The following is a 121,896-nucleotide window of genomic DNA, read 5'->3' as shown; positions in this document are numbered from 1 at the left end:
TCATGTCACTATCGAAACTGTATGTTTTAGTCCATTGGCTGAGACTGATTTTAACTACACCCCTACATTTATGATCAGGAAACATTCCTGTGTTCCTCTTTTTCGTAGCTACATGGTGTGAGTAGATAGGTCCCATCATTTTGAGGTGAATTGTTTTCAAATGTCTGAAAATCTGTGACTCTAAGGAAAGTCACAACCGAACACTTTTTTTTCTGCAATTAACTTGAGCACATTTACCATTTAGTTTTTATGTGTTTACTACTGTTCAGAACTGTGCTAGTTAATATGCTGATTAGCATCTTTGAGCTGGGCTCAAAAGTACTGTATCTAAAATTGTCACTACTGTAACAGTTATGTCACAATTGTTTCGGTAGTGACAAAAGGGAACACATAATCCTTTATTTGGGGGAAATTAACAATTTTAGTACAATTATGCAAATTTTTATTTTGTATGTTTTGGTAGTGTTTTTGTGTTACTTAAAATTCTGCAATGTTATGTGGTCACTACCAAAACATTACTGTCACTACCAAAAATGTGCAGTCACGACTGAAAGATGGAATGTTTTGTCAAAAATAAAATATATTGAACTATCAGCTGAGATGTTATGATAAGAGTTTGGTTCAATTATATATATTCAAACTAATGAATCCTAAACTTTGAAATCAGTATGATCAACTTTTTGCCTTTTACAAAGAAAGATTGGATTCAAAATACAACAAATCTCATAAATTACACTTGAAATATTGTTAAAATTGTAATTGTTATACCTCTGAAAACTTTTTAATAAAATATCAAAAATATATTTGCAAGGTAGATGCAAGCAAAATCTTAATAGGTCAATATAACCCTTCTTATTAAATTTATATATCACTGTGTTTCAGTGTGTGTGTGTGTGTGTGTGTGTGTGTGTGTGTGTGTGTGATACTACTGTTTCAATTGCTAAAGAGGCTAGATAAATACAGTAGCTAATTATTGCTGCAAACCTGTAGCAGAAGTTAATTTAACCTACATGGACGCATTTTGCTACTTTGCTACTAAAACTAAGTACAGTGCATTATGTAAAATTGATACGAAATGTTTCACTGTGATAAATGGCTTTAATTAGAAATGCATTCCTGGGCCTCTGCAGCCCGTCTCTTATCTGTCTCTAACTGCAGCTTCTTTTCTGCAGCCTTTCACCTCTGATTTACAGCAGTTGGAAACCATTCAAGGTTCTTAGAACAGCTGTGACAAAGAAACTATTCTGTTTACCTGCTACCCGGCTGCTTTATTGCCCCATGGGATATGAGGTGAGCCTGGAATGAAACTGATGTTTATGAGGCATGCTTTGTTGTAGCTGTGTGCATACGTGGCTGGGAAACCTGGTTACAGTAAGGTTAACTTTACACACAAATGGAAAGCTCAGCTTTTTTTTCTTTTTTTTTTTTCTTTTCTTTGGTATTGGTCTCATACAGACCCTTGAGACACTTTCAGCTAGAATATATGCATTTATTTATTTACAAAGTCACCATAAAGGATTATATTTCAAATGTGATTTAACATGCTCAGGATATCAGTACTCCACAAAGAAATTGCCCAAAAAAATCTGCCTTACCAAAACAACAAATGCACAAACAGCAGTATCACTGACATAAATAATGGTCATTATTTGAAAGAACACTTCTTGTTATTATGCCAGTACCATTTAGTAAATGATTATCTACTGAAGACTAGTGGCATAAATTTATGTTGCAATAGCAACAATCATTAAAAAAAAAAATCCAAAATTTGGTTCCAATTTTTCACTAGTAAAAGCGAGTGTGGCTGTTCAGTGAATCTGCTAACAACAAGAAATCTCACTTTATTTAACCAAGTCAGAGAGAAGTCCTTATACACTTTTAGAGTGAAATGGCTGCTATACCACCTAAAACTAACCCATTTAAACTGGATCTTGTTATTTTGCTAAACATTTTAACAGCTGACATATCCAGATTTCATCCACCCACATGGTGAGCCTGGGACAGCAGTATTTTGAGTAGTGTGCATCTATGGACTGTCAGAAAGCACAGCACCATATGCTACATGCAGTAACAACACATGCATTTCTTTGCAAGCGAGCCATATAAAGTAAACAAGGTAATATCGCTTGAAGAGCTAGGGATACTTAAAACCTGAAGTGCAAAATTCTTAATTAAAGAGGACTAGTAGCATCAGATAAGGATGAAATCAATAATTCATTAAAATGAAAATAGATATGTAAAACTTTTATTTTTCTTTTAATTAATTTGTAAAATTGAATTTATACAATAACTGATTTTTTTTTAAATGCATCATGTTTTATCTTAATATTCAACCATGATTTTAATAATTAATTAAAATGTTTTTTAAATACATTTTAAAAACTTTGCAAAAGTTATTTATTTACATTTTTATTTTCAGTTTAATAAATTAATTGATTTATTTTTATTTTTATGTGGCACTTGTCCTCCATAGATGCAATGCATAGTTTAGATTTTTACAGCATACCTTAATAAAGCTAAAATGTTAGCCATGGAATATTCACACAAATTTGCAGTGATGTACAAATTTACTCTGGATTGCTAAAGCAGATGCAAGAAGCTTAAAACAATGTCCCCATACTTCAAGGTCTCAGAGAGTCTCTCCCTCTAATTTTTGTGAGACACATTTAATGCGAATGTTTTCACGGAAGTTTCGCAAACGAGCACTGCGGCTTGTGATCTCCTCCACGTAAGTTTTGGGGAACCAGCCCCGCTCCCCATCCGACAACCGGATCCCTTCTACCCACCCTGTGAATTGAAAACATAAAAGGTCATTTATCTCTTCTTTGCAGTCCTCCAGCTTCTCTACTTCAAAGGGAAAAATGGAGTGTAGCCAGAGGAAGGGAAATGATTTTCCTTACCATCACTTGTAATTGTTACAGCTTGAAGGATGTCTGCCTTCTCCAGCGTTAACTCATCATGCTCCTGAGACTGGTAGCTCTTGATGCACTGGACTTGAGATAGATCTGTACAGACAAATGCAGACATTAAGTTTCAAGGTCCAATTCTCGCCATTAACCAATTTTGCCATAATAAACTCCTAATTGGCTGCTTATTAATAGTTAGTAAGGTAGTTGTTAAATTTAGGTACTGGGTAGGATTAGGGATGTAGAATATGGTCATGCAGAATATGTGCTTTATAAGTTCTAAAAAAAACAGCCAATATGTTAATAATAGTCATGCTAATAATAAGCAACTAGTTAATAGTGAGAACTGGTCCCTATACTGAAGTGTTATCAATATTTTGTATTAAAACATAAGTCTTAGCATCACAAGGCAGACTGTACACAAAAAGTTAGGGGTAATAATGAGGACTGATGATAACTGGATTTGCTGTCCTTCATCGTACGGAATCTAAGACATTAAAGGAATAGTCCACCACAAAATTATTAATCATCATTTACTCGATCTGTTGATGTCTAATCCTGTATGCTGTTATTTATTTTATGTGAAACACAAAGATCAATATTTATTCATTGTATGTTCCATTTAAAGACATTTTTGTTCAACAGAAGAAATATGATCATACATGTTTGGAAAGACATGAGAGTAAGTAAATGATGAGACAATTTCCATTTTTGGATGAACTATTCCTTTTAGAGTTTTATTTGAGGTACTTAGTTCACAAGTAAACAGGATATTCTTGAGCAGAACTGTATAATCCACTTTGGTTTCAATGTTATGTCAGAGAAATAACTGATGACTTTGTATGTTAGGCAGAACAGTCCAAACTGCTTATTTTAACACAGCCAAACGTTTGACTTTCGTCATAAAGTATCTGGTACACACTGCAGCTTCACTTGGCGATTATCCACATAATGCTACCAGCCGCAATTCACTTTTTACATACCATTTAAATAACAGTTTTAAATTTGAAATGTAGTTAAATCTGAAATGCGTGACAAAAGTGAGACAAAGAAAGTACACACCATCATTCTCACTGGTCTGCTCAATAGTTGTCTTTGGACTGGCGGGAAACATGGCTGTTATCCACCTCTGTTTGCTGCTCCTACATATAAAACAAAATGTTCTTGACTCCGTTTTAAACTTAGTTTTATGCATCCTGTGAGGACATATTTCCTGGTGTGGCTCATTTTCTAGGAACACTCAGATCTATTTGTCAGTGACAGGATTTTGGATGTTAATATTTGAGAATGATGTGAATGTACTCACTCTGTGGGTGACTTGAGCAGAATCTGGTGTTTTAGCTGTTGCCCCTCACATAACTGCAGATAGAAGATGAAGCCTGAGATTCCCTGAAGTTTCTGGCTTAGATCTTTCACCTTGAGGTCTTCAATCTTTGCATGTACAAACACCATGAACTTCCACGTTCTGTGAGAGGGGACAGATTTTGTAGCAGAATAATATCATTTAAACAAGGCTTTCAGCTGGGTTTGCTTCAAGAACATTGGACATTAAAGGACACATTTGCTAGTTTTGTCATTTTATTTGTCTCTCTTTCCCATTAGACTTACTCCTTCCTTCGGGACAGCAGAAGACAGTCATTAAACAGGTGAAGGTACACAGGCCGAGTGGTAAGTTTAAACTTGGACCCAGAAATACTCAAGTTCTGTGTGTCCACTTCTAGCAGTTCACCATGTTTGACCAACCAGCGAGACTGAGAGATGAGAGGAAAAATCTAAAATAAAGGAAAACAAACACGTAAACTGACAAGCCGGGGCGGACTTAGTGATTTGGGGGCCCCAAGCAAATTTCAGGTACGGGGCCCCAACACAATAACTATATGCTCTTTTACGCCTAACCCTTATTTTGCTCGCTAGCTCTCTCTCATTATAGCTATAACTATTATTTATTAGAACTATTACCCCTTCACAACTTCGGTAGCCTAAATAATTAGTCAACCTGATGCTATTCTAAAGCCATATTAAGCTACCTTTTTTTTTCGGATCACAAAAGAAGACATTATATTAAAAAAAAGAATGCTTGCACTTGTCCATTTAATGAATTGTAAACTTCTTCAATCTTTTTACAAAATTAATTTAATATTAAAATGTCAAAAATTATCCCATTTAACTCGTTCTGTATTCCAAGTGTTCTTAAGGCATACGATAGAGTTTGCCGACAATGCCGAGAAACAAATCGAAAATGTAATCTATTAAGCGAAAATCTCCAGTCATTGCATTCGTGCATTTATACGCGTTTTTAGTGTATAGTTCGTGCTGGCGCACCTAGGAAAAACACACAAGAGAGTCATTTTGAAACATCAAGACATAAAATTCTGACTTGAAACACAATCATTTCTTTACTGAGGTGAATATATCTGTTCTGAGACAGTCAAAACAGCTTAGAATGCGCTCAAAGAGCGCTCCGTCTATAATCACTAAAAGCTGTCACTCACTTCAGTTCATCGCGATCTCACGACGTTCCGTTAATAAGCTCTCTGCACAATGAATCTCGTATTTACATGTTATCTACACGTTGTTATAATGAGTGGATTCACAAGCTTGCAGAACTCCGCACCTGTCAAAAACTTGCTGTTTTGAGTGGTGAGTGAACATTTGACACTCTCCATAACACAAATACATACTGGTGCATTTGCCAAGTATGTTTCGCGAATATCAGACGGGGCCCCCTGATTCCCTGGGGCCCTAAGTGGCCGCTTACCTCGCCTATTGGTTAAGTCCGCCCCTGCTGACAAGCCAGTAATATGAAAACATGATGCCAGAAGTGTCATGCTTATTCAAACTGATTTTGAAGCAATTATTTATTTTGTATACTTGATAACTATTCTAAGTAAAGTCTTTAATTAAGTTTAGTCATGTGATATTTATTGTGTGAAATTTATACCCTCAAAATGCACCTTTCAGTTGCTAACTGTTTATGGGAAGAACTATGTAGTCCAAAAAAATATTTCCCCCTATTGGTCTCGTCATACTTTGCGAATGGCACCAAATGAGGCAGGGCTGCCACTGGCACCTCAATAAAAAAACAAAAATTGGTTCATGATGCCCCTGCATGATATACAGTATGTATCTAATTAAACATTAAAATGAATGCTAAATGTTCTACCTTGCCCTCAAAGTGTATTTTCTTGTTTAGATGAATTAGTTCTTCCATCCTCTTCATGGACTGCACACTGGAGTTACATTCCTTTATTATCTAGTGAAACAGACCAGATTTAGTTTTCATTTTCATATTCTCCAAAATGGTCCTCTCTTACTTTACTCACCTTTTTGAGCTCATTAAGTGCTTTGGTGGCAGTGTCCTCATCTCGTGATCCAGGCGTTGTTCTCTTTAGGATATTCTATAATGGACACAGTTGATTACCACAAGACAATTTAACTGATGAACTTTGTAAGCCTTGTTCTAAAGCTTGATAATAGTTTTCAACTTTTAAGACAGCTTTGCAAAATATAAAAGATGGAGACTGTGCCCTCTATCACTATCACAATTGGATGTGTGTGATGGAATACCTCAACTAGCATTTTGAGGCGTGTGATCCTTTGAAAAGGAAGGATAAGGAATGATGTAAGAGGCAGCCTCTGGCATATTGGGTCCTCTTCCAGGCGGGCAAGTATTCCAGGGAAACGGGGATTCTCTTGTCTAAGAAAACACCACAAAGCAAATAAATAAACCTCTTTAACAGCAATAATGCAATATGCAACATACATATTGTTATGCTTGTTAGATAGCAGTTTTACAGTAAAAGACTGCTTACAGCAGCCGCTGATATGTCTGTTCCTGATAGGCTTGATTGGTGACGTAAGGCAGATAAACCCGCCGCAGTGCAGGACAGTGGTCAAGGACGATGTCACACACATCAAAACGCAGAATGTCTCCTTCTAACCTATGCTCCAAATCTTGAAGAAATCTGTGGACATGAGGAGAATTGAAACAGGGATAGTGTACATCTCTGAATAAGGCATACTCTTTCAAAAATAGCAAAATTGTAGTTATTCTTTATTCACCTCTCACTGACTTCTTTCACATCAGGCAGTTTGGAGAAGAGCCACTGCCTCTCCTGTGTCCCAAGACACTCACACAGCTCAGGAGACATCATGAAATGGTCAACTGCAATAGACAAGCTGCGTATGTATGAGGCCTCCGACGTCACCAACTCAAACTTGGCCTGAAATGAGAAAACAAGTCAAGATAAAATGAATTGTTTCTTTCTCAGCAAAATGTGCTGGTTGATAAAAACAAAACAAAACAAAATAGTCACCTCCTGTAGTTTACGCTCTTCATTGCTGAAGTTGTCAAGTTGTCCACTGGACCGAACATCAGGAATATCTTGCCAAAGGGAAAAGGCGGAGCCTCGAGATGAGCGGAATGAACTGGATGGAGACAGGTTGCCAGAGGACACAGACTCTCCTCTTTCTTCATCGGTTCCTGGCTCTGCCCCCTGCTGCCTTTGTATCTCTCTGTTGATAGCAACGTCACTGTATTCCTGATACAAAATCACTGAGAGAGAGGAAGAGAAAACTGGTAAATAATGCTATATATATATATATATATATAAATAAATCAAATTCCAGATTTTTTGGACTTACAGTTTGGCAAGAAGCGTGACAGGCGTTTAGAGCTACTGGGAGGACTGTCTCCATCCTCATCAATGGAACTCTTTCTCACACTGTGAAAAAAACAGCGGAAATGTTAAATGTTAAAACAGAATGTGTGACATTCTACACACTGCTTTTGATCTCTAGCTGAGTTTTAGAGCCACCTTTGCTTGGAACTCCTCCTTTGTTGTGGCAGATTACAGTCAGCAGAGGGCAGAGGTGGTGCAGACACCACCGGACTATGTGGTGCACTGTCACTTGATCCCCCTGAGAAGCGATGTTTGGAGCTGGGTTTGTCTACAAACAGACAAGGGAGGGAGAAGGTATACAAAAGGAATAGAGCTGAAAATATAGCGCTGAAGTGTGATAATGACATCACAGGAAGAGACTTTCACAATAAAGTCTTTCATTAGGCTAATCAGTCCTGATGATTCACTTACAGTCTGAGCTGAGGTTTCCAGACAGGTGGCGGTCCCGGGAGGCCACACGAGCAGAAAGAGACTTGCCCAGCTTAAGGGTAAAAGAGTTTTTCCTCTGAGAGAGTTGTAGACGAGAGATGAGCTCAGAGGCAGAGAAGCGCCGGCGCTCGTTGTCTGCCGAGCGAGAACGGGACAGAGGCAGTGAGGTCCCACTGTTAAGGGCAGGGCCTTCCAGAGCCCCGCAGTCCTCCAGGCCCAACCTCTGCCTCCCCCCATCATATACACCCCCCTCCAATCTGGCACCCTCCTGAAGGGGATCTAAGAAAGGTTTCGGAGGCGTTGGTAAGGCAAGAAGAGAAAGGTCCTCATCTACCTCTGGGAGAGAGCTGAAACTATTGGATGTGGGTATGGTAGAACCCACCATGCCAAGGCCTCCTTCTACGAATGATTCGAAGGATGTTGGAAGCAGGTAATCACACTCCACGCCTGGACTGCTGAGAGACTCATCATTCATAGTGTCTGGAGAGTACACCCTCATCTTACGCCCTATTAACAACAAGGCATATTGAGTGGAACCATCCACTTGTACATTCATCTCTAGTTTTAACAGACACAATCACTTTAGCACAGTAGGTCCCAGGCTTGTTGCTGGAGACCTGTCAGCAGCACAGATTTGGGACTTATCATAAACTTATTTAATTCATCAACCTTTTAGTAGAGACTCCCACATCCAAAATGTGTACTGTATTTAGGAGCCTCCAGAGAGCAGCAGAATCATCTATCAGAAAGCTCTTGCACAGTTTCAAGAGGTGAAAGTAACCCTGCACTATAACAAACTATTTGTTGTTTAAAGCAGAAATGTAGTAACAACGTGTCAAGACTTAAATGAGAGAGGCACTTACTTATGGACTTCTCCTTTATGGATCCCAAAGATGTGCGTCTTTGAGGGCGAAATGGGTCCAAACTCTGGAACTCTAAGGGGGAAGAGGGGGAGCTCTGCTGCTGAGGCTCCAAAGAGTTCCTGTTCTCAGGTGCATATGTAGAGGACAGAGGCAGAAACAAGTCTCGAGAACTTAGTCCCTTAACTCCTGGTTCAGGTTTTTCATAAACCGTTTCAGGTAAGGCAGTAATGGATGTCCACATCTGATCTTGAACCCCTTCCACATTATTGCTATCCTGGGTCAAATAATTGTCCAGTGTTGTGTCTGTACTCCCATTCTTGGCAAAATCAGATGGACTGCTTCCATTGCATCTGACAGGCTTGGAGCAAAGAGAGGAACAGTTTTCTGGTGTGCATGATTGGAAACCATTAACGCTTGGCTGTTGAAGGTCAATGAAGGCCAACGTCTCTTGCTGACACACGGCAATGTGTTGATGCTGTCGCAGGAGAGGCCTACCTTCCCGAGAGTCGCTCAGAGCCTGGGTCTCATCTGAGCCCGGGAACCACATGTCAGAGCTCTCGCCTCTGCAATGGAACGCTTGGAGGAGAGGCTGGAAATCAAGGAGAGGAGAGAATCCATAGCCGGGGAGCATGGCTCAGGAGGCACATGGGTACTACAAAGAAATTGGGAAACAAAAATAGAAAGAAAAAATGTAAAGTATTATAACTCATGAACCCACATACCTATTGTCTTGACAGATGCTGCTTCTCCAAATTTGAGCATAGTGGAGTAGATCCCTCTGGCCAATGTTTTTGTTGTGCCAGCACAGATTTATGCACAGTAAAGCTTGGCTCATCTCTGCAGTTCTTAGTGGATTTGGTGTTCCTCTGGGTAAAGTTAAGTCTCTCTGAACAGGCTCTGCTCTTCCCCCCGTGGCAGACTTGGCCCAGTCGCTGCCGCTGCATCTTCCTGTTCTAATTAAAGAGCGCAGCATGCAGCCCTCATCCTCTATACTTATCTACATCATTTACAGCTGGATCCCTTACTCAAAACTGCTTCTGTAGTGAAGCTTCTGCATGAAGATGTCAAGGCAGTCACATGAGGACACTTCAGTCTCTCCAACTATGGTAATGGGCAAGTGTCTAGTCTTGCTTGCAGCTTATACCTGAGATGGAATGCTTCATGAAAAAGACCCTGACTGAGAAGGTCATCTTAGAAGAGTTTTTTTGTACATATTTCCCATGTTTCCAAACAGCTCTCTATTTACCCAAACAAATCTGGGTCATGGGAGAAGCAATGCTTATTAGTATTCAGTGTCTTGCCCTGAGGGACAGGCAAGCCTGGGATAGCTTGAGCTATGACATTTCCTGGGCTATTAAAGCAATGAAGGCTCAGCAAACTGTCAGTGCTGATGACCCACATCTGCCTTATTCACTGACCCATGAAATAAAGAGAGATGTTTTCTAAACTTGGAGATGAAATCCACCCAAGGATGCTAGTTGGGTTGCACCTAGGTGTCTTAAACTATACCTTGCATGCAATTTAGGTGTCTGCATGTCATCAACCCAAAAATATAATGTAAAACTTAATAAATCATTGTTTAATGTGATAGTTTTTAAATTATCTATTGTTAATCTTCGAAACCCTCAAACAATATCTGTAGTACTTTTTTTTTTTTTTGAGAGGACACAAAAGAACTCCCCCCCCCCATCTCAAATTCTCTTTTAAGCTGAATATACACGCAGCTAAATCCAACTGCACGATTCAACATGATCCACAAGCAAACATACTCACAAAAACACAATCTGACCCTCAGTGCTGATATAAACCTATACCCACATCTGTACAACAAACACACTACACAAATGGTTACCTGTTCCCTACTCTAAACAAAGGTCTCTTTATTTCTCCAGATAGAGAATGCTGTTAGGTGCACAGAACATGTGAGATTTAAGGAACGAATCTGGATTCTTTACATGCACACACAGAAATAAAAGTCAGTTGGTATTTTTTTGTTTAACATCTTCGTAATCTGTAATCAAAATATAATTACTTTATTTCTTTCTCTGAAATGACTTGTCTTTTCTGCTCATGTAATGGATAATGTAAGCCAATAACCAAAGAGCTATTAAGGCAATGCTTTAAACTCACATTTGCTCTACGGTATTTCTCGCTAAATATCCCATGTCACTTAGAAATATGTCAAATCATGCAAGCAAAACTTGGGAGCCATTGTAAAATATAACTGCAAAACCCTTTACTGTGCTACACAAATTAAATGTACTGTACAAATAGCAGGAGTAATTTTGTGAATGCTGTGCATAGCTATTACTATAAAACAAATTCAGTAATACACTACATTACAGCCCATTACAATACAGCTATTCCATACATTCAGTTTGATGTCTTACCCATTTGACAATTTTTAGTAAAATCCACCATGTAATTTTCCATGTTCTCAACATGTTATTTCCTTATGTTTTGGTCTTTGTTGTATACATTCTCCCTGTAATTTTGGAGGGTTCCTGTAAGTCAGGGCGTCAACAAAGTAAGTGAATAGAAAACTGCCATCTTCTTCATTGTAGCTACAGTATATGATTAAAGAAAATAATGCTGCAAAAGCCCATGGAAGCTGATAGCAACCACATGAATCCACAAATATGTACATCAATGTCAGCAATAACAATGAGGACAAATATTTTGCATTTGAAATAAAGCAAAAGATTGTTTCATAGCGTATAGCTGTCACTAAGTCCTCTTGTAAAATACATTTTTATAAATGTATATAAAATGACTATAAACAATATAGACCACAAATAAACTTTCCCCTCTTAATTTCTAGAATTTTTTGCTTGTTTGAGCACAGGGTCTAACAGTGTGGTGTCATAGGCTTATGTTTGTATGTTATATTGCTCGGAAGCAGGCTGACACCACTGGTCTAATTGGCCTGTGACAGAGAGATCCAGGCCAGGGTGCATCATGACATCTGCCTTTCACACCTCAGCTCATTTTCAGCTGCTGCAACTTGATAGCAATATGCAAGGGGTAACAAAAAAATTATTTGATTAGTCAAATATTAAAGGGATAGCTCACTGAAGATATTTACTTATCATTACTTCATCAAAACATTCAGGTTTTGATCATTTTGGTCAAACGTTTGGATGTTCCAAACCTAAATGATTTGTTGATGAATTGTAGTTTTAAAGTACAAAAAAGAACTGTGCAACAGTTATTCAAAAAGTCTCCGTTTATGTCCTATGGAAAAAGAACAGAATACAGATTTAGTACAATATGATGACTAAATGACAGAATTTTCACTTTCAACTGAACTATATCTTTAATAGTTTCCTGGCATGACGTGGCCTTAAAATATACAGCACTTTTATTGTAAAAGGTTAATACTTAACTTTTAAAGCTAGACCGACTGTGGACCTACTTTTAAGTAACTCTGTTCCAAGACTGTTTAATTTGACTCTTCACTTTTATAATTCACTTTTATAATGGACGCCTAAATTCTAGAAAAAAAATGAGATTATTATCTTATTGTAGTGAGAGAAATTCTGATTCTGGTGAGTGAGGACATCTGGAGGTGAAGAACACTTCTTTGTTTGTGTTTGGTGTGGGGCCTGATCCCTCAAAGTGCCCGAGGCCTTCCTCCACCTATACTCCATCAAGACAGACACTGAAATCCCCTTTCACGTTCACAAAGCATTGACATTGCCCTCAATCCTCTCAACTCCAACACAACAGAGAGAGAAGCCCATAGGTGTAACAATGCCCGGTTTAAGGTATTACTCTAACAAGCTGAGCTTCTTTAGACCACCTTGAACCCCACGGTCTCATCTTAAAGAAAAATGTTACCACTTCTTTAGGACATCTGTGCACTCACCTTCTTTCAACATGAACACCTCCCATACTAGACACACCCAGTCAAATACAGGAGCGTTATGCACACAAGCATTAGTGCTGAGTGTGGAAACAAAGAACTTATTACATTGATTTGTTCTGATTGACTGATGCTTCCGTAGGATATTTAAGCAGGTACCACATTGCTTCACATTAAAGTCCAGCATAGGTTTGGTTAGGCGCTTGCTTAGTCCAAAATATATTAGCACTTTCAAATCTCTTTTAAGGTTTAATTATAGACACTTATGCTTTTTAAATCGCAAGCATTACATGTTAATGTTCATTTAATAGAAAACAATTTGCAACATTAATTTACTGATCTACAAATCAACCCAAAAATCGTCAACTAAGAAAGAAAATAAAAGCAAATTTCATTAATAAAAGTGCTTAAAATCAATCAAAATCAAATTGACCCAAACTACAGCATGTAATTTGTGTTATTGTGAGCAATTCCTTAGTTTGTCGTCTTAATCTTTAAGTCGAAACATAACTTACTCTTCTTCTGAAAATATTTTGCTTGTCCATCGACGTTAGTACTTAGGCATTGTTTAGCTAACTCACATTAGGTCTGTCTCCATTCTGATGTGTAACGCCTACTTTTGGAGATCCAATCAATTCCCAGTGGATAAAAATCAAGCCCTACCCTACAGTTCACACTTGGAAATACATCTGATTATGAAAGCAAAATGGGTTGCAAACATCTCTTTGTCAGGTTATGGTATCAAGATTTACAACTAAAACTGACATATGACACTCACTAGCCCTGCTGATGCTCGCAAGATTTATACAGCTCAATCTGTTCTTTAATGTGCCGTTAAATTTGTTACATTTCAAAGATGACCTACTTTCACCGTTCCATTCACGTCACACTCATTCACACTCAACTTCCTGTTTTCTTTCACTCACTGCTCGGGAGGTGAACCGAGCCAGGGGAACGCTCCCCCTCCCTCTACTTTATTATATGGACAGGTAAAGACTAGTCACTCAGAGCAGCTTGTTTTGAAATGTGATCGCTACACTGCTTACACTTTGAGAATGACCAGGCAGCAGAATGAAATGAGTGTTTGTGACATTTTATGGTAATATACAGATATAACTATTTTAATGCAAAATGCAGTATAAATAGTCTAAAAATAAATAAAATACTAAAAATAAAATATAGTTAATGCATGAATATTATACAAAATAAATTAGGTAAAATTATGGTTCATTTAATTTACTAAAAACAAAAACAGTGTGCTATACTAAATTTTATTTAAATATTTTTTTAAACTTTAAACTAAAAAAAAAAAAATTAATCTTTGGAAATCACCACATAATGCCTGCATTGCTGGTATTTCTTAAGATTTTCTCTTACAGACTATATTCAGGTCAATCCATGTAATAAAACACACACAAATTGTTTTATTCGCATTAGGTCCAAGCCAGCCTGAAAAAGCCTGCAGGCTGCGTAGCTAAACAGGTGTGCGCAGAGCCAAAGAAAAGCCTTTTACACATACCTGTAGGGCTTGGCTTTTTCAGGATCACTTTTCATAGACAAACACAAACATGTGCACTGCTCAGAAAAACAAAACTCATTTACTCCTGCACTGACACACATTTGTACAAGAATAAAGTACTCAAAAGTATGTAAAGATATCTGCACCTCCTGTCATTAAGAATTTATTAGCTTTTTAATAGACAAATGTTCCTGTTTTTAAACCATAAAAAGTTCCTTCAAATGACAAATAAAAAATGCTAGTGCCTTCCAACATATTACAACATTCATAACCTGTTTCTTTTATAGTAGTCTTGAAATCCAATGGCCTTTTGTAAAAGCAAAATGAGGACACAATAAAAATGGTTAACCATTAAGCCTTTTGTGAGCCGAAGAAAAGCAAGTTCATTATCATGGTCGACCCCCACTCCCAATAAAGATCTCTGACACTTTCCACATTCCCCAAATAACTGCGCTTCTGTCATTCCACTTAAATTGCCCAGTAAGCTATACCCGAGTACAAACAAAGAGTCTGGTCTGTCTGAGCTCACGCAACAAGAACAGGCCTTATTTGTGTGTCTGCATCCTATCTGTGCTGACCATTGGGGGAGGCACTAATAGCATGCAGTCACACAAACAAGGTCTGTTCTTATTGCTCCCCAAACCTCTTCCGTCACCATCTGTTCATTCTGCAGGTGAGCTCTGCTGTTTTTTTTTCAGCCCTTAAAAGCCCTTTATGGCCAGTCAGACTAATAGAGTTGAGTGAAGGGGCTTTAGACACCCATTCCACCCTGCGTGGCCCTGTTGACCTGAATTTGGCAAGCTAAACGAGGGTAAGTGAGGAGAGAAAGTTTTTGCACGTGAAGAGCGAGGACGGAGTATTACTGGGTGTGGCATGGCGTCCTTTTCCCCAGACTGCAACTCTGGTACATGTAGGTGCAAATACAGAATCAGCCTGTTGCCTCCAACTGACAGGTGATGGGGCAGGTGCTCCGTACGCAGGACAGACCGTGGGAGGAGTTAGAGAGCGCTTTATGGGATAAAATGAACTGCAAAATCTCAGAAATTGCATTCATTTTATTTAAGTCAAACGATACAAATACTATTTCTGACATGACAGTGCCAAAAAGTACTGCGGTTGTACCATGGTGATTGAATACCATGGAAACCATGGAACTGAATGATTACCATATTTATATAACATGGCATGGGGGTCAATGGCGTAAAAGAACAATAAAAGTAAAAATGTCTCATACATTTTTTTTAATAAAATAAAAATTTTAATCTATACATTTTACATATAAATACACACACAAAATTTTACTTTCAGATCGGATCTAATAAAATTCACATTTTTTTATTTGCCTTTTTCCTTTGATATAATACCCACTTATATCACCCTGACATTTATTTACATCATGTCCTAAAAAATATCTAGATGAATTTTAATTCAGAAATTACAAACGTGCTCATCATAGAAGACGTGTACTCATTGCAATGTATTTCTGAATCAATTAATTGAGCTGACACAAAAATGACATCTTACCATTGACCTTAAAAAGTCAACAAAAAAACCCTGTATTTTCCTTGTACACATGGCAGTTCAGTTGTATTGTTACCAAACATCCCATGCCATCTATTGCTTCCTCCAGTCTGTTCTTATCTCTACCAGCATATATGAGCAATCCAGAGCTGCTGAGAACTATGAGAATGCAATGAGTCATACAAACACACACATAGACTGGCACGGCCAAGCTGGAGGAGCGGCAAGCCGCAGGTTACGATAGACATTCCAAGGGTCTGGCCGCCCCCACTGTCTCTCTGATCTTCATATCTGCCAACATGTTAACTAAAGCAAAGCACCATCAAACCACACCCTGTGGGATCCATCCATGCTCAAACACACATCCTAAAAGCTCACCCCTTTTTCATGGGTATTTAATCAGTGGAGATGAAGGAAGCAAAAATCACCTGATCTCACTCTCACACTTTCAAAAAGAACCCATATTTGAGGGATATAATCACTCTAATACTAAAAGGATATCTCTTACACATCCAATGGTTTCTGAGGCTATACAGGATGAGAATGAATAAGGCAGGGAGATTTTATTGTGACATGATACTTTTTGATTTACCTCACATCCTCATGTGGGCATTCACTCATGACTCACGTTAAAAGGATCTCTCCGTTTCCAGGCAAATGACCTAAACTTGGATGTTATGAAGCCAGTTTAAGCTGCGAGGTTTCTGCTTTTTAATAATTTCGTCTGGGCAGCCGGGATAATTGCTATTCCCGCACAGCAGTGTAGCGGAGAACATAAAGCCTTCCATCAGACAGGTGCTAGGTCATAAAGAGGACGTCTCACCCTCCCGCTCAGAAAGAAAAGAAAACACTCTCCAAAACACATGCTCCACACATGGCATGAAACAATCAGTCTATATGACCTTATATGAAAGCAGACAGCTAAGTCACAGACACATTAATAGACAGACAAAATGATGATGCAACAGCACTCTGTGAATCATGACTTCAATAGAAGAGCATATAGTCCAGGTTTATGACACCTGAGTAAATAATCAAGCAAGTGGACAGATCTCCCGTTTAAAAACAGATCTGGAAGACCTAGTGATTTTACTGGAAGAACTGCCATGTTATTATCATAACTTCCCATTAGTGTTGTTATTGTTAACTAAAAATACATAAAATTTTCTTTCAGGAAACACTAAATTAAACTAAAATAAATATTAAATCCTATCAATATGAACGCAAACATTTCTTATCAAACTCTTCCAAGGGCAATTTATCTGGACTTTGCCATCCACGATTAGTTTATAGCTTTTTACTCTTTTACTGCACATCAACAATGATCTCATTTGTGTCATTTTTTTTTTTTTTTTAAATCTCCTAAGAGATCGATCTGGGACAAAGTTAATATGTAAATGATACATAACCTGGAACTTAATTCGGTTTCTTGAGCTCTTAACATAACATCAATGCATATGCGTTCATTCCAAAGGCCCCTTCACACACAAAAATACAATTCATTCACTACACACACACACACACACACACAAATATTTCTATATTGCCTCACAGCTTCACACAGCACTCTGACATTGAGTTCATGACTGTACTGCCATCTATCCATGTGCAGTTCTTTTACAGTGTGTTCCAGACATGCAGTCACCTGCCCCTCACATCAACAGAAGCTCACGCATGCACACACTTACCATCTCTGCTCCCTGCAGCTGTAGAATGCTCATATCCTGCTCAATCTATCGCACTATTATGCATGCAACATTAAGTAGCTTGCAAGCGATCGGTAGCATGGGCATATTTGCATCTGATTTGATGTCTGTTAGGAGGGCTGGAGGGCAGTGTTTCTGCTTGCTCTACCAGGATTTTATAAGCTGGACCATATCCCAGGCGTATCATGAGATTTGTCTATGCTGGTGATGAGTGGCAAATCAAAACATTATACTTCATGCATGAGCATCTGTTCAAGCAAGAAAAAAAAAAGTGTCTGGCAGTGCAACCCAGCAGGACAGATATAAATGATAATATGCAATCACCGTGTTACACAGTAAACAAGAAGAACAATGTCGAGAAGTAACAGTAGGCAAAATAAAGCTTCAGCCACTTCTTTAAACAGCTAACAACCAGGAAGAATCAAAAATCTGAGACCACTAGTGACAATGTTTCAATTAAAAAAAAAAAAATTACTTTACTTTTGTTATATAGTAAAAATACAAACGTATGTATAAAATAACCATTTGAGTGAACTTGAATTGAAAAACTGATATGAATTTCACACTTTCTTAGTATGACAGCAGCACACAAGCTGCATGAATCCACAGGTTTGTGTTAAACCTGATGTTCATGTTCTCCACAGATGATCTAAACAGATTCTTGAGCTTCAGTGGAAGCAAGAACATCTGACTGTCTGTACAAAGTAGTTCACATGATCAATGCTACAAATGTCCCTTTTTAGTGACCTTGAAATCAGAATCTGAAATGTTTCTTCTTCATTGCATTGTTTCTTTGTTTTCAAAATCCTAAAATCTCTAATTTATTTCCTAGAGTAAACGAGATTCTGAATGCAAGATTTTCAGTGTGGTCTCAGACTGTTGGTCCACTGCATAGTGTAACACAAAATACACCGTCGTTCCCCAAAACACCATCTAAAATGCAACAGATCTCCACAGATTTAGAAGAAGAAGAAAAAACAGTACCTCATTTGTATCAGTAGACTGTGGGCTGGATGGGGTCCAATTCCAGTGTGCAAATCCAAGTCATCCAGGATTGTGGCTGAGGTGTTATAGTGTCCATGACTGCCTTGTGTTCCTCTCGGTTACTTTGTTTCCCCTCAGCTGCACTCAAACTCAATCAACAACACTGCAGCTTGAGCCCAGATGATCCGAGTGTTCTCTTCAATCCCCTTCACACACAAGAATACAGTTGACAGCAGACAAATAAAACCCTAATAACTGTTCTAGCTACTCAGAAATACAGATTTCTCCTCCATATCGTTCCTTTTCCCTCATATTTCCCCTTCTCTCCAGCAACAAATGAAGACAGACATTTGTCCTGCTCTCTCGCGCTGTCTCTGGCTCCCTCTTGCACTTATTTATGGTTTTATTTCTAACACCTGCCAGCAGAGGAAAAGGAGAGAGGCGCAAGCTGTCGTCTGGTTCAGAGGAGAGTCCTTCCTGCCAAGGAGGGAGAAAGAGCATGAGTGTGTGTGTGTGGGTCTGGATTCCTGTGTGTCAACAGCAGTACTTTGCAAGTGGATAGCAGGCGGTCGGTTAGGAGGGTTAGTTTGGTGGGGGCGTGAGATAGAGGGTGGGAAGAAGACTGTATGCGAATATCCATGCATGCGAGTGTGTGCATGTGTGTGTGTGTATAATTAGGTAAGTATCAGTTTGAATATAGCAAGTGGCTGAGAGGGCATGCCGAAACGCACTCAGATATGCTCTTTAAATCTTCTTTAACTCCTCTCCCTTTTACACACCTCATTTATTCGCTTTAGAAGAACTGAAAGAGTCGTTTATCAGGCAAGCACGTGTGAAAGTCTAGAAGATCAGCCAAAAAAAAAAAAAAAATCATTTAACTCTTTGCTAAACAAAACCTATTCATGTTAATCTCCAGCCAATTATTGATGCGTTTGCACTGAGAAATTAGTTTATTCAAGAGTGAAAGCACATTAAAGAGTGTCGGTTTTGTGGGTCACTCCTGCAGGTGATTAACAACATGGAGTCTGTTATTAATTAATAAGCAAAAGGGCTGCTGTCCATGTTGCATACTTTAGTAGCTTGACATGTACCAACCAACCCTTCCTGCAGGCTGAACAGCGTAGGAACGCACAGCAATCATAACAATCAAAAAAAATGAAGTAGAGGAGGAGAGAGAGAGAGAGAGAGAGAGAGAAAAGTCAAAGAGCCTGAGGCGATGGAGATTCTTTTTCGTTTTTTGAGTGGGTGGGGTTAGAGACAAATCATTATCAGAACACCTGTCTGCTTCTGACTTTAATAAATCAGAGTTGCTTGATCCATTCCAGTAAAAACCTAGTGGAAGTCGGGTGCATTTTTGGTCGGTAAAGGGTTTCATAAGGGCACAAAGCTTGATGGTTTGATCAAGTTAAATGGAATGTGAGAACCAGAAATCTTCTGCAGAAAGTAGAGCTGAAAAGTGGGGCAGAAGTTGCCTACATGGACATGTTAACCAAAGATTAAGGATCTGATGCATTTGCCAGCTGGCATTGGCTCTCGGCTCTCGGCTCTGGAACACAGAACTTCAATGGCTTAGCATTAGTGTTGTCTTGTTCACCTTTCTAACTTGTTCAAGCATATCGTTTTCGTTCTTGTTCAAACTAACCATTTTTGCACAATTAGCCATTGTACGACAGGACAGGCGTAACTAGGAATTAAAAAGGGTAGTATGGTCAAAAATCACATTCTGTGATCATTCCCTCATATTGTTCCAAACTCAACCTTTTTTTTCTTCTATGGGATAATAATGGAGGTACTTGGAAGAATGTTCAAGCTGCTGTTTTCCATACGATGAAAGTGAATGGTGACCACAAAATTTTCAGTGACTCATGATTTACATTTCATTATGTTTATTACACAACCTATATGGCTTATGGCAGGGATAGGCAACTTCGGTCCTGGAGGGCGGTGTCCTGCAGAGTTTAGCTCCAACCCTAATCAAACACACCTGCCTGTAACTTTATAGTGATCTTGAAGACATTGATTAGCTTCTTCACGTGTGTTTGATTAGGGTTGGAGCTAAACTCTGCAGGACACCGGCCCTCCAGGACCGAAGTTGCCTATCCCTGGCATAAGGAGTAGGACTGCACAATTAAAAAAAGCTGGCAAATAAATTATGCACTGTGTATTTCAAAGTGATGCACGGCACTGAGCAGCTCATGATCCAGTGATTCTAGCGGCTTGTTTTGCAGGAAATTCTAATCTACACAAACTCTTTTTTGCTTGCTTACGATGTGCATTTAGGAGCGCAACATGTTCCAACCATCTTTCCAAATCTGTAATGAGTAGCGCTCATAAGGCTGTTTTTTAAGACATGGTCAAATTGATAATTGTTTTTTTTGCCAAATTGTCCTACACAAGCACAGCAAACCTTGAGCTTTTTTTTTTTCTTTTAAAGGTTGCGATTATAATTATTTTAAAATGTTTGCAATTATTTATTTTTTAATCAGAAATAAATTGCAATTGCATTTTTTGCCCAAATAATGCAGCCCTATTCAAAAGATATGGAATATAATGCACAGGTCTTCTTTACAGTGCTTATTTGAAGCTTTACATCCCCTGATCATCAACAACTTTCATTATTCAAAAGAGACTAGTGTTAACATTAGTCAACACATCTCCTTTTGTGTTCCACGGAACAAAGAAAGTCATATTTATTTGCAATGACATGAGTTTTTAACTTTTGGCTGAACTATCTTTTTAAATCCTGTCCTCCAGCATGTAAACACTTCAATGGTTTTTGAACGGTTATTGAAACTAGCTTTATTTTAAAACATAATTCCTTAAACAGCCCGGAGATAGACATGACAAATGTAAATATATTAAGGTATTATTCAGAGAAGCATTTCACACTAACACAATGTAGAGTAGGCTTCTTGATGTCTTTCACAATTTTCATTTTGGCAGTAGTACAAATATATACTTTAGTATTAATGTAGAAAAGCAAACCTCCCTGTCCTCCCACTAAATCCGAACAGGAATATATCATTTATCGGAAGGGCAGGGAGAGTGAGATGTGTAGGTGATCACATGTCTTAATATAGTTGGAGCCAGAGGAAGTCATATGTAAACAGCCGTTTGTTAAAGTAGAGGTGGTAGAGTACAATTTTGGCATAGACCTCTACATTTTGAAATGCATGCTCACACACACTCAATCAACCAGCACAAAACCATGCCAAGCTTCAGTCCAAGTGCATTTTTTTTTTTTCAAAACAAGTCCATCTTGGATCACTTCTAAGGGAGTAAAGTGTTTTCTTAGCGACTACGCCCCCTTCTGGAGAAGCCCCTGCCCTGCACGTCAGTCTCATGTAGTGAGGCGCTTCGCTTGCTTCAAGGACCAGCATACAAGGAGAAAAGCAGAGAAATAAGAAGAAGAAAGAAAGAAAGAAAGAAAGAAAGTAGTACATTGTTTAGAGGCATCGTTAATTAGTCACAAAATTTTATTAAAGGGATGGTTCACCACAAATTTACCAAACCTGTATGAGTTTCTTTCTTCTGCTGAACACAGAAGAAAGTATTATGAAGAATGTTGATAACCAGATGGTTGATGGTAGCCACTGATTTCAATGGTATTTTTTTCCCCCCATACTATGAAAGTCAATGGGTACTCTTTGGTTACCAGCATTCTTCAGAATATCTTCTTTTGTCCTCAACAGACCAAAGAAACTATTACTATTAGGTTTAGAACAATTTGAGTAAATGATGACAAGCATGTTTAATTATAATTTTTGAAAATTTAAGGCATGTTTAATTATTTTTTTTTAATTATAAATGTTAAATATTTTTAAATTTATTCAGAGACAGGTCTGTTTTCTAAACTATTAAAGTAAGTAAAATTTTAAAGGGGATAGTTCACCCAAAAATGAAAATTCTGTCATTAGTTACTCACCCTCACGTAGTTCTAAACCCGTAAGACCTCTGTTCATCTTCGGAACACAAATTAAGTTATTTTTGATGAATTCAGAGTTCTCTGACCTTCCCAGACGGCAAGGATACTACCACAGTTAAAGTCCAGAAACGTAGCTAGGACATCGTTAAAATAATCCATGTGACACCAGCGGTTCAACAGAAATATTGTGAAGCTACAAGAATACTTTTTGTGCGCAAAGAAAACAAAAATAACAACTTTATTCAACAATTTGTCTCCTCCGCATCACCCTGGTTTTGGAGAGTATCCACTGAACGTAACCAACGTATGCTGTTCTGTGTCAGCTGTGCCACGCAGATATTCTGTTTTCGTTCAGATCAAAGCGTAAACAAACCTAAAATAAACCTTACAGTCTGGGAGGGCCAGAGAACTCTCAGAATTCATCAAAAATATCTTAACTTGTGTTCTGAAGATGAACGGAGGTCTTACGGGTTTGGAGCGACATGAGGCGGTAATTAATTACAGAATTTTCATTTTGGGTGAACTATACCTTTAAGTACAACTTAATTAAAAACAATATACCCTACAACAGGGCAATAACCAGCACAAACAATGAAATCCTGGCAATATTCAGAATGATGGCTTTTCAGTGGCAGACTCTTAAACTTTTACATTTGGTTCCCCATAACCTTGAATATTCTATTACGTCACTGTTCAGAATCCAGTGCACATAGCCAAATATACACTCTGACCTTAAAGAAGCAGAAGCAGAGCATCATCCTAACACATATTTTCCAGAAAAGTGGGTTGAAAAATGTTTTGATCTTTTCCCCTCTACTCTGCAGAATATGTGAAGTACATAAACCAGGGCAGTAAAAAGTAACGGTAATTCCAAGGTCTTCGCTCCACTTTTACTAGAGCGCTGGAACTATGTCACACATTCATTTCATTTTTAAAAATTATATTTTTTGTCCTCAACAGACCAAAGAAACTATTACTATTAGGTTTAGAACAATTTGAGTAAATGATGACAAGCATGTTTAATTATAATTTTTGAAAATTTAAGGCATGTTTAATTATTTTTTTAATTATAAATGTTAAATATTTTAAATTTATTCAGAGACAGGTCTGTTTTCTAAACTATTAAAGTAAGTAAAATTTTAAAGGGGATAGTTCACCCAAAAATGAAAATTCTGTCATTAGTTACTCACCCTCACGTAGTTCTAAACCCGTAAGACCTCTGTTCATCTTGAACACAAATTAAGTTATTTTTGATGAATTCAGAGTTCTCTGACCTTCCCAGACGGCAAGGATACTACCACAGTTAAAGTCCAGAAACGTAGCTAGGACATCGTTAAAATAATCCATGTGACACCAGCGGTTCAACAGAAATATTGTGAAGCTACAAGAATACTTTTTGTGCGCAAAGAAAACAAAAATAACAACTTTATTCAACAATTTGTCTCCTCCGCATCACCCTGGTTTTGGAGAGTATCCACTGAACGTAACCAACGTATGCTGTTCTGTGTCAGCTGTGCCACGCAGATATTCTGTTTTCGTTCAGATCAAAGCGTAAACAAACCTAAAATAAACCTTACAGTCTGGGAGGGCCAGAGAACTCTCAGAATTCATCAAAAATATCTTAACTTGTGTTCTGAAGATGAACGGAGGTCTTACGGGTTTGGAACGACATGAGGGCGAGTAATTAATTACAGAATTTTCATTTTTGGGTGAACTATACCTTTAAGTACAACTTAATTAAAAACAATATACCCTACAACAGGGCAATAACCAGCACAAACAATGAAATCCTGGCAATATTCAGAATGATGGCTTTTCAGTGGCAGACTCTTAAACTTTTACATTTGGTTCCCCATAACCTTGAATATTCTATTACGTCACTGTTCAGAATCCAGTGCACATAGCCAAATATACACTCTGACCTTAAAGAAGCAGAAGCAGAGCATCATCCTAACACATATTTTCCAGAAAAGTGGGTTGAAAAATGTTTTGATCTTTTTCCCCCCTCTACTCTGCAGAATATGTGAAGTACATAAACCAGGGCAGTAAAAAAGTAACGGTAATTCCAAGGTCTTCGCTCCACTTTTACTAGAGCGCTGGAACTATGTCACACATTCATTTCATTTTTAAAAAATTATATTTTTTTGTGAAAACGGAGATGAATAGAAATAGCAAGGAAATTAAAGGAAAATAGCATTAAATTTATCATTACATTTATTTAAATGAGTGGTTTTGGGGTTGTTAAGGTATGTTAATGTTTTTGAAAGAAGTCTCTTATTCTCATCAAGGCTGCATTGATTCTCATCAATACAGTAAAACAGTAATATTAGTACAATATGAAACACCAGTTTTCTGTTGCTAAATTTAGCAAAAAATATTTGATTGGTAGTGTTTTCTGCATTTTTGGTCATGACAAGGCCAACCACTGAAGCTCTGCTCTAGTTCAAATAACATGAAGACTTGTTATATTCCTTAGTAATAAAATCTCAGGCTGCGTCTGAAAACAGAAAAATGCTGCCTGGAAGGATGCATTCTGAGGTAGGAAGGCATCAAGGTATGTCTGAATCCAAACTTAGCATCACTTCTTGTCTCCTGAAAAGGCTTCATTTGATCTATTTTTGAAGGCAGCATGGATGTATCCTTGAATCTCTTTGATATCCCACAATCCTGTGCATTCAATTCTGTGACACTTGAGCTAAAAAATAAAAATGGTGTCCGAAAGTTGTGGTTGGTGGTCAGTTTGTGTTAATGTAGGTTTTGGCCAAATTAAATTAAATATTTGCTTAGTTCACCAAATCACCAAAGTCCTCTCTCTTTTGTTGTAGATCAATAAACCATTCTGCTGCCTCAGAGGTCTGTCCGAAATTAGTTTTGTGAGGCACCTATCAGGTAGTGAAGCATCAGGTCAGCTGCCTAAGCTTTCGGACGCAGCCTCGGTCTCTGAGCTCTCTGGTGTGAGTGGTAATGAGAACAAGCATGGCTCACAGTGAGTGGGCACTGGAGGGTGTGGACTAACATCACCTAAAGCTACACACCAGCAGGGCCTCCTGGTTATCAGCCAAAGCCTGCTTAGCCAGGTAACGCTCCCGCTTGATCTTCAGCTCCAAAGACTCAGGGATGTCGGGAACCATCCAGTCGATGGCACGCAGGACGAAGAACACCACATGCTGAGGATGAGTACACACACTTTATTATTAGGTAACGCTTTATTTTAAGGTGTCTTTGTTACACGTTACATTACTTACTATTATAATAACAATAAATTATGCATAATTACATGCAAGTAACCCTAAACCAAACCCTAATCATAACCCTAACCATATAGTACATATAGCTAATTAATATTACTCAGTACTTCAATGTATAATTACACTTTAAGGACATCTTAAAATAAAGTGTAACCTATTATTAAGATGACCATAAAATAGAAATAATTATTAGTTAATAATAATGAAACTATAAAACAATTAGGTCATTATAAAGACAACGTAAATCGCAATCAGCAACCCATTTTACTATCGTAACGCGAGATATTTCTGGGTATTTCTGGGATATTTTAGTTGACATTAATAATAAAAAAAAAAAGTGACAGATTCTTGATATATAGACCTATATATAAAGATCTGATATAAATATAAGAATGGTTTTGGTGATATTATTTATATGGCTTAAAGCACTTTTCTCCACTTATCGATGATTTCCATTATATTTGATTTGTTTTAACTATTTTTTTAAAATCTATATATTTTTGTTTACTTTATTCATAGTATATTTGTTTAAATAGTTTATGTATTGTTTTTTTCCTTTCCTGTGTGAGATGCTCTTTACTGTCAAATGTGTTTCAAATTTCTGTTTATTTAATTAAAAAATAAATAAATAAAGGCTGGAACTTTAATGAAAAGTTGACATAAATGACAGTAAATGGGGTTCATTTTGATTTCATGTCGACTTTAAATTGGTCACAGTTTATACTGGGAAGCTCAAATTCAAGGAAGAATATGACTGTGATGTGGTTTGCAGGAGGAAGATAAATGATCACCTCAAAGGCGATGATAAAGCCCAGTCTTACAGCCAGAAGCTCCCAATACACCAGCGTGTATTTTCCATTTTCATCCCGAAATGCTTTATATCTGACAACAAGAAAAGTCACGACAAAAAAAAATTACCACAAGAGAAGAAAATCGAACAGTGCTGACAGCTACAATTTTACAGTTCACTGCTTTGATTAACAATTTTTCCCTCTACTGCAAAACTGTACAACAGCCAGGACACTGAGAAACAAGATAATACAAAATACAATAAAGATTTTTTAAATCCTGAAATAAGAGAAAAAATATATTTTTGCAAGTTTACATTACAAAACTGATATATTCAGATTTCTTGCACTATAAAACAGAATTAGCAATGTTACCTGCACACAGTATAACTGGAGTAGTTATAACTGGGTGGAGAGTAAGCCAGCGTGAAGTTGACATAACCATGCAAGTCATTGTTAAACTTGTACTGGTATAACAGGCGAGGCAAAAAATCTGAGGTAAATGCAATGAGGAAAGCCTGTGGGGAAAAAAAGAAGAGAAGAAGAAGAAAAAAATTATAAAAATCACAAGCAAATCTGAAACCTTGCAAGATGTTAAAAATAATGTTGGATTAATGTAACGTAACAAGACAAGTCATTTATGTATGTCACAATGTTCAATGTGTGTTCAATTTGGTCATGTGAATTTGTTGTGCTGACCATGAGAAAGCAGACTCACATCTGTGTGAGCTGTGCTTCATACATCACTATTGACAATGGAGTATTTTTTACTTCTTGTCTCCTGAAAAGGCTTCATTTGATCTATTTTTGAAGGCAGCATGGATGTATCCTTGAATCTCTTTGATATCCCACAATCCTGTGCATTCAATTCTGTGACACTTGAGCTAAAAAATAAAAATGGTGTCCGAAAGTTGTGGTTGGTGGTCAGTTTGTGTTAATGTAGGTTTTGGCCAAATTAGTATTGAAGTAATTAAATATTTGCTTAGTTCACCAAATCACCAAAGTCCTCTCTCTTTTGTTGTAGATCAATAAACCATTCTGCTGCCTCAGAGGTCTGTCCGAAATTAGTTTTGTGAGGCACCTATCAGGTAGTGAAGCATCAGGTTTCACCTAGATTCTGCTGATTTGATACCTTAAGTATCAAAAATATTACTCATTTTTGTAGGTACTCACATTGACTATGACGGACACGTGGGACAGCGCCTCCAGTATGATGAACCACACACCGATGTGCTGGGCTCGCTCTGCCACGGGTCTCCGGTATTCACACACAAACTTATAAGCGTCCAGCCTCACTTCCACCCAGTTATTCAGCAGGGCGAAGAGAGGAGCCAGAGGAAAGGCCGCCACAAAAATGGTGATGAAGCCAAACTGCAGGACTGGCAGCAATGAAGATCAAATAGTGTACATTTATTACAAGCATAGCAAAAGCATCGGTACAGAAATGTAACATCAATTTAAAGTTTATAATAAGTTGCATGATTACTGTAGGTAAAAATATGCGACATTAGCAGAAATGACTATGACAAGAAGTTCAGTATTATAAATACTACTGTTGAAAAGTTTTGGATTACTAACCCCAAACTTTTGACTGGTAGTGTACTTACTCTTATATAATGATGTAGGCTGTTAGAAATGTTTTTTATTTGTCATGTCTTATCTTGTCTAGTACACCAAGTGAGCCAGGACTGCCACTGGTGCCCCTCAAGAAATGAGGTCCATGATGTTCCAGCATCAGTAGCTACACATATTTTGACAGAAACTTGCTAAGAAATCTCATTAGAAGGTGAAATATTATCATCTTACCAATCTCCAGATACTCGTCAAAAAGCCCCTCACATGGAATCAGCTCATAGTCCTGCGCCCAGCGCTTGGGCTCCTCTGCCTTCTGGGCCTTTTTGACAGATGATAAGGCCCGCTTCTGTCTCCAAGCCTTTATTTTACTGAAAAGCAGAAAGAGGGAAAGAATGAGACAACCAAAGCAATAGACACGGTATTCTGTTGATGATGATGGCTCTTCTGAGGTTATTTCTAGGTCTAAAATAGAACTGTGCTCATTTGGAAGATCCGGTTTTGCCTGAGTTTGATGAATAATTGATAAGGGAGTGCTAAAAGCTTCTCCTGTGTGACATTTATTCTGCTAAACTGCTAGAACTGCCACCTTAGAGGAGAGACATGCTGCAGTATTGGCAGTGATACAGTCATCTGTCTGCTCATTGCACCCTACAGTGATATCTGCAGATGAATCAATATATAAAAATCAATCAGCAAAAACAGCTATTCTTGCTCACATTTACGCATTTGTATTCTCGTACTGCTGCATGAAAGCACACAGCCCATCTATGATTGTAGGGACTTCTACTGACTTCTATTGTTTTATAAATAAAATGATATTTTCTATCCTCTACCCATAAATCTAACCCTCACAGAAATGCTTTTGCAGTTTAAAATGTTCATTAGAATGTTTATTAATTATTCAATATGTTCTCCACAATGCAGGCTAAGCCTGACCCACACATCCACCTCCACAGAAGATTGCTGTGCCAACCCTGCAGCACTGACCTACACTGCTGACTTGTTTTTCTCAGAGGACCAAATAAAATCATTTTGATTCTGCAGTGTTGAGACTGAAGAAGTCTTCTAGTGTGGTTTGCTCTACAATATAATAAGCTTTTATTTGCAGCTCCAATAAATATGACTAGTCAGGCTCTGAGGGAGAAACGTACGGGATGACAAACTCCTGAACGTTGTTGATAAGTTGTTTTCCCACCATGATGATGCAGAGCTGCTCAGCCAGTTCTATCAGACAACCTCCTGGTCCGCACTGCAACCACACATGCACAATCATTAATATTTTTGAAATAAATCTCTTATGCTCACAGAGGCTGCATTTATTTAGTTAGATATATAGTGTAAAAAACTATTTTGAGAAATATTATAATTTAAAACACTGTTTTCTATTTTAAATGTAATTTATTCCTGTAATGCAAAGCTGAATTTGCAGCAGCCATTACTTCAGTGTCACATGATCCTTCAGAAATCATTCTAATTAGGCTGATTTGGTGCTCAAGAAACATTTCTTGTTATTATCAATGCAGAAGATGAATAGAAAGTTCAAATAAACAGCATTCATTTTGCACAATTTAATGCCTTGTTGAATAAAGGTATTATTTTCTTAAAAAAGAAATATTACTGACACCAAATGTCCTTGCAAAATACAGTGCAACCTATTGTGGACGTTTTTCCTTTATTACAAGGCTGTCTAGAATACATGATTCTGATTTGCGATCTTTTTACAAAATATTGTTGTCGGAAATAAAATATGATAAAATAAAATATGATAAAATAAAATAAAAACTGATTATATTTAATCATAAAACTGCAGGCAAAGCACTCACATCCTCATTCCGCATCCCAAACAGAGTGCCATAATGACCAGGATAGCCCACAAATCTGCAATAAAAGTGCACTGAAAGCTTTGATCTGGAAAATTATGGCACAAAAGATTGCTTTGTTCTGGTAGGCTAATTTAAAAGGTTACCTGCCCTTGAAGAAGGCTACATAGAAGGGCGACGAGTAAAAGTTGACAAACTGGAAGATGAAGACTTTGAATGTAAAGGCATCTTCATATTGTGTCTGTGTTCTGTGCATTTCTGTAGGGAAAAATGTTTCAGGAAGAGCCTTATTTGTGGAAACAAGATAAATTAAACTTATTTGATGGCATGTATGTGTCTCAAAGCTTTATTGTAACTGCCACAGAAAGTAAGACTAAGGACTAGAGTCCTAATGGCTTATTGATTCTCAAAGCAAGTGTGGATGGGCAGGTTCATTACCCTGAACCACACAAAATGGCAACACTGGCCTGATTTGATTTAAAGCCCTGGGCATGGGGTCTGATGTGTGCAGAAAGCCTACCCCATTTAGTGAGCTGTTCTGCCAGGGCTGTGTAGACCTGCCCCATCAGCAAGATCAAAGCCAGGTTCACCAAACTGCTGGAGATATTGGCAATATTCCCAGCCTGGAAGAAAAAATGTGTGCGGAGTGGATTCAGAGTTCAAGAGCTACTGCAGGTGCGGAGGAGATTAATGAAATGGTGCAGTACGGTAAGTTATCTCATATTTTAATTTAATGCAGATCGATGGGGCGCCCACCTGAGTACGCAGAACGGAACTCCCAGTTTCAAACATCATTACACTCACTATACTGCGGTATATGATCACTGTGACCAAGAAGATCATCACTACACACAGCTGGGAAAACAAGTTGAGAGAAAGAGGAACAATTATGGGTGACAATTATGACATATTAACTCTCTTCTAACTAGCCAATTAAAATGTTGTAGCCCCATTAAACCTCTGACAACTCCAGTGGGTCTCACCATTATAACAATGACCATAGAGCCGGTCACCATGCGTGAAATCCGGGCTTTTTCTGGAAAGTAGGGTTCCTTTACTCCTGTCACTGGGTTTTCCTCCATTGCAGGGGCCATGGCAACAAACTCAGGACGTGGTGGTTCCTGTTCATTAAAAAAATAAGAAGTTATTTTTACTATTTCTGATATACATCGCCAATCTAATAAAACCCACAATGTTAGAAATAATAAAAAAAAAACATTATACACACACATACATACATACATACATACATATACAAACACATACACAGTGGTGTGAAAAAGTGTTGGCCCCCTTCCTGATTTTTTAAATTTTTTGCATATTTGTCACACTTAAAAGATTCAGATCATCAAACTAATTTTAATATTACACAAAGATAATGCAAGTAAATACAAAATGCAGTTTTTAAATGATGATTCTATTTATTAAGGGAAAAAAGCTGTCCAAACCTACCTGGCCCTACGTGAAAAATTAATTGCCCCCTACTATTAAATCATGAAAGAACTGTGATTAACCACATTATTTTAGAAAGCGGAGTTAAATTTCACTAGCCAAACCCAGGCCTTATTACTACCAGACCTGTTGAATTAAGAAATCACTTAAACAGAACCTGTCTGACAAAGTGAAGCATGTTTAAAGAGCAACACATCATTCCGCGATCTTAGGAAATTCATAAACAGATGAGAAACAAAATAGTTTACAGTCTGGAAAGGGTTATAAAGCCATTTCTAAGGCTTTGGGACTCCAGCAAACCATGGTCAGAGCCATTATCCACAAATGAAGGAAACTTGGAACAGTGATGAACCTTCCCAGGAGTGGCCGGCCTATCAAAATTACTCCAAGACCGCAACGACGACTCATCCAGGAGGTCATTAAAGAACCCAGAACAACATCTAAAGAACTGCAGGCCTCACTTGCCTCAATTAAGGTCAGTGTTCATGATTCAACAATAAGAAAGAGACTGGGCAAAAACAGCATCCATGGGAGAGTTCCAAGGCAAAAGCCACTGCTGACCAAAAAGAACACAAAGGCTCGTCTCACATTTGCCAAAAAATATCTTGATTATCCCCAAGACGTTTGGGCATATTCTGTGGACTGATGTGACAAAAGTTGAACTTTTTGGAAGGTGTGTGTCCCGTTACATCTGGCGTAAAACCAACACAGCATTTCATAAAAAGAACATCATACCAACAGTCAAACATGGTGGTGGTAGTGTGATGGTCTGAGGCTGCTTTGCAGCTTCAGGACCAGGATAACTTGCCATAATTGATGGAACCATGAATTCTGCACTCTATCAGAAAATCCTGAAGGAGAATGTCCGGCCGTCAGTTTGTGACCTCAAGCTCAAGCGCACTTGGGTTCTGCAGCAGAACAATGATCCAAAACACACCAGCAAGTCCACCTCTGAATGGCTGAAGAAAAACAAAATGAAGACTTTGGAGTGGCCTAGTCAAAGTCCTGACCTGAATCCTATTGAGATGCTGTGGCATGACCTTAAGAGGCGGTTCATGCTCGAAAACCCTCCAATGTGGCTGAATTACAACAATTCTGCAAAGAAGAGTGGGCCAAAATTCCTCCACAGCGATGTGAAAGACTCATTGCCAGTTATCGCAAACACTTGATTGCAGTTGTTGCTGCTAAGGGTGGCCCAACCAGTTATTAGGTTTAGGTGGCAAGCACTTTTTCAGACAGGGCCATGTGGGTTTGGATTTTGTTTTCCCTTCATAATAAAAAACTTCATTTAAAAACTGCATGTTGTGTTTACTTGTGTTATCTTTGATTAATATTGAAATTTGTTTGATGACCTGAAACATTAAAGTGTGAAAAAGGGGCAAAAAAAAATTCCAATAATCAAACACAAAACAAAACACGTCAAACCTCCTCTTCGTGGAAATTCATGCAGTCCCAGTGGTGAGCGAGAGTGGCATTCTTGCGTTTCCAGTATTCCAGGAACGTGACGGCCCACAAAGACATGAACACACTGAAGAAGACAGTGCCGGGATGATCAAACAGATAGCCCACCTAAAGAAGAGTTGAGATTAACCATAACCTGTTTTTATATCACTACTGACCATACTACATTTAAAAAATTATATGACATAAAACAACTGCATTGCCATTCAAAGGTTTGGGATCAGTAAGATTTTTAATGTTTTTTAATGGATACTCATCAAGGCTGTATTTGTTTGATTAAAAATACAAAAAATAGTAATATTGTGAAATATTATTGCAATTCTAATAATGTTTTCCTATTTTAATATACTTTAAAATATAATTTATTTCTGTAACGCAGTGCTGAATTTTCATCAGCCATTACTCCAGTCTTTAGTGTCACGTGATCCCTTAGAAATCAGTCTAATATGCTGATTTATTATCAGTGTTGAAACTGTTGTGCTGCTTAATATTTTTTGGAAGCTGTGATACTTTTTTCTTTGATTGTTTGATGAATAAAAAGTTTAAAAAACAGAATTTATTCAAAATAGAAATCTTTTCTAACAATATAAGTCTTTACTATCACTTTTTATCTATTTATCACATCCTTGCTGAATAAAAGTATTTTCTTTAAAAAAATAAATAAAAAATACTGACCCCAGACTTTTGAATAGTAGTGTATTTTGTAACACAACATTTTTTTTTAAATAAACACTGTTCTTTTTAACTTTTTCTTTACCACAGAATCCTGAAAAAAAAAATCATCACAGGTCCCAAAAAATATTAAGCAGCACAACTTTTTCCAACATTGACTACAAATCAGCTTATTAGAATGATTTCTGAAGGATCATGTGACACTGAAGACTGGAGTAACGCTTCACAGGAATAAATTATAATATTATAAGTATATTAAAATAGAAAACTTTTGTAATGATATTTCACAAAATTACAGTTTTTTTCTGTATTTTTGACCAAATAAATACAGCCTTGATGAGCATACGAAACTTCTTTAAAAAAAAACCCATTAAAATTCTTACTGATCCCAAAATTTTAAACAGCAATGTATATTTTACATAATAAAGTCAGTATGTACTCCATACACATAATCATAAACTACTGTATACAAACATATCAAATGCTACAATATTGTGTCTTTCACATACAGACAATACTTAACTCATCTGATTACCTTGGCCATGGGACAGATGTCTGACATATTCCAAGGTTTGCAGGTTTCACACAGAGGACACATTAGATAAAGTCCTCCACTCTCGCAGATTTCCTTCCTGTAGATGGCAAATGGAAACAGGCAACAATGGTAGAGCTAAAATGAAAGCAAACATACAGCCTGTGTTTTTGAAGTGCATTGTCCTGGTGAAATTGTTGATCAAACAAAGAAAAATATTAGAAATTTGGTAGGAATGTAATAAGAGTGTGGTTACTAGAAGCAATAGTATAGTTTTATGTTAAGATCAATAGACCAAGGAGGCAAAATATACAAATGAATGCTTCTAGGATATTAGATACACATGAAGTGCTTCTAATTTTGTATTGCTTTATGGTTTCTTGCTCTCTGATTTTCATAATTTTCTTTTGCTTATTCTGAGGTATAAACTGCAGCAAATATTTCCAACTCATCGCTATTAGTCCTTCAAGTACATGCGGTCAACAGTTGCTATAGTAACAAATAAAGTTCATAAAGCCTATTGATATGACATTATTTCTGATAGCAGCGAAATAGCTTAGAGAGGAGCACTAAATGTGTGAGTCATGTAGAGTCAGTGCAGCAGCTGAAACACTGTTAAGCGATAATATGGGAGACACTTACGCTGGGGTATTGGATCCCATTGTCAAAATACCCGAAACAAAGACGCACGTCCCAACCAATGCAGCAGGCAAAAGCCAGGCTGTGTAAAATCCTGTGAACAGTAGAATTTGGTCATTATTGGTTATTATAATTGGTAATATACTGACAGTACTTGTTTTTGTGATTTGTGACCATAGGAAATGGGTTTCAAAACATATACCATTTAATTTTATTTAATTTGATAACAAATATATGACTATATTACTAACAAATATCTAAAAATAATAATATATATATAAACTATTAATGTATAAAAAAATAAGTCTGTAATATGCATTACGCATATGCAAATATGAATAGAATCTATCGTGCCTACTCACCCAACCATGCAAAATAAAACGCAATCTTCTCTCCAAAGTATTCACGAATGTGATCTAGAGGCTGGTACTTATACCATTTTAACCAGTTGGACCAATAGTGGTACAGTACCTGCCTCTTGTTCAACTGATCGGGCTGCATGTCACAACCTGGGAGCTCAAATGGGCCCTTTAAATAAGAAAAAAGCAGACAAGTTGTACTTTTGATAAGACATACATGTTTTAAGTGCATTGCTGTACTTTTACTAAGACATGTTTGAGGCACATTGCAGTTTATGGTGTCTTGTGCCTAACCTCATGCAGAGGGAATGCACCCGTAAAAGCCCCCTCATTCAGAAGACGAGCAACTCCAACTTCTGCACGCTTCCTCCTGCCATACACGGTCCTTGCTAAGATTTCATATACCTGCGATGAGCACAGGTGTAAGCAATTATCATACACTTATTCCATCAAATACGCTACCATTCAAAACTTTTAAGTCACTAAGATTTTTAAGAAATCAAGTTTTTTACATCAAGGATACATTAAATTTATCAAGTCACAATAAAGACTGTTACAATGTTACCAAAAAAAATTATTTTAAATAAAATCTGCACATTCTATTCATCAAAGAATTCTGAAAAATATGTATCAAGGTTTCCTCAAAAATACTTAAGTGCCACAACAACTGTTTTCAACATTGATAAGAAGAAATGTTACTTGAGCATCAAATCAGCATATTAGAATGATTTCTGAAGGATCATGTGACACTGAAGACTGAAGTAATGGCTGCTGAAAAGTCAGCTTTGCCATCACATGAATATATTAAATTAAAAAAAAATTATTTTGATCAAATGCATGCAGCCTTGTGAGCAAAAGAGACTTATTTAAATTAAAACCTGACCATATTTAAATTATTGACCCCAAACTTTTGAATGTTAGTGTATGTAATCATTTATTACACTATGTGATACCCAATTCTGCTTTTCTCATGGCTGTTTACTGCACACTCACAATGCGGTGTCTTTGTGTGTTGGTGAAGTAATTTTCACGGTCATCAGAGCCCAGAAACCTGAAAGTCAAAGTAAATAGCTATATTTACACATCTGTTTCTGCAAGTAGATGATCATCTTGCACACTTCAAGAAAAAAAAAAGCCTAACTTTTCCATTTTGGACTTGCGGAAGGCACATGTGTAGTAGTCCACAGGACGGTTGGGGACTGAGTCTTTCATGATGTTCGGCACCCAGAGCTTCTGAAGAACTCGAGCAGAAGTGTTGAAGTCTGGGTGCGGCTGTGCCTTTCAATAAACATATACAACTCATTTCAGAGCTCACTTCACTTGATTCTAGTGTTATTTTAAGCCCTCAGTATTTGCGTTGGGAAGGTGAACATGAAAACATGGCTCTAACCTGCAGAGGTGCTCTAAGACATAACTCCTCAGCGTAGTACACTAACACATCCCATGGAGCATGGAGCTTCAGATAGTGTATAGTCTTTTTTACACTGGATGATTCCTCCTGATAATAAAGAGAAAACCATTAGAAACAACACGGTAAGTATCATAAATGACACTGCACTGAGAAAATTAACCTAATAGCTTAACCTTTTCCATCAACAGTCCAGCACTCTGGAGGTTTTGGATGAATTTGTCCCTCCATCGGGCCAGCTGAGCTTTCCTTCTCTCTGACCTGCTCTCCTCCTGTGCTGCTTCTACTGCCTCCTCTGCAGCCTCTCCTTGCGACTGTCCCCGACTTCGACGCTTGCGACGCACCTTCACCTCCCACACCAGCACGAAGTCTGGGGCAAGAACGAATATGACTACTTGGGCAGCAAAGCAGTTGGCATATTAATATCGTTTTCATCAAACCATTACCTATTTTTGTTTGGCCGTCTCTGAAGTAGTTGCCTGAGGGGTGAACAGGTGGGCTTGAGGTCCGCTCACAGTGAACATATATGGGGTCATCATCCTCATCATTACCCGCAGTATTCAACTGTTATGACAACATGAATATATTTAAGCAACACAAGACCAAAGGAGCTGTTGTTCAATCATTTCTTTCTGTTAGTAAAAATAGTATTAATTGGAAAATCAGAGCTGAAATCATGTTTGGGCCGCACGGTGCTTCTCTCAGTCCACGTTTTCATTGCGATCCAATTTAAGGCTTTTGTCGGTAAACTATCTTAAAGGAATAGTTCTCACAGAATTTCTGAAAATGTACTCAACCCTCAGACCATCCAAGATGCAGATGAGTTATTTGTTCATCGAAACAGATTTTGAGAAACTAAGCATTAAATTACTTGCTCACCATTGGATCCTCTGCAGTGAATGGGTGCCGTCAAACAGCTGATAAAAACCTAACAATAATCCACAAGTAATTTGCGTGACTCTGGTCCATCAACTATGCCTTGTGAAGTAAAAACCCTGCATGTTTGTAAGAAACAAATCCATCATTTTAACTTTTTGCTTATGGCAAACGTAGTCCATTAGTCGTAACTCTTCCATCAGTGAAAAAGTCCATCCCCTGTTGTCCTGTCACATCAAAATCCACCAATATACATGTGTAAAATAGTTCAGAACTGTTTTCACTTGTAAACGGTGCTTGATCTGTGCATATTTCTCTCCTGATTCAGATGAGATTACTTTTTCACTGGAGAAAGCAATATTATGGATGGCAGTGTTTCCCCTGCCATTATATTAGGGGGGGGCTAGTTTTTGTAAATATTAAGCCGCAAAACGACTATTTAAATATTAATTCTGTGTGTCTCTGTGTTATGAATGGCACAGACGCACGGGTTTGTTTACTACTTGTACTGAAGCACTCGTGACGCTTCCGGTGATATTAGCGTCTGTCGTCTCACTAATGAGGACATAAACATCTGCTCTGAGAGTCACTTCATGAGCATTTGACCGTTTCATTTGAGTAAAACTATCCTCATATCATATACACAGATATTTTAGGTCTCACACTTGATAAAAAAAGACTAAAGTTTGACAAGAGGTCGGCGCGTCGGATGGCCCGGGTTGCAGCGGTGATACGCAAAATCATCACATTTGCCAACATATCTCAGTTTATGTTCGTTTACCCTCGACATTTTTATAATATTGGGGTAACGGTAAGTAAGAGATTTTTTTAGATGTGCTTCTTTTCTGTTTTCTGAAGTAGCCAACATTATATTCACATGTTATTTAGGGTTATCAATGCTATTAAACAGACAACCAGAGAGCGGGTGAGCAGAAACGGGTCATGTACCATAAAATGTCTTGCAATCGTTTTATGCATATGTGTAAAAAGTTATTTTATCTCACTAATGTTTCTGAAATTAAATATTGTTTTGGGGGGTTTGTACTTAACTCAAGTGTAATTTAAAACTGAATGCTTCACTAAAATACATTTCTAATGTTTCTCATTTTTGTTTCTTACAGTTTTAAAAAGTGCTGACTACATTTTTGTACATTTTAATTTCATAGTTAGGCTAGGTGTGACTAAACAGTAAGTGGGAGCAGTTAAGAAAAAGCACATTGCAGCCAGCTGAGACTATGACCCACCAGGCTGGAGGAGATGGTCAGCGTCACACTGAAGGCAGGGGGAGATGGGGGGAGATGGTCAGCGTCACACTGAAGGCTGGGGGAGATGGTCGGCTTCACAAGACACCACTCAGTGTCACTAACTGAATGTAACTTACTTGTGTGTGTGCAGAAGAAAACCGACTGCTGTGGCGTAAACTCAGGATGTCTGATTCAGTGATCAGTGATCTTAAAGTAAAGCATTATACAGGTATGCCAAACTTGGGAACCAATATTACATGGGTTCTCAACTCTGGCCCTTGAAGAGTTGAGATCCGACCCTAATGCAATACACTTGAACAGGCTAACCAAGATCTTCACGATTACTAGAAAGTTACAGGCAGGTGAGTTTGATTGAGGTTGGAGCTAAATTCTAAGTGGAACCTAGAGTTGAGAATCCCTGCCATAAAGGTTATTGCCTTATGCTGCTTTTCATGCAAGACATAAGGAAAATTCTCACCTCATTTTAAATACTTCTGTTAACCTTATGCACCTCAGATTGGATCTGCCTGCACAAACACTGTATTAGACAACTGTGACAGGCACAAAATTATGCCTCAATAGTTTGTGGAGTCCTTTGGACACAGAATAGCAATGATAGACTTGAGATTTCCACAGAGAAACCATTCAGTGTGAAAGTGTGTCAAAATGTCTTCTACCTACAAGCACTGTTTAGTATTTCTAAGAATCCATGCAGAAAGGGTCATCAGAAGTGTTTGGCAGAAGCATCAAATCATCATCATATTATTATTATTATTAACTTATTCAGCTTTCTTTGTAGTACTTGCACTGTTTCCACTTAAGAAAACAGTGTTGATGATTCATCATGCTTATCACATCTTGTTATGCATTTTGAAACTGATTTTTAACACAGTGTTGCATTAATAATAAAGTATGTATAATGCCATTTTCATAAATGTGTTTTTGATTGTCTCCTTGTTATCAGTCAAATGAAGTACGGAAAATTGTGAGGTTTAATGGTAGAGACTCACATTATGTAATTACTTACAATTGTGCAAATTATGTGAATGAATGAGGCATTTATATAGCGCTTTTATTGCTGTACACCCAAAGCGCTTTACAATCATGTGGCTGGGGGGGTCGCTCCTCAACCACCACCAGTGTGCAGTGGCTGTGGCAATGTGTGCAAATCAATGGTAGACAAAAACAGAACAGATAAGTAAATAATAAGTTTTTATACTGTAAACAAGATAATCATATGTCCAACGAGGTTGGAGGCAGCGATGCAGGTGGCACTCAACTTTTTGCGTCAGGAAGCAACCGCGATATTGCATTTTTCTTTTTTCGAAAAATTGTATGCCATTCTCGTTTTACACTTCGTGCATGTGTACTGAATATTAAATAAGTTAGTAATGATGATAACGTGTACCATGCTGATTTGTACAGAGGCTCAGTAGATTTTGCACTTAAGCCTAAACAGCGAGTGAGAGAGAGATCGACTGAGCGCGTGCGATTATCTGCGTCTGTCCTTCAGGCGGAGTCAGGGACGATTCTAGGATTTTCATTTTCGGGGGGCTCAGCCCCCAATGAGGGTATAATAATAAAAAATAAATATTTACAAAAAAAATTATTGAAAATTTGTACAAAAAAATTGTAGAAACTTTCTACATAAATTCAATTCAAACAATAAAATAATTTTTTTTTAAATTAATACAAAACACACAATGTTTCAATCTCTGTCAATCACTCTGATATGCGATTAAAATGAGTGCACTGACTGAGGGCTGTCGGTCACTGTCTTTAATCATTTCTATGCATAACTGTATGGTAGTTAATGCCACATGCACTGTAATATTATGTTCTATATTGAAAGCTAAATTTTCAAATGAAAATAGCAATAACGTGATCGTTTTATAAAGTCATGTGTTAAGGGCTTTCGCTGAAGGAAACAGTGTTGATGATTCATCATGCTTATCACATCTTGTTATGCATTTTGAAACTGATTTTTAACACAGTGTTGCATTAATAATAAAGTATGTATAATGCCATTTTCATAAATGTGTTTTTGATTGTCTCCTTGTTATCAGTCAAATGAAGTACGGAAAATTGTGAGGTTTAATGGTAGAGACTCACATTATGTAATTACTTACAATTGTGCAAATTATGTGAATGAATGAGGCATTTATATAGCGCTTTTATTGCTGTACACCCAAAGCGCTTTACAATCATGTGGCTGGGGGGGTCGCTCCTCAACCACCACCAGTGTGCAGTGGCTGTGGCAATGTGTGCAAATCAATGGTAGACAAAAACAGAACAGATAAGTAAATAATAAGTTTTTATACTGTAAACAAGATAATCATATGTCCAACGAGGTTGGAGGCAGCGATGCAGGTGGCACTCAACTTTTTGCGTCAGGAAGCAACCGCGATATTGCATTTTTCTTTTTTCGAAAAATTGTATGCCATTCTCGTTTTACACTTCGTGCATGTGTACTGAATATTAAATAAGTTAGTAATGATGATAACGTGTACCATGCTGATTTGTACAGAGGCTCAGTAGATTTTGCACTTAAGCCTAAACAGCGAGTGAGAGAGATCGACTGAGCGCGTGCGATTATCTGCGTCTGTCCTTCAGGCGGAGTCAGGGACGATTCTAGGATTTTCATTTTCGGGGGGCTCAGCCCCCAATGAGGGTATAATAATAAAAAATAAATATTTACAAAAAAACTTATTGAAAATTAGTACAAAAAAATTGTAGAAACGTTCTACATAAATTCAATTCAAACAATAAAAATAATTTTTTTAAATTAATACAAAACACAATGTTTCAATCTCTGTCAATCACTCTGATAAGCGATTAAAATGAGTGCACTGACTGAGTGCTGTCGGTCACTGTCTTTAATCATTTCTATGCATAACTGTATGGTAGTTAATGCCACATGCACTGTAATATTATGTTCTATATTGAAAGCTAAATTTTCAAATGAAAATAGCAATAACGTGATCGTTTTATAAAGTCATGTGTTAAGGGCTTTCGCTGAAGGAAACAGCTGTGGTGTGATGAGTGGTGAATGCAGCGAAAACTTTACAGTAGATTGGAAACCGATTGCTCTCCCATGACTGTTTGTAAACTGTATTTATGACAAAGAACTGCATAGATGTAGATATTATAACAATCTATCGATAAACACACACCTTGTCCTCTCCTCTGCGCCACCGCAGTCTGTGGATTGAAGAACGCGCAGAAAGATGGGGAGGAGCCGAAGTCTGCTGCCGTTTTCATTTGAAATTTAAAGGGGAAGAATCGCAAGATTTTTAGAGGGGCTGAGCAGAAATTTAGGGGTGCTAAAGCCCCCCTAAAAATGGCCTAGCGACGCCCATGGGCGGAGTCATGTATATTTGTGAAAATAGGTTGTCATGTCCAAGGAAAGCGAAATCTCTGCTGGTCAGCTGAGCCTTTAAAAGTGGCGCTCAAAGTTACAATGATTTAAACAGTGACCTCTCTCTATGAATGAATCAGCGCTTTTGAACGTGTAGTTGAATGAACGGTTTAAAGACTCACTCCAAGACAGTCCCTTGACGCCACCTTGAGGCGAAACAGTGAAGCTGCACTGACTGACAGCCGTCTAGATTAGAACACGCAGGTGAAATATCAACAGAAAAAGTCTCGTCCATCAGATTCGAGGATCAGAACTAACTATAATAATTATATATATATATATATATATATATACACACACACACATATATGCTTACAATAGCCTAACGATTTTATTGTCAGGTTTATGCTCCGTTATGTGGATATTTATATAGCCTATATAAATATATATAAAAATAAATAAAACTAATAAATAATTTTTTTACAGTCTATGGTATGTAATAAGTAAATGAACAAATGAATAAAATTTCTGCATTTATTTAATTATGTATTTAACGATTTATGAATTTAATGATATCATTATGTATTTAACGATTTATGAATTTAATAACTTCATTACGTATTTAACGATTTATTTATACATTTCAACATTTATTTAATAATTTAATTTTTTGTCATTTGGCCCTCCATAATTGTAAGAATAAATGAAACTTGTTTTTATGCTTTCAAATAATTAGACATGCTAAAACAGAATTTGGTAACAATAAAACATAAGGTTGGAAAAAAATAAAACATTTCATAGAGCCCTAAACGTGTAATTTTGATTAATAAAATTTCATTTAACCATTAAAAAGGAGTCCAGAAAAATTCAAAGGAAACATTTCTCGGGCAATTGCGACATCATCACTTGTCTCAGATCGTCTTTGAACATAAACACATACCATAGCGATCATAACTCGTGTAAAAAAGCATTGAATTTGAATTTTTTTTTTTTTTGACAAATAATGACAATAAACAGTTGTGTAATGTGAAATGAGTTAATCAAAAGAATGAAATGAATCGTTGTTTTTGACAGAACAGGTTGAGTGAATGATTTAAATGACTCCTTAATAAAGGCTGTCACTTGTTACCACCTACTGGTGTAATGATGTAACCTACAGAAAGAGTCAATGGAAAAACCTCCACCACTAATGCACAAACACTGACAAGCAGAGTGAGATCAAGTGAAAAGTCCAGTTGGACTTCTGCTCGGCCAATCAAATTCAAGGACAGGAAGTTGGGAAGTTGTAAAAGACAATCTGACAAAAATTACAACTATACTGTGTTTTATTGAAATAAGACCGGTAAAAAACAATTCAGGATTTAACCCATTAGCAAAAATATAAATACCTCCCTAATAAATATGTCTAAATACTGCATTAACAAACCACCAGGTTGCCAAATCAGCAAAGTCATGTGCTAATTAGACAGCAATTTTAGCACACAACCGAACAACTCTGCAATGAGTTAGACGATATTGCTACACACAGCAACTAGAACTCTTGTTTTGATGAACAAATGTATCTCAAAGTATGCATCAGTAATGCCATACAACACCGATCAGTACACTCACATATCTGGGAGGGATGAAGCCCCCATTTTGCAGGCTTCCATAACTGTCTGGACCACGAGTCTCGCCGCTGTAGTCCAGATCCAGCAGAACCTCCCGGTCCATCAGCACCTCAGGGTTCCTCTTCTTCAGCATGATAATCAGAGACAGCCAGAATCAAATGCTGAGATGGAGCTAGAAGAGACTAGGTCGTTTAACTCTCATTCAGAGCTTTAGTACAACTGATCTATGTACACAGTCCCACGTTCCAGTCCAGGCACTCCTGCAGAACATCAGCATCCAATAAATTATGCACATAAATTAAATTTGACACAAAAGAATAAGTGCATTTCCTGCCCCAAAGAAGAGCTGCAGGAGAGGAGACCAGAGGAAATGCACTAAGTGCCTCTATAAGCGGATGAGACAAAACAAGGGCAGAAGTGGGTCTGCAGCATCTCTGCACTCTCTCTCTCTCTCGCTCTCTCTCATTCACTGCATCCCTGTCTCCTTAGCACTCTAGAGGGACACTTACCGTAAATCCTCTGGAATACGAGCCTATCCTTTCATCTTCAGCAAGGAAAAACCTACGTAAATACACTTTACAACAAGAATGCATTTATCCTGTTTCCTGTTAAAGACAGACGCAAAACACAGTATCATATACAGGTAGAGACAAATCAGTATTCATCTGAGACTCTGAGGTGATGATCAAATTTTTAATGCATTAGGATTCCACATAAATCCGGTCTCAGATACACTGTAGACTAAATTGTTTGTTTTAGGAGGAGCATAAATCTTATTGCCTAAAGATGTACACAATCTATTGGAAGGAAGGACGGACCATCGGTGCAAAGAGGTAAAACGTTGCATTGCATGGATATTGAAACATTGCCACCTGAAAATTAGGAATTGGCCTGAACAAATTGCCTGAGACAGAGAGGAATACTGCTTCACATTGCATTGCATATATTTATGTCTTGCACTAATCATTAGCACTTAACAGCAATTAAAGTCTGCCATTAGCTGTTTGAATGGTATTTGCAGACTTCTGGGTCAGTCTTAAGTGCTGCATGCTTGGCTGAGAGCCACAAATAGCTCATATTTCTCACTATTCAAGTGAAAGAGCTTGGTGAGATATAAAAACATTTAGAGTACAAATGATTGGCACATTCTCCTTTTTGCTTGATATGTCCCCCATCCCATCCCCCAATCTCTAATATTTTGATGTTACTGCGGCAGTGCAGACAGAGGGGGGAGAGAAATAAAGAAAAGGGGTTGGGCAGTTAAAGTGAGAGGGAGCAATGCCACCTGACTGCAGAAATTCACCACTATATATATTTGAAAGTAGCACTAGATATTTTTGGGTTTCCTTAGAAAGAGGTTGAGGAAAAAATTACTGTGAAACAAGCTAGAATTTGGAGACCTTCATATTGTGAACAAACCTATTTAGGTTTTTTAGTCTATAGGACCTGATCAAATGTTTCTGCATGTGGAAAACAAAAACTATACAAGAAGCTACAAGAGGACTTTAGTTCTATAGCACTGATTTGTTCAATTTTGGTCTGACTTAAATACTTACAACAACTAATGTCACCGAAAATAGGAGTAGTTTGTCAAGTTCAATACCATTAGATGGCACCATAACTACACCAACGTGTAGTTTCTAGTTCGCCTATGAAGTAGATATTTGTTAAAGGGATATTTCACTATTTTCATATTTCATCATTTTCTCACCCTCAAGTTGTTCCAAACCTGTATGAATTTCTTCTGTTTAAACTACTATGGAAGTCAATGGCTACCAGCCAACATTCTTCAGAATATAGTATTTTGTGCTCAGCAGAAAAAAGAAAAGAAAAAAAACAACATCAACGTTTGGAACAACATCAATGATGAAAAATTTTCATTTTGCAGTGAACTATCCCTTTAACACCTGTTTTAAATAGTCTATTTAAAGGTCCCATGGCATGAAAATTTCACTTTATTTTTAACATTAATATGAGTTCCCCTAGCCTGCCTATGGTTCCCCAGTGGCTAGAAATGGCGATAGGTGTAAACCGAGCCCTGGGTATCCTGCTTCGCCTTTGAGAAAATGAAAGCTCAGATGGCCCAATCTGGAATCTTCCCTTTATGTCGTCATACGGGGAAAGGTTACCTCCCCTTTCTCTGCTTTGCCCGCCCATGAGAAAATGAGCCACTACCGTGCGAGGCAAGCGCAATATTTTTTTTCCCCTCAAGAGACATCATGGCTTGCAAAGAAGCGAAGCATGGCAGTTGCTCAGTGTTTGGATGTACAAATGAACACCGAAGTATTTTTTTAGTTCCTTCATCCGAGCCTATGGCTAGAAATAGCTACATGAAAATAACTGTAAGAGCATATTTAAACAAACCAACCAACCAAAGTACCGTATCCAGACACAATATTTTAAACTAACCATTCGGAGACGTCCTGCTGTAGCAGCTGAGTTGCAACTTCTTCATCCGGTGCTTCTCCATCCGGATCAGATTCTGGGTCAAACTGAAAAACTTGAAGGACTGCGTGTCTACGAGCAATTGCGATACATCCACTGTCAACATTAGCGCATGGTAGCACAAGGTAGCTCAAGCTGGTTAAGGCCACACACCCACCCTCCACCTTGCCCCATCTCTCTCCTCCTCATTAGCATTTAAAGCTACAGACACAGAAATGGCACGTCCTAAGGAAAGCTCATTGTGGGACTGGCTCGTAGTGGCTGAAATTCTGCACCAAGGCTGAATTTGGGGAAAGAGACTTCAGATACAGTACTAGGGACCACTTAGGCCTATATAAAAGCATCCAAAAAGCAGCATGTCATGGGACCTTTAAATGCCAATATTGGGATTGTTTGTATTATTTTAGTATTTATCCTTATTTCTCTGAACTTCTTGTTCTACTATACAATATTCTGTTTTAAAAAGATTCACTTAATGACCACAGGTTTTTACCCCTTTTAATGGCAATGTCATTACAAATGCAAATATTAGGTAATTATTCATACTTTTTCAGCATTAAAAAAACGTCATTTTTATTTATATTTGTTATGTTATGACATCTTCCAAAATCTACATGCAGCATTTAGTGTATTCGAGACATTAGAGTGTTAGAACAACATAACTGACTACTGTAGGTCACTTCCATTTAAAACAAAAATTAAAAACAAAAAAACAAAAACATAAAACCACATTTCAATTGTTAATGAACAACTGTATTCCATCATTGTCCAGCAATGTATTATTTAAAATCACTGTTGACTGGAACAAACTTCAACATACCTGAGATTCCGCTTCCATTTATCACAGTCTGTCACAGATCCACATTACTCAAGTCTGCTTTCTTTAAAACCACTCTACATTCAACTTTACAGTGTTTCACTGGAAATGGTATATTATACCACTGAGTGAGAAACTGGGAATGGATTTGATATTCAAGCTAAAACACAATTGATCAGTGTTTTTTAAAAAAGCTGATAACACCTTTTGAATCGTTTGAGTCACAAAAAAAAGCAAAGAAAAAAAAAAAGCAGATTTTTCAAAATTAAAAAAAGTTGTAAATGCTTATGCATGATTGGGAATCATTTTAATGCCAATTAAATAGAAAGTAAAACCCTCAAACCTATATTTTAACAAAAGTTAAAAAAATAAACAATAAAAAAAAAAAAAAAAACACCAATGAATGTGCAATTCTGAACCTTGTGCAATTCTGCTGTAATCAACTTTTTCACTTCTAAACTGACATTTTAGTTGCAAGAGCCTTAATATCTCCAACTAATGATATTTTAGATGTGTATGACCTTATTACAGTATCTCAATGCCATCTGATCCTAACAAACGACTTCAGTCCAGTATAACAGTGATTACATGCTGGTACCGTACCATCACTGTTAGCAGTGCTGACTGATATTAGATGTCTAAATTAAACCTGGACCAATTCCCCTTTTTCTCTCTCTGTGTTTTTTGAGTGTCTGTGCCAAGCTGCCATGCAAACCATTACTTTCAAATAGTTAATGCAGCCAGCTAATACCAATGGTGTAAACATAACAAATTCTCTTTCGCAAGTGCTCACAAAGCAGTCTGTACCTCTTTATATAGTACAGGCACGTACAGTATCTGTCCATAGACTTTGTACAAGGAGGGAAGGTTTAAAAAAAAAAAAAAAAAGCAACTTTTGAGTTATTACACTATGTATTTACACTCTATATAGTTTGATCACATGTAATAGAAGAGAACTGCTAGATCTCTGTCTTTTTGATTTCCTGTTGCAGACTTCCACTTGTAAAAGCCAAAGCCTTAATCGTAACTCCTTAAATATTTGTGCAAGGCAAGTGTAAACAAAGTCAGGCCTCATTACTGGTAGATAAATATCATATGAGCCCATGTTATTCAATATCGTCTCTGGTCTGGAGAGCTCACAGAGTCTGCTTGTACCTACGTAAACAGTAGGTTCGCTGGTGAGCTGACTCCCCCATGCTGTCTTGTTTAATCCTGGGCTCACTGTAGTGATTGACAGGTCGTCAGCACCATGGTTCTCTCTCTGATCGTCCTCTGTGTAGGCTGTCACTCCTCTGCCATGCACTCTTCATCAGCTCCAGTGCTTCCCTACACCTCTTCTGCACCGACGGGTCTGACACCCGCTTACGAGGTAGGCTTATCTGGACACATATGAAGAAATTCATGCTGTAGATCAATTCAATAAATAATATTAATTAGAACGTCTGTAAAAAGTTTATGATGCTCACCAAGGTTGTATTTATTTGATCAAGAATACAGTAAAAACCGTAATGTTGCTAAATTACATTTTTAAATACATTTTAATTCCTGTGATAGAAGAGCTGAATTTTTAGCAGCCATTTAGCATTCATTTAAGTGCCACATGATCTTTGAGAAAACATTCTAATATGCTGATTTGGTGCTCAAGAAATTTCTCTTATTATCAATGTTGATAGCTGTGCAACTTAATCAAATATTCTTGCAAAAAATTATCTAAAAATTTTAATAAAATTTTATTTGAAATAAAAAACGTTGCAACAAAATATTTTATGGTCACATTTGATCAATTTAATGTCATCTTTGCTGAAAAAAATTATTTCTTTCTTTTTTTTTTTTTAAGAATAATGCCTTTTTTTTTTTTTTTTTTTAATAACACTAAACTGACAGTTTTATTAGAAATCCATTATGGGAATACAGTCCAACAAAAGCGTCTGACTCCTTTGAAAACGTGCAAATCAGAGTGGAACTGAAGTACAGAAAATCTAAGGATGATGAGCCTCCTATGCTAAATATTAAACTACAGAAGTCATTAAAATTTTTTTTAGTTTTCTTGCCTGGTATACAGCAGCCCAGGCTTGACTCAATTCTGCTAGCAGCCGATCCCGCTCCTCACATCCGCTAAAATACAAAACCCAGGGTGGGAGAAACTGAGCACGATCTTCTGCAAATTCCTACAGACACAAAGGGTGATTAGTGCACAAAAATTTAGTGAAAAAAAAAAAAAAAAACCCTTTCGACAGCAAACATCCGTTTCCAGACACATCTGATGCACAACAATCTAAATGAAATCTTACAATGACACAGTATTCTTTATCCCCTTCCAGGCAAACAGCTGTAACATCGTTCAGATCAGCTCCTCCTAGAGAACGAAAAAAACTGGTCTGGCAATCCTGGTGACATGTGAGCAACTTCCTGTCTGTGAGTACAAGGCAACACGGAATACAGGGTGCAGGAGCTACTCCCTGTGGAATAATCTGAGAAAAAAACACACACAATAGTGGTCAACATCTGGGAAACATTCTGGTTAATTCTGGACAGGCTGTACTAAGAAAACATCTACAGCACCCACTCTAAGCTGGAATACACTAGACAAATAACACTCAGATTTTTTTGCCCCACTTTACAGTCTAGAAGAGTCAATGCTAGTTGCTGGATGTCAGAGCTAGTATTTCAGCCATAAAATGCAAATGTTGGCATGTCTGGAACTGATGAGGAACAACGACACATTGTCATGTGGTGACTTTGAAAGCATTTAAAATGCAGACTCCCACATTTTGCTCAAACACCACCAGCTCAGAAAAAAGAAAGTAGATTTGAATGGAAAGTGTGAAACTGTGCATTTAATCACACTTCCCTAAAATTGCAGAGATCTTGTCTTAAAATGCTTTGCAAGAACTTGCAAAAAATGCTAATGTGTGTATAATTGCAGCTCACCCCTTTAGAAACAGACTGGCAGAGCAGCTGCATCCAGTCGGCCATTTCCAGTTCGTTTTCTGCACTGAGCTCTAATGGAGGATGTTCTGTCAGAATCACTTGAAAAGCATGAGGCTTCTCTGAGCTGTTTGAACGCCTACAGCCTCCACAGTGCCCTCCCCTACAACATAAACACAATCAAATGCAAACATCCAGTAAATGTTTATAAGTGGGCATCTTTCATATTGAAAAGAACACTTAGATTGAGTTTCTAAAAGTGAAATCTATGAACTGGAACAACAGCTTACCCCATGGTAACAGACATCAAAGGAGTAACATCTGTTCTCTCTGCATACTGATACAGGATGCCGTTGCTGCCAGGTGAACAGGAGATTTAGATTCAGGACACATGAACAGCTTGCTGAAACTCTGTCGAATAGCTTAAAGCTAGCCAAACCCTTCTGTACCTGAGAACCAAGTAACAGCTTTTCCACACTTCCTTCCCCAAATAAGTGCTCCCAGCACGGTACAACAGTGCCCCCTCTTTAGTGCTACTGGATTCTCTGGAGCCGGACGGAGATGTTGGTGAAGCCACCGCTGCATCCATTGGGTCCTCCCAGTGAACCAGAGAATACAGGAGGATGCTCATCTCGGATAACTACACAAACACAGTTAGCACAAGGTCAGCAGGACAGATTTGCTTTATACAACATTAGGAAAAATCAGGCCCTTTCTTTCAGAACACGCTACACAACTCCTTGTTCAAGCTCTTGTTCTGTTTAGGCTGGACTACTTCGCTCTCTTAGTAGGTCTTCCAGACAGTTCTAAACGTCTACAACTAAATCCAGAAGGTGGCTGCAAGATTAGTCTTTAACGAGCCGAAAAGAATGCACATCACACCTCTGTTCATCAATTTGCATTGGCTACCAATAGCTGCTCGCATAAAATTCAACGCATTGATGTTTGCCTACAAAACCACCTCTGGCTCTGCACCTCTTTACGTAAATTCACTACTTCATTATTAACTGTTCCCTGCTGGTGGAAGTACCGGCCCAACTCAATCAGAGCAGCTGAGTCTTAGCCATCTTCAGGAAACAGCTGAACAGCTCTTCCATCTACACTTGACCCTCTAACACTAGCACTCTCCATTTCTATCTTCTTTACTTGTTTTCTTTTTATTTATTAAAAATAACCTCTAACACTTGCACTCTATATTTTATTTCTATTCTACTTGTTTTCTTTTTATAAAAAAAAAATTAAAATCGACCCTCTAACATTGGTGTTCTCTATTATTTTTCTATTCTACCTACTTGCTTTATTGTTCTTTATTATAAAAGAATTAACCTCTAAAACTCACATTCTCTATTCTTTTTTTTCTTTTCTTTAAAAAAAATTACCCTTTATCACTAGCATTCTCTTATCTTTTTCTATTCAGTCAACTTGTTTTCTTTTTATTTATTTAAAACAAATTGACCCTCTATCTCTAGCGTTCTCTATTCGATCTACTGGTTTCCTTTTTATTTATTAAAAAAAAACAACCTTGTTATGTGTACTGTGTTAGACTAACCCGAGTGTCACAGCACTTGGATATTATTGCTTTTTTTTTGGTTTTGATTGCTTCTATTGCCCTCATTTGTCACTTTGGATAAAAGTGTCTGCAAAATGACTAAATGTAATGTATATGTAAGTCCTAGCATGTGTATTTAATTGACTATGATGCACCAAATACTTTTGAAATGTCTTTCTTTCAAAAGATAGGTTGAAAGCACTTGGATTCCGTAAGCACTGTGCCTACTTTAAAATCATATCAGTCCAAAAAATGTGCTGTAATTATGACAAAGCTGCTTGTTTTTTAATAAAGAGTAAGAGTAACTATTGTTTCGAAGAGTCAGCATGAAGAACCAAGATTATCAAAGTGAGCCACTGTCTGCCAGACTCTCGTGAATTATTTAGGGTGATAGATCTCCCTCATTTACCTCACAGTGAGTCTCTTGGCATACAAACTTAGAAAGAGCCAGTTTCTCCATGGTGGCGTCAGTGAGAACAGAGGGGTAGGGAGGCTCCCTACAGCCATTTTCCAAGGCCGCATTCAGCACAGTCAGAAACCAGCTGAGGAAAGAACATGAACAGATCCTCTTCAAAGACATGCATGCTAATCGACCTCATGGGGATACGCTTTAATTTAAAAAACTTACACAGTCAGAGATGAGTCGGCTGTGTCCAAAAGGAACTGCCGTCTTCTGTTAGTGCACACCAGAGTGATAGTCTGCTGGTGAAATCCAACCTAAGGCACAAACAAGGGCTCTAATCTCTCTGCAGCATGTCAAACTGATCATTTAGGCTTCAGGTTGTTTACTCACTGAGATATAGTCCAGCTCGTTATAAGATACCGCCTCCTCAACACTATAAGGCTTCTCTGCTGCCCCTGAAAATCAATGGGACACAACAACAAATGCAAATAAGCACTTTTGCAGACATATAAACAATGTGCTGCTCTTCCACTGAAGGTTTGCTGACCTTTTCGCAAGAGGTAAATGTAGCAATCAGTCAACAGCAGATACAGAGGCTGCAAATCTCCTTCCATGTGGCCTGTGCTCATTCTCACCATCTGAAATAAAATGTACAAATGCAAATCAATCAATAGGATAGCACCAGTTTACAATACAGCTTTTCATTTCGCTAGAATGTCTGTTAATCTTATTATACAATGTTAAAAACAGCAACAACAACATGTTTAACTACATGTAATTACAACTGCTTTGCAATATATGCATAGCATTGTTCACGACATGTACACAATAACTGAAAATCTTTTTTTCAAATAGAATGCATTAAGATCATGAAAAGACATTTATAACATTAGATTTCTATTTAAAAATGCTGTTCTTTTCAACTTTCTATTAATGAAAGAATCCTGTAAAAAAAAAAAAAAAAAAAAAAAGTAGTATTACAGTTTACACAAAAAATATTCAGCATATTAGAATGATATCTAGAGAATCATGTGACAATCAGCTTTGCATCATGGGAATAAATTACATTTTAAAATAGACAAAATTATTTTAAAATTAATAATACGCATTTCACAATATTACTGTATTTTGAAATAAATCAATCCTTGTTGAGCATAAGGCACTTTCAAAAAGATATTTAAAAAAATCTTACAGACCCCAAACTTTTGAAAAAAAATAGAATGTGACCGCTTTTGATTTTTTCATCTGACTTCCATTAAAAATACAGTAGCTCAAAAAAAAAAAAAAAAAAAAAAAAAAGTACAGCGTTTGTTTTGGCGCAGTACGTGGACTTTCAATGTTGTTAGGAATACATCAGTGATGTGGTCACTTCTGATCACCTCTGAATGTGGGTTGAGTGATTTGGCCAAAAAAATGGTACTATAAATGAGTACAATGAGTAAATAGGGGGTTGGGTATCTTGCACTAGTATGCTGCAGCATAGACACAATGTAAATACAATGTTATCCATTCAGTGATGTTAAATCAAACAGAGTTTCACCTTAAAGAGCTGTTCTTCATTCTCCCTGAAAACGTGAATCATGAGCAGCAGAAGGTGATTGTTATCCACCCTGTAAAACAAAAAAAACGAATACCTTAACTTCATAATAAATCACACATTGTGATAACAGAGATAGAATTAGTTACTGATTACAATCGGTTTACAATCTCACTTAAACTCTGCAGGATGGGAGCTCTGTACTGCGTGGTCTTTATCCTCCTCCTGCTGCTTTTCTTCTTTACTCCGTTCCTCCTCAGCTGATGTCTCTACGGGGATGGAGGGATCCTGCCCTGTAGTTGGTGTCTCTGCTTCTCCCTCATCTTCATCGCCAACAGGAACATCCTGCGACTCGCCATTCCCTGCAGAGTCATTGTGCCCACCACACGAGGCAGCAGGGTCTGGACTCTGGGAGGTAAAGCAGTAGAAGTCCGCAGGTGGCAGGGGGGCCTGCAGAAAGCTACGACTTGGGTCCGGAGGTTCACCGCCCGAGTCCTCTCGAAAGGGCCGCTGATGGGGGGGTCCATCGTGACTAGTGCAAGTTCCATCCTCTCCCTCCTCACCTTCACTCCGCTGCCAGTGCTCCCCATCCAGACAACCGTTTAGTCTGTCCATGACGTCACGCAGGGGTTCGCCCACACTGTCCATAGAAGTGTCCGTCATTTCAGGAAGCCTCAGCCCTGCCTCCGGGTCTTCATCTTCTCCTTCTGGTCTCCCATTCCTCACAGACTCTGAGCCAGGACCATTTGGCCCCTCCAGAGGACCCCGACTGTCCATATTAATGTTATTAACTACAATGTCTCTCTCAACTACAATCTGAAGGCATTCCTCAGTGTCAGCTGTGTCTGGAGAGATGACATTCTGTTCGCTGCTCACAGAGTCTGTCGACCCTCTTCCCCGTCGTTTCTTACCAGGCCTTCTGCGCCTTGCCATTCTGTAGCACAAACCAAACAGAAAAATAAATTAATCGGACATAATGCTAAATAGTTTTAACATCAAGTACTGTAAAATAATAAACAAGAACATTATATTTAAGTGGAGCTGGAAGGTCAAGTGGGTCATTTCAGTGCCATTAGAGGTACCAAATAGTATTGCAAATTATTTTATTTTTTTATTGATGGCCATTCTGATTAAATACATTTATTTGAGCAAACTACAAAATTGTAAATGTACTTTATTAATTTTTTTATTTATTTATTTTATTTTTTTAATGTAAAGATGTTTCGCCAGTGACTGTTTGTTTTGGAGGGCTCTTAAACCATAAACTGGACTTCCTCCAGTATACTGTAGTTGAGTAACTGCCGTAAAGATAAATGGGAATGCTAACAGATGTTTTTTCCCAAGTAATTGTTTTAGACAAGCTCACACCACTGGTTGAGCTACAAACTGACATCTCAAACTGCTCAAATGCTTTTTTTAAATGCCGGTGTCTACAGTCTTTGAGAAGTTGACCTACAAACCAAAAGAGAAGTATTGTAATGCACACACAAAAAAATGATACACTTAATTTCAACTAATAATGTGAGTGAGTGATGTTTTACTACAATCCCACAGCATTAGATCTAATGCTCAAGCCACACCTAATGACTTCCAGCTCAGTGTTGGTGATCTCAGCATCGTCTCCTGTTGTTGAAGCATGACGGCTAGCCATGTGCACTGGGGTGACATCAGCTGAAGTGTTAGTGTCTGAATCCTCATTGAAGGGATTGTGCTGAAACGTAGGGCTTCGCGACAGAGACGTGGTCCTGATGGTTCTTGCAGAGGCCCTTACTACAACACAGTCACTGACAACAGTCTGAGGGTCTGATCCTGAGGAGCGGGGCCCACTGACTGGATCAGTCAAGTCTCCCTCTGTCAGAAAACGAGAGCAAGAAGGGGAAAACACCTTAGACGTACAGGTATTAGGAGCTCATTGTAGTATTATGGCAGATACTGAATCATGACAAATGCACAGAGACATTCAACAAACATAAGCCGTTTTGAAACACACACTTAGCTTTCTAGCAACTTCCATCTCATTCTTTTATGCATCTAAATTTCTGGCAAATAATCACAAACAGGGCAATCTCAATTTCCCCAAATTTGCCTCTAAATATTTGAACATCAGTTTCCATGCATTTAGTTTAGTAATGCATATCTGGAAAGAAAAAAACTATTTCTTTTTTGGCACAAACCTGAGCTCCAATTACATATAAATGCATAATAAAACCCTGTAGGACAACTTTTTACTTAACATTTTTATGGAAACCATGACACATTTTTAAGGATTCTTTGAATAGAATAGAAACCTTCTGTAACATTATGAATATCTTTGTTATTATTAATCAATTTAATGCTTTCTTCCTGAATAAAAGTGTTAATTTCTTTTAAACAAATTTTAGTGACATCAAATTTTTAAACAGTAGCATATAGTGACAATAATGCACTTTTGAAGACAGATGTGTTCGTGCAATGGTTCTGACTATTCCAGACATTTTTTAGAAAGAAATTGAACATAATTTTGCATAATAAATGCTTCATTAAGTACTGCAAGTGTTGTTTTTGAATTAAATACATTAAATTAATCTATAAAGTTATCAAATGACTTTTGTCAGCCCTACAAATAATACTTTAATATCATTCAAGCAAAAATGTCTATATTTTAAAGACTCCTATTTTATTATTACATTCATCATTTCATAAACATTAAGTTAAGAATATTTGCCACTGAATGTAAAGCTTTGAAAGCAACAAACATGCAAACCAGCTGCCACACCACCGCAGGTACAATGACAGGAAACAATCAGACAGCAAACAGCAAGTTCCAGCTGCATCAGGCACTGTGTATGTTTTAGTATCATCCCATGCAAACCCTGCATTAGCAGAGGGTTTGGTTCTGTTTAGTCTAATACAGACCATATTCACCAGTAACCCATCTATGAACTCATCACAAGCACACTGCCAGCTTCTGTGCATGAAAACAAACATGCACTGAGTGAAATGGCCATGCAATGCTGGTTAGTAGGTTTGTACCGATGGATTGGTTGGGGTTGCGAATGTTAGATTGGGGAGGGGGGAAATAACCATGTCCCACCTTCCCAGTCTGCACTTGGCAATGACTGCAACACAGGGAAGATGTCACCAAAATCATAATCTAAAAAAGGAGAAATAAGATCATCAATAGGCAGGAAAGAATGATGAAGTGAATGAAAGAAGAACAGAAACTGAAAGAGATATAAAGTGAATGTGAAACTTGGCATATGAGGAACTAATACATACTGACAACCTAAAGAGACATTGTGACATAATGAGCAGTGAAATGTGTCATTGAATGAAATGAAAGCATTGATGTGTGATCATGTAAGTTCATTGAGATTTCTGAACACTCTGTGCCCTCATCTTTAAGATAAACAATCTTTAACAAACATTACGGTCATCTTGGTACAGAATAATCAATTATATCAAGTTAAATATGCCAATTTGGAAAAGAAAGAAGAAAACTGACATATATAAAAGTTTGAAAATAAGAAACAGAAGCTGGAATAGTAACAGACAGAGAGAAATGGAGGGGGAAAAAATGGTGAACTGAAGCCAAGCAGCTCACCTTCACTGGATGGGGCAATAGCGCTGTCGTCCCACTCGAGGTTAGTGGAGGTGAGGGATGTGAAAGAGTGCAGAGACAGGCTATCGGAGCTTGGCAACCTCTCCTCAAAATCCAACAGATTCTGGGGTTTGTAGTATTCGGGCATGTAAGGAGCAACATCCAGATATGGCACATCCTGTCACAAATGAAAAAATTAAGGATTTATTTAGTGAAAATATTGAAATCTTCAGTTAAGGAAGATATAGAATAGTATAAAATGTAATAACGGAAGAGCAGTATTGTTATATTTTAAGTTAGTAGTTGACAAATATCTTTGGTAAGTGTATATGGCATTCAATACTCCATCTAAAACCAGTTTAAGTAGTTTTACTAGTTAATTTATAGTTATACAAACATAAGATTATTAAATAATGCCTTGCATTGAGAGACAACATGGGATATTCATACCTATTTGTTAAATTCATTTGTCACATAGCAGGGCTATTTAAAAAAATTAACTATTGAAGGCAAGATTGACAAAAAAAATAAATAAATAAATTTTGACCAGTCAGAGCACCTTAATGATTCACTTTCTCATCTTTGAAACAGCTTGTAAATAGGGATGTAACGATTCACTCAACATGATTCGATTCACGATTTTGAGTTCACCATTCGATTTTCCTCAATTTTTTTTTTAACAAAATGAGATTGAAGACATTATACAGTAAATGAGAAAGTCCTTTTATTAGCCTATTGCTGCACGTTTCTTTGTGAAATTGAAATAACAAAACTAAATTGAAATTTTAAAACAAACCCCAAATCAAATAAGCAAGTTACACAAATAAAAGAAATCTCTTCATATAAACAAACTAAGGCTTTGTCTGTGCTCTTTCCATTTAAAATGAGAGGCAGCCATTGCATTTTAATCATCATCCAAACAAAGATGCAACATGAGCAGTTTTAATCTAAATTAGATCGTATAATTTCGAAATCTGGAGCAAAAACAGAATGGTCTGACTTTAGTTTTGTGAAACTATACTAGATAAAACATATCTGAACAAAACAGCAGACGAGCTGAATGAGACGTAAATTCACTTTCTGCCAGCAGGTGGCGCTTATGAACAGTAATGACAGTGTTTCCTGGGTTACTGCTGTAAATAAAGCAGAGCTGCCTTTATGAACAACACTACTTTAATTTGCATCGTTCAGAGGCAAGATGAAAAAAATACCACGTAAACTTTTCTGAAGACAACCAGTTCCCCTCAGAAATACATTCATATAAACTCCTACTCCAACTGTATCGCGATTTGTTTGGCATCTCAACCGATCTGAATTGTCACATATTTGAATCGATTTTCAACCGGCTCGCAGTTAATTGTTACATCCATACTTGTAAAGAGAAGTCAGTTGTTTGGCACTAAGCATGCGTAACATATGTCCTGTATGAGACACATCAGGTCTAGGACATACAATTCTAGACAGGAGAAATCAATGAAGAGTCATACCAATTCGAGGTCAAAGCGAATAAACTCCAGGCCAGAGACAAGCGTAAGGAACAGAGTGAGATGGTCATGACTGCAAACCAGTGCATTTCTGTAAAGGAGGAAACCGCTTTCACACATCACAAAAATCAGATGACTGCTGAAAGGAAGCTTTTTTCTGTGATCTGAAACCACAGAACAACAACAATATCTATTATTTCAAAGTCACTCACTTGTAATAGTATTTCTGGAGCAGTCCTTGATTCTCTTGAAAAAGTCGGAGGTAGCTTTCTAAAGAACTTTCACTGAGTGCCAAGTAGAGCCAGGCACGACCTGTGGAACAACATAGCAGTCATAGTTAACTACATGAAACAAAGTCCACACAGTGCCACAATATTCAGCATCTGAATATATCTGCAAACGCTTCATATTTACATTTCAAAAGTTTGGGGTCAGTAAGATGTTTTCATTTTTTATGCTCAACATTAGATCAAAAACAGAGTAAAAACAGTCACATAGTGAAATATTATTTCAATTTAAAATAAATGTTCTCTCTTTTAACAATCCGTTTTAATTTTGTAAAAATGTATTTATTCCTTTGATGACAAAGCCAAATTTTCTTCAACAGCCATTACTCCAGTCTTCAGTGTCACATGATCCTTCAGAAATTATTCTAATATTTTGATTTGCTGCTCAAGAAACAATTCTTACTATCAATACTGAAAAAAGTTGCTGCTTAACTGGGATAACTTTTTTGGTATTCTTTGATAAATCGAAAGTTCAAAAGAACAGCACTTATTTGAAATAGAAATTTTTTTAACATTAAAAATATATTTACTTGAATATCTTACGGACTCTAAACTTCTGAATGGTACTGTACTTTTCAACATTTATAAAGCACATCAACAAGTCATCATAGGTGGCAAAGGTTTGATCTTACTTCTGCCAAGATTGGTAGCTATGTGCTGAAGCTCATCAATCTGTCGGACAGCCTCTCGTCGTGTGAAGTGTAATACGAGTACCCAGTAACCCGATGAGATGTCCTGCAGCCTTCAATATGTAGAGAAAAGAGAAGATCGGTGAGCTTACAATCGTCTACTTAAAACGAGCTTCCGTTTTGAATGGCTCTGGTGCAGTTTGTCTAACCCATAAAGCAGAGCATGATCCAGGTGTTCACACAGCCGCTGAAGAACCCGGTCGTGATTCCTGATGGCTGGCGTCTCATCCTCACACGCGGCAAAGTAACTCTGCAACTGTGGATTAAATATTGAAAAAAAAGTTAAAAAGCAATCACTTGAATGTGAATGAAAACTGTGTGTCCTATCTGGTAGATTTCTGATGTGCACACAGCCACGACATCCCAAGCAATCCTTTTCATGCTAGACGAACAACCTCTGATGAGAAATGCATTTTCAGAATTGACAGTTCTGCGGTTCACTGATTAAAGCAGAGCTTTTTGGTGTGCAAGTCCATCACAAAACCATGAGAACATGCTAATGCCAAGCACCTGATCAGCTAAAATCTGAAAAAGTCAAAAGATTTCAAACGAGGGTGTGCAAGCTGCTAATATTCAGAATAATGCTCAGCAAAAGACAGCTCAAGAAAGAAAGAACAAGCATTCTGATGTTGCAAACAACAAAGATTCAGTAAGTTAACTGCAGAACAAAAAGACCGTACAAAGACGGGATGTCCTGGGATGGCCCCATAAAATAAGTAGTAAGCTATGTTTGCCCTATTTATAGCATCTCATTTAATAACAGGACTTGTTTACAGGGCATCGTGTCACTGTTTGATGTGTCCATGATGCTGTAAACGGTGTTTACTTGTTTACTTGACTCATACCTAAATAAAATGACTTTTTCTTTTGCATGTTATTTTACGATAAACAGGTATTAATAATGCTAAGTACACAATATAAACTACAACAACTCAATATAGTGCATTGACTACAGCTGTCTGTCTAACCTGGTATTTATTAAATTCGGATTTATAAGGAACACTAGATGTTATTTCTTAAGATGTCAAGGCGTTTGTCTTCAAAACACAGCAGGAGGGGGGAGGCCCAACTATTTTGATAGCGTAAACCGCAAAAACCTCAAACTATCCTACAAATTATGAACTAGAGAAGGTCGATACATACCCTCGCTGCATGTATAGAGGTTTCTTACCTTTTTGACGGAGAGAGAGATGTTTTCGAGGATCCTGTCTTTGACTTTGAGTTGATCCATGTCTGGCTGTTCTCTCTCTGCGGATGTCAGCTGACGCGCGCTCCAGACTCGCGCTTGTGTTCACAGGCCACGAGTTGTTTAGTGATTACGTAAATTTGTAGGCCAACCCTGAATTCGCCATGCGTTTCCGCCATAAGCTCTGTGCTTAACATTACTCAAGGAGACTTTCAAGTTTCTGCAACCATGTAAATTATAAATAGTCATAGCTTAAACTTTATTTTTGAAAAAGCTGTCGGTTTTAAGAAAACAAGTTGCTAGTCGCTACGTAAGGACTACAACTGGTGTCGGGTTAATTTTACGTCAGTCGTCGAGCACGTACTTTCACATCTTTGTTTTGAACGAATAATAAAAAAAAATCATTATTGTCTTGAACGTTCCTTGTTAAGATTTACTTAAAACAAGTATTAAAATACAACAAAAATACATAGATGAAATTACTATTTGAAGTTAAATTTACATAGTTGGCCTTCAAGACATAACGTTAGGTCTGTCCTAGACCTTTATTCAAGGATTATCTAGTTTTTTATTTTTTTTTTCAGTCATTGTCTGTCATAAGCATGCAAAGATTTTTTTAATCATTTGGATAACACAACATTGAAGAAAACTGCTCTTGCAAATAACACGTTAAATTTATACTGTATACAGTAGGAAAAATTATATACACTACAGTTTAAACGTTTGGGGTCAGTAAGATAAGGATAATATATATATATATATAAATACAGTTACTGACAAATTTCTAAAATGATAATGCTTTACTATCCATGTATACAAAGTTGGTATATATAAACACAATGTAAAGTGTTGGTTCTATTGTCACATATTCATACTATTTCTATCACATGTATTCAATGAAAACGCATTGCCCATGTAGTTTACATTTGTGAGATGAGGTTCTGTATAAATCTGTATATAAATAGAATCAGACACTTTCAAATTTGATGCAACTGAACAACAAAGAGGACAAAAAGTTTAGTGGTGGAATGTTAAAACTTTACTGTCTTCGGGTATTTCAACCACATTTTGAGAATCCATTCCTCTTTTTATAAATGGTAGATTTCAAAACAATTTTCATAGCAAGAGCCAAAACATCAGTGCATATTGTATCATAAAACCAATTCAAATTGCCTTTTGTACAAATAAAACATGAAGTGTGCCCCAAATCACTTTAAATTACCAGATAGCAAACCATGAAAACAAAAACACATCTTTTTTTAGACTACCCAACCCCCCTTCAAAAAAAAAAAAAAAATTTAAAAAAAAAAAAAAAATATTGTACAAACGTTGCTTTTAGTTGTAATGGCACAACCTCCAAATCACCGAAACAAGCCCATACCAACATATTTCAGATCTCTATTCATCATGACTGCCAGAGGTCTGAAGACCAGAAGGTCTTTTGTTTTTACATATTTTTGCACTCCTCTTCACTGATTCTCATTTTAATCAGACTTCTCTTTTTCTCTCATATGTAGAAAGACGACACTGAAAACAAAGAGTCCTGCCATCATAGAGAAGGCACTGGCATAATATGGAAAGGCAGAGGGGATGAAGCGCTCATATTGAGTATGCTGCAATGGGCGGACAGAAACCTGTGGAATAACAGAAGAATCAGGAAATATATCAAGAATCTGAGTAAAATTACTATGGAATTTTTGGAGCAAGAGCAAGTTTTACAATGAATTCTGAATTTCACCTGGGTTGAAGAGTACAGGTGTGTGTAGCCAAGTCTGTTGTAGTCAACTTTGAACTGGAACACTCCATAAACATCTGGAAGTTTGAACTGTACACTGTATTTTCCACCTAAACAACCAGCAGTCACATGTTTTAATGGCATACATCATTATCAACATACACTAGCATTCAAAAGTTTAATTTAAAGTAATTTTAAAATATTCAAAATAGGGCTGCACGATATATCGCATGCGATATTTAATGCGCATCTTGTCAGTAAAGCCGGTTCTGTAATCAGCGGTCATTTCCATCACGTGCGTGATTTCACATGGAGCTGCATTTACTACACAGAGCCGTTGTTCACTAACAAGCTGCGCAAAACCACGCTGATAATGAACGTGGTTGCGCGGCTTGTTAGTGAACAACGGCTCTGTGTAGTAAATGCAGCTCCATGTGAAATCACGCACGTGATGGAAATGACCGCTGATTACAGAACCGCTTTACTGACAAGATGCGATTAAATATCGCATGCGATATTTAATGCGCATCTTGTCAGTAAAGCGGTTCTGTAATCAGCGGTCATTTCCATCACGTGCGTGATTTCATGGAGCTGCATTTACTACACAGAGCCGTTGTTCACTAACAAGCTGCGCAAAACCACGCTGATAATGAACGTGGTTGCGCGGCTTGTTAGTGAACAACGGCTCTGTGTAGTAAATGCAGCTCCATGTGAAATCACGCACGTGATGGAAATGACCGCTGATTACAGAACCGCTTTACTGACAAGATGCGATTAAATATCGCATGCGATATTTAATGCGCATCTTGTCAGTAAAGCGGTTCTGTAATCAGCGGTCATTTCCATCACACATGGAGCTGCATTTACTACACAGAGCCGTTGTTCACTAACAAGCTGCGCAAAACCACGCTGATAATGAACGTGGTTGCGCGGCTTGTTAGTGAACAACGGCTCTGTGTAGTAAATGCAGCTCCATGTGAAATCACGCACGTGATGGAAATGACCGCTGATTACAGAACCGCTTTACTGACAAGATGCGATTAAATATCTGTGGGTTTTCAGCAGCCATTCCTCTTCAGTGTCCCAATATCCTTCCATTTCCCCAGAATTATTTGATTATAGAAAGAACTGATTTTTTATTAGAAATCTTTGGTAACATTATAAATGTCTTTGTGGCAATTTAATGCATCCTTGCTGAACACTGACCCCAAACTTTTGAACAGTAGCATGCATGCATTTGAGAACTTCTGTTAATTAAACAGAATATAATAACAACACACCATTTTTCTTGAGGTAGGTTCTAACAAATGGATCAATTCTGACAAATTCCAGCTGAATGTCATCTCCATCAAAAGGCACCCACTTTCCACCAGACAACATCTCAATCACAATGCTGTATTCCTGTAGGGACAATCCAAGCAGGGGTAATAAGCCAAAAAAAAAAAAAAAAAATTATATATATATATATATATATTTTCTTCAGAATAGTCACAAATCACATGTTAACTGTTAAATCTACTATAATGCCTATATAAATAATATATGCCACATCTCACCACAAGGTCAGTGATGGTGTAGGCAGCAGGGGGAGTGCTCTCTCCAACTGGATGATGGGTAACAGCCCCAACCCTGAGAACACCAGCCTCCTTAAACACCCAGCGAGACAGGGCCTCAGCCAGCTCCTGGTTACCAGTCTGTTCATACCTAAGAAGAATATAAACATCACGCATCAAACCATCTCTAAACAAATAGAGTACATCTTGCATCATGTCAATGTTAGTTTTAACCTAATACCACAATGCATTTTTAATGTCTGAATATACAGTTACATAACAGACCTCTTTGACCCAGGGACAGCCTTCTGCACAGGGGAGTTGAAGAAAGCATCACTGAAGAAGTGCAGAGACCCGCTGAAAACCACACGTGCATTGTTTCTTGCCTGCAGACCGGCGATCAGGAGGGTGTTCTTTCCAACTGCATGAGGATACTGGAAAGCAAAACCGAGATTGAGGTGACTGCGAATTAATTTGACAAAAAAAAAAGAACACTGAAAGCTTTGAAATATTTACCTGCGTGATGGGGCGATCCGGGAAGTAGGAGTAAGAGGTGGAGGATCCTGTCAGAATATCCAGCACCAGAGAGTTATCCGGATCAGCCACCATGCTGAAAAAGCAAGGCAACTCATAAATTGCTAAACAGTAAATTTTGCAAAAGAAGCAGAGATCAGGGTATCAAGAGACCACTTACCCAACACCTTTGAACAGGACAGGCTTATCAGTGGGCTTGCCAACTATAGTCGGGGCTTTAAGAAGATTCTCTGGGTCTGCAACAATCAGGGTGTGCTGTAAAAACACAAGGACAACTTAAATGCACCTGACCAAGCTTCAAACAATGATTTGAAATGATGGAGTAAATGTGCAGAGAATGTGTTTAAAAAACATAAGTTGTATTATGTAAAACACACAATATGGATTCAACATGGAATGGAAACTCATTTTAGATCAGGAGGTCAAGTTCATCTATAGTTATTTGCTATTCTTTACATAATCTTATTTACATTAAAGGGATAGTTCAACCAAAAACTAGTTTATTTTACGATAATCTGCTTCACTTGTTTGTACCTAACATTATGGAATAAAAGATATGTTGGTACTTCCATTACATTGTAACTAAGTAAATAAATATAGGATCAATTTTAATTTCATGTTGACTTTAAATATTTAATCCTTCATTTCATAAATTCTCCAAGCTGTACTTTTTCCTCCATCCATTACTTACATCACCAGGATCAGAAACGTCATAGTTATGGTGATCAATAACAGCAGTTTTCTCTTCATCAAATTCAATCCCACATTCACTGCCTAGCTCTCTCAGAGGATCACCTGCCAGTGTCAAAGTCATAGTCATATTGTTAATGTCAACAGGCCAATACGTGTGCACTTATGCAAAACCAATACAACACTCACCAATATCAGAGCTGGCAGCAACAAGAACATTTCCTCCACCATCAATGAAGGCTGTAATGGTCTCTACATTGATGTTGCCCCCAAAATCTGTTCCGTTGGAAACATGTAAACGTGCATATTCAAACATAAAAAATGGCAGCATGACATAAAATCTATGTTCACTATAACAAGACTCACCTTCCACTGATGGAGAGAAAATGATGAGATGGTCATAGAGGAACTGGCCATACTTGATCAAAGAGAGACCAGGATCATCAGCAGTCTTGAAGGTAACGTCAAATCCACGATCTGAGAACAAGAATGTAATTGTCAGTTAAAATATTTACAAAGAATCGTGCAATACCCTTCTCTGTCTGTGCAGGTATGTTGGTGCAATTACTCAATCAGACTCACATAGACTCAAAACGCATCTTCTACTTATATGAACATATTAAGCATATTTTCAGATGCTAATGTAATAATTTAAAGCGTTTTAATAATAAAATCTCAGATAATGTATAGCTCACCTGCTAAACTGCGGAAGAAGATTGAATGAGTGTCTCTGATGTTGGGATTGTCCAGCAGAACGAGAGTCTTTCCGTCTCCTAAAACTGCCTGCAACATTAACGCCACGGATAAAACAAACAGGGCGCTTCTGCTGAACCCACCAGACGACGTGGGGACCATTGTAGCACCTCGTCTTTTGCAGGTTAATGTTGCAGGAGTCGCGGTGTCCCTCATTGACAAGCAACCCATCGCCATTTTCCTCCTTTGGACAACGTCAGCGCTAACGCGGATGTGAACTCTGACCCAGAGCAGCAGCCAATCGCGTGCTGCCTCATGGACTCATGAATATTATAATGAGACAGCGATAGAAGGGGGGGGGGGATGTTCCAAACAAATAATTAATTTAATCTCATTTTTAATTTAAATTTAATTTTAATCGAATTTCTGCTAGTTGAATCGATTATTTGTATAGATACATTTGCAGAAAATGTTCATACTCTTTTAGCGTTTATGTACAGACATCTTTCCATCCACTGTTTTAAACTTTCATGACCAGCAGGGGTCAGTGCAACACAACTATATGCGTTTCAGAGCGCTAGCCTAATCAGTATGGCTGTAAATTAAGTCCAGTTATTTATTTTTTATATTAAACTGAAAGTTAAATATATTATACTTAATTGTATAAGTATAATAAGTGTTATTGTATTTCATAATTATATATATATATATATATATATATATATATATATATATATATTAATATTTGTTTCCTACATATTAATGATTATCAAAATCCATACCTGTTTTATGTTAATTTACCCATTTTCTTTTCTTTGTTTTTATTTCTAAAGCTCTGAAATAATTGAAACTTGTTTTGAAGCTGATAAATTAGCTAGCGACTTGAAAAGACCACATCAAAGTGCAGTGTGCATCACTGCCCCTGGAAGCCCATTACTGAACAAAACATGACTTTCAAACTACAAAGCACCCCTTTCCTCTGAAACCTGCTGTCCATGTCAAACTGCGTTCAACAGAAAGCATTGTTATACGGCTCAAGTGCTGTTTCTCAACTGATTGGATTTTTAAGTCTCAGTGCATTCAAAAAAGTTTCTATTACATTAGGGTAAAGAACCAGTAGCCTTGCTTTCCTGGCAATAATACAGATATTTAGTCCAGTGACCGAAAATGACACAAAAATCAACAGAACCAAGAGAGTGGTTTATTAACAAACTAATAGCAAACTTTAGGTGTTTTTGAGCATTATGCACTGAAAAAATGTGGCTTAAGTCATTTTGAAAAGTCACTATTGTATGCAATTATGATACAATATCAATAATCTGTTCAATAAACTCCAACAGAACAGAATTAGACCAAAATGGCTTGGAACACTTGCAGTACTACTTTCAATTAGAGTTTTCTGACAATGAAAGCTGTGATATTCAAAAACAGAAACTTGATTGCAACACACTCATCTAAAGGAGAAAAATGAGTTACGCTAAAACAGAGCATTTAAAAGTGTTTATTGTGAGTTTCTTCAGCTTCTACATGTCATGAAAATGACAAGCATACAGTTAAAATCAGCGGTTTAATGTTTATGTCAAGCAGTATTAAGCTCAAATAGAAAATGATTAAACTCCACAAACAAAAGAATCACTAATAAATCAATAAATAACAGTTCAGTACTGTAGCTGATTTGTGGAAAACTGAAATTTGTAGGACAGTCATGTTTAATTGGCTTCAGTAAGAGAATACATGATCTAGCATAGGACATATACATGGAGACACTAGTATTAAAAAGTCTGACAAACAGCATACAAATTAGGTTTGTTTTGTTCATATTTAATTACATTTTTTTCTTGTCATATTTATTTAAATTTAACTCTATACAATGTAATTTTAATATGCTGTACACATATTGTGCTGCGGTTTGAGATATGGCATCTATCTAGTAGAGTGTGTTTTATTATAGCATGTTAGGAATAGCACACTTTGTGACAGCCTGAACTCCATCCTTTGGATCGATTCAGGTCAGAAACTCTTCAATGTCCTTGGCTTTCAGACTTCACTTTTCCAGACCCTTCCTCTGTCTCTGCCTGTGTACTGGTCTCCTCCTCTGCCCCCTCAGTTTGAGATTCTGCCTGGGCTAGAGCTCCTTCTCCTTCCTCACCGTCCTCCTCCCGTGTCCGGAACAAGAGCTCGCCTCCCTGGATGACCTGCTCGGTGGTTTGCCATGTCCCGTCACCTGCATATTGCTGATAAAAGTCAGAATCTGCCTGAAACATGACCAGGGCCTGGGCAGTGTGAATGCGCACATGCTGGGCGAGGGAGCTGGCATCCAGGAACTTCTCACCGCATGAGTCACATGCATACAAGATCTGGGTGTTGGGATCTGAAGGAATAGAGCAGCACAATGTTTGAGCTTCAATATGATACAGTATGATTGGTCACGCTTTATTTTAAGGTCCAATTCTCGCTATTAACAAACCATTAACTATGACTTTTGCCTCAATAAACTCCTAATTGGCTGCTTATTAATAGTTAGTAAGGTAGTTGTTAAGTTTAAGTATTGGGTAGGATTAGGGACATAGAGTAGCAGTAGTAGTAGTATTATGGAGTCAATTTAATGCCGCATATATATGCAAAAGAAAATAAAGTATTGCAAGAAGAAAATAAGTTTTGCAAAGAAAAATAAAGAATTGCAAAAGAAAATGCATCTGACCCATATACATCTATATGGTAACACTATACAATACGATTTCATTAAAATACATTTGTTACAGTATTTATTAATCTTTGTTAATGTTAGTTAATGAAAATACAGTCGTTCATTAGTAGTTCATGTTCACAGTGCATTAACAAATGTTAACAAACAACTTTGGATTTTAATAATGCATTAGTAAATGTTGAAATTAACATTAAGATAAATGCTGCAGAAGTATTGTTCATTCTTAGTTCATGTTAACGCTAGTTAACTAATGTTAACTACTGAACCTTATTGTGAATTGTTACCATTTATATAAATGTATCTGTATACAATAAAACCACAATAACAACTACTAATAGGAGGTTTCCGGCCGACAGCAAAAATGTATTTTGCCCATGTCACAATTTGAGGTCAATCCGGCCCTGCATCTGATACTGATTATGTTGCCAAATTGGTTTGGAACAGCTGTTGAATAAACAGTTAAACTGAACATGCCTGTCTATCTGCTTAACTGACCGTTTCATTGATCACTGAGAGAGCATTGACTTGGTATGATGTTGGTTCAATAGAATTTTTATTTTTTATTTTTTAAATAGCTTGGATGTAGTAAACTACTTTTGCCATGTTGCCGTAGCTTAGCTTGCTACATTTCCCAGGGCTGTAGCTTTAGTGTAGTTAAGCTTCATTTAAAGAAGAGTAACTGTTAGCTTAGCTCACTACATTTTCCAAGTAGCTTGCCCAACACTGCATATAGGGTGTTTCTCAAACGGAAGGCTGCGTCCTACAAAGGTTGCATATCTCGGCTGCCACTTCATCAAACGTCTCTGAAGGCCGTCTCAGTGGGAGGATCCTCGGAAGACAGCCTTCGTTTCGCGACCTTCAATCACCCACAATCCTTTGTACCCATTTCATGAAAATAAACTGACGAAAAACGAGTCAGTACTGAGCTTGTCTGAATTTATTATGAAATCTAAGACAAAAATAATGTTTTCGGACATGAAAGGATAGATGTTATCTTTTGTTTTGGTGTAAATTACTTACTAAACGCTAAACTGCCAATAATTTATGCCACAGGGAGATTATAAATGGCGGTTTTTCATTGTATTGCATTAATAGAAAGCCAAATAATATAAAGATTTGTAATACAAAGGTTTTTTTTCCAAAACTAAGTTTTATTAGTGTTTTTGTGCCGTGACGGTAAGGGCGGGAACATATGTGACGTAACCACGCGCACTTACTAGAGCGTCTCATTCCAGCGTTTATATGCAGATGAGGAGTCTAGCCTACACGACTCTGAAGGACTGAACTAGGAAGGACGCAGCCTCGGAAGGATCCAGCCTTCCGTTTGAGAAACACCCATACATTTGTTAATAAAATGAAAACATGCATGTTTTAAATAAAAGGAAACGATCCACCCGCATGCCTCTGCTCAATGATGGTGCCTGGATCACCGTCGCGGGCCGTCACGGGCCGATGACGTCACTTCCAGGGAGGCATGCCCAGGCCTGTTGGACACGCCCCCGTCCCCTGACTCCACCCCCATGTCAAAACAGCGCCACAAAGTGAGACGCGCAGAAACGTGAAGCGCAAAGGGGAAAACGGTATCGCAAGCTCAAACTTGACTGAAACGCTAAATAAAAGCTGCACTGCAAATAAATTAGTAGATATGGCCATGGAAAATATGTATTGCAAAATCATTGCTTTTGCTCTGTTTTATTTATATTTTTCAATTCTTTATTTTTGTTTGCAAAACTTATTTTCTTCTTGCAATACTTCATTTTCTTTTGCATATATATGCGGCATTAAATTGACTCCATATTATATAGTATATATTTATTTAATGCCATGTCAGCATCATAGGCTATTTTCATGGCAAAAACAATTTAAAAAAATACAAGTATAACAAATACAACAAAAACCAGGAGGGATGCAGAATATGGTCATGCAGAATATAAGTACTAATAAAGAGCCAACATGTTAATAATAGGCATGCTAATAAGCAACTAGTTATTAGTGAGAATTGGTCCCTATAATAAAGTGTTACCGTATGATTTAAAAAAAAAAAAAAATCAGCTTCAGCTTATTTAAAAACAAAAACTTGTTTTAAGGGGTATAATATTATATTATAATATATATATATATATATATATATATATATATATATATATATATAAGTAAAAATATTTTTATATTTAGTATAATTTATTTTATTAATATATTAATGAATTTATATACACTCTACTGGTCAGATGGACCAGTGTTTTTGAAAGAAAGAAATAAAGGAATGAATACTTTTATTTAGCAAGGATGCTTTAAATGGACTAAAAATGCAAGTAACAGTAAAGTCAATTATAATGTTACAAAATATTTCAAAAGGACAGCTTTTATTTATATAATTCATTTATATACACACTACTGGTCAGGTGAGTTTTTTTTATTAATACTTTTATACAGCAAGGATGCTTTAAATGGATCAATAGTGACAGTAAATTCTATTAATTTAAACATATTTCTATTCATCAAAGAATCATGAAAAAAAAATGTTTTACAGCTTCCATAAAAATATTAGGCAGCATAATGGTTTTCAACAGTGATCGTAATAAGAAAAGTGTGCTGAGCACCAGATCAGCATATTAGAATGATTTCTGAAGGATCATGTGACACTGAAGACTGGAGTAATGGCACACAGGAGTTAATTACATATATGTAATATTACTGTTTTACTGTACATTTAATCCAGTAAATGCAGCCTTGGTGAGTATAAGAGACTTCTATCAAACCTTTGATAGGTACACACAACTTGTTATTAAAGCAACATCCTATTAATATAATTTAAATAATTTATATTATTATTATTATTTATAATAATATTATATATTTATTTTGTATTATTATTATTATTATCATCATAACTTATAATACCTGTCAATGAATAAATTATGATACAGTACATAAACTATATATTACTCACCTGCTTCTTGTACTTTCTCCACTGCTTTGGTGATCTCTGCTTTCAGTGCCTCTGTTTCATCTGCAGATACAGAGGTTGCCACTGGTACCACTATAGGACAACAAATAATTTCAGGAGACCATCCAACCGCTATTACGGTCACTTTCAGATTTAGAATATTCCCTTTACTACAACCTTTCTACAAGGTGTAATAACTCATCAGTTTTGTCATATTCTCTCACCTGTGAGCTGTGCTACAGCACTGGCAGCCAGAGCCTCTGTGGCTAAAGTAACAATGTCATCTGTAGTGACTGTGACGATGTTGACCTCATTATTGAGCTCTGAGTCCGGTGCAGAGTCCGGCAGCAGTTTCTCCTCTTCCTCGTCCTCTTCAGCCACCACCAGTCTCTTCATGCCTGCCTTCCCCTGGTGCACCGTCTTCACATGGGAACGCAGATTGTCTACACGGTTGAATCCTCTGCCACACTTATCGCACAGGAAAGGTTTCTCTCCTGTAAACAGGAAGTCATTAGAAGCACATAAGAGAGAAATACATAACAAAAAGCTCAAAATGTTGCATCTTACCTGTGTGAATGATGATGTGTTTTGAGAGATCTCCAACATTGACAAACGCTTTGTTACAGGTGTGGCACTTGTGTGGTCGGATATTGTCATGGTGACGGATGTGATTGGCCAGCTGGCTGGACTGGACAAACCTTCCAGGTGTGATGGTTGAAATACACTTTTATTATATATGGTGCCATAATGAATCTAAACAAAATCATTCGTGCAATTCGCAGTTACCTTTTTCCACAACGGTCACACACATACGGTTTCTCCCCAGTGTGTTGGCGAACATGAGCTATGAGTGAACTGGCCTGCGTGAAGCCTTTTCCACAAATCAGACACAGGCAGGGCTTTTCTCCTAAAACAGTAAGACAGACACGGTCAAATAAACCTTTAAAGGTAACAGTGGCTGAAGGCGTGAGAAACGGCTCAGACCTGTGTGGATGCGCACGTGTCTCTGCAAGGCCCCGGGGTCAGCAAATGCTCTCTGGCAGTGCATACAAATGAAAGGCTTCTCACCGCTGTGCACACGCAGGTGTCTCTTCAGGTTGCCTGTGAACAGACCACGGAGGCACATTAGAATTCCTTCACGCACATATATATTGCCACACCCTGTCTCAATGTGTAAGTCTCACCTGAGGTGGTGAACTGTTTCCCACACTCCTTACACTTAAGTGGTCCATCTGCAATATGGATCTTCAGATGTGCTTTCAGGTTGCCCAACTAAAAAAAAAAAAAAAAAAAAAATTTTTGTATTTGTAATGCCCTATAAAAAAGGATTTGTGTTATACGTTTGTAGCTATGGCTACAATGGAATGTCAATAAAATGGTATAATCTATAAATATTGTCTGCATATTATATGATGTATTATATTATGAAATATAAATATAAAACAAAAGAGAGTATAACATTCTGTTGTGATGCTTACAATTATCTTAATAAACTTTAAAAAATATATATAAAGAATTTTTTTAAATATAATTTGTATTTCATTCATAGTTTTTATAGTATTTATTGCAATATATAAATATGTATTATATTATATATATACACAGTATAGTACAATTTATATTGCTTAGAACAATATTACTAAACTATATCGTAAATATTACTGTTCAAAAGATGTCTCTTATGCTCACCAAGGCAGCATTTATTAATTTAAAAAAACAGTAAAAACAGTTACATTGTGCAATATTATTAAGATTTCAAACACATGTTTTCTGTTTTAATAGATTTTACAATGTAATTTATTCCTGTGATGGCATAGCTGAATTTTCAGCAGCCATTACATACATGATCTTTCAGAAATCATTCTAATATACTGATTTGCTGCTCAAGAAACATTTCTTTGTATTATCAAATTTAAAACATTTGTTAATATTCATGTGGAAACTCTGATATATATTTTCAGGATTGTACTGATGAATAGAAAGTTCAAAAGAACAGCATTTATTTGAAATAAAATATAACATTTATAACATTAATTTTGATCAATTTAGTGTGCCCTTGTTGAATATAAATATTCATTTCTTTCAAAACAAAAAAAATGACTGACCCCAGGCATTTTAATGGTAGTGCATATATTACATCTATGTATAATTTAACATCAAGGCTTATAATAACATTAAGACTCTTTTGACATCATTATACTAGTGTAAAGTTTTTTATAAAGACAATAGATCCCCCACCTGGTTGAATTTCTTGTCACAGTGTTGACATTTGTGACCTTTGTCTGTGTCGTGGGTCTCTAGATGTCGCATCTTGGCAGTGGGGTCAGAAAAGGCTCGGTCGCAGTAGTCACAGTGGTAGGGTTTTTCTCCACTGTGCACCAACTGATGCCGCTTCAGGTTTCCAGAAGTGGTGAAGAGCTTCCCACAATCCTCACAGCTGTATCGCGCCTCATCTGTGTGTCGCTTCCTGTGCAGGTTTAGCAGACTGATTTGCCGGTAACTCTTTCCGCACGTAGAACAGCAATATGGTTTTAGAGGACTGGAGAATCAGAAACATAGTGTGTGAGGAAAACTGCATATTGTTTTTTTTTTGCACAATGAAGCTTTTGTGGAAATATGTTTTTTATATATTACGTCTTATAGTTGACAAGTCATACAAGGCTGTAAAGGAAGAGCATTAGACTGTATCATGCTCACCTGTGTGTTTTCTCGTGTGCTTTGCAGGCAGCTGGGTCTGAGAAGGATTTATTACAGTCTCTGCAACTAAATGGCTTCTCACCAGTGTGAATGCGCATGTGACGTTTAAAGTTGCCTGTGTGTGTAAACTTCTTCCCACAGTCCTGCAAGAATCAGATTACCATTATATATACCATTGTGTGTGTGTGTGTGTGTGTGTGTGTGTGTGTGTGTGTGCATATACATACAGGTGCATCTCAATAAATTAGAATGTCATGGAAAGTTAATTTATTTCAGTAATTCAACTCAAATTGTGAAACTTGTGTATTAAATAAATTCAATGCACACAGACTGAAGTAGTTTAAGTCTTTGGTTCTTTTAATTGTGATGATTTTGGCTCACATTTAACAAAAACCCACCAATTCACTATCTCAACAAATTATAATATGGTGACATGCCAATCAGCTAATCAACTCAAAACACCTGCAAAGGTTTCCTGAGCCTTCAAAATGGTCTCTCAGTTTGGTTCACTAGGCTACACAATCATGGGGAAGACTGCTGATCTGACAGTTGCCCAGAAGACAATCATTGACACCCTTCACAAGGAGGGTAAGCCACAAACATTCATTGCCAAAGAAGCTAGCTGTTCACAGAGTGCTGTATCCAAGCATGTTAACAGAAAGTTGAGTGGAAAGAAAAAGTGTGGAAGAAAAAGATGCACAACCAACCGAGAGAACCGCAGCCTTATGAGGATTGTCAAGCAAAATCGATTCAAGAATTTGGGTGAACTTCACAAGGAATGGACTGAGGCTGGGGTCAAGGCATCAAGAGCCACCACACACTCAAGGAATTTGGCTACAGTTGTCGTATTCCTCTTGTTAAGCCACTCCTGAACCACAGACAGCGTCAGAGGCGTCTTACCTGGTCTAAGGAGAAGAAGAACTGGACTGTTGCCAAGTGGTCCAAAGTCCTCTTTTCAGATGAGAGCAAGTTTTGTATTTCATTTGGAAACCAAGGTCCTAGAGTCTGGAGGAAGGGTGGAGAAGCTGAAGTCCAGTGTTAAGTTTCCACAGTCTGTGATGATTTGGGGTGCAATGTCATCTGCTGGTGTTGGTCCATTGTGTTTTTTGAAAACCAAAGTCACTGCACCCGTTTACCAAGAAATTTGGAGCACTTCGTGCTTCCTTCTGCTGAACAGCTTTTTAAAGATGCTGATTTCATTTTCCAGCAGGATTTGGCACCTGCCCACACTGCCAAAAGCACCAAAAGTTGGTTAAATGACCATGGTGTTGGTGTGCTTGACTGGCCAGCAAACTCACCAGACCTGAACCCATAGAGAATCTATAGGGTATTGTCAAGAGGAAAATGAGAAACAAGAGACCAAAAAATGCAGATGAGCTGAAGGCCACTGTCAAAGAAACCTGGGCTTCCATACCACCTCAGCAGTGCCACAAACTGATCACCTCCATGCCACGCCGAATTGAGGCAGTAATTAAAGTAAAAGGAGCCCCTACCAAGTATTGAGTACATATACAGTAAATGAACATACTTTCCAGAAGGCCAACAATTCACTAAAAATGTTTTTTTATTGGTCTTATGAAGTATTCTAATTTGTTGAGATAGTGAATTGGTGGGTTTTTGTTAAATGTGAGCCAAAATCATCACAATTAAAAGAACCAAAGACTTAAACTACTTCAGTCTGTGTGCATTGAATTTATTTAATACACGAGTTTCACAATTTGAGTTGAATTACTGAAATAAATGAACTTTTCCTCAACATTCTAATTCATTGAGATGCACCTGTATATACTGTATATGTATATATGTACAGTTGTATCAAACAGACCTACAAGCGAAAGACAATAAGGATTACAAAATCAAAGAAACTCTCACCTCACATTTGTGTGTGATGGAGCCGTACGCTCTGGACTCACTACGCTCGGCCGCAACTGCAGACTTCTTCCCATCCGAACCCGATGATTCTTCATCCTGTGTCTCCATCTGCTCTTCTGCTTCTTCCTCTTCCTCTGTGTCTCCTTCATCCTCTGCATCCTCCTCTTCTATCATGTTTTCCACGCTCTCAGCTTTTGACATACCTTCCTCAGCGTCATCAACTTTTAGCAAAAATGTTAACAGTTATGAACATAAACATAAAAATGTGAGGTAAATGTTCACCATAGTTATATACGGCAAAAATTACCTTCTGTGGACGTGTGAACAGTTGCATATTTCGACTTGCTTCTCCTTGTGCTAACATATGACCGTTTAGCTGCCGCCCTCTGAGAGACTTCTGTAGAAGCGGAAAAGTGTCACAAGTTTTAAAAGATGGTTAACATTAAGAAAAGCATTAAGAGTAGAGAATGGACACTAACTAGGGGTGTAGTCAGCATCAGAAGGGTCATCTTCATATTGTGGAATTTCTTTCGTGGCTATTTCTTCCTCTGTTTCAGTCTTGGAATCCACAACACCAGCCTTTTTTTGTCTCGTTTTAGGTGGCCCACTAATTTTGCTGACAGCTCTCAGAGTCTTTGAGCTTTGCTTCTCAGTCGTGTCACTTGCAGCCTCCTGGGTTTCTGTTGTCTCTGACTGTACAGGAGCTTCCTTCTCTTCAGAAACTGCATTCTGAGTCATTGAATGACTCTCCTGCTCCTCCTGGGAACTCAAATCCTCCGGTTTTCTCACAGTTTGCAGCTGTTCATCCACCGGCTCAGTCACTACTACTTTACATGAACACAAATGAGAAATGGTGGCATGAGAGACCTGTAATTTCAGTACCGTCTTGAACTAATGGCTTATGAAAATGCAAACTCGACACTAACCAGGTTTAGATGATGCAGGGACAGTCAAGGACTGAAAAGCTGAACAAGCATTGACAATTTCCTGCATCTGAAGGAAAGTAGCTACAACAAGAACGTCCTCTATGTTCTGAGGGTTTAAAGTCAGCTTTGCAGTGTACATAAACTCAAGGACCTGCTCAAGACCTGAAAAAAAAAAAGATGGAACCTATTAGACAAAGGCAGAAAACATTGAACAATAGACATGTTAACATGTAATTACATAGAATTAAGCATAAAAGATCAAAGGGATAGTTCTCCCAAAAACTGTTTACACGCCCCCGTGTCATTTCAAAACATAACATAATATATTTTAAGCAACATTTCAGTGTTTTGGTTTCCAACGTTCTTCAAATATTTTCTTTTGTGCTCCACAGAAATGCATTTGAAATGACACGAGGGTTAGTAAATGGTGACAGAATTTACAATTTTAGGATGGACTAACCCTTTAATCAAAATAATCTGTAAGAATGCAAGCCTACCTGCAGCATTGCTGATATCAAGATGAACAACATCTTTCTGGTCCAAAAAGAGTGTGCGGAAGTAAGCACTACATGCTGCCAGCACAGCCTTGTGGGCCTTGAAGTCTACTCCATCCACCACAAAAGTGCAGTCACAAAGAAGACCCAACTGACGTTGTTCATTAAGCTGACCAAGAACCTTCCCACTATGCCAAGGAAAGTCCATAACTGATGGAGTGGACTACAGTGCTTTAAGCAACAGTATCCTGACCATAAAAAGAAAAGGAGAAAAAAAAAAAAAAAATTCGCTGTTGTTGCTATTCCATTTGAGGCTCACAAATCAAAATGTCCCAGTTTGCAAACAAATTGGGGTAAACCAGGTCTGGTCAACACTGTCCTGAGCCCATTCATGTAATTAATTTGAGTTACAATTTTAGTAGTACAATTGTATGTTTTTGACACTTGTATTAATTTTTTAAAATGTGCCTATATCTATATCTGTCTATATATCTATCTATATATATATATATGTGTGTGTGTGTGTGTGTGTGTGTGTGTGCGCGTGTTTTTGTGACAAATGAGGACATAAATTTGTATAATGATAAGGGTATGACATAGGTATTACAAGGAGAAGGTGACTTTTCAGGACATTACCCCATGTCCCCACTTTTCAAAACGCTTATAAAGCACACAGAATGGAGTGTATTGAAAATCTGAAATAGCACAAAGTTTCCTGTAAGGGGTAGGGTTAGTGTAGGGCAGGGTTCCTCAAATCTTTCCCTGGAGGGCCAATCTGCTGCAGAGTTTAGCTCCAACCCTGATCAAACTCACCTACCTGTGATTTTCTAATGATCTTGAAGACACTGATTAGCATGCTCAGGTGTGTTTGATTAGGGTTAGAGCTAAACTCTGCAGGAAAGTGGATCTTGTGGGCCAGATTTGAGGATCCCTGGTGTAGGGCAATAGCACATACAGTTTGTACAGTATAAAAACTATTAGGCCTATGGGATGTCCCCACTTTTCACAAAAACAAACATGTGATTTATTCTTGTCCTTTGATGTACATCTAATCAAAACTGTACTGTCTATATAAATAGACATATATATCCCTTCTTATGGAACAGATGTGGTAATCAATTGTTTTGCAATACTGTCTTTGTATTTGAATAATATGTACTCAATTCAACAGAATTATCTAACATCTACTCTACAGTACAAAAGTATCCATCCATGGTGTATTACTCTCATTACGATTCAGAGCATGTACATTGTCAGACATTAATCATCCATCAGACTTCATTATTTACTTCAAATCAACAAAGATCGTTATGTAAACAGTCCGTGTGTGTTTCTGTGCGACACTGAAACGCGTATCTCGAGCTCGCTCGGGACATTTTGTCCAGCATTTAAATTTAATCTATCATTATCAGCCCGAGACGAGTCGAGCACAATGGTGTCTGATTGTCTGGCTTTAGCGAGTAAATTTGACAAGTGATTTGACGAGCAACTGCGCAATTCCCAATCAAGAATGTGTGTGACGATGTTGCGGATTGATTATGAGTCCTCTCTCTCTGTTTCTCAGCTCCGGGATTAATTCAGTTTGCCTGGCCCTGCTGCTGGATCAAGATGGCGCTAACAGAGGAGGGCTATTATCCTGCCTCTTCTTTGCTTATTTTAGCTGCGCGTTCGTTTAGAGATTTAGCTGAAGAGCAGTCCTAAAAACAATCGGAAGATTGCGTCTCGTTTGACGTTCTTTACCTCATATAACGGATGAGTTTCTAGCTTTCCCCCGACTTCAGCTGATCCGTGCAATCGAGTGTTTCGGTGATCGATCTCAGCGCTCAGCCTCGACGCGCCGCCATCTTCTTCTCTCTGATCGATTGATAATGGCCGAGCGAATGGCTGGAAGTTAAACTCAACTGCGCATGCACTAACATTTCCTGTAATTTTTTTCGACCACATGACGGCGAGCTTTAGCTGTTATTAAATACACACTGATCTAATCATAATAGCAGAGTGAGGAAATATTTATTAAATAAAACACAGTTAGGTTATGAATTGGGTCATTTATGCATCTTAAACACCACCACGAGTTACATATTAAAATATGGTTTCAAATTATATAGGCCTATGCAAATCTAAGTGGGTAATTTTTAGTGCTCATTTTAGTCAGTGTAGCTTTGGGCAAAATGGCAGGCCTTTTTCTTTTCTTATTTAGATAATTGGATTTACTTATAAATTAAGCTTATTAAAGTCATTACGTTCCCAAATCAAATCAGATCTGTAATAGGCCTACATATTTATGTTATATGTTTAAAACTCATGTAATGTTCATATAATACACACTTTAAGTGCTGGAAAACATTGCCTAAACCAGCTAGTTTTCTTGTCATAGCTGGTCTCCCATTTTGAGGTTTGGGCATTTTCAGCTGATTAAGCTTGGAGACTGATTTCAAAAGTACTGTAAAGAAATAATGGCTAAATATGTATAACAGGTGCTTATTTGCATACATTTGTATGTGATACAACACAGTGACAGGTTGATGGATTACATAAAGCACAAAAATAGTAGATGATAAGTCTGAATAATAACAGCCGACTCTATTTATAGAAGAAGTACTCAGAGACACAGAGTACCTGTCCAATGTAATGGAAGACCCAAATCACTGACTCACAAACTCAAAATACTCATCAAATGTGTTCTGGTTTTATTATCTTCTAAAGTAGTGTTAAATCACCCAACACAACACAGTTTTACAGTTAGAAAATATACCTTTTGATAACAATAACAATCAGTTTCTCTTCTGATTGTTTGTCATACAACAAGCTCCAAAATTCTTAGACAACTACTACTAAAAATGCTTTTCAAATTATATTATCAGCAAAAAGTTTGAGGGATAAGTTTTTAAAAAATATTTTAGTATTTGGTTTGTCCTCTTGTTGATTTGATGAGAGCAGCATTCAAGCTACATGAACTTCACACATTTGTATAAAGCCTGATGATCATGTTCTCCAGCATGATTTAAATGGAAGCAAGAACATCTGCAGAAAGAGTCACGTGATCAATCTAACAAATTTGATTACTTTTAGTGACAGAAATAGTGCAGACTTGAAACATTTCTTATTAATTTAAAGACATACATTTTCTATCATACTCTCAAAATCCTAAAATGTTGTTTCTATACAGATTTAAATTGGATTTTGAATCACAGATATTCTTTGTGGTCTCAGACTTTTGAACCCCACTGTATACTATAAGGTGATATATATTTGGCAGGGAATTGACGTTAGCAGTGCATGTGTGTTGAATGTTTCAAATACATGTGACAGGATTAAATTCCACCCAAGTCTAATGAGGAGTAATGAGAGAAGGTCATGGAGGAATGACAAAGCAGGACTAAGTAACTGTTATCAAGGTCATTTATCACAGGAAAACAGATACAGCAGGAGAGGAAAGATCTAAATTTTGATCTCTGTGCGGAACGTCTGTGCATGCTCCAGTTTTGCAGTGTTTCTCTGTGCTTTTATAGTGAGAGTCCCATCAGCCCCTAAACTTGACTTCACCGAGGTGGGGTCTACATCCTCTGGTAGCTGGCATTTATGGGTAAAAGTGTTCATCACCGTTCCATCAGCAGCAAGCTGTTGAATAAAATACATACATAATGAATATTCTGAAAATTCATTTGTATTATGCAGAGGCCCGTGTCTGTTTACCTTTTCAGCGTGAACTTCAATCTGATTATTTGAGGTGGTGACTATCACATCCTCAGGAGAGAAGTCTCGGACGTCCACTGTGAATTGGTATGTGTCTCCCAGAGTCTTGACGTTTCCAACTGTCCCTGTTCTGTCTAATGGAAAAGATACAATCTAATATTATTATATGGCTCTCAGTAATAGGATCACTGCCAGCTCGCTCTCTCTCTTATTTCATACAAACACAACTGGTGCCATCTTGTATCACAATTTTATATTGTGTTTAAAAAACAGATTTTTGGGATTTAAATATTAATTGGCCTATTACTGTTAAGTATTGCACTGCTGTTGCTAGGCAGATTGTTTTATAGCCAACATTGTAAAGGTTTGGTCACATGTACCATTGTACAAATTTTCACGGGCTAAATGCAATCATTTCGATACAAATCCACTCGAGCAGTAATCCACACAGATTTCACAACGGGTTCCAGTTGGTCACACTGCATTTGCCATGTTGACTAACAAAAAGCTGCTTGGTTTTAAAGTGACTTTCTTTGTCAGCTGTGCTTCATACACTGATTCGCTACATTATTGGCAATAGACACTGGTCTAATGTTACCGCACCTTAATGGTCTCCTGATTAATTAGCGGAAGCATTAAATAACATACAGCCAAGCATATAGAATTGGATCAGATCAAATCAAAATTCCATGTCCATGTTTCCCCCTTCGTTTTTTTAACCTTCATGGACAACTTTATTCTATATTTAAATGCATTCAATGTGACTGAAACTATAATTAAATAATCTTTTGGGTATTCCTCAATTATGGATCAGAGGTACATTTATTTGTATACCGTTATATCCCTAGATGCTTATTAGAACATAACTACTGGCTTTAATTTATAATTAATTGCTTTATATATATATATATATATATATATATATATATATATATATAGCAGTAAGATTTTAATGTTTAAAAAAAAAAAAAAAGTAAAATAACTGCTTTCTATTTGAATATATTGTAAATTGCAATTTATTCCTGTGATGACAATGCTAAATTTTCAGCATAATTACTCCAGTCTTCAGTGATCTTTTCTGATCCTTCAGAAATCATTCTAATATGCTGATTTGCTGTTCAAGATACATTTTTTATTATTATTATCATTATTTAAAACAGTTGAGTACATGTTTTTCAGGATTCTTTGATGAATAGAAAGATCCAAAGATCAGCATTTATCTGTAATAAAAAGCTTTTGTATCATTATACACTATACCATTCAAAAGCTTGGAGTCAGTATATATTATTATTATATATATCATTATATATTTATTATTAAATTATGAATTTATAGAAATTAATACTTCTATTTAGCAAGGATGCATTAAATCGATCAAAAGTGATGATAAAGACATTTATAATGTTACAAAATATTTCTATTTCAGATAAATGCTGTTCTTCTGAACTTTCTATTCATCAAAGAAACCTAAAAAAAAAAAAAAAAAGATTTCTGAAGGATCATGTAACTGGAGTAATGATGCTAAAATTCATCTTAGAAATCACAGGAATAAATTACATTTTAAAATATATTCAAATAGAAAGCAGTTATTTTAAATAATACAAATATTTCACAATATTACTGCTTTTGCTGTGTTTTGGATCAAATAAATGCAGCTTGGTGGACATAAGAGAATTCTTTAAAAAACCTTAAAAATCTTGCTGTCCAAAAACTTTTGACTGGTAGTGTATATATAGACATGATCAAAAACTACTGTAATATGGCTTATTTGTAGATTGTACAGAAAACTGCTCTGTCCATGATTTTGTGTGTATGTGTTCATGTAGAAAGTGCCGTGAAAGTCACCAAGGTTTGCAAAATTCTGATTAAGTCACAAAACATAAAATCTGATTAAGTCACAACATAAAATATTTCTGTTTAAAATGGCCTAAGACCACCAAAGAGTTCATTAAATCTCATGCATATTAAATCTCATGCATATACTCTCAGTTACATTACACAAGCACCATTATGTTACAAATGGGCATTCTTGTGCATTAATATCCCTTTCTAATGATGTGTGAAAATGTGCCTTGGTGAATCTCCAGCACTTCATATCCATATATATTACGCTCAGCAACAGACCGCCCCTTGCACTGTTAAGTCATTCCCCAACAGTGAAGTCATCGCATTGGCTCTGGCCCAAAACATTCCCTATGTTACTCTTTCTCTCTGCCCCCCAGGTGCCCTTGTATATCTGTTGTATTTTACACACTTCTACACATACAAGAATGCAACTATTGTATATATATATACACATTCCACACAAACAAACAGTCAAATGTCACATTGTAATGTCAGTATCCACTATTTTACGTACAGAAAATGTCAATGTGAATATAAACAATAAATTCTGATTCTCCCTCAAGACAAATAAAAAATGTTTAATTAGCTAAAGCAGTTTATTTTACATTAGGCTGTAAATATCCATTAAAAAAAATGGAACCAGGCTTTATAACTCACTTGGAAATCCCAAAGCATCTTTTGGACACATGAAAGATCCAAAGTCCTCAGCGAAGAGTCCCCGGCTCTTCTCCATGTATGGGTTTGTTGAGGTTGAGGATGAAGATGAGGAGGATGTCTGGTGGAAACTGCGCTCCGATCGATAGGCAGAGGAATTGGTCGCACTCATTAGTGTTTATACGGTTTCTTTGCCTCAAATCGATATCCAGTCAGAGCTTTGAAGTGATACAGTGAGCACTGAGTTTATAAATGAAGTAGTTTTGCGCCGTCCTTATTCAAAACACTGTATGAATCCACTCTCAAGCCTCAGAACCTTTCTCACTCTTTCTATTAGCTGTGTCTCTCTGGTGTGGCTATTGTCTGTCTGACTGTCTTTTATATGGTGGGTCTAGCCTGAGAGTTGTTACTTCTATGTGTGTGTGTGTGTGTGTGTGTGTGTGTGTGTGTGTGCGTGTGTTAATCGTGGGATGACAGTGTGCTATAATTATCGTGTGAGGGAGAGGGGCTCAGTGGTCGGAAAAGTTTTGTGTGATGAGGGTTTGAGGTTGAGAAAGGGGCTCTGACAAAGACTCAAAGATAGGAAAGGGAGAGAGATACGGAGGGAGAGACCGGGGGGTGGTTGAGTCAACAGCTGGCATTCCAGACACTCGCTCCCTGAAATAGCCGTTCCCTTCCTCTCTCGCTCTATGTGCTCTCCATCCATTTCTCTCTAGCCTGCCATCCGCAGCAATTTGCCGTGATTTGCAAACGCACAGAAGCTGTCAATCAGAAAATTACAGTCAACACATGTACTGAGGGTGTTCATCATCCCTGCATAAACAACAATGTTGAGGAATGAAAGTTCAGAAAGAGGGTTAACAGAAAGATGGAAGGAATGTTGATGAGAGCGTGAAGTTGAGGGATAGATGACGTTAGGAAAATGGATTAGGAGGCATTTGTTTTCGGAGAGTTGCTAATAATAGACAATTTGGTGCTGGGTTACTCATTGAAGAAATTGCATGTATTTTTTTTCCTTTAATTTTCCAATGGAGTTTAATGCACTGGTAAAAGTTTAGATATCCTTTAACTGTTTGGTTAACAACATCATCTTTTGTGTTCTGCAGAGCAAAGTAAGTCATACAGGTTTTGAATGACATGAGGGTGAGTAAACGATGACAGAATTTAGATGTTCATAACTGCAATTAAGGCATTAATATTTTCAAATTTCTTTGGAGCCTCTGTGTTGTACAGAATGACAAATTTAGTGGCCTCTCATGGCATGTAATCACACTATATACTATCACTTTCGAGACTTTCACAGATTGTCTAAATCCAGCCAAAAAAAACTTTTAAACTAACTGCTACAGCCTGTGTCACCAATGAAGCTCTTCTAATTTGATTCAAACAGAGAGAGAGAGCAAGAGCGAGAGAGAGCATTTAATCAGTCAACAGTATAATCGCGACTAGCACAGTTTGTCCTCAGGCTTAGTGTGAGCTCACTTCAGAAAGTTCACTTGATATCCTCCCAAGTATTCAGCTAGTTTATGGATGTCATTGGACAGCCCTCAGGGAACGGTTTTGTAACAGCATGAATAAAGATAAGGGTTGGTGGAGACCAAAATTTGGTTTGCTTATAATATTATATATAATACTCATTTCTTGCACAATATTGTGCAATATTATTACAATTTAAAATAACTGTTTTCTATTTTAATCCAGTCTTCAGTGTCACGTGATTCTTCAGAAATCATTCTAATGTGGTGATTTGTTGCTCAATTATTATTGGTGCTCATTAAAGGATTAAATTACATTTTAAAATATAACAGATAGTTTAAACTCTAATAATATTTCACAGTATTACTGATTTACTGTATTTTGATTAAATAAATGCAGCCTTGGTGAGCATCAAAAAAAAAAAAATATTACAAACATGTATATATGATATTTATGCAACTATAACCAAAGATAAAGAAGCCAAGGCTTTAGTTGTCTTTAAGTACATGATCATATATCACTATTGGTACTGTATGCATGTTGAAACACTTTTTATACAATAAAAACAGGTCCTTGGCCTGAAAATGGTCCACGGTCCCTTGCGATTTATGTAAACATACATGGAAGCTCAGAGAGAGAGAGAGTTTGTGTTGTGTTACACTGTTTGTGATTCTGTCAGCTGCTGATCATTACATAATATTGGATTATCATTGTTGCTCAGTGTGAATGGCTTGTTTTGCTAGGACTGAGGGACAGAAGTACCAGAGCGACAAACAATGTAGTTGTAAATACACAAAACTGAGTCTCAAATTATAGTACCAAAACAAATCATACAATAATAAAGGCTGAGATGAGAAAGAAAATGCATTTAAATAGCCTGGTGGCATCCACATGCCTCAGTCAATATATGGTTTTTTTTTTTTTTTTTTGCATTTGCGGCTGTCATGATTCTATAAAAACCACTGGTGTCTGGCCCATCTGAGAAAAACGAATGGAAATTGACAGGGAAAATGAACCGAATGCAGAATGACAGAGGGTAGCCGCTCATCAGTCATGGCGGGAGGGAAGGGTTATTATTGTGACATTTCACACATATTCACCCTGTGATGCAGACACTCCTCAAGGAGTAACAGATTGAATCTGTCAGTGGGGATAAAACAATTCCAAAATGATCAGGGAGTTTTACATTTCAAATAAGCTGAAATTTCACCTTTGTCACACAGTTTGCAGTAAGGGTTGTGTCACAAATGATGGGATAATGTTAGAGAGAAGAATCCAAAACCAAAAGACATGAAATTGTTTCATGTTATCTATTTGTGTTTTCAGAGTGCAGAGAAAGTGGCTCCATCATAATTAAAGCATTAGCCCATGTGAGCCCTCAGCTAAATTGGTCAATTGTGAAATTATATGAGCATGTGTAACAGTAATGGCTTTATTGCTTGCCTTTGTGTGTAAACAACATGGAAATGAATAATGCATCTTGCTGTTTGTTTGAAAAGACTAATTTATCATCTGAGTTAGTGCTGATCATCGTGACTATAATATAAATTTCAGAGAGCAGGAAATCCCTTACACAATGAAAATATATTTCCTTATACATTAATGATTAATATATTACATTTTATATGGAATACACTTCTTAATGTAAAGATGTACATGTGATAAAATATGGTTCTGTGTGTATAAATATATTTGTATAACTATATATGTATACTAATGTGTGCAAAATATTCACGCAATTAAAATATATATTGTGATATATTTCCATATATTATATTACTTGATCCTTTAAGTTACCTCAAATCTAATTTCGACAAACTGTGTTGCCATGACTTTAATAAGACATACTGTCTAAATAAATAAATAAATAATATTTGTTCTTAGTAAACACTTTTGTCCTTATTTACTATCACATATGTTTTCATATATGAAATGCTGATATAAAAAAATAATGAATTGAGTGTTTCAATAAAGCCATTACATACAAAATTAAAATAATTATATGTATCAATATATTAAAGTATATTAAAAAGAATTTAAGCACTAGTTTCCCATATATGGAAATGTATTATTTCATATATTGTATTATCTTTTTTCAGTTGTTACCATATATTTTTATTTTGTAAGGGATAAGATGGCATTGAGATGCTGATTGTGGACCCAAATTATGCATTATTGTTTTTATGACCTGAAATAGCTTAATGGAATGCACTGTTGCATGATGAAATTATCAAATGAAGTATTTCCACCACAGCACTGTGTGATTTGGAAATTCTGTGTGAACTGAAGAAGCTCAGTGGAAATGAAAGATTGTGTGCGACATTGAGTCAAGTGAATAATTTGTGTGGTGTGTGTGATTGCTTTCACCTTGAACGAAGGTTAATGCAATGTGAATTAGTGTTCAAACAGAGACCATATAAGGGGGCAATCACATTCTAAATTATGCAACACATGAGAAAAGCTCGGTACACTTTTCATGCTTCTCTTTTCACCTGTTAAGAAATGTCACCAGGGCTCATTAAAGCGTGCGAGTGTTATAAGAGTCCTGATGACAATTCTAAAGGTCAGCCGGGTTCTATCACTTTCTGCTCTCTTGGCCTTAACAGCAAAGATTCATAACACATCACAGGTCATTTCATTAACTGCCTAATTATAAGTTCCAAAAGGCCACAACAAGCTTTGTCTCAATGACATTTGTGAGATCAAAATGAATTTCAGAGAAAACAAAAAAGGAAACTTCAATTTCACATTGTTCCAATTCAGTGGCTGCCCAGAGGCAAGCTGGAGAGGACGTGCACCATAAATAAGTTAAAGCTTAATTTTCCTTTCAAGCTACATCTGGTAATGCCAGAGTTGATTCTGACCTCAACGGTCTTTCATGTGGAATGAGTCAACTGGCTGAAAGGTGAGCTCTCTTTAAAGTTTATTTTTTAGTTTCAAATGACTTTGGGTTGGCATTAAATCATTTGCAATATTTTGGAACTTCCTTAGTATGTTTTCTCATTATTAGGAATAATGTGCTCCTTACATGGCAACTCACCAAAAATGACAAATGTGTGTATTATTTTATGATTTTAACTCAGTTAAATCACTCGCCATATCACTTTATTTTGCAATACATAAGTAAGCTCTTTCCTTTGAACATTCAAGGTAAATAAGGAGAATATGTATGTTGAAAATGCCTGTTACCAAGCAGAATACGGGGACTCTTTTTGTATATTTGTATCATGTACTCACCCTCAAGTTGTTCTGAACCTGTATGAGTTTCTTTCTTCTGTTGAGAAAAAAGGAAGATATTAATGAAGAATATTGGTAACCAAACAGTTGACGGTAGCCATTGATTTCCATAGTATGGAAAAAATACTATGGATATCAATCAACTGTTTGGTCACCAACATTCATCAAAATAACTAACATGTTGCATTTTAGACAATGGATGAGACTTGTGTAAATGTAAAGCGTCTTGAAGAAAATGAAGAACAGTGCACCGATGAAGATAAGACAGACCAAGATAAGGTGGAGGAAAAGCTAATCAGCTCTAATGAGCGTTCATGGAAACCATGGCAAGAATCGCGGTCACGAATCAGAGGTGAGGTGGTCATCAATCATCTCATTTTATCAAACCTCAATGCCGTAAACTCATAGTTATCAGCTGTAATTTATGTTCTTTACATTTGGGCAGAGTGTGTGCTGTATGTGAAGAAGATTCTGGTGTCTTTTGCTAGCATGGAGTGGTACTGTTATGCCCTGTTAGGGATCATCACCGCTCTAATGAGCTTCTTCATGGATGTGACTGTAGCCAAGGTGCTGAATGGTGAGCGGTTCCACCATGTCACTCAAAACTGTTTCATACAAAATTTACATACAGATGCAAGTGGGTTGGTTAACTGTTTGAGCACTGAAGCATTCTAGCAGCTGAGTGGGGCAAGGTCTTTCAAAACCAGACCTGACCTTAGACGGTCTTGCGTTTATCGCGCATTGTTAAACCTCAGCCCGTGTCCTTCTCTCTTATTAGCTCACCAATGGCTGTATGGATGTCTGAAGGGTCACCACCTGCTGCAGTTCCTCTGCTGGACGCTTTACCCAGCCTGTCTTTGTGCTCTGTCCACCAGCTTCGCCCATAGCATCTGCCCATTCTCTGCAGGTCAGCTAGATACTCATCTGTACACTCTAAAAAAAAATTAAAATAAAAAGAGGGCATCAGTTCACATGTTATTATTATTTAATTTAACTTTTTAATTATTTTATTTTATTTTGGTAAACATATTCACTGAATTTAAAAGGTTAAATTGCAGTTAGGCCTACCTAATATTTGCTTATATTTAGAATTTTTTTTCAACCACCATGTTTCAAATACAATCCACTTGGCTCAAAAACAGTTCTACATGGGCATGATGCCTCTGCTGCCAAAGATTTATTAACAGCAATAAAGACGATTGCTTTGGATTAAGCTGATGCTATTAAACACAGACATGTTTAATCATAAATGAGGAGTAGCTATTTCTTGAGAAGGGCTGTCTGGTGCATTTGGTCCTGCATAATGTGTTTGACCTCTCAGGCTCTGGTGTTCCTGAGGCGAGGGCTATTCTCTTAGGGATGGACATGCCAGATTACCTGTCCCTCTCCAATCTCTTCGCTAAACTGTTTGGCCTGATATGCACACTAGCTTCGGGCAGCACAGTGTTTCTCGGCAAAGTGGTAAGAAGAATCTATCTTACATGCAAATGAGGATTTGGAGCTTATGGATAAATGGACGTTCTGAATATATTGACCTTTTGCAGTACAATTTATCATCTCTATAGGGTCCATTTGTCCATTTATCTATCATGGTGGGTGCGTTCATGAGTCGCCTGCATGTTTCCTGCCGTGGTGGAAAACAGGTAGCTGAGCAGCACTGCAATACATGAACTGCGCAGCCCACTTGCATTTTCCATTATGAGAACCAGATTGAAATTGCATAGAAGGCTACTTATGCTAATGACTCTTGTGGCTCTGTTCATTCAGAGAACAGCTAAAGGAGAAATGCTGGTTGTGGCGTCAGCGGTGGGCGTCGCGAGCTGTTTTGGGGCTCCAGTCAGCGGTGAGTTGACGTCATTGTGATCCGTGTTATCCTTTAGTACTAAACAAACACAAAGTTATTACTGTATCTCATCAGGCAGTCTGTCAGTTGACCTTTCCCTGTATATTTATCTCTGTTTCATTGTCATAGGTGTTCTGTTCAGTATAGAAGTGATGGGGACTCATTATTCAGTCAGAGATTACTGTCCATGCTTCTTTGCAGCGGCTTGCGGCGCAATCACCTTCAGACTGCTTTCTGTCTGTAGTAGAGATCAAGGTGAGAGGTTTACACTACCTACAACGCCCCCTGATGGATGCTACTGGTGTCTTCATTTGTAATCTCATCCAGCACAAAGCTCTAAAGCCATCAGATCAGTCTTGTGGGATGCTATGAATTTGATTTAGATATGATTGAACTGAAAGTATCACACCACATTAGTGTAATCTGGTTTCATTTAAAAGGATATATGAGAAAAGTGATTCAATATTTATTTGATGTATGTCCACAGAAACCATCCAGGCCCTGTTTAAAACCAGCTTTTCTTCTGATCTTCCCTACCAGCCTTTTGAAATATTTATTTTCGCTCTGCTTGGGTAAGTTCTTATGTTGGTGATGAACAGTCATAAGTTAAATACTGCTTACTCTTATCTGTTACCTCAGGGGTTGGGTTATATTATTAGCATTCGTGGAGCAGTAATTGTTTTGATTATATTTTCCTCTGATTCAGGCTGTTCTGCAGTATTCTCAGCTGTATTTATTTATTCTGTCATCGCTGGGCTCTGCGTTTTGTCAAAACAAACAAACCCATCAGCAGACTTCTGGCAACAGAGTGAGATGAAATATTTATTCCCACAGACTGGAAATCATATTGTACAATTTGATAGACTTTCTTTCTTTCTTCCTGAAGACCAAATGCGTGAGACCACTAGTGCTTCTATTTTGCATTTGTTTTTCAAGTTTAATAGAATTCAATACAGAATAGCAATGTGTAACTTTAAATATTTATGTCTTCATTCATAAAATATGCCATTTACAGGTTTACATTACATTTTTAATCCTAGATTTGCAACATGGTCTCAGATTTATGGACGCCACTGTATGTTGACAGCAGATGTTTGTCTTTTGATTGGATGCCTGGAGATATTTGTTGTGATCTAACCCAGAGATGCCTCTTGTTTGTATTCGGAATCTTATCCAGAAAGTCACTTTATTCAGCCATAGTTGCATTTCTCCTCGCCTGCTTTACGTTTTATCACTCAGCGGGACATTTCATTGCTGCTGAGGTGAGGATAGGCCTATTTCTAGAATACTGGCAGTGTGTCAAACTTACATGTTCACTGTTCATGTGTTTACTTTCAATTTCTCCTTGTTTTCTAACAGCTCACAATGAAGCAGCTACTTACTTCGCTGTTAGATGGCACTTCCTGGTACACTGTTTCCCAGAATGCATCTGCCCTGCCTGAACCTCAGAAAACATTCTGGCAGGCATGGAACCCACCTGGCAAGAGTTACTTCCAAACACTAGGATTTTTCATTACTGCAAAGGTGAAATTAAATGAGTATAAGTATAAAGTAGCAATTAAGTAGCAATAATTATTATTGTGGTCATAAACTGCTTGTTCAAGAGATTAAAAAAGTTCTCATAAACTGATTTCATGATTTCTCTGTAAGGTTGGGCTGTTGGTCGTGGCTTGTACATTGCCTTTACCTGCTGGCTATTTCATGCCAGTATTTGTTTACGGTAGGTAATTAAGTCATCATATCATGGGATTTACATCATGCAAACAAACAAACAAATATATAATAGTAATTAAAATGCAATAAAATGTACAATATAAATATGGTACGATATTGAAAAAAAATAAAATAAACCAAAGTCATTATTATGATTATTATTATAAAATAAATGTGTAGTAAATAAAATATGATACAATACTGAAACAAATAAATAACAATATTTGAATATTTGAAAAAGTAAATGAAAATTCAAAAATAAAAATAATAAAATGTACGAAAATATAAATTTTGAAAAACAAATATTTAATATATATAAAATAAATATAAATAAATATATTTAAAAAAATATTTTTTAGAAAATTAAAAATTTGAAAACAAAAATAATAAAAATAAGTAAAATAAAATAAATAATAAAATATAATAAAGTATTGAAACAAATTTTAATTTAATAAATGAAACAAACTGAAATAAAATCCTTTGTTCTGCTAAATATCTTCAGCCATCTACACTCAATGGTAGTTGGCAAAATATGGTTATAATAGTTTATAATGTATTATTTTAAATAGTAGTTTAACAATATGCAGTTTTCAGTGAATCCAGACCAAAAGCTATTTGAAAAAAGCCCCAATGAAACAGCATTTGTCTGTTTTAGGTGCTGCGGTGGGGCGTTTGGTAGGTGAGGGCTCGGCCTATTTGCTCTCAGATGGAATCTCATCAGGAAAGAGTTTGATAAACCCGGGCGGCTATGCGCTGGCAGGTAAACAAACTTATTATCCTGTCAAATATCTGACGGGGGGATTATAAACACTGCAGGCTCACAGAGAAGATAAGGCCTGTCTAAATGTATTGATGGGGTGATATTTTGCTGTGCATGTATGTGTGTACAGGAGCAGCTGCCTTCTCTGGGGCTGTGACACACACGCTCTCTCCAGCCCTACTGGCTCTGGAAATGACCGGCCAGTGCTCTCACGCTGTTCCCGCTCTGGTTGCCACGCTGGTATCCAACGCGGTGGCTCGTGCGAAGCACCGTCCATCTTTCTACGACGGCATATCCCTTATTAAACAGCTCCCGCACTTGCCATCTCTCATCCGCGCTTGTCCAAAGTGAGTTAACCATCTGCTCATCTGCCTTCAGGCTCCACCGTGTTATGACTTGAAATTAAACTGCATTTTTCTTGAGATGACAAGATTCTGAGGGGAGACATCAAGCAGTGATGGCTGGATAGTAAACTGTTTTCATCATGAACGCTCTCCTACAGGTTGGCCAATGTTCAGATCAAGCAGTTTGTGATCCCAGCAGGAGTTGTTCTGGAGAGGACAGAGACACTGGCGAGTCTGAAGCATATCCTAAACGACAGCGCAGACAATGAATTTCCTGTGGTGGACTCTCACGGTGAGCCTAACCAATGTCACCAGCTCAACGACACAATTGCACCTCTTTGACTTTAATGGCACCTTGTTGCTTGACAGAAGAGAGTGAAAGCCAATGAAATGTGTGCCAATAAGAGCCGAAGGCCAAATGATTGCGTGCTGTTGAGTAGAAACAATCAAGACTGCACCCTCAAGATAATGTTCCAGTACAGTACAATGATGGTGCTATTGAATGAAATGAGACTGACAGACTGAGGCTCTGGCTTTGCCATGTCATTTATTTCTTCTCTTATCTCCCAGACTCCCCTATTCTCCTGGGTACAATCAACAAATCACAGCTGCATGAGTGTCTGCATCGGCATGGAAATGAGGTAATTGAACCCATAATGTGCTGAGTCATAACAAGAATTGTGCAGAGTTGCTGAAAAAGTAGTAAAAATAACGAAAGAACAATTAAAGCATTTCAATTCAGAGGCTGGATTATTTTAATTGGTTCTTCCTATGTAAACATGCACTATACGATTAACGTTTTTGACCATTGTGGAGTTTCACTGATTTTTTGTGTCTCGTACATGAGTGCCGTGTTTTTCCAATGACACTGCGTCTCATCTCAGTGTTTGTTTTTGTTTTTTTGAAAATATAAAGACAGTCAGTGGAGTTCATTGTTGTTTTGGACCCTGCTGACTTGCATTATATACAGTCAAACCAAAATTTATTCAGACACTTTCAACATTTCTCACATTATGACAGTTTAATCGCTATAGTTTAGAAAATGGTAATAAAATATGACAAGAACTCAGAGTTAAACTGTGTTAGAACAAATTATTCTTGATAATGTCAGATAACTTTGATAGAAAGGTATGTAATGAATTTGACTGAATAGCTGTCAGCTGATTAGACAATACCAATTTAGGTCAACCAGTTACCAAGCGATGCTTAATTTTGTTCAGTCTGTGGTGTAAAAAGGTCACATTAGCAATTAAAAAAAAACACTTAAGCAAAACATGGTCAGGTCAAAGTGTCTGAATAATTTTTGGTCCCAAATTTTTATCAATTTTAATGGAATGGAAGAATTTTGGGTATAATATGTCACAGTTTACTTTATTTTGCTATAATTTATAAAATATCTTTAGAAGAAAGTAACTACACAACACAGGTCTGGAATGACATGAGTAAAAGATGACAGAATTTTCAGTTTGGGGTGAACTTTTAAAACTTGTGAATCATTCCATAGAAACATACTATTTCTTCATGTAACTTCAAGTAGTGAGACATGCCGTAAGGGATAGTTCACCCAAAAATGAAAATTCTGTCATTAATTACTCACCCTCATGTCGTTCCAAAATCATAAGACCTTCGTTCATCTTCAGAACACAAATTAAGCTCTCTGACCCTGCATAGACAGCAACACAACTGACACGTTCAAGGCCCAGAAAGGTAGTAAGAACAGCATCAAAATAGACAATGTGACATCAGTGGTTCAACCGTAATGTTATGAAGCTACGAGAATACTTTTTGTGTGCAAAGAAAACAAAACAAAAAAAGACTTCATTCAATAATTCTTCTCTTCCATGTCAGTCTTTGAAGTGCATTCACAACAGTACCACGACGCATGTGCTTTTGATGCAGGAGCCGGCGTTTTGATGAAATGAAGTGTGGCCAAGTATGGTGACCCATACTCGGAATTTGTGCTCTGCATTTAACCCATCCAATGGAAGAAAATATCCATATTGCTGCGGTGCCCGGGGAGCAGCTGGGGGTTCAGTGCCTTGCTCAAGGGTCTCACCTCAATCGTGGTACTGAAGGTGGAAGAGACTACAGTCCCTGTTGGACCTGAGACTCGAACCGCAACCTTCGGGTTACAAGCCTGACTTTCTAAACATTAGGCCACGACTGCCTAGAACCCGGATGTGCTGCGCCTTGTTTACAAGCAGAGGAATGCACACACGTGTTGTGGTACAGTTGTGAACGCGTAGCGAATTCTGACACGGAAGAGAAGAAATTGTTGAATAAAGTCATTATTTTTGTTTTCTTTGCGCACAAAAAGTATTCTCATAGCTTCATAAAATTAAGGTTGAACCACTGATGTCACATGGACTATTTTAACGATGTCCTATACTACCTTTCTGGGTCTTGAACGTGTCAGTTGCGTTGCTGTCTATGCAGGGTCAGAAAGCTCTCGGATTTAATCAAAAATATCTTAATTTGTGTTGTGAAGATGAATGAAGAACTTATGGGTTTGTAACATGAGGATGAGTAATTAATGACAGAATTTTCATTTTTGGGTGAACTATCTCTTTACATTTTTCAATTAGAATGCAAGGAGATAAGGTTCAAATATCAAACCATGTTTTTTAAAATAATAAATCAAGCAAAACATGTTTTACGGAAAAAAGCATGAGGGCAAGTAAAATTATCAAATTGTCAGCAATTAAGCAAGTTAACTGAAGAATACAAGACATTTTTATTTATCAAGTAACTTTGGTAACACTTTAGAATAAAGTGAATAATTGTGAACAGTGAACTGTTCTATTTTTATTAACTAACATTAACAAAGATTAATAAATGCTGTGAAAAATCTGCTGCACATTGTTAGTTAATGAAGTATCTAATGTTAAAGGGGTCATCGGATGCAAAATTCACTTTTCAAGTTGTTTGAACATAAATGTGTGTTGGAAGTGTGTGTACACATCCATCCTTTAATGATAAAAATCCACCCAGTGTTTTTTTTTTTAAATCCCCTTTCTCAAATCAGGTCGTTCTGAGATTCCTGTCAGAATGAGGTAGTTCTGTACAGACCTCTCCCACAATAGTTGATTGACAAGACACGTCTTACCTTAGACCCGCCCTGAGTGAGCTGAGAGCTGTCCGCCATTGTGTCGACTCCGGTGCAGGGGAAGACAAGAATGTCTCCGATTAAGCGATTGAGGTGTTTTGTTGTTGGATGTAATAATTAATATAGCAGTCATCATTTACTCCTGACATCTGAGCCGCTGAAGACGCAGAGGATTAACTTAACATTACTTTCGTTTCGAAGGGAATGCGCTGATGTTCGCGCGAATCATTCGTGATCCAGCTTTATCTACAGAAGAAGTGAGTATAAGGGTTTTTATGAATCTTTGCAAATCGCCTTTCCTAATAATGTGCTACTTAGCCAGTTTTGCGGCTGAAGTTTAGTACGCTCCATAGATGTATATACCTAGATGCCTCATTATCGACTGTTTCTATGGGCCACGATACGTAAGCCACCCGCCATTTTTGTAACGGTCTGCGAATCTTTTTTGTTTGAGCGCATTGACTGTGTGCGTCTACAACAGCAAGTTATACACTTGTATATCTTTGAATATTCATTGATTATTATGGTCAACGTATCTGGAGTGGTCGAATAGGAATCTACACATATCTATGGTCTGCTCGTCACTCCAGGGAAGAGAGGGGCGGAGTCAGCAGAGCTCATTAGCATTTAAAGCAACATGGACTAGAATAGCGTGCTCAAAACAGCTGATTTTGACAGGTTTAAAAAGGTGTTTTTTAAACTACCATTGAGAAATTTTAACCAAAGTATGTTATAGACTTTTCATTAAGACCATAAAGAATCATATCAACTTGTGTAAAATGGCCATCCGATGACCCCTTTAACTAATGGAACCTTATTGTAAAGTGTTACCATTTTTTCAAGTTATATTCAAAATTCTCTCAGCTCAAAAATCTGACACAAAACATATCTGCTTCTCATCATCACTAAATCTTTTTTTCTTGTAGGGTTTATGTAAACAGCTAGAGGAAGTATGTTCTATTCAACCTGTGCGGCTACATCTGACTCCTGAAAGCACTGTAAAGCAGGTGCAGTGAGAATAAATGGTAGCTGGTTCACTTTACATTGTGTATGTTTTTTTCACAGTGTTCCTGTATAATGCGTGTTTGTGTGTGTTCTGTCAGGCTCATTGCATCATGAGTATCACGGGTGAGCAGCGCCTGTTTATAACGGAGAGTGGGCGGCTGTGTGGCGTCATCACATGGAAAGAGGTGATGAGAGCAGTCTGCACAAGGACAAACTCGTGCACACACATACAGCCATGCACAAACCAAATACTGATGTATACACCGCTCACACTCACTATATGTATGTTTAGGATGTGCTTATGACACCTAATTTTCTTCCAGATGAAGAAAATAATTGATGAGATGGCGAAGGAAGTCTGATGCATGGACAATTAGCTCAGACATCAAAATCACACACCCAGGACAGGCATCAATTTGTGCTTCCCATTTTGATAATTATTTCATCTGCTGGTGATTTTATTATGTGGATCATTATGTGGATAATTATTCATAGTGAAATAATAAAGAAATCTTTTTAAATGAAGCAGCAATTTAGTAGGGTACAACAGAGATGAAGTTCCAATATTTTATGTATTCTGATTTTAAAAACAAAAATAGCAAAACCACCACCAGAACACTTTTAAATATTTTTTCAAATGTAGATTTATGGGACTAATGAAAGTCTAATTTACCAAGATGATTTTATCATTAGTTATTCCATAAGTGCAAGGATAATATTTGTGACCTTGGACCAGTCATAAGGGTCAGTTTTTTGAAATTGAGATTTATACATCATCTGAAAGCTGATTAAATAAGCTTTCCATTGATGTATGTTTGTTAGGGACAATATTTGGCTGAGATACAACTATTTGAAAAACTGGAATCTGAGGGTGCAAAAAATCGAAATATTGAGAAAATTGCCTTTAAAGTTGTCCAAATGAAGTTCTTAGCAATGCATATTACTAATCAAAAATTAAGTTTTGAAATATTTACGGTAGGAAATTTACAAAATATCTTCATGGAACATGATTTTTCTTAATATCCTAATGATTTTTGGCATAAAAAAGCAATAATTTTGACCCATACAATGTATTGTTGGCGATTTCTACAAATATTCCTGTTCTGCTTATGATTGGTTTTGTGGTCCAGGGTCACATTTGAGGTACAAAACCCCTTTTATTGCATCTTGAAAAGAAATAGTCAAATATGTTGGCTAAAGAGGAAAATAAAATGAAATGTTTATACACATTTATGTCAATAAATGTTGCTCAAGACATTGCTACACCAAATATAGCTGAATATGCCTATTTTGCCCAATCACAGGTGCTTTGATAGCTGTACTATATCAGCTCAATGTAGCTCTCCCAATGGGCTTTTTTCCCCCAATGGGCTATTTTTTGGCATTTTCGCCTTTATTATGATCAAATAATCATAATAAGATCAGACAGATCAGAGAAAGGTCCTTGAGTCGGGATTCAAACTCAGGACACCCGTAGCGCTATATGTCGGCATGCTGCACACAAAGCTATCGGCACCGACCTCCCGATGGACTTTTGCCTGTCAACACTTTTATATTTTCATGGTTTTTTTTAATCAAAGCAAACTTCTTTTATTATTTATTTTTCACAAATTGTGTGCCTCCACCAATTTTTGATAAAACAGAATATATATTCTCGAAGAGTCATACACTTTGGGAGACATTCAAGGTCCTGTCGTACCCTACTGCTGTCATGCTGTATGAATGGATGTCTAGAGTTTGAATGAAATGAGATATCTGTTTGTAACCTCATGCAGCGTGTTAGCTTTATGAGCCTCACGCTGGGAGAAAAGAACAGAACAAAGGCTTCAGTAATAAATGACCTTCGTTTAATTTCTCAGCCATCCCAATTCTGTTCTTTTCTCTGTGTTTCTTTCATTATTCCTTGTGCTTTTTTCTCAGAAAAGGGTTAATAAGAATTCATTTAAATTCAGTGCATTGTTCCTTAATATATTGTGTTGAAATTGAATTCCAGTTACAAACACAATTTCAATTCTGCTCACCACCCCGGAGCCTCTATCAACACAATTAAATCCTACTTCAAACCGTCCCCTGGAGCACCAAAGCAGTCACACACATAATCTGACACCACACGAGGATCACACTGTGTAAACTTCTATTAAAAGACCCTGGAGCATGATAACACTTGACCATTCCACCTCCCAACAGCCTCCTCTCTCGCCCTCTCCAGCTTCTGCATTTACTATAATCCCCTCTTCTACCTCATCCCTCTCTCTCTTTCCATCAACTTTCTTTGTCAGTGGAGTGTGAATAGGGCTAATTACGGAGAAAAGGCAGACGATTGTTATTCCAGCTCTCACTCTTTTGTCTCAGACACACGCAATAATTTTCTTGTTAGCAAGCGATTTCTGCCGCAATAGATCTTTTAAAGATTAAATCATAATTTTTCACATACAAAGGACTGCACAAAACGGTTGACACAATCATTAACACAATATGGAGGCAAGTTACTCAAAGTTATCTGTGGTAATACTTTTTTCAGTTCTACATTTATGTGGACCTTTTTTAAAAAAAACAAAAAAACAAAGCTGAAGTGTGTAATATTACTAAAATATTACATTAATGCTAATAATATTAATAAATCAATTTATTGCTACAAGTAAGCCATTTATAGTTTGATTTCATTTCATATTCCACTGTAGTATGAATATTATGAATATTATTTAATATTAATAATAATTTTCGATTTTTTCAAAATGTAAGCCATTTGTAGGTTGAGTTAATATTAAGATCATATTAATTAATCAATTAATTGCTACAAGTAAGTCTATATTTCTCATATTCCATCTTAATAATATGAATATTATTCATCTTAATTATTTTGAATATTTTTTACTGTAAGTAAGCCATTTTTACGTCAATTTCATCTCCTATTCCATCTTAATAATGTGAATATTATCAATCTTAATTAATACAAATAATATAGATATTCACAAATATTAATTATATTACATAATATTAATAATAGATCATCTTTTTTATACAACAAGTAAGCTATAGGTCAGTTTCGCCAAATCATGTAAACACTGGTGCCCTGATGGAATGTGAGTATTCCGACTAGCGACACTGGCTCGACCAATGGCATGAGTTGGGGGCGGGGCTTTCTTTTTTCCAACCAATAACAGATGGTGGGAATGTTTAGAAATTGTACTTGAAAACTGTCAATATTGTGCCGTTCTGTTTGGTGAGACTATTAAAAAGAACACACTTCAGCTTTGAGGATACATGTAGTCATTTGCTGTGTTAGACGTTTTATACTCAAAATCTCCATGGAAACATTTAGCGATATGAAAAATCCTTAAAATCTCCACCTCACTGTCCCAAGTAATGATTGCGGCTTTGCTCAAAGGCATAAGTCACTTTCACCCTCCAGAGTCCTCACAAAAGAATCCTATTCACCTCTGTAGTCCCATTGAGTCGTTCTTTGTGGAAATGCACCAGGAAAATGTCTGTGGAGATGAAAGCGTGTTTTATTTTGGCTCTTTCTTCTTCAGTCTATAGTGCTAATAGCCCCCTGTTTCTTTGTGAAAGGCTGCTGCAAATATCAACAAATACTCAGTGGAAGGTGAAAAGGCATGATGGTCTCGATCACCCCTCTGTCAATGTATTATTTTTAGATGCATTCATGTGCAATGACCTTTTACTTTATTCTAGACGTAATTGGTCTGACCCTGTTAACATAAAGTCCAATCTCCATTATCATTACTGCAAACAGAGACGCTTTCATTTGCAAAAAGGCAACGTGATATGGAAATAACATGTCCGTGTGTACAACGATCCCTGCGTTCATTGCTTGTCAAAGAGCTCAGCTGTGGCTATTACATACTTTAACGGTAAAGCGATAACCCTAGACATAACCTCATACGCTTCTCATCGAACACAAAGAACAGGCGAAAAACCTTTTCCTCTTTCGTTCCACTGTCATCATCAAAATTTCAGTTATAAAAAACCTCATCCTCCGACAGGGAGATGCTGTCTGCGTGTCGCACAGACCCTTCCATCGGCGAGATCCTCTGCTCCTGCGGTGGACGTTGTGTGTCCAGTGGAGAATGAGAATGACTGGGGGAATGAGACTGAGGAGGATGAGAAGGTGCCAGAGAGCTGGTGTCATCAGCTTCCATGTGCATTCTGTACAGGTGCTGAGGAACACCCATACTCCCTCCATCCAACAGGAACTGAGAAAGATAGAGGCCCTCGGGATCTGTGAAGACATCGTCATCATTGTGAGAGCAGAAATGAAAAAGACCTCAAGGGCACACATCTCCTATAGAATGAAAATGATAGCATAAATGAATAAGCCAATTAAATCCAAACTCAATATAGAGCTCTGATCTGCTCGATCCATGAGTCATCATGTCCCAGACACATTCAGACATTTCTGTTTTGCAGTCATTTATTCATGCGCCTGGCTGAAAGACTCATCAGTTCCAGAGTAAAATGTTTTTTGCACCTGGCTAAACAGGCCATTTGTCATTATCCTGTGCTTGCTACACGAGGGCTATCATCACCTTGTAATGAAATAACAGTATTTTTATACAAGCTGGGACAGCGTGAGATGAACCAGATGGTTAGAATGTACTGTGCTACTTTTATTCAATGGAGGTGAATATAAATATAATATAAATGGGATAATATATAATAATATATGGTTAAGTAAGTTGTGAGATCTTCAAAAAGACTATTTCCATTTACAGGTTTTGCTAGTGGACCCGAATAGCCAGTATATTTTCACATGGACCACACTGTAAAAAAAAAAAAAAAGTTGAGCCAACTTAAAATTTTAAGGCAACCAGCTTCAGCAGATTTTTGAGTTTTCTCAACTTGTCGTTTTAAGTTTATACAACAAAAATGTGAGAATCTCCCACAAAAATAAGTTGAGCAAACTCAAAAATCTGCTGAAGCTGGTTGCCTTAAAATTTTAAGTTGGCTCAACTTCTTTTTTTTTTTTTTTTTTACAGTGCAGTTAACATAGCTAAACTATCGTTATATCATATAAACAGAAAAATTTAAAGGTCTTCATAACAACGCAAAATAAAAGTTCGGTTTAACTTGAAGAAACTGGGACAGAAATATATTACCCAATGTAATGATACTATTAATAATAAAACAATTATTATTAAAACATTATTTTTAAGGAATATTTACCCCCAAAAAATGAGTTACCAGAATTTATTAACCTGAAAAATATAAATACACAACACAGTTTTTCTGAAAAAAAGAAAAAAAAAATCATTAGTTTATTAAATTAGTTTTTTTCATAACATCAATTATTTAGAGATGCTTTTGATGACGCTTTTTTTAATGAAAACATTAAAATGGAATCCAGTAAATTAAAGGGCACCTATTAATTAAAAGTCACCTATTACACCCCTTTTTACGAGAGTCAAAACGGCAGGCCTAGTGAGACTGACTTTGTTTAAAGGGGATTAAAAAATGAGGAGTGGGTGGATTTTTATTATTGTCGCGTGGTTGTGTTCACACACTGCCAACACACATTTATGTCCAAACACCATGTAAAAGTGGATTTTGCATAATAGGTGCCCTTTAACTGAAAACAGAATTTGGTAAAAAATAAAACTAAATTTGGGGAGAAAACGTATTTCATAGGGCCTTGAAATGTAACTTTTGTTAAACTTTTAATAAATTGCTGTTAAGTTTCATGATTTCAATTAATTAGACATGCTTTTTGATTAATAACTTTTTATGTAACCATTAAAACAGAGTCTAGAAAATTTCAAATAGAAAAAACGAAATCCAGAAACAATTAAATGGAAAATACAGAATTTGGGGATAAAAATTAAACGGAATTTGAGAAAAAACAAAACAGATTTCGTAGGACCCTAAATACTGGTGCCTATGAGGGTTCTTTATAGGCATCTGTGGTTCCATGAAGAACCTTTAACATCCATAGATACTTTCCATTGCAAAAAAAGGTTCTTTATAGGAGATAATAACAGTGGAATTAATACCTTGTACTGGAATTGTACTGCCTGTAGATTTATTTTCAACATCCTGGGACGACCAGGCATTCATCGCTGCCTCAGCCAGAGCAAACTGCTCTGCCACACCTGTGAGAGGAAGAAAGAGATCACATATACATAGAGGGCCAGAAAAAAAAAAAAAAAACATAATTATCCATAAGAAATATGCACTTACGTCAACTCTGCTTTTTATCACTTCACTTTTAACATTTAAATGAATATTCATGACAATTGCCAAGACCAAAAGTAGTATTTCACACCTGTTTGTCTGTTCACTGAAAACGAAAATTTGCTGAAAATGCACTCACCCTCAGGCCATCCAAGATGTAGATGAGTTTGTTTCTTCATCATAACAGATTTGGAGAAACTTAGCATTACATCACTTGCCCACCAATGAATCCTCCACAGTGAATGGGTGCCGTCAGACTGAGAGTCCAAACAGCTGATAATAGCATTGCAATAATCCTCAAGTAATCAACAGAACTTCAGACAATCAGTTAATGTCTTGTGAAGTGAAAAGACAACTTTTTCATTTGAGAAAGTAATGTTATGAATAGAGTACTTGTATTTTAGCTGGAAGCAACAGTTTAAAGTTAAAAACATCTTAAGGATGAATTTGTTTATTCCAAAATGCAGCCTTTCACTTCAAAAGATGTTAATTGGTGGACTGGAGTCATACTTGTGGATTATTGTGATGCTTTTATCAGCTGTTTGGGCTCTCATTCTGACGCCACCCATTCACTGCAGAGCAAGTGATGCTAATCAGTTCCAATGAAGAAACAAGCTCATCTACATCTTGGATGTCCTGAAGGTGAGTACATTTTCAGCTAATTTTTACTTTAAGGTGAACTATTAATTAAAAAACAGAAATCCTAAGATTTGAAATTTACACTTGTGAAGAAAATAGTAGCAGTTTTTGCAGTGACAATGTCACAAAGTCAATGCCAAGGCATTGCTATGTGGTTGTTAAAAGTGTTTTTAACTGTGTGGTTGCTAGGTGGTTGTTTACAGCCACAAGTTTAAAAAACCACCCCAATGACACTGTCATATTGTAAGTGACGATATCTGATCTGTTTGATCAGACAATGTAGTCAATATCCGATGTATCTACATTGGTTGCTATAGTACTGACTTGAGCATCAACACATCACAAGAGGAGCTATTAGTGTGGAAAGAACGAATGGAAAAACCCTGCATTTGTTCATGTCTATCATGCTGAACTCATGAGGCGCATAAAACAACAATCGAGGTATTACTGCAATAATACTTATTATGCAGGGCTGAAGTTTTGAGATTAGTTTAAACCTGGGTAGTTAAATGTTAAATATATAAACGCTGTGTCACCCGCAGCAAATCGTGCTTCTTTGATTTCATCAGTGAGGTGGGAGTAGAGCTGTTCGTCCTCCTGTAGTGCGGCTCCCACACCTCCCCATCCTCCACCATCTCTCGTCCAGCCACACCAGCCTCCTCCAGACGTCGCTTCCCCTCCCCAACTCTTCCACTCAATCAGGTGGGCGACTCGGCCCTGGGCCATCGCAGTGGGCTTAGTGATGTGGTCTTTAATAGTGGCCAGCAGTCCTGAAGAGATCGGAGGGATTAGCATGAGCGCAAATCAAATGAAATAATAGAAATGAAAAGAAGGAAGGAGGTGAAGAGGTGATGGTAAAGAGGGACAAAAGGGAGAAAGGATAAATCATCTGGGGAAAAAAGGGACGTAGAGCTTATTCTCTCCAAAGTCATTCAAAACTGAACAGCCTTTTAGGATTAGTGTCTGAAAGCAGGGACAAGAAGTCATTTTCAGTGGGTTGCACTTTAGGGCCCCATGGCATTTTTTTCAAAGCATTAGAGGCACAAATACCATGTTTTGAGAAATATTAGCTATGTGAAAGGAACAATTATGTAACAGCCTAGCATGAAAACCAACCTGGTCATGAAAACTGCATCTTTCCTCTTAAAATGGTAATTTTGGCCTGCAACACCTCAGAGGTCTTCACATTTATAATTGTATTGGAATGTCATAGTTTTGACACAATTTGTAGAATTAATTTTCACTTTGTAATAAATATAGGCCTATATATATATATGTGTGTGTGTGTGTGTGTGTGTATATATATATATATATATATATGTGACCACCCTGCTGCATGGAGTTTGTGTCATAACAATATTAAATTATTTGTATATATTTTGTTATGTATTTAGGTATGTCTATTTCTATTTACATGTGTATATAAGTTAAATTAAAATTACTTTAATGTGTTATAATGAGTTTGCACTGGACAGTCCAGCTGCATTTTCCGAATTCCTGGTGGCGGTTGAGAGAGAGTAGAGTTACCGTGACAACTGCAGCGCATCCTCAGACAACAAAGAGGACCGCTTGGGCAACCACTAACTCTTGTCTCTGTCTCTCTCATTTATTATTAAGGTTAGTTAAAGTTATTAAAATGTAATGCCAAACTACAGTTTACATGATTTAATGTGTTAATAATTTGTTTAAATTGATCATTTGTGTAATTGTGTAATTTTCATACCCGTTTCATAGAGAAGTTTATATGAGTCGTTTGCATACTACCTTTAATACTTACCGGAGTAGTTGATCTGAGATATTTATGAGTAAATCCAGATGTGTGGAAGATCTGCAACATTTCTGTACATATTATTATCTATTTATTTGTTGACTGTGATTTGATTTAAGTATTTATATGTGTTGATGACTACTGTGATTCAAAGTGTCTTAATGAAATACAATGTATATTAAAGACAACAAAGAGGACCGCTTGGGCAACCACTAACTCTTGTCTCTGTCTCTCTCATTTATTATTAAGAGAGTACTACAAATTTTGGAGGCACCGCTGGGATGTTTATAGGGTGGTTCATCTTCTTGATCAGCAGAGCCCCACCCTGTAACATTCATACTTACCTACAAGCAGCAGTGTGAAGCAGCTGAGTGAAGTGGTACTGCAAAACTGATTGAACTGTGCATAAGCCTGAGGTACAGTGACTACTAGAGGCAGCAAAAGTCAAGTCAGTGAGGTAAACATCCACTTTCATCATACTGTCAGCCACTGCAGATAAAGATGGATTCACTTCAGAGCCTTCACGAAGAAATAGGTGAACGGCTATGTGCACTAACACGAGGAAAGCTCATTGAACTCTGCCAATTCTTAAAAATCTCTGCAGAGGACACTGAAAACACAAATCGCCTGTCTTTAGTAAACCTCCTCAGTAATCATCTCTTAAGAAAAGAATTAGAAGAGCTGGAGGATGGAGGCATGGCCGAGCTTCTCAGCATCAATGAGAAATTAAGTGATTTGATGATGACTGATATAAATGGAACTGAGCTGAGAACAGAGTTAAGACCACCTGAAAGAGGAGAAAGTTTAGCTCAAAGACAATTGAGACAACTTGGCAATGCATCTGAATCATTGTCTGCCATGTATATAAGCCCTGCTGTGTCACAGAGCATGACAAGAAGACAGATAACGACTGACAATGCACGTGGTGATTCTACATCTGCATTACAGGGACAAATCCCACCAGCACTGTGGCGCAAAGACTTTAAAATTTCAGGCCTCATTGGTGAGCCAGGTCAGAAGGACAGATTGTCATTTTCAAGTCTTGCGTCAAATAGAGAGTGGGTTAAATAAAAGCTACCTTGAGCAAGATATTATTGATTCAGTCATTCGAGCGATCACACCTGGACTTCAGTTACGTAGTTATCTTGAAGGCAAAGCAGACCTCACACTTCCAACATTAAGAAGAATTCTCCGCTCTCACTATCAAGAGAAAATGCAACAGAACTATACAAACAGCTCACTGCAGAGGCCCAGCGTGCTAAAGAAACACCACAAAGCTTTCTCATTCGTGTTCTTGATCTGAGACAGAAAATTCTGTTCGCTTCACAAGAAGATGAGTCTGGCTTAAAATATGACCCGGCTTTAGTTCAAAACATGTTCCTCCATACCGTGTTGACTGGCTTACAGAATGACCGTGTTCAGAGTGACCTCCAGCCATTCCTGTCTGACCCCACAATTTCAGATGAAGTGTTGTTGGAGAGATTAAATGTTGCATGTTCCCATGAGACAGAAAGACAAAACAAACGGAAGTCCGAACGCAGTGTTGCTGTGCATGTCGCACAGTTAAATGAATCAAAATATCAATCAAAACAGACACAAGTTGACCTGATGTCGCAACTGCAAAGCTTAAGTAATGAGATAATGCAAATTAAAGAAACAATCCAACAGCCCTCACCTGCTTCTCAGTGTTTTGCGGTCAGTAACAAGGCTCCAGCTATGACGATGACTCGTCAGCCGCTACAAGATTTCTCACAAAGTTACCAGCCAGTAGCAGAGTGGAATAAAGAGCTGCCAAACCAAACATGGGGAATAAGTCACCCAACGCATGAACAACATCAGTATCCACTGCAACTCCACCACCCTAAATCACAACAGAACTCACAACAACAGTATATGACATCACAGCCTCACAGTCTGCAACCATGTTCAATGCCATTACAGCAGCCCCTGCTACATCCAACGTCAACACAGTATGCGAATCATCCATCACGATATGCAACCTCACAGCCTCGCCCACCACAGTTTAATTCAGCGCCCCAACAGTATACAGCAACATCGCCACTACCACAATACCCTCAGCAGTTTCGACAGCCACGTCCCCCAAGAACAAGACAGTGCTTTTATTGCCAGCAAAGGGGACCAGAGGAACTATGCACCCATTGTTATTGTTGTGGTAGCAGTGAGCACTTTTCAGCAGGCTGCAGAACCAGAGGTGCAAGATTTCAAAGTAGAACGCCTTTAAACGGAAATGGGTTGCCTCCACGGGACAGGGAGTGACCCGAACTGCAAAAATGTCCCACCAACGTCCAAAGCAGCACTTTGAGAATGTAGAACAAGAGTTGTCTGAGTTGCCTCCACTTGATCACATTTTAACTGCTTCATGTCAAGTTAACAAATATTCACCTGTCACTTCTCTCGTCGGCAAACAATGTCTGGTAACCTGCTACTTACAAGGACACAAAACTGAGGCGTTATGGGACACAGGTTCTCAAGTATGTATTGTAGATGAACAATGGAGAGACAAGTACATACCTGAAGTGAAATTGAAGGACATTTCTGAGGCAACAGAAGCTCCAGATGGCTTGCAGCTTGTGGCAGCTAATGGGACCAGTATGCCTTATGTTGGATGGGTAGAGATAACTTTCAAATTGGCTTCCCCTGTTGATAGTGTAAAAGAGTTAGGCATTCCTGTCCTCGTCTTAAAAGATCAAAGGTTATCCAAACCAATCATCGGCTACAATGTGATTGAACAAGTGATGAGACAGAGTGAAGCAAGTGAAGAGAATGAAGTGAGTAAAGGACGTTTGCACAAGATTGTCAAGTATGCCTTCCCTGGCATGAAGAAAAATAAGATACAGACCTTCATTAATCTTGTGACTACTGAGAATCTGGGTGAATATTTGGTGAAAACAATGAAAGACCCTGTGAACATACCAAAACGCACAATTATGCAGATACAGTGTCAAGTTAAAATGCCATATATGAAGCAAGACACTGTTTTCTTGTTTGAACCACATGTAAACCCACAGTGTACAGATGGTCTGGAACCTCTGGAAACCCTAGTAACTCTTCAGAAAGGAAGGCGTCCAGTGGTCAAGATCAGCATACAGAACATCACAGACCATGATATCAGGCTTGCAGGGAAAACTGAGCTTGGGACAATGCAATCAATAAAATCTGTACTACCAACTGCAGTATCACATTGTGCAACAACAGCCATGATCAGCGAGGTTCAAAAAACCACCAATGCTAATGAAAGTAACAGTGAAGAATTGTGGGACCCACCTGCTGATGTAAGCCACTTACCTTTGCACCAGCAAAATAAAGTAAAACAGCTACTACGAGAAGAGTGCCATTCATTTTCAAGGTCAGATGACGATATTGGGTGCATCAAAGATCTTCAACTAAGTATCTCTCTGACTGACAATACGCCTGTTGTCCGCATGTACACTTCAGTCCCCAAGCCACTGTATCAGGAAATGAAGGACTACCTGCATGATTTGATTGCCCAGGGCTGGATAGAGAAACCCATTCTCCTACTCTTCACCAATCGTATGTGTTCGTAAGAAAGATGGCAGCCTTAGGTTGTGCATTGACTATAGAGACCTCAATAGGAAGACACTACCTGATCGCCAGCCTATCCCGAGAGTACAAGACATTCTAGACAGTTTAGGAGGTAATGCCTGGTTTTCTGTATTAGATCAGGGCAAAGCTTACCATCAAGGTTTTATGTCTCCAGAAAGCAGACCATTGACAGCATTCAGTACACCATGGGGCTTATATGAGTGGGTTCGTATTCCTTTGGCCTCATGAATGCACCTGCAGCATTTCAGCATTTCATGGAAGAGTGCTTAGAAGGACTTAGAGATGAAATTTGTGTGCCTTACTTGGATGACATCCTGGTTTTCAGCAAGACATTTGATGGACATCTTGAAGCGATGAGAAAAGTGTTGCAACGTTTACAAGCCCATGGAGTAAAGCTGAAACCACGAAAGTGTGATATGTTCAAGAATGAGGTTCGCTACTTAGGCCGAATTGTTTCCGCAGAAGGCAGTAGAATGGACCCTGCAGACACTGTTGCTGTAACAACACTTAAAGAGAAAAGACCAAGCACTGTGGGAGAGCTACGGAAAATTTTAGGTCTACTGAGTTACTATCGCCAGTACATCAAAGACTTTTCACGAATTGCTAAACCCCTTTACGACCTTCTGAAGAGCAATGAGAAAAATGAGAGCACAAAGAAAAGAAACTACAAAGTAGTTACCAACAGAAAAAGTCACGTGGTGCCATCCAGTAAGCTGATCGAATGGACAGAGTACCATCAAGAAACATTGTCAAAGCTGATTGATTGTCTCGTTCAACCTCCAATATTGGGATTTCCAGACTTTTCAAAAGCATTCGTACTTCACACAGATGCATCCAATCAAGGTCTAGGTGCGGTCTTGTATCAGAACCAGAACGGAAAGTTAAGGGTGATAGCCTATGGTTCAAGAACATTGACCAATGCAGAGAGAAATTACCACCTGCACAGTGGAAAGTTGGAGTTTCTAGCCCTCAAATGGGCTATAACAGAAAAGTTTCGAGACTACCTATATTATGCACCTACCTTCACCGTGTACAGTGATAACAATCCCCTCACTTATGTGTTGTCCTCTGCAAAGTTAAATGCCACTGGATGCAGATGGGTTGCTGAACTTGCAGATTTCCATTTCACCATTCACTATCGCCCAGGTAAAGAGAATGTGGATGCTGATTCACTATCCAGAATGCCAGTTGATATAGAAACAGCAATGAGAGAATTTACAGAGGAGCTTTCATCAGAATGTGTGGAGCCACAATACAAGCTGTGGAGGTTCAGCACGACCCAGATCCACCCCTTACGTTAGTCTGTCAGTGTGCGCCAGCAAGCATGGAGATTGGTGATGAACCCTACAAATCATTATCAAAAGAGGAGATCCGGCAAGCACAAAGAGATGACACGAATGTCAAAGAAATCATAGACTACTTACAGTCGGGAAGTAGACCTTCTTCAAAGCAGTGGCGGTCAGCCAATCCTACAGTTAGAGGTCTAATGCGTGAGTGGGACAAGCTGGTGTTGGACGAGTATGGCATACTGCACCGCAAAACATCACAACGAATGCAGCTAGTGTTGCCTGCCCAGTTTAAGAGTACCGTCTTGAGGGAACTGCATGATGAGATGGGTCACCAAGGTCTTGACCGCACAACCAGTCTCATCAGAGATCGCTTTTTCTGGCCTTACATGAAAAAGGATATTGAACACTATGTGCTGAGAACCTGTTCATGCATAAAGCAGAAAAAACCATGCAGAGAGATTAGGGCACCCCTCAAGAGCATCAAGACGACACATCCATTTGAGTTAGTATCCATTGACTTCCTTCACTTAGACAAGTGCAAGGGGGGTTACGAGTATATCCTGGTGATCATCGACCATTTCACTCGATACGTGCAGGCATATGCTACAACTTCGAAATCTGGAAAAACTGTAGCAGATCGTTTGTTCAATGATTTTGCCCTGAGGTTTGGGTTCCCCTCGCGAATTCACCATGACCAAGGCAGGGAATTCGAAAATCAACTCTTTGATCAGCTCCAAAAATACAGCGACATCACTGCCTCTAGAACGACCCCTTACCACCCGCAAGGAAATGGACAAGTAGAAAGATTCAATCGGACCATTCTGCAGATGCTCAAAACTCTCACAGAAAAACAGAAATTGAATTGGAAAGAGGAACTGAATAAGCTAGTGTTTGCCTACAATTGTACTAAAAGTGAAGTGACTGGATTCTCACCTTTCTACCTCATGTTCGGTCGCTCTCCAAGGCTTCCAGTTGATGCATTGTTTGGCCTCAATCCAAACAAAGGTTCCATCGACCACAGTGAATATGTGGAGAGGTGGACAAAGGGTATGCAAGAGGCTTATGAGATTGCCAGTGAGCATGCAAAGAAGTGTACTGAGAGAAACAAAAGAAATTATGACCAAAAGTGAGATGTACTAGTTTATGTCCTGGCAGCAGAGTTCTTGTGAAAAATCTGGCTCAAAAGGGGTCCAGGAAAACTTGAAATTTCTGGGAGGATGAAGTCCACATTGTCATTCGCCAGGCTGCTGAAGATACTCCAATCTATGAAGTGAAACCAGAGCAGGGTAAAGGCAGATCGAGAGTGTTGCATCGTAATCATCTTCTCCCCTGTGATCACTTACCTCAGGTTACCACACAGACTCAAAATGCCACACTGAGAAAGCACCAACAGAAAAGCACAGCTTTACCTGCCGAGAGAAGGGAGGAACATGAGCCAGAGAATGACAGTGAAAGTGATGAAGAGTACTATGTGCAAGTTGAACCCTACCAGTTCAGAACACAGCCAAATAGTCATAATCAGATGGAAAAGGAAACCACATCACACCTGTTACATACTAGTGAGAAATCATCAGCTCAGTCAGAACAAATGCTCGAGTTGACAGTGTTGCCACATCAAGCTGAACAGGAACAAGATGTAATAGAACATGTTGACTTACCTGCTGGAGAACACTGCTTACCTGAACAACACTCACCTAGACAACACTTACCTGTCAAAGAACGACAACAACCAGAACATCACTCACCTGCACAGAGGAATCCTGCAGAGGAACCATCTAGAATCCGACAACGACGACCACCAAAGAGGTTCACATATGAAAATTTTGGAACTCCTACATGCTACAGTGTACAAAATGCAAGAAATGACTTTAATTCACACCCCATACACACATGGACACCAAATATGAATTCTTGGGTACCAATGCAGATTCATTATTCTCAGCCCTCACTTATCTATTATCCAGCAAATTAAAGAACACCAATGAACCTTCACTTGACCAGGTCTCAGGTGGCACTGCAGAACTGTACTGACAAACTGCATTGACATCATATTGACACTAACTGCCTAACTGATTGCACTTATCTGTTGCCAACAAAGGGACTGTGACACTCATAGAATAAACTGTTGTTGGGCCGAAAGAAAACATGGACTGTTTGAAGGCCTAGACAGATTAAATGGACTGTACACTTTGAAAGAACATGGACTGTTTAAAGGCCTAGACAAATTAAATGAGCTGAATGTTCTGAAACTTTCATTGAAGAAGCTCGGAGAACGGCTTGAAGTATTTGTTGCACTTGAACTTGACTGTTTCCTGTATGGACTTGATTCTTAATGAACATTCCTTAGTGCCTTGATTCTGGGACTGTTGTTTGGGGCACTAGCTCATTGGACTTGAATTCAGAAAAGCTGATAATCAGCTAACAAGGACTGTCTGTAAAACAGGAACATGATGAGTGATTATTGAATGTATGTACTGAATGTAAAAAAAAAAAAAAAAAAAAAATGAAAATTGAGAATAAGTATTGAAAACTGTGTGACCTGATACCTTTACAAGTGTGAAGTAAAACAATATGGACTGGTTTAGGGCTTTGAGTGTTTTGATGTCGGGACGACATTTTATTTTGTTGGGGAGAGTGTGACCACCCTGCTGCATGGAGTTTGTGTCATAACAATATTAAATTATTTGTATATATTTTGTTATGTATTTAGGTATGTCTATTTCTATTTACATGTGTATATAAGTTAAATTAAAATTACTTTAATGTGTTATAATGAGTTTGCACTGGACAGTCCAGCTGCATTTTCCGAATTCCTGGTGGCAGTTGAGAGAGAGTAGAGTTACCGTGACAACTGCAGCGCATCCTCAGACAACAAAGAGGACCGCTTGGGCAACCACTAACTCTTGTCTCTGTCTCTCTCATTTATTATTAAGGTTAGTTAAAGTTATTAAAATGTAATGCCAAACTACAGTTTACATGATTTAATGTGTTAATAATTTGTTTAAATTGATCATTTGTGTAATTGTGTAATTTTCATACCCGTTTCATAGAGAAGTTTATATGAGTCGTTTGCATACTACCTTTAATACTTACCGGAGTAACGTTAGTTGATCTGAGATATTTATGAGTAAATCCAGATGTGTGGAAGATCTGCAACATTTCTGTACATATTATTATCTATTTATTTGTTGACTGTGATTTGATTTAAGTATTTATATGTGTTGATGACTACTGTGATTCAAAGTGTCTTAATGAAATACAATGTATATTAAAGACAACAAAGAGGACCGCTTGGGCAACCACTAACTCTTGTCTCTGTCTCTCTCATTTATTATTAAGAGAGTACTACATATATATATATATATATATAAAGCTTAATAATATTCAGTTTCTTGCACAGACTGATCGCTTTGCTTCCTAAGACCTTAATACATTGCTAGGAGCAACAGGTACTAATTTTATTTTGCTTGTATATGTTATTTTGACTATTAAAGTGTCGGTAGCCATGGACTTGTATTTTTTTTGAAACACCAAGGACCATAGTTTCAGCTAAAAATCTTCTTTCTTGTTCTACGGAAGAGAACAAAGTCAACTACATCTTGGATGTCCTGAAGGTAAGTAAATTAACAGCAAATTTTCATTTTTGGGTGAACTATAAGAACTACAAACAAACATTTGGTCTCAAATTGGATTGCCCTTACTGAGTGATATAGGGTTAATTTTCAATCCTTTTTTGTTAGCATGTGTTTATTTATTTGTTTGTTTAATGTTTATTGCAATATTTTAATATTTATTGTAAATTACAAAACTATCAATATGTATTAAACTTTATTCAGACATGTCCCAATTTTTGGTAAACAAACTATTGCACTTTTTGTGCCCAATGCGCTTGGGAACAAGTGGAAAGAAACATTTCTACATAGACAAACTTGGTGCCTGATTATCGTGCAAGTCCTTACAAACCTATTACTTGAAGTAGCAATAATTTTGATTCCCCATGACACGTGTTTTATAAATTAATCCTCCTACTAGCATTTTTCCCCAAAGCGGTTCGTTTCTAGAATTTTTTGCAGTCGATCAGAGATTTGTGGTTCTTTTAGCCTCATTATACATATTCATCAGCTGGTGACTGCATTTATAATTAGACTGTAATGATCAAAAATGTTCTTTGGAAAAGCTTAAAAACCCATAACACATTATTAGTCTGTAATTAACTTTCTGAAAAGAGTGGGCCTGGAGAAATCGAGCAAAAAAAAAAAAAAACAGGCAGGAAAGGAAACAGGTGGCTAAAGAGCACTAGAGAAGGAGAGAGAGAGAGAGAGATTGTTCATAAATGAGAGATATGCAGGCAGAGGGAAATTACATTAGCAAGCTTCTGTAAAGGTCGACTGCTCTTCTGATTCAGACGAATGATTCCGAACGATAGCAAAAACCGAGCAAAACAACACACAGTGTGACGGTGCCTAACATGCGCTCTTTGCTCCTCACCCAGCAGGGAAGATGTAGCCAATTCTCCAATGTCATACCCGCTGCTGCTCCTTTTATCTGACATGCTGCCATTGTAGGGCTGATGGTTATTATCCTGAATAACATGAGAAGACAGGAAACACAAGACAGCCTAACATACCAAATAAAACCTTTGAGAAATCACATTTGCAAGTGAATCACAGGTGCTAATTACACCTAACAAGACACTTTTACCAGATCTTACACATTCAGAGTGCGAAAGCGCTCCCATGTATCATTGACATTTATACATCTCCATATAAACTCTCACTTTTGATTTTTGTGACAAAACACACCTTAAAGATGGGCTGTCCTTCAGCGTAAGAGTGAAGCTCTTCCATGGGGTGTTGCTGGCCACTTTGCAGGTCTAGAGAGACAAAATATGTTGCTGTTGATTGCAAACTGTTTATTTAATATATTTTCCAGTGACAGATAACAGTGTTTGTGTGCATGTAGCAGTTTGATCTGGCGTAGATGGACGGGACTCACTACTGTTGCTCCCATGTTTCCATAGCAACAAGAGATTGTCTTGACAACACCTCCCTGGGGATCCCCAATGTTCGAGAGCACATTTTTCGTCACCGGCCGCATCTCATTGAGGTTAGACCTCAAAGAGGACAGCTAATCTCAGACCTGTGGAGCTTCAGGCTCCCGCCAGCATGTTATTTGCTAACAGATATCAACTGACAATGCGTGACCTTTACAATGTCACACGTTGTGCGTGTCTCCCCCTTTACAACCCACCTCCCATTCATCACGGTGAAACTCCATCCATCTCACATATGCATTATACATCAGCTTTGACCCTGGCATTTCACGCTCCATGCTCCGCCTTAGCTACAGAGCCCTGGACCTTCTTCTAACCCCCACAGGACTCAAAGACAGACAAACAAACACTACCCTCCGCTCCCTGGGATTCACAATTCATCTGTGCCATTTCCTTGGAGGAGGACACCTTGAGGATGAAATGTCACCTCTTACCTTAGACTCCATTTGTAAATACCGTGACAGTACATCTGTGTACCCAGATTGAGCTGTCTCGCTGGCTTACGATTCATAATACACTTGTTTTATTCAGATGGGATGATACAAATGAGAACAGAATAATTTCCCTCTGGCGCTCAGAGGAAACTTCTCAGAATTAGCTGTGCTACTCCAGCGTCAACAACTGGTTCTGTTTGGCCTGTGCGACAAATAACTAAAATAAATCCCTCAGTGTAAGAAGACAGTCATTATGTAAGACATAATGTACACAGATACTCACAAAATCAATAAATATGTGGACATTAATATATTGATTTGAGAAGGGGTTTTTTTATTATTATTATGCAAGTGTTGATGAACAACCATTATCGCAAAATAAACCTGACAGAGTTTAATAGTTAGTATACAGCTACTCAACAAATCAATACATGAACATGAAACACTGATATGAGAATTATGTTTTAATTTTTATAGTCATTACATAAGCGATAATATACAAACATTATCACAAAACAAACCGGACAGATTTGAATTTTTGTCCAATTCAAACAAACCATTAACTGCGACTTTTGCCTCAATGAACTACTAATTTGCTGCTTATTAATAATTAGTAAGGCAGTTGTTAAGTTTAGGTATTGGGTAGGATTAGGGAGGTAGAATATGGCCATGCAGAATATGTGCTTTATACAGTAAGTACTAATAAACAGCCATATAAGTACTAGTAATATGTATCCTAATAAGCAACTACTGAGAACTAGTCTCTATACTAAAGTGTTACCTAATACACTTATAACATGAATAGGCCTTCTGACCAAATAAACAATTATGTTGACATGAAATATTGATATGAGAATTCAATACACATCTACATCTTTATAGACTTAATACAAATCTATTCACAATATGAATAAATAAGTGGACGTGAAATACTAATTTGAGAATGATTTTATGATTATTATTTTATTATTAGTCATGATAATGTACAATACAGGTTCATCCCAATTGGCATACTTATGCACTATTCTATGCCATTTTGTAGTATAAATAGTGTGAGTAGTGTGTTCACACTGGAAACTCCAAATAGAAAAAGCACACTTTAAATACCCGGATGATGCACTTAAGTGAAAAATCTAAGTCTGAAGTGTTGGACACTTCATGCACTCGAGTGTTGCAGCTTTAATTACGTGGCAGAGGGGGAGGTGCTATCTGATTAATGACAAAATAACCTTACATAATACAGCATAGTGCACAAGTACAAGTAGTGTATAAGTGCATAGTGTATAGTGCGTTATTTGGGATGCAGGTATTGACAGCTGTTATAACAAAAAATGAACCCCCGACAAATGTTAAACACTTAAATACACAGCAACTCAGAAAATTAATTAATAAAATGGAATGAAATACTGTGTATATATATATATATATATATTTATATATGGCGAATATTAGGAAATATCAGACCACTGGGAGGCACGATTGACCAATCAGAATCAAGTATCAAAATGCTGTGTAATATTTAATTACAGTGCAGTATGTAAGCATCAGTATTTTAGCAGCAACGCGCTCTTGCTGCTGGGGAAAAAAACAGTGCATCAGTATCAAAAACTATGAAAATTGCAAACAATAAAACAATTTATTCATATAGACTGCACTTATTTCAGTCACTCACAACTCTTATGTGTTTATTTTGCATTATATTTGAATAAGCTGTGGTTTTCATCACATTCATGCATTATCTAAATGCTCGAGATAAGCAGACAGGTGGATAAACAGATAAGAGTGAAGACCGGATGGACCAACAGGTAGGTTGATGGACACAGGACGGACAGAGACAGACAAACTCAGATACAATCAGGAAGAGACTGACCTTGGTGACCTTTGCAGAGGCAGGAGCCCATGTTCAACAGCTTAGCAGTTATCTGTTCACCATGCTGACTGAGAGTGGGGCGACGGGGAAAAATTAGCAACAGGGAGAGAGAGATGAGTGCGTGTTTGGTAGAAGGGGATCTGGAACAAGTAGAGAGAGCCAAGTGGATGATAGAGGTGGTGAAAAGAGAGAAGGCAAAAGATTGGTCCAGGATGAGGGAAAAAGGGACCTGGTGTCCATCCGGTACAGTGAAGCACTGTTTCTCAAGTGGGGATGGAAGTGAGGAGAGGGAAAGAGAGAGAAGTGGGGAAAACAGCACACAGACTGCGTGCACTCAGTCCCTCCCCTCCCCTCCTCTCCTATCTTCTCCTCCCCCTTCTGCTCTCATTTCCTCTCTCAGACCCAACTTTCACACCATTTACATACTGAAATTACTACCTTTTATTGAGGTTATATTAGGGATGCACTGATATCAAAATTCTGGCCGATAGCATTAAGTTGACCATTATTTTTGTGCTATGACTAATAACCGATAACTGGCTGATATTGAAATAAAATGATCTTGATTACAAAACAACATTTGTAAAATGATTTTGAAACTAAAACCTAAACCTTGAAGAAGAAAAAATAAAATAAAATCAATCACTTTAAATGCTACAAGCAAATTTAGGCATCAAAATATTATAATGTACAATATAAAAAAATTAATAAACATTTTGTGATTTGCTAAAGATTACATTCACCACTGTGAATAAATTATTAGTGATTTTAAAAATCTATTTTAAGTGAGTATAAAAATAGGGGAAATTGGAATGTCGAAAATCAGCCAGTACCCAGCATGGTACTGATATACAATTTAGTTAGCAAAACATTGGCAAACAACCTACATGTTAATTAATTACAAATTCTCATTTGAACATGTTGCTAAATATGTGTAAACAAAAACATTTTGGTTTTTATGGCATGTGAATTATTGGTGCTTAATGACAAACTTGCTTGCATTGATGAAATTAGACAATAAACAAGTATAAATAAATTAGCTATATGTAGTAGGCTGTATTTTAGACTGTATTTTACATCCTTATCCTTTAGATCAAAATGTCTACTGATATCAAAGTTAATTTAGTATTTAAAGGCTTTAATACATTTTATTTTCTAAAAATAACATTTAACGGTGCTATTAAAATTATTAGTGGTTTCAAAATTAATTTTAAGTGAGGAAATTAGCATAGTTAAATAAATAATATCAGCAGGCAGTGATATGTTAAAAATCTTTAATATCAGCCGACAACCGATATGGTACCGATATATTGTGGGTTACCTAGCTGAAAATTACAACTAGAAAATGTCATGGATCTGGAGGAGGGACTCAAATGCAGAGTGAGTGCTAACAGTTTTATTGGACAAACTTGCAGACAAGACGTGAGATGGTGAGGAGGGGAGTAAACACAGTCCAAACAATAGGCAGGGAACGACTTGTAGACAGGCAGGCCTGGGTGTACGGCCACAGAGTCCAGTCCAGGATGGCTGACCACCTGAGAGCAGAGAAGGTCTGTTGTCTGTTGACGATGTCTCAGGCACAACACAGACCTGGCAGCGTGACAGACTCAGGGGGAAGACCAGTAGCTCAGCCTCCAGGTCAGGACAGGATGAGACTAGACTAGACTGGGGACTGACATGAGACTAAATACTCAACAGACAACTAGGCAGGGAATTCTCAGTTTTACAAAAGGTAGACTAACTAGCACACATGGAGAGAAAGCACAACGAACTGGCAACACAAGAGGGAAAGGGAGAACCATATAAAGGGGCAGAGAACATGTGGGACAGGTCAGAACACTCAGACAAACAAGGACTAAACAAGGGGGCGTGGTAACAGGTAAGAAGGAGGCGGGACAGGAGGAGCACATGACAGACAACAACAAAGACAGAGCCATGTGCTCAGACACAAAACAAACAAGACTGACAAAACAGTGAGGGCAGGATCCTGACAGAAAATGAACTGAGGGGGGGGAAAGATACATTGATATACAAATAAAATGTAGATTTTATGATTAGATCTTGTTAAGGTGAGGTTCTGCAAGGTAGCAGAAATTTCCAGAAAAGCAGAAAAGAATAAGGTGTTTCTATAACCACTCAATGATTGAAGCTTTCTACTGCCCTCCAGTGTCACAAAGGTAAAGTTGCATGCAGAAGCACAATCAATGTGAATGGTAGAAAATATAACTATTTATTCCTTCCTTCCTTCATAAAAACATATTTATGTGGTGATTTATGGGGGGTCAGTGATTCACACTTCAGATCTTGAGCAGATGGAGAATATGGTTTTCCTCGAGGGCACAAGAGTTCAGAGGAAGAACTGAGAATAATCTCTGTATGGATTTTCAAATAATTATGGTGCTGCTCTCACGACTAATTAATTAATAATGTTATCTGAAAAGACTGAACGGTGGTGATCTGTGATGTATCGCTAATGTACAGTACATAACTATTATTCTTTGTATTTACAGCAGTTGAGTCATTTTTCTATTTTACTCTTTGACATTTACTCTTGTTTAATTCATACAAGACGGACATCAAAGTTAATAAATACAGAATTGGAATGTGTCTTTATGTGTGTGGATCATTTAGAAAGCAAAAACTGGCAAACAACCTACATTTTAATTAGGCTAATTACCGATTCTCGTTTGAACATGTCGCTAAATTTGGTTAAACACAAAAAGATTTCGGTTTGTATGGCATGTGAATCATTTACTTGAATTCACCCTAATTTATCAATTAATAATAATACTAATTTACATAGTTCAACTGTATTTTAGATCCTATGCCGGTTTTTACTGATATCATAAAGTTTTTGTAAATGTAGCCTTTTTGAAAGCTTTATTTGTTAAAGAGTGTGCTGGTCATTTCTGTGCACCGGTTCAATTACAATCTTAAAGGAAAATGTCCCTTGGGTTTTATTTTTGCACTCTCGCTTTATTTTTTCTATGTCTCAGAGCATGCAGTGACACATGTCTGAACTTGTGGCTTCAAAAAGAAATTCTTTTCACTCTCTTTGTCTCCTGTCAACCTGTAATCCAGTAAGCAAACATTGTTCAAATTGTTTTTTACTGACATCACCCCAAGTCATGTTCATTGCACATGGAAAGCCATATTTTATCTTGAGGAAAGTCTGACACCTTGTGGTAATCAAATGTACGTGCACTGTGCACACATAAGTTTTCATGGTTTTTCCACACAAAATAGGACTTGATTTAAGTGAATTTTGGTTTAAACATTTCTATGTGAAAATGCTAAAGATTTACACTAATTGCACCATGTCAAAAGGGGTTTCTCTGTCGCTCTCTGAGGTTGCACATGTGTCTCTGACATCTGCGGGCACATAAATTTCCATTGTGCAATTTACTATCCATTTACTATTTCCACAGATTTCCATGCTCTTTCACACCAGCTATATATTTCTCAAAACCATCACAGCATGGAAAAACTATGAAACATATTATTACCATATAACTGAGAAATTTAGAGGTGGATTTCACTTCTTTTTAAATCTCAATACACAAAAATGATAATGAAAGGCTTTTTTATTTAAAACATCTACACACACACAAGCATATATGCATTTTTTTATTTTTCCACAATATTTTTTTTATATATTTCCACAAATAAACTTAATAGATGACTTCCCCAAAAACCCTGAAACAAAACAACAACAACAAAAAAATCAAAGCCTCAAATAGTCACTAAACAGGTTAGTAGAGTGAACGTTGTTTGTGAGGATTGCGTGTTTTTGTGTTCAGGGTTTTGTTTGATGCTTAGAGATTTGCTAATATAATCTTGCTGATGGCTCACTGAGACATGAATGATGAATTATAATTGGAGAACAGGGCACAGCAAATGTGTGTGCGGCTGTGTGTAGCCTAACTGAACATCCGAGTGAGCACTTAATCCACGCTTGTGCGCTTCATCAGTTTAATTGCAGATCCTGGACTCCACAGGGTCTTCTCAACAACTTCCACTCACCTCCACCATCATCTGCGCGTTTTGTTTTCTGATTATCTCTCCTAAGTAATAAGATTTATCATGAATAATTAATCATAACACAACACACTGTAAAAGTCTGGAAAAGGTCAATTTATGCAAATGAACGACAACACTGAAATCAGTCAAAGGCACAGTTTTAATGATGTATGAG

General features: G+C 37.5%; 8 protein-coding genes across 15 annotated transcripts; 1 reads left to right on the top strand and 7 right to left on the bottom strand.

Annotated features, from left to right (window-relative positions):
- Positions 1-1,322: 1,322 nt before the first annotated feature.
- On the bottom strand, positions 1,323-18,614 carry arhgef19 (Rho guanine nucleotide exchange factor (GEF) 19). Of its 3 annotated transcripts, none has more exons than XM_058763248.1 (16): positions 17,474-17,487; positions 8,881-9,532; positions 8,000-8,524; positions 7,724-7,856; positions 7,551-7,630; positions 7,223-7,461; positions 6,969-7,129; positions 6,719-6,871; positions 6,474-6,603; positions 6,230-6,304; positions 6,070-6,159; positions 4,515-4,678; positions 4,213-4,371; positions 3,969-4,048; positions 2,901-3,005; positions 1,323-2,787 (listed from the first exon to the last, which is right to left on the bottom strand). In XM_058763248.1, exons 2-16 carry the CDS (start codon positions 9,509-9,511, stop codon positions 2,630-2,632), a joined length of 2,883 nt encoding a protein of 960 aa, XP_058619231.1. In that variant the 5' UTR covers positions 9,512-9,532; positions 17,474-17,487; the 3' UTR covers positions 1,323-2,629. The 3 variants fall into 3 exon arrangements, with proteins under 3 accessions (XP_058619231.1, XP_058619230.1, XP_058619232.1); XM_058763247.1 differs by lacking the exon at positions 17,474-17,487 and adding an exon at positions 18,476-18,614 and having other exon boundaries at positions 1,324-2,787; XM_058763249.1 differs by lacking the exon at positions 17,474-17,487 and adding an exon at positions 9,603-10,526 and having other exon boundaries at positions 1,324-2,787; positions 8,881-9,469.
- A 116-nt stretch (positions 18,615-18,730) lies between these two features.
- On the bottom strand, positions 18,731-44,073 carry ano11 (anoctamin 11). Of its 4 annotated transcripts, none has more exons than XM_058763250.1 (23): positions 43,444-44,073; positions 36,801-36,918; positions 36,531-36,724; positions 36,337-36,444; positions 36,088-36,224; positions 35,940-35,997; positions 35,241-35,351; positions 34,950-35,115; positions 34,591-34,681; positions 33,952-34,048; positions 32,709-32,852; positions 30,815-30,952; positions 30,588-30,686; positions 30,352-30,454; positions 29,978-30,089; positions 29,835-29,889; positions 29,163-29,260; positions 28,243-28,379; positions 27,610-27,815; positions 26,812-26,954; positions 26,440-26,530; positions 25,436-25,567; positions 18,731-18,952 (listed from the first exon to the last, which is right to left on the bottom strand). In XM_058763250.1, exons 1-23 carry the CDS (start codon positions 43,573-43,575, stop codon positions 18,740-18,742), a joined length of 2,883 nt encoding a protein of 960 aa, XP_058619233.1. In that variant the 5' UTR covers positions 43,576-44,073; the 3' UTR covers positions 18,731-18,739. The 4 variants fall into 4 exon arrangements, with proteins under 4 accessions (XP_058619233.1, XP_058619235.1, XP_058619234.1 ...); XM_058763252.1 differs by lacking the exon at positions 43,444-44,073 and adding an exon at positions 37,234-37,437; XM_058763251.1 differs by having other exon boundaries at positions 18,741-18,952; positions 25,422-25,567.
- A 2,635-nt stretch (positions 44,074-46,708) lies between these two features.
- On the bottom strand, positions 46,709-60,476 carry plekhm2 (pleckstrin homology domain containing, family M (with RUN domain) member 2). 2 transcript variants are annotated; one of them, XM_058763244.1, is made up of 20 exons: positions 60,333-60,476; positions 59,311-59,417; positions 59,105-59,214; positions 58,398-58,497; positions 58,189-58,276; positions 56,705-56,879; positions 56,195-56,254; positions 54,702-54,972; positions 53,297-54,055; positions 53,125-53,194; positions 52,132-52,222; positions 51,975-52,039; positions 51,810-51,898; positions 51,591-51,723; positions 50,082-50,272; positions 49,923-49,988; positions 49,636-49,795; positions 48,996-49,175; positions 48,756-48,872; positions 46,709-48,083 (listed from the first exon to the last, which is right to left on the bottom strand). In XM_058763244.1, exons 1-20 carry the CDS (start codon positions 60,390-60,392, stop codon positions 47,946-47,948), a joined length of 3,030 nt encoding a protein of 1,009 aa, XP_058619227.1. In that variant the 5' UTR covers positions 60,393-60,476; the 3' UTR covers positions 46,709-47,945. The 2 variants fall into 2 exon arrangements, with proteins under 2 accessions (XP_058619227.1, XP_058619228.1); XM_058763245.1 differs by lacking the exon at positions 56,195-56,254.
- Positions 60,477-60,944: 468 nt separating this feature from the next.
- Positions 60,945-65,842, bottom strand: ddost (dolichyl-diphosphooligosaccharide--protein glycosyltransferase subunit (non-catalytic)). The gene is made up of 11 exons (XM_058763471.1): positions 65,555-65,842; positions 65,226-65,336; positions 65,049-65,135; positions 64,861-64,964; positions 64,330-64,424; positions 64,152-64,245; positions 63,921-64,069; positions 63,639-63,786; positions 63,363-63,483; positions 62,086-62,192; positions 60,945-61,981 (listed from the first exon to the last, which is right to left on the bottom strand). Exons 1-11 carry the CDS (start codon positions 65,787-65,789, stop codon positions 61,832-61,834), a joined length of 1,401 nt encoding a protein of 466 aa, XP_058619454.1. The 5' UTR covers positions 65,790-65,842; the 3' UTR covers positions 60,945-61,831.
- A 1,194-nt stretch (positions 65,843-67,036) lies between these two features.
- zbtb17 (zinc finger and BTB domain containing 17) lies at positions 67,037-79,087 on the bottom strand. 2 transcript variants are annotated; one of them, XM_058764113.1, is made up of 15 exons: positions 78,936-79,087; positions 77,199-77,443; positions 76,702-76,863; positions 76,255-76,602; positions 76,083-76,172; positions 75,776-75,996; positions 73,904-74,046; positions 73,445-73,745; positions 72,391-72,478; positions 72,191-72,307; positions 71,993-72,113; positions 71,774-71,904; positions 71,431-71,700; positions 71,210-71,299; positions 67,037-67,923 (listed from the first exon to the last, which is right to left on the bottom strand). In XM_058764113.1, the coding sequence occupies exons 2-15, from the start codon at positions 77,401-77,403 to the stop codon at positions 67,574-67,576; spliced, it is 2,637 nt and encodes an 878-aa protein (XP_058620096.1). In that variant the 5' UTR covers positions 77,404-77,443; positions 78,936-79,087; the 3' UTR covers positions 67,037-67,573. The 2 variants fall into 2 exon arrangements, with proteins under 2 accessions (XP_058620096.1, XP_058620097.1); XM_058764114.1 differs by having other exon boundaries at positions 76,255-76,599.
- Positions 79,088-79,862: 775 nt separating this feature from the next.
- Positions 79,863-83,765, bottom strand: hspb7 (heat shock protein family, member 7 (cardiovascular)). Its single transcript, XM_058764115.1, has 3 exons — positions 83,394-83,765; positions 80,892-81,025; positions 79,863-80,816 (listed from the first exon to the last, which is right to left on the bottom strand). The coding sequence occupies exons 1-3, from the start codon at positions 83,560-83,562 to the stop codon at positions 80,637-80,639; spliced, it is 483 nt and encodes a 160-aa protein (XP_058620098.1). The 5' UTR covers positions 83,563-83,765; the 3' UTR covers positions 79,863-80,636.
- A 3,892-nt stretch (positions 83,766-87,657) lies between these two features.
- On the top strand, positions 87,658-98,742 carry clcnk (chloride channel K). Its single transcript, XM_058764185.1, has 20 exons — positions 87,658-87,771; positions 88,296-88,455; positions 88,549-88,680; positions 88,882-89,010; positions 89,425-89,564; positions 89,669-89,746; positions 89,871-89,946; positions 90,076-90,201; positions 90,434-90,518; positions 90,653-90,754; positions 91,124-91,208; positions 91,306-91,470; positions 91,597-91,666; positions 92,315-92,419; positions 92,550-92,766; positions 92,922-93,055; positions 93,334-93,404; positions 96,796-96,876; positions 96,973-97,059; positions 97,198-98,742. The coding sequence occupies exons 2-20, from the start codon at positions 88,299-88,301 to the stop codon at positions 97,234-97,236; spliced, it is 2,079 nt and encodes a 692-aa protein (XP_058620168.1). The 5' UTR covers positions 87,658-87,771; positions 88,296-88,298; the 3' UTR covers positions 97,237-98,742.
- A 138-nt stretch (positions 98,743-98,880) lies between these two features.
- Positions 98,881-117,968, bottom strand: fam131c (family with sequence similarity 131 member C). Its single transcript, XM_058764186.1, has 6 exons — positions 117,702-117,968; positions 115,147-115,217; positions 114,833-114,926; positions 104,239-104,472; positions 102,883-102,981; positions 98,881-101,114 (listed from the first exon to the last, which is right to left on the bottom strand). The coding sequence occupies exons 1-6, from the start codon at positions 117,730-117,732 to the stop codon at positions 100,849-100,851; spliced, it is 795 nt and encodes a 264-aa protein (XP_058620169.1). The 5' UTR covers positions 117,733-117,968; the 3' UTR covers positions 98,881-100,848.
- Between the last annotated feature and the right edge of the window lie 3,928 nt (positions 117,969-121,896).

The sequence above is a fragment of the Onychostoma macrolepis genome, chromosome 23, assembly GCF_012432095.1.
Source record: "Onychostoma macrolepis isolate SWU-2019 chromosome 23, ASM1243209v1, whole genome shotgun sequence".
NCBI lineage: Eukaryota > Metazoa > Chordata > Actinopteri > Cypriniformes > Cyprinidae > Onychostoma > Onychostoma macrolepis.
Note: the sequence above shows the minus strand (reverse complement) of the source record. Positions and strands in the feature narration are given on the sequence as shown.

Excerpts from the sequence above, each read along its gene's own strand:
- clcnk (XM_058764185.1), top strand. The coding sequence starts at position 88,299 with ATGGATGAGACTTGTGTAAATGTAAAGCGTCTTGAAGAAAATGAAGAA. Across the intron at positions 89,565-89,668 it reads CAGTGTTTCTCGGCAAAGTG|GGTCCATTTGTCCATTTATC; the intron begins GTAAGAAGAATC and ends TCATCTCTATAG. Across the intron at positions 89,947-90,075 it reads TTTTGGGGCTCCAGTCAGCG|GTGTTCTGTTCAGTATAGAA; the intron begins GTGAGTTGACGT and ends TCATTGTCATAG.
- zbtb17 (XM_058764113.1), bottom strand. The coding sequence starts at position 77,403 with ATGGACTTTCCTTGGCATAGTGGGAAGGTTCTTGGTCAGCTTAATGAA. Across the intron at positions 76,173-76,254 it reads TGATGCTGACTACACCCCTA|AAGTCTCTCAGAGGGCGGCA; the intron begins GTTAGTGTCCAT and ends CCGCTTCTACAG. Across the intron at positions 71,905-71,992 it reads TGTGACCGTTGTGGAAAAAG|GTTTGTCCAGTCCAGCCAGC; the intron begins GTAACTGCGAAT and ends CACACCTGGAAG.
- plekhm2 (XM_058763244.1), bottom strand. The coding sequence starts at position 60,392 with ATGGATCAACTCAAAGTCAAAGACAGGATCCTCGAAAACATCTCTCTC. Across the intron at positions 52,223-53,124 it reads ATGAAGAACAGCTCTTTAAG|ATGGTGAGAATGAGCACAGG; the intron begins GTGAAACTCTGT and ends ATTTTATTTCAG. Across the intron at positions 48,084-48,755 it reads CCTGGGCTGCTGTATACCAG|ATAAGCCTACCTCGTAAGCG; the intron begins GCAAGAAAACTA and ends ATATGTGTCCAG.
- fam131c (XM_058764186.1), bottom strand. The coding sequence starts at position 117,732 with ATGGGCTCCTGCCTCTGCAAAGGTCACCAAG. Across the intron at positions 115,218-117,701 it reads CCTCTGCAAAGGTCACCAAG|ACCTGCAAAGTGGCCAGCAA; the intron begins GTCAGTCTCTTC and ends TTGTCTCTCTAG. Across the intron at positions 114,927-115,146 it reads AAGGACAGCCCATCTTTAAG|GATAATAACCATCAGCCCTA; the intron begins GTGTGTTTTGTC and ends CATGTTATTCAG.
- hspb7 (XM_058764115.1), bottom strand. The coding sequence starts at position 83,562 with ATGAGTGCGACCAATTCCTCTGCCTATCGATCGGAGCGCAGTTTCCAC. Across the intron at positions 81,026-83,393 it reads AGATGCTTTGGGATTTCCAA|ACAGAACAGGGACAGTTGGA; the intron begins GTGAGTTATAAA and ends CTTTTCCATTAG. Across the intron at positions 80,817-80,891 it reads TTGAAGTTCACGCTGAAAAG|CTTGCTGCTGATGGAACGGT; the intron begins GTAAACAGACAC and ends TTTATTCAACAG.
- arhgef19 (XM_058763247.1), bottom strand. The coding sequence starts at position 9,511 with ATGCTCCCCGGCTATGGATTCTCTCCTCTCCTTGATTTCCAGCCTCTC. Across the intron at positions 8,525-8,880 it reads CATAAAGGAGAAGTCCATAA|GGCGTAAGATGAGGGTGTAC; the intron begins GTAAGTGCCTCT and ends TGTTGTTAATAG. Across the intron at positions 2,788-2,900 it reads TGTAACAATTACAAGTGATG|GGTGGGTAGAAGGGATCCGG; the intron begins GTAAGGAAAATC and ends TTCAATTCACAG.
- ano11 (XM_058763250.1), bottom strand. The coding sequence starts at position 43,575 with ATGCTGAAGAAGAGGAACCCTGAGGTGCTGATGGACCGGGAGGTTCTG. Across the intron at positions 30,953-32,708 it reads TGAATTTCCACGAAGAGGAG|GAACCACCACGTCCTGAGTT; the intron begins GTTTGACGTGTT and ends TTTAATGAACAG. Across the intron at positions 26,955-27,609 it reads ACGTGTCCGTCATAGTCAAT|GCTTTCCTCATTGCATTTAC; the intron begins GTGAGTACCTAC and ends TTTTCCCCACAG.
- ddost (XM_058763471.1), bottom strand. The coding sequence starts at position 65,789 with ATGGCGATGGGTTGCTTGTCAATGAGGGACACCGCGACTCCTGCAACA. Across the intron at positions 64,965-65,048 it reads TGCTGCCAGCTCTGATATTG|GTGATCCTCTGAGAGAGCTA; the intron begins GTGAGTGTTGTA and ends TGACACTGGCAG. Across the intron at positions 64,070-64,151 it reads CGGATCGCCCCATCACGCAG|TATCCTCATGCAGTTGGAAA; the intron begins GTAAATATTTCA and ends TTTGCTTTCCAG.